At 44.1% G+C, this 143197-nt stretch overlaps 6 protein-coding genes, 1 long non-coding RNA gene and 4 other non-coding genes across 37 annotated transcripts; 4 read left to right on the top strand and 7 right to left on the bottom strand.

The window, feature by feature from the left end:
• Positions 1-3659: 3659 nt before the first annotated feature.
• allc (allantoicase) lies at positions 3660-8334 on the bottom strand. The gene is made up of 11 exons (XM_071370642.1): positions 8031-8334; positions 7880-7930; positions 7692-7779; positions 7476-7595; positions 6776-6855; positions 6559-6691; positions 6309-6464; positions 5662-5735; positions 5061-5169; positions 4493-4620; positions 3660-3933 (listed from the first exon to the last, which is right to left on the bottom strand). The coding sequence occupies exons 1-11, from the start codon at positions 8118-8120 to the stop codon at positions 3778-3780; spliced, it is 1185 nt and encodes a 394-aa protein (XP_071226743.1). The 5' UTR covers positions 8121-8334; the 3' UTR covers positions 3660-3777.
• Positions 8335-12606: 4272 nt separating this feature from the next.
• Positions 12607-30347, bottom strand: rps7 (ribosomal protein S7). Of its 5 annotated transcripts, none has more exons than XM_071370648.1 (7): positions 30312-30347; positions 15953-16115; positions 15768-15839; positions 15163-15306; positions 14110-14174; positions 13092-13242; positions 12607-12719 (listed from the first exon to the last, which is right to left on the bottom strand). In XM_071370648.1, the coding sequence occupies exons 2-7, from the start codon at positions 16025-16027 to the stop codon at positions 12642-12644; spliced, it is 585 nt and encodes a 194-aa protein (XP_071226749.1). In that variant the 5' UTR covers positions 16028-16115; positions 30312-30347; the 3' UTR covers positions 12607-12641. The 5 variants fall into 5 exon arrangements, with proteins under 5 accessions (XP_071226749.1, XP_071226750.1, XP_071226746.1 ...); XM_071370649.1 differs by having other exon boundaries at positions 15953-16084; XM_071370645.1 differs by lacking the exon at positions 30312-30347 and adding an exon at positions 16808-17366 and having other exon boundaries at positions 15953-16038.
• Positions 12825-13049, bottom strand: LOC139556810 (small nucleolar RNA SNORA73 family). The gene has a single exon (XR_011671283.1). It is a non-coding gene; the product is annotated as a small nucleolar RNA SNORA73 family (small nucleolar RNA).
• Positions 13729-13953, bottom strand: LOC139556704 (small nucleolar RNA SNORA73 family). The gene has a single exon (XR_011671183.1). It is a non-coding gene; the product is annotated as a small nucleolar RNA SNORA73 family (small nucleolar RNA).
• On the bottom strand, positions 14254-14478 carry LOC139556693 (small nucleolar RNA SNORA73 family). The gene has a single exon (XR_011671172.1). It is a non-coding gene; the product is annotated as a small nucleolar RNA SNORA73 family (small nucleolar RNA).
• On the bottom strand, positions 15396-15618 carry LOC139556821 (small nucleolar RNA SNORA73 family). The gene has a single exon (XR_011671294.1). It is a non-coding gene; the product is annotated as a small nucleolar RNA SNORA73 family (small nucleolar RNA).
• Positions 17301-25047, top strand: LOC139556556 (ribonuclease H1-like). Its single transcript, XM_071370644.1, has 8 exons — positions 17301-17440; positions 17587-17711; positions 17892-18065; positions 18175-18274; positions 18365-18423; positions 18553-18633; positions 18843-18967; positions 23686-25047. Exons 1-8 carry the CDS (start codon positions 17313-17315, stop codon positions 23770-23772), a joined length of 879 nt encoding a protein of 292 aa, XP_071226745.1. The 5' UTR covers positions 17301-17312; the 3' UTR covers positions 23773-25047.
• A 35173-nt stretch (positions 30348-65520) lies between the features above and the next one.
• Positions 65521-114862, top strand: myt1la (myelin transcription factor 1-like, a). 9 transcript variants are annotated; one of them, XM_071370631.1, is made up of 23 exons: positions 65521-65780; positions 77196-77320; positions 77589-77643; positions 78016-78049; positions 79569-79631; positions 88787-89328; positions 91116-92258; positions 94308-94442; positions 95092-95182; positions 98117-98227; positions 98561-98787; positions 99776-100023; positions 104833-105066; positions 105997-106145; positions 106269-106337; positions 106504-106566; positions 107958-108056; positions 108918-109139; positions 109301-109392; positions 109508-109611; positions 109911-110054; positions 111056-111118; positions 111927-114862. In XM_071370631.1, exons 3-23 carry the CDS (start codon positions 77589-77591, stop codon positions 112065-112067), a joined length of 4029 nt encoding a protein of 1342 aa, XP_071226732.1. In that variant the 5' UTR covers positions 65521-65780; positions 77196-77320; the 3' UTR covers positions 112068-114862. The 9 variants fall into 9 exon arrangements, with proteins under 9 accessions (XP_071226732.1, XP_071226735.1, XP_071226734.1 ...); XM_071370634.1 differs by lacking the exon at positions 65521-65780 and adding an exon at positions 65924-66317 and having other exon boundaries at positions 106024-106145; positions 107973-108056; XM_071370633.1 differs by lacking the exon at positions 65521-65780 and adding an exon at positions 65924-66317 and having other exon boundaries at positions 106024-106145.
• LOC139556553 (uncharacterized) lies at positions 109249-110587 on the bottom strand. The gene is made up of 2 exons (XR_011671143.1): positions 110443-110587; positions 109249-109931 (listed from the first exon to the last, which is right to left on the bottom strand). It is a non-coding gene; the product is annotated as an uncharacterized lncRNA (long non-coding RNA).
• Positions 114863-115467: 605 nt separating the features above from the next.
• Positions 115468-135840, top strand: cep43 (centrosomal protein 43). 15 transcript variants are annotated; one of them, XM_071370616.1, is made up of 21 exons: positions 115468-115627; positions 116006-116055; positions 116222-116276; positions 116402-116490; positions 116613-116750; positions 117183-117209; positions 117836-117892; positions 118035-118105; positions 118357-118418; positions 118957-119018; positions 119132-119212; positions 119668-119712; positions 120493-120722; positions 130877-130942; positions 131432-131509; positions 131836-131922; positions 132160-132260; positions 133574-133651; positions 134866-134893; positions 135050-135137; positions 135634-135840. In XM_071370616.1, exons 1-21 carry the CDS (start codon positions 115540-115542, stop codon positions 135712-135714), a joined length of 1662 nt encoding a protein of 553 aa, XP_071226717.1. In that variant the 5' UTR covers positions 115468-115539; the 3' UTR covers positions 135715-135840. The 15 variants fall into 15 exon arrangements, with proteins under 15 accessions (XP_071226717.1, XP_071226716.1, XP_071226715.1 ...); XM_071370615.1 differs by having other exon boundaries at positions 131429-131509; XM_071370614.1 differs by having other exon boundaries at positions 130874-130942.
• Positions 135841-140825: 4985 nt separating this feature from the next.
• Positions 140826-142234, top strand: LOC139556550 (C-C chemokine receptor type 6-like). The gene has a single exon (XM_071370629.1). It carries the CDS (start codon positions 140908-140910, stop codon positions 142099-142101), a length of 1194 nt encoding a protein of 397 aa, XP_071226730.1. The 5' UTR covers positions 140826-140907; the 3' UTR covers positions 142102-142234.
• Positions 142235-143197: the final 963 nt, after the last annotated feature.

Genomic DNA, 143197 nt, shown 5'->3' with positions numbered 1-143197 from the left:
AAGGACACTGCCAAATGCCAACATTTTAACTTTCACAGCCACTTCTCAAAGCAGCTTAGACGATTCCCGGATCTTCTTTTTTTCCATTTATCCAACATGTCTTCAAAAACAGTCATCACCTTGTCTGTCGCAGGTGGAATGCAGGACTCAACATCTAATTCGTCCTCTGGATTGGTGTGATCAACACTTCTGGACCATCTGTTCAGTTGCCGGAGTACCAGAGGCAACAGGGGAGGACTGCCCAGAAAGGGTTCTGCTGATGGTCACAGATAGAGTTGAGCTGTTCAATCACCTCCTTGAAAAGACCAGCAGTCAGCTCAGGTGGGCAAGAGGACATCATCTCATGGTCAGACAGTTGCTCCTGGACACTGCTAATGATACTGTCCTCTGACGTCCCTAGGTGGACTTTCACTGAGCTCTAGGAACTTCAAAACAAACAAGCAATGCATGATCAAATCAATCTCACTCACGGTAGCGGTGCGTGGGTAAAATCACTGAGGAAGCCAAGCCAAGCCAGCAAAAAAAGCCATATTACAACCTATGTTGTGATAATTGCGTTGTTTGCTCTGTAATCCGTTTGTTCATGAGCCACCGTGATATACAATAAGGCCGTGACAACAAAAAGACAACAGTCCCACAGTGGCGGAATAAATTCAACTACACATAGTTTGTTTCCTCACAAAACCAGAGACCAACATCTGTCCGGTGAAATCCACAAAGCAAACGTTGCCTACAAAAAAAGTATCACCTGCAGCATGGTCAAACAAGTTCATGTTTTTCGATAGTTTACTATACAACTACTGATTTAGAACCACAGAGTTAGCGCAAGTCAGCACAAAGACAACAGGAGCACAGCTATTTCAGCACCTTGAGGAAGTAGAAGAAAATGTAAGAGAAATCTAGGTTCTCTCTCAATACCATGTTCTGATAGTGATATAATTGTTTTATAGGTCTCTTTGAATAAAACTCTCCACGCAACCTTTAGTCTAACTGTAGTCAAATATTGTAGTCAGGATGACAGTTTCATTGAAAACTGATTACAATTGGCCTGCAAAGACAGATATAGAGAACCAATGCTGTGGCCTATATCTCTTACCTGCATCATTGTCAGTGCCCTGCTCCCCTGGCTTCTTGACACTACTATTCCTCTTCCAGTCTCTGCAAGTCAAAACACAGAAATGGTCCTATTCAGACCCCTTAACTTTTTCCACATTTTGTTACGTTACAGCCTTATTCTAAAATGGATTCAATAGTTTGTTTTTCTTTCTCATCAATCTACACACAAAACCCCATAATGACAAAGCAAAAACAGTTTTGAAATGTTTGCAAATGTATTCAAATGATTTAGCACATTTATATACGTGTTCAGACCCTTCAGTCAGTACTTTGTTGAAGCACCTTTGGCAGCGATTACAGCCTCGAGTCTTCTTCTGTATGACGCTAAAAGCTTTGCACACCTGTATTTAGGGATTTTCTCCCATTTTTCTCTGCAGATCCTCTCAAGCTCTGTCAGTTTGGATAGGGGGCATCGTTGCACAGCTATTTTCAGGTCTCTCCACAGATGTTTGATCAGGTTCAAGTCCGGCCTCTGGCTGGGCCACTCAAGGACATTTTAACACTTCCCCCGAAGCCACTCCTGCATTGTCTTGGCTGTGTTCATTGGCCTGTTGGAAAGTGAACCTCCGCTCCAGTCTGAAATCCTGAGCGCTCTGAAGCAGGTTTTCATCAAGGATCTCTCTGTACTTTTCTCCATTCATCTTTCCCTTGATCCTGACTAATTTCCCAGTCCCTGCCGCTGAAAAACATCCCCACAGCATGATGCTGCCACCACCATGCTTCACCATAGGGATGGTGCCAGGTTTCCCCCAGATGTAAACCATCGGGTTCTTGGTCACCTCCCTGACCAAGGTCCTTCTCCCCCAATTGCTCAGTTTGGCTGGGCGGCCAGCTCTAGGAAGAGTCTTGGTGGATCCAAACTTCTTCCATTTAAGAATATTGAAGGCAACTGTGTTCTTGGGGACCTTCAATGCTGCAGACAATTTTTGGTACCCTTCCTCAGATCTGTGTCTTGACACAATCCTGTCTCTGAGCTCTTCGGGCAATTCCTTCGACCTTATGGCTTGGTTTTTGCTCTGACATGCACTGTCAACTGTGGGACCTTATATAGACAGGTATGTGCCTTTCCAAATCATGTCCAATCAATTTAATTGACCACAGGTGAACTCCAATGAAGTTGTAGATGCATCTCAAGGATGATCAATGGAAACAGGATGTACCTGAGCTCAATTTCGAGTCTCATAGCAAAGGGTCTGAATACTTATGTAAATAAGGTATTTCTGTTTTACATTTAACATATTTAAAAAAATGTCTAAAAACCTGCTTTCACTTTGTCGTTATGGGATATTGTGTGTAAATAGAGTCCAAAAATGATGTAATCCATTTCAGAATAAGGCTGTAACGTAACAAATTCGGAAAAAGTCAAGGGGTCTGAATACTTTCGGAATGCACTGTAGCCTATGCCGTCCTATTGTGGATTTGTTTTGGTAGAACATGTACGATCCACTTTTCCCTCATCACTGTCTTACGCTTTGAATTAGTCATCATGATATACTACGAACCCAAAAGCTAAGACGAACTCAAAAGCTTTGGACAGTTTTTTCCAAACTAGCTTTTCAATCAAATCCCATTATCACCAGCACGCATGTAGGCTACCATATTTTTCAGCATATCTTTTGTAAGCTTAAACTCATTGGGTAGGCTGCAATGAACAATTTTCACTTTAAGTAATGGGGTAGGGCAGACTATCCAGATAAACAAATACAGAAATAGGCCTACACTTAATTGCAGTTCATAGGCACATTTCTTATTTCAGTTTGACTATGTCAGTGACTTTGGCATCACAGCTGCATCCAGCTGCATCCACATGAAATAGGAGATTCAAGGATGAATGTGAGATAGTCTGTCTTCTCTTTCCTTAGAGACACAGTTGCCTAGACCTATAGTTTGATATTGATGGGCAAATGACTGCAAACTTTTTTAAAGTATTTGATTGAAATTGTTTGTCATACTTTTAGTTTCAATAACAGTATTTTCAATCAGTCTTCAAAATGAAAACGTTGAAGATGAGTCTATCCACTAGGTGGCAGCGTGACTCTGTTTAACAGGGCAAGTCTGTAACAAATAAGCAACACATTTTTTCAAAGATACTAAGCTGTTTACAATTCGGTCTACTTCCATCTTATTATCTCATAGTCACATGGCAAAATAAATGTTAGGCTACATTAAGTAGGCCGGTTGATTTTTGCGGTTGATAAGGCTAGATAGCGCTCTGAATGTGGGAAACAAATGGAAAATTACAATATTATTGACTTGTTTACAGTGCAAACCTACGACTAGGCCTAAATAGTGTCTGAAGGTCAGATCGTGGGGATTCCAATTACCGCTGTCCGTGGTGCTGAATCCCCAACAAGTGCAAGCACTTGTTTGTTTACTGTCTGCTACAATTCTTCACATGGCATTGACACCACAACACACACCATTGTTTCCTATAACAGCTTAACCCTGTGAGACCCACTGTTGCAGCTAAGCAAGATTTCTTAATACAACTCAAAAATAATGTAAAAAAATACATAGTTTATGCATCTCCTTAGACCCAGTTGTATCTTTTCAGATGAAAGTTTATTTTTTAAGCTTCATATGTAGCCTACATGTTACACTCAGGCCATTCATTTCCACAATGAGCTCAGCAAAACTCATCCAATAATGTGGCCTAATGCATCACAGTTTGGAGGTGTGTCTTGTGGAAGTCGGACGTCCCCAGAGTCTGAGTCTGCTGACCCCTCCATCTGGGGCGATGACCAGACGCACGTGACTGACCGGCCCAGACAGCGCCAGCGAGTCACATGAGTAAAAGTGCCTGTGATGGGCCTGCAGCTAGAACAGACAGAAAACAGTTCTCACCAAACTGATGTGTTTTACTGTTGCAGTTTGGAATGGTTATTACCATCACCGGTCGTAGGTTATGAGTCGTTTTGGTACTTAAGCAGTTGCATGAGGAAAAAAAGTAAGTTAGATGGACTGCTGACTTTGGCAGACGTTTCACGTCACAGAAACTTGGGCACATTAGAGAGTGAAGTGTGAAGCACAACACCTCTCACAGATGAGACAGATATTCTCCTTACATTTGCCAAGACCTGATTTAGTTATTATACATGCACATTCAATATTGTTTACCTAACTAATATGTTTTGAAACACACACTTGAATTTCTCCCCATCTGTCTGGAATATGGAAATTTAAATACTGAATTGATTAAAATGCTGAAAAAAACTTTCTGGATGAAAATGTGCTGATAAAGTCTCAGTAGGAGCGCTGATCTAGGATCAGGTCCCCCTATGCATTGTGAACTTACTAAAAGGCCAAACAGATCCTAGATCAGCACTCTAACGGGCCCAGGCATTGAAGTGAATTATAGGGATAATGGTTGACATACTTTCTGAGGCTGCAGAAGCACCCGCCATTTGTTTCCTGGATCGCTGCTCCACCTGCCACTCACATACTTCCCTTCCTCCTCGGGGGTCAGATAGCACGCTTCTATCTTGCAGGAGTCTGGGAAGTTTCCTGCGTGTTGACATCACATGACACAGTAAGAGAAACACAAAACCTCTGTCTCAGTAGTCTGTACAGTGGACTGCCGTATTTACAACAGAGGCGAACCTGTTACATTGTCATAACTAGAGAAAGGGGATACCTAGTAGTCAGTTGCACAGCTGAATGCATTTAACCGAAATATATCTTCTGCATTGAACCCAACCCCTGTGAATCAGAGAAGTGCAGTGGGCTTCCTTAATCGACATCCACGTCATCGGCGCTCGGGGAGCAGTTGTTGTTGGGGGTTAACTGCCTTGCTCAAGGGCAGAAGGACAGATTTTTCCACCTTTCGGTTACTGGCCCAACGCTCTTAATCGCTAGCCTACCTGCCCTAATCCTAACCCTAGTAACCAAGTCTTTAACAGAGACTGGAACAGACAGAATGTGTGTGCGTGCGTGTGTTACTCTACCTTTGAAGTGGTTGGTGTCTATCTCAATTTGGCTGATGACTCCGGGATGCCCCAGTCTGAGAACTGCCCACTCATAACCTGGTACCTGTAGGATGCCCTTCCCATCCACCTGCGGAACACAGTATCATGTCACCAGATGATACAACAGTGTCGTGTTCACCAAGGAGAACATGTTTTGAAATAGAGTGAAACAGGGAGGTACTACCTGAACTTGCACAAAAAGAACAGAGATTTTCTGTCGAAAACATTTCAAAAAGTTCTACTCTGAATTGTCCTAATGAACACGATCCAGTGCTATGGCATGTGCCAAACTTAGCTGAATTTATTTTGCACTGCTGATGACGGTCCCGTGTGGCTCAGTTGGTAGAGCATGGCGCTTGCAACGCCAGGGTTGTGGGTTCATTCCCCACGGGGGGACCAGGATGAATATGGATGAATATGTATGAACTTTCCAATTTGTAAGTCGCTCTGGATAAGAGCGTCTGCTAAATGACTTAAATGTAAATGTAAATGATGAAGAGCGGCAAGTAAGCATTTCACTGTACCGTTTACACTCGCTGTATCCTGTACACGTGACGAATTCATTTTGATTTTACGTTACCTGTAGGTTTTTGGGTCTGTCCAGTCGACGGGCTGTCTCCCATCCATCGCCCATGTTTGCAGATCTTCCCAAACCTACAAGGGTATGACGTTTCCCGGTCAACCCAGTCTATAGACGTGTCTCATTTTGATATGTTCTTTACCAATGGTATGCACTACCGATGAGATTCTGGACCGTTGCCAATATTGACATCGTCATTAAAACATATCACAGGACTGCCAGTAATTTCCCTGTATATATTAAGGAACACCTAACTATTCAAGACTTACACTGCTTCTTTCGACAACAACTACAAATCCCAAAGGTACATCATGAGATGGGAGTAAGATCTTTCAGCCACAAAGGCCCAACTGACTGGAATCATTTACCAAATAGATAAATCATGTGTGCACTTCATTAGTGAAAGATAGATCAACAAATGAGATGGACACAGCTGGTTGAAAGAACTCTGCCTTTGTTATATCGGTCTTTGTTATATCTGTCTGTGTTATTCAGTATTTCCAAATGAATAGTGCGAAAATAAATATTGCCCTATTTGTTTTTACTTTATATTCCAGTGCTATCTGTACTGAAGTCATTGATTCCTTAATCAGTATGATGACAGAAGCCCCATTTGAAATGTTTGCAGAATGACAGCATTGGCATACCAATCATATTCCGGGGGTGGCCAAAGTGGGCGTCGCTGTAGCCCAGACAGACCCCACCGTTGACCAGGGCCACCAGGTCCAGCTGGTCCTGTGTGGGCAGGGCAGACCAGTCTTTCTGCCCAACGCCATAGACCTTCAGTCTAGCAATCCCCCCATCTGCAACACAAGCGTAAGTAGATCCTTTATCAGGAATATTGATGAGAAATGATGTAACCAATAGCGGAGAGAGTATCTGACGTGGAGGTGTTACCTGGGTACATGTTGAGTCGTAGGTGGGTGACTCTGCTGGGGTAGGCGATTGGGAAGTAGTTATGACAGGTGTCGGAGTATCCAGGTTTCAGCTCTGTCACAGGAACAAGCTCCTCCCACGACTCAGAGTGCAACTGTCAATCAAACACAATTGATCATTGATCTTCTCCAGTGTGTGTGTGTGTGTGTGTGTACAGTGTCAGTGTAAACGGTTGTACCTTAGCAACTGCTTCAAACTGGCTCTCGGAAGCAGCCGTGCCAGTGCGGTCTCCCTCCAGGGTCAGTGCTGGGGCCTCATCTGATCAGACAGACAAAACACAGAAACATACATGACTATGCCTTTTGCCAATTGTAACTGTAGCAGTGTTGCTTCCGTCCCTCTCCTCGCCCCAACTTTGGGCTTGAACCAGGGACCCTCTGCACACGTCGGTGACAATCACGCGCGAAGCATCGTTACCTGTCGCTCCACAAGTTACAGAAAATCTGCGTTCTTACTGGACAAGTCCAGGTAGTACCTCCCTGTTTCACTCTATTTCAAAACTCCTTCAAGGTCTCAGAGCAAGTGACGTCACCGATTGAAACGCTACTAGCGCGCACCACGAACTAGCTGGTTAGTTTGCTAATGTCATGTAGAATGTGGGTCTTGCTAATTCCCACCCCGAAACAGTTATTTTCTTGTCTTGTGAAAGCAAAACGTGTTCTGTAGAATTCTGACAAACACTCCAAGAAACCAAACCAGGGTACTGAATTCCATATGTGAAAACACCCTATGGATCTTTCTAACCTATCAGGAGGTATTAGACAGATTTTTTTGCCCAATTATTGGCAAGAGCTGATCTGATTGGTCAAGACCAATTAGTGGAAACATATCAGAATTTGGCTGCCTGTGTAAACAGAGCCTGTTACAGTCATCCATACCCAGACATGCAGCCTGAACAGAGGCAGAGGGCGAGTAGTTTCCAGTAAAGAAGGACGTGTCCACATCCAGGCCATGTATGATGCCAGGTACACCCAGCTGGATGATGCACCAGTCATGACCTAGCAGAGACAGCAGACAAGATCAAGCTTCTGTATTCAGATTAGCCTACTTATGATCATTCCATTTTACCACCATTGAAATTATTCAAGTTATACCAGGTATTCTTTTCCTTCTCGTCTCCCAGCCGTCCATCCATTTTCCGTACTCGGTGAATGCAGACGCTATGAACTCTGGCGGCTCTCTCTTCCAACCACGTGCAGTGAACAAAGGGAGAGGGTGGTAGATGTGAATGGTAGTGGATCAACAGATGACAGTGGATTAGTAATGTAAGTGTGCACAGTACCTTCAAAAGATTGCTAGCTGGTGCAAACCATTCGTCTGTAGCAAAAATAACCTAAAATGACAGTGAGCACGTAAACAGATGAACATTGTCTCATATTGTGTTATTTACAGTTATCTAAATGTCAACCTTGTGTCCATGGTGTAAGACTTACTTTCCCTCCAGCTGTCTCACAGGCCAGGTTGTTAAACTGCAGAAAGTCTGGTTGACCACTGACAATTTTCACTGCTTTTCGGTCTGCCATTCTATTGGAGACTATAATTTACAATCCCTACATGTAACTCAATCCAGATTGAGGAAATAATCTTCTTATATACCTCATACAATAAGATACATCTGCTTTATATATTACAGCGTCCTGTACTTCAAGTTAAAAAGCAGTCCACAACCACGAATGAATAGATTCTTCTGGTGTCTGTTTTCATTCTGTCAATCCACCAGTGCAAAGTCCAGTGACTGGGAAGTCATTGACAGCAGTGTTAAAAAACTCAACAAACGAGATAGGTGGTGGGGGAATGGAATTTTTTGTTTTGAATACTGAATATCTGTTCAAGATTGTTGTGCTCTAGGCTTTCTTTTGTGGGAAGAAAGCGAGAGCACCGTGTACAACCACGATGGGATTATATTAAACTGGCCAGACTTGCACGGGGCTATGGTCCGTCACATGAGGGAGTCCGCACCCTGCTAAAATCGAACAGCAATCTGAACCGCTTGGTTATGATTTTAGAAAGGCAGCATGATCCGTCATTCAGAAACGTACATCTCTTTTCCATAAAATACATGTTCACATTTTCTAACTAGTTTTCATTGGGAAGGCAGATAGTGTTTTCATCAAGAGCAATCACTTTTGCACGTGAAAACAGAATCCTACTCATTACTCCACGTGCTTAACCTAGTGTCATTCTTTGTTTTGAGCTGACTTCAGCGTTGGGTAGAACCAGTCACTCCTGTCTAGGGAGGAGCAGTGTTTTATTTTATATACCAGTAAAACATTCTTCTGATGACTTTGACATTTCTTGAATGTCAACACTCGGCTCTCTTGTGAAAACGCGAGCTGCTGTCTGATGAAAAGGAACATATATAGCTAGCTAGCTCCCAGACTGAAATGAGATAAATATCTGTTTTGGAAAGAAGTTAAATATACAGAACAAAAATGCAAACGCAACATGCAACAATTTTACTGAGTTGCAGTTCATATAATGACATCAGTCAATTGAAATAAATGAATTAGACCCTAATCTATGGATTTCACATGACTGGGCAGAAGCGTGGCCATAGGTGGGTCTGGGAGGGCATACCCACTGGGAAGCCAGGCCTAGCCAATCAGAATTAGTTTTTCCCCAGGGATTTATTACAGATAGAAATACTCCCCAGTTTCATCAGCTGTCCGGGTGGCTGGTCTCAGACGATCCCGCAGGTGAAGAAGCCGGATGTGTAGGTCCTGGGCTGGCGTGGTTACACGTGGTCTGCGGTTGTGAGGCCGATTGAATGTACTGCCAAATTCTCTAAAACAACATTGGAGGCAGCTTGTGGTAGAGAAATGAACACTCAATTCTCTGGCAACAGCTCTGGTGGACATTCCTGCAGTCAGTATGCAAATTGCAATCTGTGGCATTGTGTTGTGTGACAAAACTGCACATTTTAGAGTGGCCTTTTATTGTCCCAGCACAAGGTGCACCTGTGTAATGACCATGCTGTTTAATCAGCTTCTTGATATGCCACACCTGTTAGGTGGATGCATTATCTTGGCAAAGTAGACATGCTCACTAACAGGGATGTAAACATATTTGTGCAAAACATACTGGGTTCTTTTATTTCAGATCGTGAAACATTGGTCCAACACTTTACATGTTGCGTTTATATTTCTGTTCAGTATTATGCAGTATACAATACGAATTGTCTTGATCATATAAAGGAGGTACTTCGTTGACCATTTAGACAATTTATTAAAAGCTAGCCAATGTCAACAGACTAGCCTAGTCAGCTACTGTACATGTCAATTTGTGTTTTATAAGCCATCTGTCCGTGAATACAGTTGTATGATTATGTCTCATTTCAAGTAACTAGCAGCAGGCTTAAAGAAACATTAATTCATACACTTAGCATGGAAACACATAAAAGCATGTATAAAGATGTCTGTCATGCTAGAATGGAGGTTTAAAAAACAACAGCTCCATATGCATATTAGCCAATACATTTACATTTACATTACATTTAAGTCATTTAGCAGACGCTCTTATCCAGAGCGACTTACAAATTGGTGCATTCACCTTATGATATCCAGTGGAACAACCACTTTACAATAGTGCATCTAACTCTTTTAAGGGGGGGGGTTAGAAGGATTACTTTATCCTATCCTAGGTATTCCTTAAAGAGGTGGGGTTTCAGGTGTCTCCGGAAGGTGGTGATTGACTCCGCTGACCTGGCGTCGTGAGGGAGTTTGTTCCACCATTGGGGTGCCAGAGCAGCGAACAGTTTTGACTGGGCTGAGCGGGAATACATATGGTATAGCTTGCACTTATAGCATACCTCGCTATACATCTTCTCTAAAAACAGTTGTACAATGTGCTCTGCAGTAAGATAACCAGAGTTTGAATTCTAAACCAGATGAGTTCTCAAATAGCAGCTCCCCAATACCATGGTGGACATGCATAACATTGGATGCATTGGAATATAAGGTATGGAGAATGATAAAGAGGCTATAGGATTATAGAAACAGCAGTTGGGAAATGAATGTTTCAAATACTCAATGAATGGGAGTATATTTAGGTGGTTTAAATTAATAACTTTTCTACACTAACCTTCTAAAAGTTGACGGTGCCAGAATCTCGCCAATCCATTCGTTATTCTACTATCTATGACGGTTGTGAGAAATATTTCCAATCATGTACTTTTCACGCATATAGATACGAACAAAGAACACCATCACAAATAATGTTTCACCATTTGAGTATGGAGACAAGTAACGAAGGTGTCTCGGGCAGTATTTTACGTATGTACATATATTGTAACCTACTGTGTACAAAAACAATGGGAACACCTGCTCTACTTCAATCAGTGTAGAAATCCATGCCCAGCCAAATTGAGGCTGTTCTGGGGGCAAATGGGGGTGCAACTTAATATTGTGTTCCTAATGGTTTGTAATGAGGGCAAAATAGTATCCCAACCCAGTCAACAATGTAGTTGACCGATGTAGATTTCCATTTTAGTCATTTAACAGACTCTTTTCCCAAGCAAGTTACAGGAGGAATGAGGATTAAGTGCCTTGGTCAAGGGCAAAGATTTTTCACCTAGTTGTCTTTGGCTTTCAAATCTGCAATCTTTCAGTTACTGGCCCAATGCTCTTAACTGCTTGGCTACCTAACACCCCGATGTTACTAAGACAAAACACACAAAGACAAACGGTCTCAGTGTTTATATAGTGATGGCAGGGCTAGGTGAATAGATCATGGAAGACTAAGGTGAAAAACCTTAGTAAATAAAGATGCTCAAACAAATAAGCAACTGCATCTGTAGTGGGTATTCCAACTCTAAAACGCACTAGACTAAGACAAAAACTGTGAAATGCATGTGGTCCCAATGTCTAAATAGTGACATTAGGGCTAACTCAAACTGCAGTAGGATGTTCTCCTCACAGGTGAGCGATTCAGCCCATGCTTGGTGAATAGCACTTGGTTGATCTCTGGGAGCAGGACACAGGAGAGATGAACAGATAATGCGAGACAAAAGTGAGAATGAATAAATAAATCACAGCAAAGGAATGTAGTTTGTAAGCTAGAAAATGAAACACCCTGACAGATTTGCAGGGTGGGCTGCAAACATCCTAATCCTATTGATAGGATTCATGTGGCATTCGTCAGTATGAATGACGTTTGTGGGTCCTGCTTTTGACGATTAGATTTACACTTGTCCTATACATGTTTGTAGTCTTAAATTACTTAGAATAACCTTAAAAGCTAAATCTCTCCTTGTCCCAGAATGACAAGATAGCTCGTGATAAAGCCATCTGTTCATGCTAGCTAGCAACAGATCTTGTTGCAACCACAGTAGCTAGCTACATTAAAAGGTTGCCGTGTTCAGTTGTCATTTCACAGCTTGGAATGATGGTATCACATATTACAAATAAATACCTTATTTGATAGCAGTTTGTCGGATGGAGATCCCTCTCGATGTTACCAGCTGTCTACTTACTACCCAAGATGCTGATAATGTGATTGGTGATGGTGATCAGAGATTCTACACAATTTGATTGGTTCAGTTTAAACTTGGCAGCAATTACCTGTCCAGCTAGCGAACATAAGTATTTTTGAATACACGTGCAAGAGTTGACATTGCCAAATGGAAATTTGTTGAGTAGCAATACACAATATGTAAAAACCAGCTCCTCCCTCGACAGCGATCTTTCTCACCAACTAAAGCAGATGGCTTGCTACGGCCCACCACCAGAATACATTGACAAATAGATTACTAGTCAATTTCATTCTGCATCAGTCAATGTGCAAAACAAAATGGAATACTATCATTGCATGGCGTTACAAAAGCAAGTCTGAACAAACCCTCTTAGCAGTTGTTAGATGTCAATTATCAAAGCTGCTCCAAGTGTACAGTTAATTTGAGATAATGGTCCTACTGTTTTGGTTATCAAGTTCCTTCTGTCAGAAAGGACATCCATCTTGAACATGTATGGACTAGCATGACTAACCCCCTCAGCCCCAGAGAACAGAGCCATGTTAACAGTAAACACATTTATTTTGTCATCTGCACTTTACAGTTGGAATTCAGGGAACTCAAAAACAACATCTTTGCCTGTTAGCTTCTTGTAGACGCCAGAGAAGGTCTCAACCTAGAAAATAGAAGAGCAACCACTGGTTAACCACTGCATAGACTTAACATTTATAGGTCATAATGATTTTGTACAAAACACTAAAACCTGAGACGTCAAAAAAAAAGTTGTACACTGCATGGTTTAGCCCCCCAGTCATGGCCCAAAGGGCTCTGGGAAGATGTAGGAATATACAGAACGCCGTCCTCACCAGCCCAAGGGCCAGGGACAAAGCTTGCTCTCCAACGTCGTGGAACGGGACTGTACGTCACAGCACTGTGAAGTGCTACGCTCCCATACGCCACAAGGACAGAGCCATGCGAGAGCAACCTCACAGGATGTCCACGTTGGGGTTAAGTTGGGTGAACTAGCAAACTGCTACACGACACTCACTTTGTGTTCAACGTTGTTCTGCTGAGCCTTGTCAAGGTGGACCTTGATGAGCCGGCTGCTGTCCAGTTTCACGCGGATCCTCTTGCCAACAATTTCACTGGGGAAGACCAGGTCTTCAAGAATGGCGTCATGCACAGCTGTCAGAGTACGGCTGGAGAAATAAATCACAACTTGCATTAGACATATGGCAAATTAAAAAATGCAATCCTTACAAAAACAAATTCTCCCACCACAAGTCTCATTTAAAATGAAAGGAAGATTCTTTATACATGTATTGGAAAGAGCAAGTCAATCTGAACGCTATGCAGGTGTCTCGAAATCACATCCCTGGAGACAAGCAGAGTCTGCTTTAGATAACGCAAGGTAATACGAGGGAACGTTGATTTTGCATCATACGGTTAAGTCTTCAGTTCATCTGGTAACCGTATCGATTTATTAAAAATCCCATTCGAAGTTTCAAGTTGTCACATGCTGAAGTAGAGAAGCGCCTTTCTCGCGAGCTCTTTCCCAACGACGCAGTAACAAATAACCAGTAAGCAAGCTATATACTGGGTACGTTTCAGGGTCAGTGCCAATACCATATTTACAATGTGCAGGTTTACTGGAGTGGTAGAAAGCATATACAACATGTTAGTAAAATTGTACACTGCATGGTTTAGCCACCCAGTCATGGCCCAAAGGGCTCTGGGAAGATGTAGGAATATACAGAACACCGTCCTCACCAGCCCGTAGGCCGGGGACAAAGCTTGCTCTCCAACGTCGTGGAACGGGACTGTACGTCACAGCACTGTGAAGCGCTACGCTCCCATACGCCACAAGGACAGAGCCATGCGAGAGCAACCTCACAGGATGTCCACGTTGGGTCCCAAAATGGCGAGCAATTATGGCAGCACCAGATATGGCAGAAACGAGTTGAAGCTCTAAACTAGTACCCATTCACACCAACTTTACAGCCATTTAATTGTCTCTTCCAAACAGTATGTAGTCATGCACATGCAGGTATGATAATGTAACTTACCTCCTGGGACGCTTCTGCTTATTCTTGATACGGCTTTTCCTGGTTGGTTTGGGCAGGATTCTCCTCTGCAAGTTTAATGAAAATATTAAGGATTACCAATTTACATAGGCAGACTTTAAAAGCCCAAGAAGCATGCTTGATAACTAATGTACACTGCATGGTTTAGCCCCCCAGTCATGGCCCAAAGGGCTCTGGGAAGATGTAGGAATATACAGAACACCGTCCTCACCAGCCCGTAGGCCGGGGACAAAGCTTGCTCTCCAACGTCGTGGAACGGGACTGTACGTCACAGCACTGTGAAGCGCTACGCTCCCATACGCCACAAGGACAGAGCCATGTGAGAGCAACCTCACAGGATGTCCACGTTGATATTAATGTTACAATCACAGCATGTACACTACACAACCAAAAGTATGTGGACACCTGCGTGTCAAACATCTCACTCCAAACTCATGAGCATTAATATGGACTTTGTCCCCTCCTTGCTACTATAAACAGCCTCCACTCTACTGGGAAGGCTTTCCACTAGAGAACATTGCTCGGCGATCCCGTCCTGTGAAATGTGTGGCCTACCACTTTGCGGCTGATCCGCTGTTGCTCCTAGACGTTTCCACTTCACTTACAGTTGACCGGGGCAGCTTTAGCAGGGCAGACATTTTACAAACAGACTTGTTGGAAAGGTGGCATTCTATGACAGTACCACATTTAAAGTCACTGAGCTCTTCAGTAAGGCCATTCTACTGCCAATGTTTGTCTTTGGAGATTGCATGGAGGTGTGCTCAATTTTATACACCTGTCAGCAATCGGTGTGGCTGAAATATCCAAATCCACTCATTTGAAGGGGTGTCCACATACTTTGTGTGTACATATATCAGTAAACAGTCTTCTCAAAAAGGAACCCATTCTGTTAGCTTGGTTCACAGTAACAGCTATGCAAACTGCCCCTGCAACTCAGAAAACAGGACCGCTGCATTCTTACCTGTGCAACTCAGAAAACAAGACCGCTGCATTCTTACCTGTGCAACTCAGAAAACAAGACCGCTGCATTCTTACCTGTGCAACGAAGACGACATGTTTGCCGCTGAACTTCTTTTCCAGCTCTCTCACCAGTCGCACCTGGATTTTCTGGAAAGATTTCAGCTGGGGCACGGGGACAAAGATGATGATGGCTTTCCTGCTACCACCAACTTCAATTTCCTGAGGGAGAGGAAAAGATTTGTTTGAACTTACGGAGGCAAGTACAAACACTTTAGTAGATCGTTTTTTTTTTAGCTGTCTGGATGAAAAAGTATACACTGCATGGTTTAGCCCCCCAGTCACGGCCCAAAGGGCTCTGGGAAGATGTAGGAATATACAGAACACCGTCCTCACCAGCCCGATGGCCGGGGACAAAGCTTGCTCTCCAACGTCGTGGAACGGGACTGTACGTCACAGCACTGAAATGCTACGCTCCCATACGCCACAAGGACAGAGCCATGTGAGAGCAACCTCACAGGATGTCCACGTTGGGGTTTAACTCAAATAATAACCCAACACAGCTCTTCTTCCTAGGCATCAGAAACTCTTTCCACATTTAAATAAACCTTCATCTTCAGTTATCCAAAAAGGGCTGAGTAAACAGTCAGAAATAAGCTAAGTACAACACATGCTCCATGTACCTTTGCAGCAGTGATGTTCAGCTCCCTCAGCTGAGCCTTCATGTCTGAGTTCATCTCCAGCTCGAGAAGAGCCTAGAAAGGCAGACATTTTGAATACTGCAAACAGCATTAGCCAAGTGACTAAGTTAAAGAAGTTGTTTAAATTAGCCATACATGCATTAACTAACAGATTGGCCATTGGTTACCTGGGAAATGCCAGACTCGAACTCATCTGGCTTTTCGCCATTGGGCTTGACGATTTTGGCGCTGGTACTGAACATGGCCTATGTTTCTGGAAAACAAGACAGACAAGAAAACCATTTGAGCATATTGTACATCTTTGGACATAATTGAATGTTTCAGATGAACCTAAACAGCAGCAAAGTGGTCCATGCTGAACGCCAACACCATACATACATGCAGTTACTAAGTTAACTAGTTAGTGTAACGATAGCCAAACTACTATCACCCAGCTAAGGTTGATCAAACGAAGTCGACACTGGTTGGTTCCACTCTACACATTCAACCATATGATCTCGCAAACAACCGAGCAAATAATTTCATTGAATCAATCTTACTTAGGGTCGCATGTCCCCAAGCAAAATTGCTGGCTAGTCAGCGTTAGCCGGCTAGCAGCGTCTTTCAACCCATGTTCCTTATCAAATGGCTAACTTTAGTTAGCAGCTAAGAGCAGGGAACACAGTACTCAAACATACACCATATTTCAAGTCTACAAATCTGACAGGCCACTAAACAAAAGGTAAAATACTAAGCTACGAGGTTAAACAACGGACTCGTCGATTGACTACAAGCAATTGTTCTAGGAACACATGGGCCTCAAACCGCGCCAGTACCAGTCCTTCCTTCCATGTCATTCACGTTAAGTCTATCCTGAAACCCTTCATAATTCATTACACACCGGCCATCCAAAAGCTGAAATATTACAATCTAACGCATCAAACGTCTTACATGCACTCTGATATAAAAAACAGGGGATTTGATGCACATGTACTACATTTTGAAAAGAAATTCCGATTAGTGAGAGCATTATCATAACCAACCTCAGTCAACAACGGCCAGGGAAGAGGCCGGAATCTCGCGAGAGGTAGCTAGAAGTACATCGTGCTAGGGAGTCATGGGATTGCGGAAGTAGCTATGATTTTGAAGACTTTTATCTCCCCCCAGCAGATAGTGTATTTCGAAAGCAAAAGTAATTAATTAATGCGAATACATAGGCAAAGGAGAAGCATAAGTACGTCATGTTACAATGTTTGGCTAGCTAACTTTTATATGTTTATATGTTGACATTACGCTTGTCACACAGAAATAACATATTTGCTTGTCAGATAGCAGCTAGCCTAACGTTAGCTAGTCAGCCAAATATGTTTGTTGGGTTAACTAGCATGCTATCTGCACTGTTTACATGCCTGTACTAGTTCCAATGACAACTAGCTAATCGTTTCCCTAGCATTTCAACACATAGAAAGTTAGTTTGTTCACATTGCTCAAGTTAAGTTAAGTGCAATGACCGGTGCCTCCACTTTCAAGTAATTGCTGGTCTAAGTGATGTTCAGATTGACTGGTCTGTATAGTATAGTACGCAGGGCAGTCTGCAATGGCACAGAGGACATCGTGAAAGGCAAATTCTTCTACGCTGTGAGGAAAGGATTCAAACCTGGCGTTTACAAAACTTGGTGAGTTGTGGTGTAGTTGGCTAGCTAGCTAATTGCAGCTGTAGTGTGTCTTTGCAGCTGTAGTGTGTCTTAACTCCTTGACATTTATATGATCATTTCTAGTCTAATTTATTTTCATAGAATTGCATGTGTTTACTTTTTTTTAGGGATGAATGTAAGAGCCAAGTTGACAAGTTCCCATATGCCAGCTACAAGAAGTTTGCAGCAGAAAAGGATGCCTGGGCATTTGTCAGAAGCCTAGCAACATCGATAACGCCAGACGTGTCAGAGGGTAGATACAGTAGATGGCTATGGTCTTTCTCTATAGGTCGCTATACTGAAATGGCAATACGATGGGTGCTGATGTTACTGGCTCTAGGAATGGGCAGCACGTCTAATCATTAGACAACTACTGCACCATTAAGGCATGGCAAAATCAGACTTGCACTCAGACCACAATATTATCTTTTAGGAGCCAGCTATGAGGCAACACTCCCTAGAAGAGCACCCCCGGAGGCCCGTGAGTACATACCCATTGGTCAGAAGAGGCACTATGATCACATAGACGAGGAGGAGATGTCCCCTGCCAAACAGAGTCAATACAGCAGCCCATCTTCAAAAAGCTCTGATGGATTCACCTACATTGGTACAGACATTCTCAGTGTGTTGTTAATGTTGCAGATTGAAATGGTCACTGTCAATGTTTTTTGGGGTGAATAAAGGGGGAGGAAACAAAGTGTTGTCTTTTCCTCCAGGTGATGCAGTGGTGGTGTACACAGATGGTTGCTGTTCAGGCAATGGGAAGGCCGGGGCCCGAGCTGGCATCGGAGTGTACTGGGGACGTGACCATCCTCTGTGAGTTGATTCAGGCCTGTAGGAAATTATACTTTGAGAGCTTGACACAATAGAGTCCAGAAGTGTTCATGTTGACTGTCTTTATTGTAGGAATGTAGCTGAACCACTGGATGGAAGACAGACCAACCAGAGAGCCGAATTACAGGCAAGTACTGTGTTAATGTCATATTTGCTTTAATTGTTATTATTTTCGACTCATTGAATTGCCACAGTTCCCTTTAGATTGTAACCAACCCCACGAGATGTAATCTCACGTTTTGCTTCTAAATAACAGGCAGCATGTAAAGCCTTGGAGCAGGCCAAAGAGATGAACATCAAGAAGTTGGTGCTTTATACAGACAGCAAGTTCACCATAAACGGTACATATGTGCTGCTTACAACACTCTACCAACACTATCAGCAAGGGCCTGACTAAATGTGGCATGGCATCATGTAATGCCTACTGTGACCATTGGATGAGAAATCCAGAGGTCCCTCCCCTCTGACCTTCTCTTCCAACGGGTTTTGAGAAGGAGGCGAGGTGTATGCAATTAAGAAAAAGCATATGTCGGTGTTTTTTTTCCATCAGGTGTCACCAGCTGGGTGAAGAACTGGAAGCTGAACAACTGGAGGCTCAACTCTGGTGGCTCCGTCATCAACAAAGAGGACTTTGAAAAACTTGACATGCTGAATGAAGAGCTGGAGGTTGTATGGGTAAATATCAATGTTGCTCTACATATTTTCACTTCAGAGATTCAGTACGCAAGTGTTTTGAGTTTCAGACTAGAACAGTGGTTCCCAAACTAGGGGTCACGACCCCATGAGGGGTCACCTGATTTGAAGATGTGATGGCAGGAGAAACTCCCAAAAGCCTAGTGAAATATTTTAATAATAAAAAAATATATACTAATGTTTGTACCCCCATCTCAAAAACATTTGTGGTTAACAAAAAAAAATAACTTCACGAAATACATTTATTTTGAAATGTATTTGTTCAAAGTATTTCTAAAGGAAGTCGTATGTCCTTAGTTCATTCAATACTTTACCAAATATTCCAGTTTCTATATCGGTCTTCTTTGGGATTGGTTTGGCGGATTGCATTCCTACTTTAAGGTGCATACACCGCCACATGATGTACTGTATGAGACCAGTCACAGCCTACATATATTAAATTCTCTTCATTATTCCTGTTCCTTAAAAGGAACAAAATAGCACCACCAACTAACCCTACAGTATATACCACCATTTCATAAAAATCACCACCCCATTAACTTCTGCAGTAAAATCTTACATACCCAGGTACTCCTCTGCAGCTGCCACCTGCTAATTAAAAACCCACTACCCGATTCCAATACTTTGACCATATCTGCTCCTGCACCATGCAAACGTCCTGGGAGGACAGGACACCTACACACTAACTCTTCTGAAGTCAGATCTCTTATACCAAAATACTTCTCTGCTATTTTTTCTATTTTCTGTGATTTATGTTAAGTTTCTGCAATACAGTTGGTAACCATTGCTATGAACACTCAGAAGCCAACCTTACTGAAGCATAAATCACTCATTGCCCTATTCCTCTGCTCTGACACAAATCTACTACAAATCCTCTCAGGATCCCTCACCCTTGACCCCTCACCCCATCCTCCTCTACTTTCTTCACTGCCTCAGCAAACGACACCTTCTGCTCTACTCTGACTCTGGCCACTTCATCCTGCCTCTCTCGCACCGGACACCTTCGATCCCCAGCAACATGGGCACCCCTGCAGTTGACACACACAACTTTATCCACCGAAGCTACACAATCCTCTCTCCCATACCCTCCTGCACACTTCCCACATCGTGGAATCTCCCTCCTACACACTGCTGTAATATGACCATAAACGTTGTACCTCAAACAGTGCAGTGGATTCTGCACAAGACCTCTAACAGTATAACTGATATATCCTAACATGACTTTGTCTGGTAGAGACTGACTCAAAGACTGACAGTGACAGTTTCACCACACTCCCCACCGGGTCTGCGTCTTCCGATGTAAAATCCTTGAGTCCCAAAAACGTTTCTGCCGCAGCCACAGTAATGTCCAGTTTCTTCGACTTCTTTGAGACTTGTGCTGTATAGTTTATAACTGTGGCAATGAACGCAACCAAATCCACCTTTTTAACACACATGGTATCTTTTGTCTGACAGCAAACATTTACTACAGTCTGTGGTGTATCCTCTACCATCTCTTCACTAGCATCACTAGTGTTCTCAATTCTTTTAATCACTTCCGCATAGGAGATTCGATTGACAGTTCTAACTTTTGCCACCTCAATCTCCTTCACCCTTACCGGGCACTCCAGGAACTCAGGATCATGATCCCCACCACAATTGCAACACCATCGTCCTTCTACACACCGTTCTTCAGTATATTCTGTTCGTCTGCACACACTTGAAACATGGCCAAATCCTTTAAAATTCTTACACTGCAGTGGTTTGAAAACGAAAGCTCTTACGCCGTATCTTACATAACCAAGCTTCACATGGGTAGGTATTTACTCTTTATCAAAAAACAACACGACCGACAGACTTACTTCTTTTTCTCCATTCGCCCAGAGGGTCAGACGCCAGAAACTAACCACACCAGGAATTATTTTCAGGTACTCAACCTGAACATCTGTCGTCACCCCTGAGATGACTCCTTTGACGGTTGTGCTACTCCAAAGTTCAAAACACAAAACTTCTGTTGTCCGGATTCTTTTGAGCCCCACTGCAATCTTCCTCAGTTATTCAGAAATACAATGAATCAAAATAAGACCACTCCTGGTCACTCGGACTCCACTTTTCCAAGCGCATACCTCACCATTTGACACCTCAAACGGGTTTTCCACATGCATCCTTACTGAACAACCGCATCCCAACAAGAAACGATTCATTATCATTAACACACGTATCCTCTACTCAAATATTTAGACAATTTCCTTTTTGTTCTAGTTTTCAATGCTACTGTTGTCCATTCAGAATATTCGTCTTCACCAAATGTACTCGACGCGCTTAATTCCAACTCAATATCCACTTCCTCCGTCTTCCTGTTCACCTCCGAACCTCCCCTCTGTTCTTTTTAAAGTTGTTTAAGCGTTAGAAGTCCAGCTCTCATACGTCCCTGTAAGGATGAAGGGGTCCACCGTAGCTAGGATCAGGGCCGCCCAGCAAGTCTCCTATATGGCGTCAGTGAAAAATCGCTGAAGGTGTGAGTAGAGAGGAGATGGCAGTGGATGTCCCACAGTCTGCAGTGAATGCCTTGCAGGAGAAGGATCCCGACACACTAATAGTGAAGGTGGACTTTGTTGCGTTTTATAGCGCAAGTGATGAATTGCACTAGTCAAACTAATAAAAAAATCTAAGAAGCTAGACATCTAAGAAGCTAGACATGTGAAGGCGGCATAGATTTCTGGATCTCCAGGACTTTACAGCCAAAGTGTTACAGGGAGTACTGAATGAAGAGGTCTCCCCCCTCCCAGGTTCCTGAACCTGTGTAGGGATCTGAATAGACATTTAAATCTGATTGAAGGAGTACAGTTTTTTAATTTTATTCAGCGTAGTAGCGTGAATTTGGTTAGTGTTTTTGGTATTTAGTATGAATTTGTTCATTGGGGTCTTTTTTACTACCCCGTACAGTAGGTGGCGACCTACTATGAGTGTAGTCTGCCAATAAACCTTGAAGAAGAAGCTCTTTTGCATCAACCAATGAGAGTGCCTTAAATTGGCTTGAAAAGGCTGGCCTACACTTGACTGTTGCATTTGGATCCTTCCATGGTGAAAGGCTACTGCCTCTACGCTGCTTCAAAATATCTTTTTTTTTTTGAGACCATCCTCGGCTAGTTCTTCGGTGGCTAGTACATTAAGTGAGCAGTGGCGAGTATTAATGGGCGCCAAGGGAAGCCAGCCCCCCCCCAAAAAAAAAAACCCCCAACATAAAACAATGTATCTTTCGTCTCTGCGTTTCATAATTTCACTTCAATTTGCAAAAGGCTGAATGTATCTCACAGGAGAAAGCATCCGAGCGAGTGAAACAGCGCCCCTCTTCAACGGAAGCCAGCTTGGATTTGGCGTCTGTCCTATCGAATAGGTCATTAACAGAAACAACTTGAATTGTTGCATCTCCTGTTGTTGTTGTCCTCCGGTGGCTAGCTAGCTAAAATGTGTCTCTTTCCTAAATTAGCTATGGATGGAGATAGAGATTTGGACTTGTGGTTTTACTAAATTCTCCGTACTGGCCAATGATTATAACGCCGATTCTGATCCAACCATTAATTCATACATTGTGGTGCCCCTGGCCTGAGAGGATCAACGTGCAATATGTACAGTAGATGGATGTAGAAGGCTAATGTTAACTAGCTAACGTTGCCCATGAATGGAAGTTAGGCAAGCAAGCAGGTAGCCTAGGACAACAAAATAAAAACGTGGTACTACATGACAGAGTGATAGACTGTTTCGTCAGCATGAAAGAGAGCAGGATGGCATTGGCGTTTCTCTACAAGTAGGATGAGTCAACATGTTTTTCTACTTGCACGCTCTCAAACAGAAATCAGAACCATGATTTTATTTTATTTAAATGTCATATTTAACATTTTGTTTGGACTACATTGTTTTTGGTATCTTTTAGTTGTCACTGTGTTAGACTAAGCATAGGGGATTTATATTGTTGTAGTGCTGAAGTTGAAATGGTGGAGGTAGCTCCTGTTTTCTTTGCGACTTATGGTAACTCTCTGGTTCTAAATCAATAGTTGTTTAGTGGTCCGAAAATGTCAGAAACATCAACTTTGCTAAACCATGCTGTAAGTCATGTAACTGTCTGTTACATGCAATATGCGTCGTGGACTTCACCGGACAGAGGTGGCTCTCCGGTTTTGTGATAAAACAAAAGGTGTGGTTGATTTTTATTCTGCCATTGTCGTCTTATTGTCTCGGCCTTTAGGCACATAGATCACGGTCACAAGGCATGTGAATTTACAGCAAACAACGCAGTTATCACAATACAGTGTAGGTTGTAATATTACTTTTGGCGGGGGGGGGGTGATTTTGTTTTGTTTTTGTTTTACCCACACGCCACTCTGACTCAAAGGGAACACCCTGAAATCTGAGTGTTAAAGCTCATGGTATCCTTCGCCAGCTCATATCTATGTGAAGCAGGATTCAGGGCTTTTGTCTGCATCCGATCCAAACACTGAAGGATGAGACAGCAGTGACGAGGTGTGCGTTGTCGACCACGCGCCCCGTGACTGTTGAGAACCTCCCCAGGACATGCGTGTATACCCATCTCATCAGTGGTGAGGGAACCCCTGCACTTTGGGAACCCCTGCACTAGAACGTTCAGTCATGGATGATGCACAACTGAAATGACTAACAGTCCCCCTTTGCCTCTGACTATCTTCTCTCTCTTCTTTCTCCAGTTGCACATCCCGGGCCACGCTGGGTACCTAGGAAACGAGGAGGCCGACAGGCTGTCCAGAGCGGGAGCAGCGAAACACTTAGATTAGCCAAAGGAAGATCATCTCATTTACTGCTCCTGGGCAGTTCATTCAACATTTTGGATTATGGTTTTGAATGGAATATGGGAATGATTATATTGTCTGTTCTGTTGGGCTTCCATGTTCTAAATGTTCTGAAATAACATGTCTTGTTTGACATCTTTATGGTTATTTGTGCTTGTACCGTATGAACATTTCTTAATATTCCAAAATCATTCCATTCTGATTGATGAAACGGTTCTGTAACCACTGTGTAATGTACACTTCAGACAGTAGATGGAGCTCTAGCTCATTGAAACAAATCCAATACCTCGGAATAGGACTGGCTCTCTAAATTACATTCCATACTAGGTTCCTCTGTGGAAAGAGGATTCCTCACATAGAAGATGGATTTCTCTGGTTTCTATGTGAGACGTGTGAGACGTGCTGCATGCTTTAAGATAATCGGCACTTATGACATTTGTGTGTGTGATCTAAGGATTATTTGTCTTGCTCAAAACCCGTCTGTTACTAGGGCTAGTGGTCACATTAACGTTTCCCTATTCTAAAGAAAAACAACACACCATTCAAAGATCATCTGTTCATGTATGCTCTGACAACAAATGATCTTGGTGATATTCTCTTTGACTACTTGGTGCACAATTCCATCTTCTCCACTTTACTCAGTCAGCTCTTGGCAGATACTACTTAGTCTTTCAGTACGTGTCTCATCCATTCAGTAAGCTGGTGTCTAGACAGTGGGCCTATACGTGTGTGAGGAAAAATAATGACAGCTCTAGCTGAGAGAGAAATCTCCATATAGCCTTTCCCCTCTGTGAGGTTGGTGATTGTAGAAAACCAGAGCATCAGGAATGAGTGTGCCTGTCTCTGACCTTAGCTGGCTGGCTTCTCCACGGCACGCTCCCGGCTTGTCTGGAGATGTGAGGTCCTGCCTGGGGCTGGGTGTTGGAGATACTGCGGCTGCAGTCGGAGGTCGATGCGAGACGGGGTGGAGAGGGGTCACGGCGCTTCACATCAGACTGAAGCTCGTTAGGGCTTCGTCTCAACACATTTGCTCCATCAGCAAATATGCTGCTCAGGCATTCATCTGTTTGACACCGTCTCTTCTATTTGGCTCTTGTGGCTAACTAGCTCTTGTCGCCTAGTTGTTAGTTTCGCTTGCCAAGCTCAGGGCAGGTCAGTCACGGCGGATGACCGAAGAGACTTCTGCGTTGGTTACTGTCAAGAGCACTGGGTGTTGTCTGCATGAGTAACTCACAATAAAATCTAGATTTGAAGATGGTATTCTATCAGGGTGTTGACTGCCACAGTGAAAGACATTGCAAATCCCTGTGGTTATACAGATAATCCATTTGAATCTGTTCTTGTTTTTGGTATAATATTGAGTTCTCTGTGTGTGGCTTGAGGATAAGTATCTAACGCTATTCATCCATGTGAGATGCAGGGGAGGAGTAGTGGACTGAATCCTGAGTCCTAGTCGTTACCACACATCTGGTGCCGACGCAGTTCAGAGACCGCTGGCAGCTGACTCTTGTCATGTGCATTAGAAGATGTGTGGAGAATGATTCTCTCCTAACGAATCCAGCAGTTGTGTGTGTGTGTGTGTTTTACGGTGGTGACGGTGGGAAACATCAAGGGAAGCCACTCTTGGTGAAAGGCAGAGGGAGTCACAATCAAACAAAGCGGCACCTCGGAACAGAACTGACATCTGTTTCCATGACAGCTGTCTGGATCAGCCTAACTAACTCCTGCCTTAGAACTAATGTGACCGTTTGATTTCGCAGTGAAAAGAAAGTCATTCTGTCAGCAGTACTCACTCAGTATTGTTTGGCTTCCACGAATCCAGAGGTAGTCGAACAACAAGTTAGTTTTTATCATCTCAACAGGGTGAGCTAATGTCTTTCAACCTGCTGTCGTCATTGGACATTAATTGGAGGTGGGGAAATAAGGGAGCAACATGAAGGGAATAGGAGGTGAACAATGTTGAGAGAGACTCTTCATAAGCAAGAGAGGAAAGGAAAGGGGAGAAGAAATGAATGTGCACATGCAAAGAAACTTGAAGCTAAAGTCATTGAAAAGTATGAGCGGATGAATCTCGCTACCCACTGTGCCACAGGAGGTTTTACTTCATCAGCCTCATTAGTATATCTCTGTCCCTCTCTACCGGCATTCAGTCTCTCCCACCGTCCCTCTGTTTCTGTCTCCCGGCCTGTCATGCTGTCTCTCTCTCCCACCGTCCCTCTGTTTCTGTCTCCCATTCTCTCATGCTGTCTCTCTCTCTCCCACCGTCCCTCAGCAACCAACTCCTCTCCTCCCCTTCTTACCTCCATCCCCTCCTCCCACACGTCTTCCTCCTTCCTCTCGCCTCCTCCTCCTCCCCTCTCTGGTAAGGGTCGGGCAGAACTGGCAGACAAGCATCCAGGCCCTGTCTTGGCATGGTGCCCCTGGAGTAGAGCCTGTGAGGCTGGGTTACTGTAGGCAGTAGCCAGGCCCAGTGTGGTCACCTCAGAGCCTGACAGCTCACTCCCAGAGACATGCACCGCTGGCAGAGGGGGGAGGGCAGCGCCAGCCTGCTGTCTGCATGTGAGCCATACCCACAGAGGGTGCTTGACAAGGTGAGAGGCTGGCACTGCGGTACTCTGCAGCTGCTCCTCTCAAGGCTGCCTCCAGACCCCCCCCCAGACCCCCCCCCCCCCCCCGGAACACACCTGCTCAGGAAGAGGAACACTCCTAACTCATCCTGTAGCTTGTCGAAAATTGCAGGTATCAGATGGGGTTTTGTGTCCATCTGAGAATAGCAGACAGGTGGTTTAGCCCAGTTTCTTACTCTCTGTAGATTAGACGTATCGAACAATTACAGCAAGTCTTCACTTTCTACCATGTAATTACACAAGATCCATAAACAGTAACAGAGTTTTCTCCACTCGAGCTAGGAAAACTCCACACTGGTAAACTGTCAGTGTGTGTCTTAGTCCCGCTGTTCATCCCATAGCTTGATGAGGAGTCTGAGAACAAGGCATTAGCTTGTGCCAGCATAGAGACATTTTTAAGTCTCTCTTCGCCACAGAGGCTGCTTGGGATGAAAAGCTCCAGTGTGTGCCTGTGGAAACAGAACGGCCTTGAAGTTTTACTGTCCCCTGCTGGCTTGTATAAAAACATCTACACAGACACGCCGCAGTAAGAAATAACTATTTTGAGAGTATTATGACTGAGTTTTACCTGGACACAGTCTAGCATACTAAGGCAGCAAAGTTTGGGCTAGAATTGTTAAAATTGTAGTTTTATCACAGATAGAGGACACATTGTGAACAGGGGTGTCTTTGTAATGTTCAGGTCTGAGGCAGTTGGACTGGCAAGGTTACTGAAACATTAGAACATTGGGATCAGTGCTTTGTGCAGAATGTGTAAATTGACTTCAGGGTCACAATAACATTTCTTTAGATTAAAAGGGCAGTTATGTGATTTTCCTTTTTTTGATATTTCCACACTATGAGATCGAAATAACACTGACATTGTGAAAATGATGCCCTTTCTGTATAGGAGCTTTTTGAAACAAATGCCTGGAAATTCAGTCACTTCAGGTGGTATGAAACTTTTGTCCCACATCATGATGTCACAATGTGATCTGTTTATAATAGACCAATGTCTGTTCATCTGGCTAAGGATGGTCAAAAGCCCACCCCCTATCAGCCAATCAGGGCGGTGCATGTAAACATCTTAAAATGTGTTTCATAATGCCCACACAATCAGACCAAGCAATTCAAGGGCCAAAGGAAGTTCAGGGAAATAAATGATAAAAAATATTAAATAAACACACACTGATTTATTAGACATGCAGTGATGAGTTAAAACATAAAATTACAAAGACTGCTTGGGTTCAGCTTATTATTTTCCTTTTGTTGGTTTCTTATGTTGAATCAGAGAGAAAGATAGCATTATGATATGTTATGTAACTATCAAATGCAACCTTCATGTTGCCTTGGAGATATGTTGTACTGCCAGCATGCAACTGTGTCAATGGAACTGTGTTTGTACCAATCTTGTCTTTCTCTTTGAGAATGCTATAAACTACATTATTTATAGAACATTGTCTTACAGAGCCTGTTGCAATTGTAGGAGGTTTGTTGATAATATGTACTCAGGAGAACATGCATCAAGTGCAACAGTAGGGCACTAATGGCGATGATCTGTGCGCCTGTCTGGCATGTAATGACTTTGTCATGTCTGGGAAGAGCCATCTATCTGTGGACCAGCTGAGGGTATGTCTGTCAGCCCCCTCTCCTCCTATACTGTACCCTTCATCATGGTCCTGCAGCTTTCAGCACTCCTTCCAGAGAACAAAACAGGGGGAGTATCAGCCGTCCAGGGTAATAAAAAGAGAGGAGAAAAAAGACACAGAAAGAGAGGATGGGGGGGGGGGGGACAAATGGTCCCATTAAAGTCAGCAGCTGCTTGCTTGCCTGTGTTCGAGCCGGTCCAGTCGGCCCTGCCGTCCCGTAATGATGCCAAGGTCAGGCGGGCCGCGCGGCGCGCCGCTGCAGTGCCATCCATCACCCGCCAGGGCTCTAATTATCCTGCAGATCCCTAACCAAGCGTGAGATGTCATTACGCAGATGGGAGCTCCTCTCGCTTTCTCTGGTCGTGTTTGTGTGTGTGTGTGGGGGGGGGGGGTGTTTGTGACAGGAGGAGGAGGACAGGGCTGTCACCCAGCTCTCGGTACATCCAGTGCCTCGGAATTGTCATTAGACGGGGCAATGTAGCTCAAAATAGCAAAACAAAAAGCTGCATTCTCAGAACATAATGATTCAATATTTCTGTGCTGCACTACTACACAAAGCTGATGTCGACAAGCTTAGCCAGACCAGCAGAGCATCACAATGATTGTAGGACAAGCCCGGGTCCATAATCCTAGACTTTTCCCCTCCATATCTCATGGCAGCGTTTATTCTTCTCAGCACCAGAAAGATAACACCCCCAAAAAACGATTTGTTGCTGTGAAAACATTGCATTGAGTAAGTCAGAAAAATCTTCGTTATGCTTCTCTCACGGAGGCTAAAGAAAGAGATTTAATTGCTGCTATCAGCTTTTGAACCTAGGTTACCCTCACGCCCCAGGCTTTCCCTGTGCAGCACCTAGAGCACATATTTCATCGTAATGAGAGGTGAATTCAGGGAAGAAACTGTGGGGTGCAGGAACCCAACTGAGAAGAACTGTGTTAGGGGGGAGGGGGGCGTGACAGGAAGGAGAGAGGAGATGGAGAAGACAGACTGAGGGAAAGATGTGAGAGACCCAGGGAAATGAGTGAGGCACTGAAAGAGAGAGAGAGAGAGGGGCAATAAGAAGTGAGAAGAAATCGGAGCGGCGCTAGGAAAACCTGTGAGGAAGTAGATGAGAAAAGAACAGACAGGATAGAATAAGAGGAGCAGGAATGAGTGACACAAAGAGAAAAGACAAGCAGAGGTGAGAAGAGACTTGTGCAAGAGGGAATGTTTGAGGAGGGTGAGGAGACAGTAGGTCATAAGAGAGGGTGAGGTCATAGGGGGTAGAGACTGGAAAGAGGAAGGGGTTGTTGATAGGAGAGGAGAGGGCTTTTTGTCATATTGGCTGCAATAGTACTCACCTCTCCTGTATTCACTGTAGCGTTAGACAGACATGGGAGTTGCTCCATAGTTCCCCCTGCCTGATAATCCAGTCTATGGCACGCAACACCCATTTCTATTAGATGTTATTGGGATTCAGTGAGCGGCTTCCCTCTCTCTCTCTTTCTCTCACACACACGTTCGGTCTCAATCTGGGGTGTTAAAATGTTGGTCAGACATCACACACATGAGGTTTAGCAGCAATACAGCACGCCCAGACAGAAAGAGAGTGTTTTAAGAAGGTCATACCAGGGATGATTTTAATATTTGATTTTTGAATTTTAAGTATAATATTGTTATTATTTTTGATGAGGATGATGATGAAAAAGAAAATTGGCCCTTACTGCTATTAGCCCATACACACACATTAAATAACAGATTAACTATATGGAGCAACAGATAATCCCCCCCAAAAATCTAAAGGAAGTGTCTGTCTTATATCTGAGAGACATAAGAAAGATTGGTCCCATGTTTCATGAGCTGAAATAAAAGATTCCAGATTATTTTCCATAGGCACAAAAAGTGTTTCACATTTTGTGCACAAATTTGTTTACATCCCTGTTAGTGAGCATTTCTCCTTTGCCAATATCATCCATCCACCTGATAATATCGACGTATACACTGATTCAGTGAGGGAGTTTATAAGGAAGTGTATAGGAGATGTTGTACCCACTGTGACTATTCAAACCTACCCTAACCAGAAACCGTGGATAGACGGCGGAATTCGTGCAAAACTGAAAGCATGAACCACCACATTTAACCATGGAAAGGTGACTGGGAATATGGTTGAATACTAACAGTGTAGTCTTTCCCTCCGCGAGGCAATCAAACAGGCAACATGTCAGTATAGAGACGAAGTGGAGTCGCAATTCAACAGCTCAGACACGAGATGTATGTGGCAGGGTCTACAGACAATCACGGACTACAAACGGAAAACCAGCCACGTCACGGACACCGACGTGTTGCTTCGAGACAAACTAAGCAGCTTCTTTGCCCACTTTGAGGATAATACAGTGTCACCGACGCGGCCCTCTACCAAGGACTGTGGGCTCTCCTTCTCCGTGGCCGATGTGAGTAAGACATTTAAACGTGTTAACCCTCGCAAGGCAGCCGGCCCAGACGGCATCCCTAGCCGCGTCCTCAGAGCATGCGCAGACCAGCTGACTGGTGTGTTTACGGACATATTCAATCTCTCCCTATCCCAGTCTGCTGTCCCCACATGCTTCAAGATGACAACCATTGTTCCTGTTCCCAAGAAAGCTAAGGTAACTGAACTAAATGACTATTGCCCCGTAGCACTCACTTCTGTCATCATGAAGTGCTTTGAGAGACTAGTCAAGGATCATATCACCTCCACTTTACCTGTCACCCTAGACCCACTTCTATTTGCTTACCGCCCCAATAGGTCGACAGACGATGCAATCGCAATCACACTGCACACTGCCCTATCCCATCTGGACAAGAGTAATACCTATGTAAAATGTAAAAATGCTGTTTATTGACTAGCTCAGCATTCAACACCATAGTACCCTCCAAGCTCATCATTAACTTCTTATGGCTGCAGGGGCAGTATTGAGTAGCTTGGATGAAAGGTGCACAGAGGTGCCCATAGTAAACTGCCTGCTCCTCAGTCTCAGTTGCTAATATATGCATATTATTATTCGTATTGGATAGAAAACACTCTGAAGTTTCTAAAACTGTTTGTGAGTATAACAGAACTCATATGGCAGGCAAAAACCTGAGAAAAAATCCAAACAGGAAGTGGGAATTCTGAGGTTGGTAGATTTTCAACACAGCCCCTATTGAACAAACAGTGGGATATGGACGAGTTTGCATTTCCTACGACTTCCACTAGATGTCAACAGTCTGTAGAACCTTGTCTGATGCCTCTACTGTGAAGTGGGGCCGAAGGAGACAGGAAATAGTCAGGTCTACCATGACCTGACCATGCGCGTTCACATGAGAGGGAGCTCTGTTCCATCGCATATCTGAAGTCAATGTAATTCTCCGGTTGGAATGTTACTGAAGATTTATGTTAAAAACATTCTAAAGATTGATTCAATACATCGTTTGACATGTTTCTACTGACTGTTACGAAACTTTTTGACATTTCGTCAGCTTTTAGTGAACGCGCTTTCTGACTTTGGATTTGTTTACCAAACACGCTAACAAAAATAGCTATTTGGACATAAATGATGGACATTACCGAACAAAACGAACATTTCTTGTGGAAGTGGGCGTCCTGGGAGTGCATTCCGATGAAGATCAGCAAAGGTAAGTGAAGATTTATAATGCTTTTTATGAGTTTTGTTGACTCCACAATTCGGCAGGTTCCTTTTGTGGCTGAACACTGTTCTCAGATTATTGAATATTGTGCTTTTGCCGTAAAGCTTTTTGAAATCTGACACAGCGGTTGCATTAAGAACAAGTGTATCTTTAATTCTATGTAAAACATGTATCTTTCATCAAAGTTTATGATGAGTATTTATGTTATTTGACGTGGATCTCTGCAATTTCTCCGGATATTTTGGAGGCATTTCTGAACATGGCGCCAATATAAACTGAGGTTTTTGGATATAAATATGAGCTTTATCGAACAAAACATATATGTATTGTGTAACATGAAGTCCTATGAGTGTCATCTGATGAAGATCATCAAAGGTTAGTGATTCATTTTATCTCTATTTCTGATTTTTGTGACTCCTGTCTTTGACTGGAAAAATGACTGTGTTTTTCTGTGATTTTGCGGTGACCTAACATAATCGTTTGTGGTGCTTTCACTGTAAAGCCTATTTGAAATCGAACACTTTGGTGGGATTAACAACAAGATTACCTTTAAAATGGTATAAGATACATGTATGTTTGAGGAATTTTAATTATGAGATTTCTGTTGTTTGAGTTTTGCGCCCTGCACTTTCACTGGCTGTTGTCATATCATCCCGTTAAAGGTATTGCAGCCATAAGAAGTTTAAGCTTTAGGCCCTGGGTCTCAACCCCGCTCTGTGCAATTGGGTCCTGGACTTCCTGACAGGCCAAGGTAGGTAGGAAACAACATCTCCACTTCGCTGATCCTCAACACTGGGGCCCCACAAGGGTGCGTTCTCAGCCCCCTCCTGTGCTCCCTGTTCACCCATGACTGCGTGGCCATGCACGCCTCCAACTCAATCATCAAGTTTGCAGACGACACAACAGTAGTAGGCTTGATTAGCAACAACGACGAGACAGCCTACAGGGAGGAGGTGAGGGCTCGGAGTGTGGTGTCAGGAAAATAACCTCTCACTCAACGGCAACAAAACAAAGGAGATGATCGTGGACTTCAGGAAACAGCAGAGGGAGCACCCCCCTATTCACATCGACGGGACAGCAGTGGAGAAGGTGGAAAGTTTTAAGTTCCTTGGCGTACACATCACGGACAAACTGAAATGGTGAAGAAGGCGCAACTGCAGCCAACTGATTAAGGACTGTTGTAAGGGTTTTTCAGGGGTTTTACTCCTTCCAGATCATGTATATTTCACCTTAATTTCCCTTAAATGCAAAATTGAAAACATTAAAAAGAAAAATCAAGGATATTGGGTATGTACACATGCTTAATTAATCCAGGCACTTGTCATCTCCCGTCTGGATTACTGCAACTCGCTGTTGGCTGGGCTCCCTGCCTGTGCCATTAAAACCCCTACAACTCATCCAGAACGCCGCAGCCCGTCTGGTGTTCAACTTTCCCAAGTTCTCTCACGTCACCCCGCTCCTCCGCTCTCTCCACTGGCTTCCAGTTGAAGCTCGCATCCGTTACAAGACCATGGTGCTTGCCTACGGAGCTGTGAGGGGAACGGCACCTCCGTACCTTCAGGCTCTGATCAGGCCCTACACCCAAACAAGGGCACTGCGTTCATCCACCTCTGGCCTGCTCGCCTCCCTACCTCTGAGGAAGTACAGTTCCCGCTCAGCCCAGTCAAAACTGTTCGCTGCTCTGGCACCCCAATGGTGGAACAAACTCCCTCACGACGCCAGGTCAGCGGAGTCAATCACCACCTTCCGGAGACACCTGAAACCCCACCTCTTTAAGGAATACCTAGGATAGGATAAAGTAATCCTTCTAACCCCCCCCCCTTAAAAGAGTTAGATGCACTATTGTAAAGTGGTTGTTCCACTGGATATCATAAGGTGAATGCACCAATTTGTAAGTCGCTCTGGATAAGAGCGTCTGATAAATGACTTAAATGTTAAATGTAAATGTCTTAAGTTTTCCAAGTAAGAATTAAGTCTGAATTAAAATATTTGGAATGACCCTGGAGAAACAGCATAAGTTCACTTTAAAGAAGTTAAAACACATCAGCGATACTCTATCCTTTCGATTCTAAGAAAATAAAAGACACTGTCTCAAATTGAATTCATCAGAATTTATATATCAGGTGAAAGCCTTATTATTTATGGCTTTAAATAGTATTTCCTTATTTTTTGCTTCCTTCTTATGGGCTTAAATACTTTTGGGGGCCTGGTGTCAACATATTTCCCCCCCCCCCCCCCTCCCCCATTGCTCACTCCAAGTGTATCTTCTCTCTCTCTGACCTCACCCTCTCTCGTCTTCTCCTCTTTTTCCCTCTATATCTGCACATTCCTCTTCCTCTCTCTCCCGCCTCTCTCTGCTCTTTTCCTCTCTCTTCCCCCTCTCTCTGCTCTTTTCCTCTCTTCCCCCTCTCTCTGCTCTTTTCCTCTCTCTTCCCCCTTGCTCTTTTCCTCTCTCCCCCCCTCTCTCTGCTCTTTTCCTCTCCCCCCTCTCTCTGCTCTTTTCCTCTCTCCCCCCTCTCTCTGCTCTTTTCCTCTCTTCCCCCTCTCTCTGCTCTTTTCCTCTCTCTTCCCCCTTGCTCTGCTCTTTTCCTCTCTCCCCCCCTCTCTGCTCTTTTCCTCTCCCCCCTCTCTCTGCTCTTTTCCTCTCTCTCCCCCTCTCTCTGCTCTTTTCCTCTCTCCCCTCTTTTCCTCTCTCCCCCCTCTCTCCTCTCTTCCCCCTCTCTCTGCTCTTTTCCTCTCTTCCCCATCTCAGCTCTTTTCCTCTCTTCCCCCTCTCTCTGCTCTTTTCCTCTCTTCCCCCTCTCTGCTCTTTTCCTCTCTCCTCCCTCTCTCTGCTCTTTTCCTCTCTCTCCCCCCTCTCTCTGCTCTTTTCCTCTCTCTGCTCTTTTCCTCTCTCCCTCCTCTCTCTCTCAATACTTTATCTCTCATCTTCCATTCTCTCTCCTCTCGCTTGTCTCTCCCTCCCTCTCCTCTCTTCCCCCTCCCTCTCCTATCTTCTGCTCTCCTCTGCTCCACTCTCTCTCCTCTCTTCCCCTCTCCTAGTTCTCTCTTCCACTCCCTCTCCTCTTCTTTCAGGGTGCACACACGTGCTTTTCCACCACAGATACTAGCCCTCATATAAAACAGACACAACACAGATACAGTGGTTGCATGACAGTATGTAGTCTTGTTCACATTGCTTTACAACTGTTAGATGTATAATGAAATTGAATTATTTTAATAAAATGTGCTGACTTGGTCTTGACATACAGTCGATACTGTATCTCGCTTAAGATAGGGTAGGTAAAGGTCTGTGTACCAAACTTCAGATTTATTCCTGAAGTCTGGGGTGACATTAATTAGCCTCAGCTTTGTGGTGGAGTTGTCTTTAGCTGTGTATGAAACAAAATTGAAAATGAACTGGAAATTACAGGTTACTAAAAGTAGACCCAGTGTTTCTTCCACACTTATTCGGTAGCGGCGGCGTTCAGACCCCTTGACTTTTTCCACATTTTGTTACGTTACAGCCTTATTTTTATTGGATTAAATTGTCCCCCCGCACCCACCCTCGTCAATCTACACACAATACCCCATAATGACAAAGCAAAAACGGGTTTTTAGACTTTTTTGCTAATTTATATATTAAAAGAAGTGAAATATCACATTTTCAAAAGTATTAAGACCCTCTACTCAGTACTTACAGCCTCGAGTCATCTTATGTATGACGCTACAAGCTTGGCACACCTGTATTTGGAGAGATTATTCCATTCTTCTATGCAGATCCTCTCAAAATCTGTCAGGTTGGATGGGGAGCGTCACTGAACAGCTATTTTCAGGTATCTCCAGAGATGTTAGATCGGGTTCAAGTCCAGGCTCTGGCTGGGCCACACAAGGACATTCAGAGGCTTGTCCCAAAGCCACAAGTGCGTTGTCATGAATGTGTGCTTAGGGCTGTTGTTCTGTTGGAAGGTGAACCTTCGCCCCAGTGTGAAGTCCTGCTCTGGAGCAGGTTTTCATCAAGGATCTCTCTTTACTTTGCTCCATTCATCTTTCTCACGATCCTGACTAGACTCCCAGTCCCTCCTGCTGAAAAACATCCTCACAGCATGATGATGCCACCACCATGCTTCATGGTGCCAGGTTTCCTCCAGACGTGACGCTTGGCATTCAGGCCAAAGAGTTCAATCTCGGTTTCATCAGACCAGAGAATCTTGTTTCTCATGGTCTGAGAGTCTTGTATTTGCCTTTTACTGAGGAGGGGCTTCCGTGGCCACTCTACCATAAAGGCCTGATTGGTGGAGTGCTGCAGAGATGGTTGTCCTTCTGGAAGGTTATCCCATCTCCACAGAGGAGCTGTCAGAGTGACCATCGGATTCTTGGTCCTGACCACGGCCCTTCTCCCCCGATTGCTCAGTTTGGCCGGGCGGCCAGCTCTAGGAAGAGTTTGGTGGTTCCAAACTTCTTCCATTTAAGAATGATGGAGGCCACTGTGTTCTTTGGGACCTTCAATGCTGCAGAAATATTTTGGTACCCTTCCCCAGATCTGTGCCTCGACACAATCCTGTCTCGGAGCTCTACGGACAATTCCTTCGACCTCATAGCATGTTATTTTTGCTCTGACACGCACTGTCAACTGTTGGACCTTATATAGACAGGTGTGTGCCTTTCCAAATCATGTCCAATCAAGTTGTAGAAACATCTTAAGAATAATCGATGGAAACAAGATGCGCCTGAGCTCAATTTCGAGTCTCATAGCAAAGGGTCTGAATACTTATGTAAATGAGGTATTTAAAAATATATATATATACAGTGGGGAGAACAAGTATTTGATACACTGCTGATTTTGCAGGTTTTCCTACTTACAAAGCATGTAGAGGTCTGTAATTGTTATCAAAGGTACACTTCAACTGTGAGAGACGGAATCTAAAACAAAAATCCAGAAAATCACATTGTATGATTTTTAAGTAATTAATTTGCATTTTATTGCATGACATAAGTATTTGATACATCAGAAAAGCAGAACTTAATATTTGGTACAGAAACCTTTGTTTGCAATTACAGAGATCATACGTTTCCTGTAGTTCTTGACTAGGTTTGCACACACTGCAGCAGGGATTTTGGCCCACTCCTCCCTACAGATCTTCTCCAGATCCTTCAGGTTTCGGGGCTGTCGCTGGGCAATACGGACTTTCAGCTCCCTCCAAAGATTTTCTATTGGGTTCAGGTCTGGAGACTGGCTAGGCCACTCCAGGACCTTGAGATGCTTCTTACGGAGCCACTCCTTAGTTGCCATGGCTGTGTGCTTCGTGTCGTTGTCATGCTGGAAGACCCAGCCACGACCCATCTTCAATGCTCTTACTGAGGGAAGGAGGTTGTTGGCCAAGATCTCGCGATACATGGCCCCATCCATCCTCCCCTCAATACGGTGCAGTCGTCCTGTCCCCTTTGCAGAAAAGCATCCCCAAAGAATGATGTTTCCACCTCCATGCTTCACGGTTGGGATGGTGTTCTTGGGGTTGTACTCATACTTCTTCTTCCTCCAAACACGGCGAGTGGAGTTAGACCAAAAAGCTCTATTTTTGTCTCATCAGACCACATGACCTTCTCCCATTCCTCCTCTGGATCATCCAGATGGTCATTGGCAAACTTCAGACAGGCCTGGACATGCACTGGCTTAAGCAGGGGGACCTTGCGTGCGCTGCAGGATTTTAATCCATGACGGCGTAGTGTGTTACTAATGGTTTTCTTTGAGACTGTGGTCCCAGCTCTCTTCAGGTCATTGACCAGGTCCTGCCGTGTAGTTCTGGGCTGATCCCTCACCTTCCTCATGATCATTGATGCCCCACGAGGTGAAATCTTGCATGGAGCCCCAGACCGAGGGTGATTGACCGTCATCTTGAACTTCTTCCATTTTCTAATAATTGCGCCAACAGTTGTTTCCTTCTCACCAAGCTGCTTGCCTATTGTCCTGTAGCCCATCCCAGCCTTGTGCAGGTCTACAATTTTATCCCTGATGTCCTTACACAGCTCTCTGGTCTTGGCCATTGTGGAGAGGTTGGAATCTGTTTGATTGTGTGTGGACAGGTGTCTTTTATACAGGTAACGAGTTCAAACAGGTGCAGTTAATACAGGTAATGAGTGGAGAACAGGAGGGCTTCTTAAAGAAAAACTAACAGGTCTGTGAGAGCCGGAATTCTTACTGGTTGGTAGGTGATCAAATACTTATGTCATGCAATAAAATGCAAATTAATTATTTAAAAATCATACAATGTGATTTTCTGGATTTTTGTTTTAGATTCCGTCTCTCACAGTTGAAGTGTACCTATGATAAAAATTACAGACCTCTACATGCTTTGTAAGTAGGAAAACCTGCAAAATCGGCAGTGTATCAAATACTTGTTCTCCCCACTGTATATTACATTTGCAAAAATAGGCTAAGTTTAATGGGTCTCTTTTTGCCTTTTAAAATTAAGGGAAATTTAAGAGACCAATTGTTTAATTTAAGGGGAATTGGCATGTTTTGAAGGTACAAAATTTACAAAATGAAGGTACATTTAATACTAATTTAAGGCAGTCCTGTTTCCTAGTGCATACACAAATACTTAAGTTATGATTAGTAAATGGTTTGTAAGGGAATATATTAAACATTTTATGAAGGATCTTATGTCACGTATACGCAAAGAGTCAGGAAGCAGGTGCAGAAGGAGAGTTTAATAACAATGATGCAAGGCAAATTAACAGAATGCAAACGGAATGCGTAGTAAACATGAAAACAAACCAATACTGCCTGATGACTGAGGCTGCTGAGTGCTAAATAAAGGGAAGGTAATCAAGGTGATAATGAAGTCCAGGTGTGTGTAATGATGGGGAGCAGGTGTGCGTAATGATGGGGAGCAGTTGTGCGTAATAATGGTTGCCGGGGCTGGTGGTTAGTAGACCGGCGACGTCGAGCGCTGGAGAGAGGGAGCGGGGAGTAGGCTAACATCTTATGACTCATTATTACATACTTTTTTCTATAAATGTGTGACTAGCAGTAACTAGCTTAATAACATTTACAAATTTGGGAATAATGATTAATAATTAAGTTAAAATGCCCTCAAAGCTGGTGTTTGGAGGATATATTGGCACGGTTGATGTAAACCGTGCCAATATATCCTCCAAACATCGGCTTCGAGGTCATTATCACATTTATACAAGAGATTACCAACATATTCAAATAATGATTTACATATTTTCATTAAAAACGTTATTTTGATGAATTTATTCATAATATTTCATCCTTCCACAAGATATAATCTCGACACAAATCTAGGGTTGCTACCCAAGCCGGCTGGTCGTTCATTCTATCGGTTCGGTTGTCAGAGACGCGACCCAGTCGTTAAGTCTTTTGTTCTGTATTCTGAATGCCATATTGCCGTACTGGCTGGCAACATTCTTATCCCTTGCTTGCTAGCTAGCCAACTATGGCTAAATTACAGTCACGTCAAACAGTGCAGCGAGATTAACAACAAAGTAGCTGCATTTGCGTTTGTTTAAGATGTTTTCTAGTGACATTTATTTGGATACATCCTTAACAATGAGCTAATGATGCGTCATTTCACCTGACATAGAAAATGTGTTCTCTCATCAGGACACTGTTGTTCAGAGGAGCTAGCCAACAACACAGCTAACACAATCACTTCAATCTGAAGCTGGAAAGACTGCAAACTAGCTGCACTTTGCTTCGTTTTTTGACATTTCTTTTGTATATATCCATAACAATTATGCTGATTCATGATTTCGACTGGCTGAGAAAAGCTGCCTGCCTGTCTGTCTCATCCCGACTCCCGACACATTCATTACTATGGGACAGCTGGAGGTCGAATTTCAATACTGAACATTTTTGCAAATATAAGAGAAGACAGCAAGGTTTATACATGTCACGCCCTGACCATAGTTTGCTTTGTATGTTTCTATGTTTTGTTTGGTCAGGGTGTGATCTGAGTGGGCATTCTATGTTGTATGTCTAGTTTGTTTATTTTTATGTGTTTGGCCTGATATGGTTCTCAATCAGAGGCAGGTGTTTGTCGTTGTCTCTGATTGGGAACCATATTTAGGTAGCCTGTTTTGTATTGTGGGTTGTGGGTGATTGTTCCTGTTTCTGTGTCTTTTTGTATGTCACCATACGGGACTGTTGCATTTTCGTTCGTTTGTCCGTTTATTGTTTTGTTCATTGTTTAAGTATTCATATTAAAATGAATGCATTTTGGTCCTCCGATCCTTCTTACTCCTACTCCTCAGATGAGGAGGACGACGAACGTGACAATACAAATCTCCGCTATTGAAAACCAATTGCTAGTCTAAAAGAAATGGAAGATAATGTCTAGATGCTTTTTACAGTGGAGATCAAGTTTATAAATTGCCTGGCTGGGCTGATGAGACAGCGGATTGCGCAGTGAGATGGAATAGAGTAAATAGGCATCTCACGGTGGTAACTTGTGGAACAGACACAGTCTGAAATGCGGTTTTAACCAATAAACATCCAGGATTTGACCCACCCGTTGTATAAATGAATAAAATATTTACTAATCCATTATAGATGCTTTATTACAAGGTGTTATTATAAAGTGCTACCCTATAAAGTTTTAGGAATACTTGAATTACTTTGATTTGAGGATTTAAATCCATTTAGGCTATTACATCAAATTCATGTTTAAAACAGTGAGTTGGACTTCATGTGGAACACAGAAGTGTGGCAGGTGTATGGACAAGCAAGCGGTCTGGACTGGAGAATTCCCTTTACTATTCCACAGGGGTTAACTCTGTACAAATTCCAATCCCATAGCCTTTCCCTAGCGCCTTTGGAGCTGAGACGATAAGACCTCTACAGAAGGATAATGTGGACTGGTTGGTTGAGGACATAGCCAGACACAGACCATAGCCAACCAAGGCTTGACTTCCTCTGTTGCTCATCAGTGAAAAGTAAGGGCCTGCTGTCAAGTTAATTAGGTCCCTGAGAGATTCCAATCTGGTGGCACCAGGCCAAGCCAGTGTGCGTCATGCAGCGCAGGCCCATCTGCCTGCCTGTCTCCCTGTCCACCTGTCTCCCTGCCTGCCTGTCTCCCTGCCCGCCTGGCTCTGGAGGCAGGTGGTGGGATATGGAGGCAGGGGAGAGAGAAGGAAGCCTCTGGAGACTCTACCTTGGGTTTGTTGGGCGGATATCAAGGAGAAGCCTCCTACGGTCTCTTTGAAATGGTTGCGTGTTTTAGATCTTAGATCCTGGATCTCTCTCTCTCTTTTTCTCTCACACACGTACACTGCCGGTGGAGGCACACACAACCTAGACCACAGCAGGGAGACTTAATCTGGGAGGATTTGCTTCAGTCAGTCTGTGTGTCTGACTGCCTGTATTGGGAGATGAGTCAGAGCAAAGTTTTTTGTTGTTGTTGCCTGAATCTCTTTCTCGTTGAAGTATGAATGGTCTCTGCAGGAAACGCAGCTCTGAAATCCCTGCAAATAGCATAGTGTTTTCACTTCTGAACAAAAGTTGTCCACTGTGTCCCATGCATGAATAGAGAGCCAAGGACAGGATGTAAATAGTGAGCGTTTTTTTAGAGTGGTTTAAATGAGCCTTCATGAGTGCAGGCAACAGTTCTGGTGAAGGGGAGAGTAACTCAAGTTTCAAATCTGTTCAGACGCCTCCCCAGCCTACACTGTGTGTTTGGTTATGCATATGCATGCGCTTCTTTATGTGTGTGTGTGTGTGTGTGTGTGTGTGTGTGTGTGTGTGTGTGTGTGTGTGTGTGTGTGTGTGTGTGTGTGTGTGTGTGTGTGTGTGTGTGTGTGTGTGTGTGTGTGTGTGTGTGTGTGTGTACACTACTTCTTTGTGCACGTGTGTGTGTGTGTTCCATCCTATGCCCATTGACTGTGAGACTGCTGGAATGTTTTTGAGGCACACTACACCTTCATGGTCGTACTGCAGTATGAGTCACATATAGCCACCCCCTCTACCTGTGGGCACCAACCCACTATCACTAATTATTGTGAAATAGACGCGAATGACTTATGTGAAATTCGTGACAACCAATATTTTTGTGTCCACCACACGATTTTGTATACAGTGCATTTCAATAACAGATGAAGGCAGTAGGTTACTTAAGACAGAAACGATAGGAGGGAGGTTTTTCTGGGAGGGTGGTTAGGCGCATAATGCAAAGGTCTAGCAACCGAAACATTGGGTGTTTGAATCACAGGATTGACGACTTTGGCACTTTAGCTAGTTAGCAGCTTTGCAGCTACTTACTACTTTTTCTAACTACTTACCTAGCATGCTAGCTAACCCTAACCTTAACCCCAACCCTAACCTTAACTCCTAACCTTAATCCCTAGCCTACTAACGTTAGCCACCTAGCTAACGTTAGCCACCTAGCTAATGTTAGCCACAACAAATTGGAATTGTTTAATAAGAAAACGTTTAACGTTACTGGCTACGAATGTATTATGAATAAAATCATGTGGTGGACATGAAAATCGTGTACTAGACACGTGTACGTTATGAACAAAATTGTGTGTGCCTATCGCAAATTTTGAGTAAGCAATTAGTGTCTATTTCACAATAATCTGTGATAGGGTGTTGATGGGCACATGCCACACGGTCATGCCAACTTGGCAAGTAGCCCCCTGGAGAGGTCCACAGTGCCCCCCCCCCCCCCAGAGCCTGCTCAACATGGCACAGGCGTTTCATCATCAGAGAGAACCCATGGGTGCCAGCGCTGGTGCCAAGCTGAGCAGATGGCACGAACACATTGCGGAAGTGTCAGTCACATCAGTGTTCTTCTCTCTTACTGTCTTTATCTCCAACACATACGGCGTGAGAGCACCATCTGTAGACCATTTTGGGGGGGGGAAGAGAACAGTAATAGTACATCACATTTGATCAAAAATCAGCCCAAGATGTTGCAAGTATGCACTTGTTTTGAACCAATCGTGTATGCATGATCGTATCCTTTTATATGATTCACTGTAATGTCAGTGAAATGTCTGTTGAGGTCTGCAAAGTACTGCATGTTCATATCAGTCGGATCCCTTATGCTAGTCTAGCCTCCTGCCCCTCCTGTAATGCATGGGAGTCCCTCCCTTTGGCAGCGTGCGGTTAGCTTGCTAGCATAGCCTTAGCAGCCCAGTGGAGCCTACCCACAGCCGAGCAGCAGAACAACCAACCCGTGGATCAGGGGGTCATTCATCCTCCACCGATTCATCACACATCCCACAGAGCTCCCAGCTCCTCTGTCACCTTGACAACCCAGCCCGCAGCCCACATCTACATGCCCTGGCTGAAACCTCACTATTGATTTAGAGCCTGGTGCTCTCTCTCTCGCGCGTGTGTGCGTGCATGTCTGTGCGTGTGTCTGTGTGCGTGTCTGTGTGTGTGTGCGTGTGCACATTGGTATCCATATAGGAGCCTACATTATTTCACGAACCAGTACTTTTATCAATATATTGAATATTCAAATCACACCTCCAGATTCCTCCTGGCCCACCACATGAAGCCAGGGATGTCCAAGCAGGGCTGGTGTGCAGTGCATCTGTCTGGCTATCTGTCTGTCTGGCTCAGTGGAGGCTGAGGTATAGTGCAGATTTGGCTCCTCTCCAGCTCCGAAGTCAGCCTGGCACAGCAGGCGGGGGCTGTGAAGTGGCACTGCCAACTGAGGGCACTGCGGCATTTCAAATAGAAGGCTGGTGAAGAAGAGGATGGCAACCCAGTCATTTTCCCCAGTACTGATGGGGATGCAAATATTATGCATGTATGCTCACACACACACACACACACATATTTTTTCTCTTACGCTATAAAGCAGTCTCCCTTTCCCACAGCTCTGCCAGACATACTGTAACTAAAGCACAAAGTACTCTCACACAGGGCTTAAAATCCACTTATTAGCATAATTAAATTTCACTCATAATGAAGCCTACCTGGGCTGCCTTTTCTCCCTTGTATTTATTTCTCAATCTCTCTGTCTTCTATCTTTCTCTCTCTCTCTCTCTCTCTCTCTCTCTCTCTCTCTCTCTCTCTCTCTCTCTCTCTCTCTCTCTCTCTCTCTCTCTCTCTCTCTCTCTCTCTCTCTCTCTCTCTCTGTCTTCTCTCTCTGTCTTCTATCTCTGTCTTCTATCTTTCTCTCTCTGTCTGTCTTCTCTCTCTGTCTTCTATCTTTCTCTCTCTCTCTCTGTCTTCTATCTCTCTCTATATATCTCTCTCTGTCTCTGATCTCTCTATATATATCTCTCTGTCTCTGTCTCCTACCTCTCTCTATATATCTCTCTCTGTCTCTGTCTCCTATCTCTCTCTATATATCTGTCTCTGTCTTCAATCTCTCTATATATCTCTGTCTCTGTCTCCTATTTCTCTCTATATATTTGTCTCTGTCTCCTATCTCTCTATATATATCTCTCTCTGTCTCTGATCTCTCTCTATATATCTATCTCTGTCTCTGTCTCCTATCTCTCTCTTTCTCTGTCTCCTATCTCTCTCTATATATATCTCTCTCTGTCTCTGTCTCCTATCTCTCTCTATATATCTGTCTCTGTCTCCTATCTCTCTCTATATCTCTCTCTGTCTCTGTATCCTATCTCTCTCTATATATCTCTCTCTGTCTCTGATCTCTCTCTATATCTCTCTCTCTGTTTCTGTCTCCTATCTCTCTCTATATATCTCTCTCTTTCTCTGTCTTCTATCTCTCTCTACTCTCTCAATCTTTAATTATTTCTCACTCTTCTCTTCCCCCCCCACCCTCTCTCCTCTTTCTAAGTTTGAATTAGATTAAAGTCTGTTGTGTCCTCAATGAGATACAGAGACAAGAGAGCCTTATTGCTTTTTGGCTCCTGTCCGTGTCGACTAATTCGCGCTGTAAGGAAGCCCTATTACTCTGCCAGTGAGAGGCATTCCTAAAATCCCCAACTTTCTCTTTTGTCTCACTAATGAATTCACTTGACTGGCAGTGGTTCCAGCAGAGGAAGACTCATCAGATGCCAAGTAAAGATTTGACATGAGGAGGGAAGGCATAAACATAGCAGGTGCAGAGATGTTGCCGATCGATATCTCCACCATGAAACAGCCTTCCTTCGCTATGCATGTGATGAGTGCTTGTTTTGTCAAAGGTCAATGAAGATCTGTTTTCTCCTCAGCGCCATCGATTGTATTGGTTCACACAAGCGAAACATATTTTTGTGGGTAAATGGTAATTCCTCTCTATTGACGTGGACCCGGCCGGTTTCTGGGGGTGGGTTGACGAGGAGATGCATGGGGATGGTGGGGGTCCGCGGGGAGCGAATGATAGCGGATGTGCGCTAATCTTTGCCCGTGAGTTACGACCTTTCCGCTTTCATTAGCATTCCGCCAGCGTCTCCGTCCACACTGGCGCTCCAGCGGTCTGGGCGTTCTCACCGTTCCCCAGTGATTGAATAGAGTTCATGGATCTTTATTAAATGTTAATCAACCTCCTACTGTCTCAGACTATTCACTAGGCTCTTCTCTTTTTTCTCTCTCTCTATTTCTGAAATCTGTCTTCCGCGTCCATTAGTTCATCCTATGTCAGGTTCATATAGGAAGATCGCACATAGCATGTATTGACATGTGTCTAAATGCATTCTCTCTCTCAGTTCCTCAAGTCGGTTCCTGATTTTTCATTTGGCTCCGCATTTGCAGAGCCTCTGCATCCACAGATTATATTGGATTCATATAGGAGAAATGAGGGACCACGTACAGCATTGATATTGAAATATGTCTATTAATGTCAATTTCAGGTGACATCCCTGGTCCCTCTCCTTCTGCCACAGTCTCTGTACTGAAAACGGCAAGCCCTCCCCCCCTCTCCTCCCCAGTCCTTTGGCACGTTGAGCCCAGCCAGTGAGTCTGTGTCTTTAAATGTGCCTGTGAGTGAGTGCTGCTGCTCGGATCAAAGGCTCTATCGCCGCTAGGCTCCTGAGAATGATTGATGGCAGCCTTATTTACGCCATCAGGTTCCCTGCCACGAGCCAAAATGGCTGCCTGTTCCTACCGAGACGAAAGACGGGCGGGGGGGGGGGGGGCAATACAATCATGCTGTCTTACAGGCAAAGAGGGATGATAGAGAGAGTGAGATAGAAATAGAGAGAGAAGGGGAGAGAGAGAGAGAAATTAACAAAGAACCACCCTATTCCATTGGTATTCCTTACAGTAGGGTGCACTCAGATGTGAAGTCTATAAGCCGATGCCAATGATGAATGGTCGAGCGAACAATAGCCCAGAAGAAGATGGTGGCGGTGAGGTCTATTCAGTGTGGTGCGTGATCTTGAGATCTCATCGATTTTTCAGCCAGTGCCTGTAAGGGTGAGCATTGATGGATAACGTTCCCTGTCTTGGGCTTCACTCTAACGCCCTCACGCCGGCCCGTGACCTTACGCCCAATGTCACTTGTATCCCCAGCAACACCAGCCACCGGTGAGGGCCAGATCGCTCAGAGAGTGAGGCACCTATGACAAGTGTTTTTTGTGTGGCCTGGCTGGCCTGTGTGATGGGGATTGGGGAGGTACGGTAGATTGTGTTCCTGTGGTGATGCTGATGGGTATTGTCAGGCGTAAGGGCACACGCATGGGTTTGACTGTTGAAACCACCAAGCAGAATCAAGAGCACTTCAAATCCAATTGTATTTGTCACATGCGCCGAATACAACAGGTGTAGAACTTACCGTGAAATGCTTACTTACAATCCCTTAACCAACAGTGCAGTTTAAAAAAAAACAGGGTTGAGATAATATTTACAAAATTAGCTAAAGTAACAAAATAACAATAATGAGGCTATATACAGGGGTTACTGGTACCGAGTCAATGTGCGGGGGTACAGGTTAGACGAGGTAATTTGTACATGTAGGCAGGGGTAAAGTGACTATGCATAGATAATAAACAGTGAGTAGCAGCAGTGCGGTAGCAGAGAGAACAGTCTATGACTTGGGTGACTGGAGTCTTTGACAATTTTTTGGGCCTTCCTCTGATACAGCCTAGTATATAGGTCCTGGATGGCAGGAAGCTTGGCCCCAGTGATGTACTGGGCTGTTGGCACTATCCTCTGTAGCGCCTTACGGTCAGATGCCGAGCAGTTGCCATACCAGGCAGTGATGCAACCGGTCAGGATGCTCTCGATGGTGCAGCTGTAAAACCTTTTGAGGATATGGGGATCCATACCAAATCTTTTCAGTCTCCTGAGGGGGAAAAAGCATTATCGTACCCTCTTCACAACTGTCTTGGTGTGTTTGGACCATGTTTGGACCAACGAACTGGAAAATCTCGCCCCGCTCCACTACAGCCCCGTCAATGTGAATGGGGGCATGTTCGGCCCTCCTTTTCCTGTAGTCCACGATCAGCTCCTTTGTCTTGCTCACATTGAGGGAGAGGTTGTTGTCCTGTCTAGGGTTTCCGGGATTATGGTGTTGATGTAGTGTATTCAAGAGAGAGTGTCGAAAACAGCAGGTCCGGGATAAGGTAGCACGCCCGGTGAACAGGTCAGCGTTCCTTAGCCGCAGGCAAAACAGAAGAAACTGGATCAGCAGCACGACCAGGTGGACTGGGGACAGCCAGGAGTCACCAGGCCAGGTAGTCCTGATGCATGGTCCTAGGGCTTATGTCCTCCTCCGAGATAGAGAGAGAGAGATGGGAGAATTAGATGGAGCATAATTAAGTTCACACAGGACACAACCTCTCCCTCAATGTGATCAAGAAAAGGGGGCTGATCGTGGACTACAGGAAAAGGCGGGCCGAACAGGCCCCCATTAACATTGACGGGGCTGAAGTAGAGTGGGTCGAGAGTTTCAAGTTCCTTGGTGTCCACATCATCAACGAACTAACATGGTCCAAACACACCAAGAAATGATCATGCTTTTTCCCCCTCAGGAGAATGAAAAGATTTGTCATGGATCCCCAGATCCTCAAAAAGTTTTACAGCTGCACCATCTAGAGCATCCTGACCGGTTGCGTCCCTGCCTGGTATGGCAACTGCTCGGCATCCGACCGTAAGGCACTACAGAGGGTAGTGGGTACGGCCCTGTACATCACTGAGGCCAAGCCTCCTGCCATCCAGGACCTATATAATAGGCGGTGTAAGAGGAAAGCCCATAATTGTCAGAGATTCCAGTCACCCAAGTCATAGACTGCTTACTGTGCTACCGCACGGCAAGCGGTACTGGAGCGCCAAGTCTAGGACCAAAAGGCTTCTTAATAACCTCTAGCGAGTCACAAACCCGGATCCGGGATCCCCCCCATCAAAAAAGCTGACTAGCATAGCCTAGCCTAAAGCCACAGGGATATCATATAATAAAATGTTCATGAAATCACAAGTCCAAGACACCAAATGAAAGATACACATCTTGTGAATCCAGCCATCATTTCTGATTTTTAAAATGTTTTACAGGGAAGACACAATATGTATTTCTATTAGCTAACCACCATAGCAAAAGACACAACTTTTTTTCCCACCATTTTTTTCCTGCATAGGTAGCTATCACAAATTCAACCAAATAAAGATATAAATAGTCACTAACCAAGAAACAACTTCATCAGATGACAGTCTAATAACATATTTATTGTATAGCATATGTTTTGTTCGAAAATTTTGCATATTTCAGGTATAAATCATAGTTTTACATTGCAGCCACCATCACAACTCTCACCAAAGCAACTAGAATAACTACAGAGAGCAACGTGAATGACCTAAATACTCATCATAAAACATTTATGAAAAATACACAGCGTACAGCAAATGAAAGACAAAGATCTTGTGAATCCAGCCAATATTTCAGATTCTTTAAGTGTTTTACAGCGAAAACACAATTTAGCATTATATTAGCTTACTACAATAGCCAACCACACAGCAGCATTGATTCATGCACGTTAGCGATAGCGAATAAACCAGCAAAAGATATTAATTTTTTCACTAACCTTCTCAAAACTTCATCAGATGACAGTCCTATAACATCATATTACACAATACATATAGAAAATGTGCATATTTAGCGGCACAAATCGTGGTTATACAATGAGAATAGTAGCCAAGCTGCCAACAAAATGTCGGGAGAAAACTTGGGAGAGGCACCTAATCTAATCAATAACTAATCATAAACTTGACTAAAAAATACAGGTTGGACAGCAAATGAAAGATACATTAGTTCTTAATGCAACCGCTGTGTTAGATTTTTTAAATTAACGTTACTACGACATACAGCGTGCGCTAAAGCGAGACCGCACCGAAATTCATGGCCGAATAATAGTTTTACATTTTTCAACAGAACAACGAATTAACATCATAAATAGTTCTTACTTTTTGATGAGCTTCCATCAGAATCTTGTGCAAGTGGTCCTTTGTCCAGAATCATCGTTGCTCGGTTGTAGATTGCCGTCTTCAACTTAGGAATTAGCAGCAAACATTAGCTATGTGGCCCAGACGTGCCCAACTCTTCATAACGCAGCACAAAGAAATATCCAAAAATCGCAATATACTGATATAAACTGATATAACTCGGTTTAAAATAACTACATTATGATGTCTTTAACACCTATATCGAATAAAATCAGAGCCGGATATATCTAAGGCCTATAACGAGAGCTTTTCAGAATGCCATCCTGAGGTCCTCCTTTGCGCCATGACGAACGTTGAAAAGAGTGCACCCCCGGTTCCATGAGCCTTTATATGGCCTCAGATCTGCCTAGCAACACCATTCCAATTCTCACTGCTTACTGACATCTAGGGGAAATCGTATGCAGTGCATGTTGACTCATAGATAACATGCAATTTAATAAACTGACCCTGGAACAGAGCATCGATTTCAGATTTCTCACTTCCTGACAGGAAGTTAGCTGCAACTTGAGTTCTGTTTTACTCACAGATATAATTCAAACGGTTTTAGAAACTAGAGAGTGTTTTCTATCCAATAGTAATAATAATATGCATATTGTACGAGCAAGAATTGAGTACGAGGCAGTTTAATTTGGGAACAAATTTTTACAAAGTTGAAATGGCGCCCCCTATTGACAAGAAGTTTTTAAGTAAAAAATAGATGTGTAAAAAATAAAAGTATCAAGTAATTAAAAACCTGTTTGGGCTAGATGTCCCGCTAGCGGAACAACTTCCGGTGAAACTGGAGGGCGCGCAATTCAAATAAATAATCATACAAATGATGGATATTAAACATTTAGGTTCAAACCGGTCTTATATCGGTTGAAAGCTTAAATTATTCTACCCCCAACCCCCGAGCTTCTACCCCCAAGCTATAAGACTGCTGAACAATTGACCCCCCCCCCCCCTCCATTTGTTTTGTACACTGCTGCTACTCGCTGTTTAATATCTATGCATAGTCACTTCACTACCTACGTGTACAAATTACCTCAACTAACCTGTACTCCCGCACACTGACTCGCTGTACCCCCTGTATATAGCCTCATAATTGTTATTGTATTGTAATACTTTAGATTTTTTTAAACTCTGGTTTATTTGGTAAATATTTTCTTAACTCTTCTTGAACTGCACTGTTGGTTAAGGGCTTGTAAAGTAAGCGTTTCACGGTACGGTCTACACCTGTTGTATTCTGCGCATGTGACAAATTAAGTTTGATTTGATTTGATTTTTATGATTTGACACCAGATAAGACAGGATCATTTCACCAGATTGGACAGATGATCCTAACCCCCCAGCACATACTGTAGACTACTGCAACATAGATACTGGAGGCTGAGACAAGGGGGGTCTGGGACACTGTGGCCCAGTCCGACCATACCCCACCACATAATTATTATTTTCCTGCTGTAGCAGACTAGCTCAAATTAAGATCCTACATCTGTATATAGAGCCTTTAAGTCATTTCTCTGAAGGCCATGTTATGTCTGTGTACTCTATGAACCCACAGTTATACCTACCACAGTGTGTGAACGTATAGGCTCTATGGGAACAGCAGCACTCACTAGTCTGTCGCAGTCAAGTTCCTCTTCTCTCTCTCTCTCTCTCTCTCTCTCTCTCTCTCTCTCTCTCTCCCTCCTCCAGTGTGGCGGCCGTGTGAACGAGAGAAAGTGACCTACATAACGCCGCTCGCTCGCCTCATCTGTCTTTTGCATTTCAAGAGGGATGAATAATTTACCGCCTTCCCTCCCTCCGCAACATGACAGGCCTCAATAAAATTAACCAAGTTAATGAGCGCCGGTTGAAAATCAACGCCCCTGAATTCAAAGGGGCTGCCGCGAGCAGGTGATCCCGGTCAACGCAGGTGGCTCGAGGAAGACCGCCACACGTCTTCTAGCGACTGTCTAGCGTTGTCCGGGCGCCAGCCACTCAAATACTTTGGGGGACGGCAGAGAGAGATGTATTGGTAGAGGAAATAATAGGCAGCTCTTTAGTATTCCACACCATTGTTTGCCATAGATCCTCTTTAGCAGGCTCCAGTACGGCTAAGCCCAGAGGAGTGCTGCAAACAATACAAAAGGACGGAGAGGATAGGAGCCTTATGCAGTGGTTTCGGTTGTGGCGGAAGGTGTCTACGTAACGGAAGATGTACATGTGTACTGTACGTAACGTTAAGCCAAACCCGTGGCTCTTGTAATCTTGGGACGGGTAACCGTGTCGAGGTCAATTATCAATATTGCGGCCTCTGTTTTCGTCGACAACGGATACAAAGCATAAATGCTGGCACACAGAGACATAGGCAAGGCACTGCCTTTACAAACACACACACACACACACACACACACACACACACACACACACACACACACACACACACACACACACACACACACACACACACACACACACACACACACACACACACACACACACACACACACACACACACACACAAACGCACACTTGCTCAACACAGCCGGGGAAATGTGCCGGAGTGTAGTCGTTTTATCAGGGTGAAAGCAGACGCCACGAGTGCACTTCTGCCTCCAAGCTACAGGCTGGGGCTCCATGGGAGGAAGTCAATTACGGCGAGATGAGCCTGCCTGGGGTGAACATACGGGAGGGAGATAACGTCGTGAGCAAGATGGCCACCGCCAGCTCCCAGCATTCCCCTGGCTGCCTGGGCGTCGAGCTCTGCTCTTTGCCCTCCTCCATATTTACAGGCAGATCGGGGACGTGCTGCTGGAACCAAATAAAGACCATCTGGAACCTGGAGAGCTGCCCAGTTGTCACACAACCCACCGCCTTGTTTGGGTCTGAATGCAGCAACTCTCACTACGTCTGGTGCCGTAGAAGCTACTGCAGTGCAGAGCTCGCGGAAGAGAGGGAGAATGTAGGCTGCTTTGTGTGTGGTGTTGTGTGTGAGATAGAAGTTTGAGCAGTTGAAGCTGTTTGAAAGACTAACTCTTAGGGTCCAGCCTGACTACACGCTCAGCTCTCATTGGAAGGCTTTGACAAGAGTAACATTAGCCTTTCCGTCCCGAAGCTTCTCGTTTTTTTGTGTGTGTGTGTGGATGTTGCGCATGAAAACAGGTTCCTCTGAGGCAAGGAGACTAGCAGCCGTCAAGCGTGTGGGATGACAATAACAGCAGCGTACTGCATAGGAAAACAGTGGGAGAAATCGTTTGTTGTTCTTTTCCGTGTGCCTCAGAGTGATTTGGGATTCAGCACACGCACCACCATACCCAGCACCACTCAAGCACTCATGTGGAGCCTGGATGAGTAGAGTAGACAGGGGGGTGTTAAGAGAGAGAGTGTGTGAGAGAGAGAGAGAGAGAGAGAGACACCCACAGACACACATCTGTGTCGCACACACACCTATGCCTACACGTGCGCAAACTCCCAAATACGCACGCACGCACGCACGCACACACACACACACACACACACACCTCATACTCAGTCCACACAGCCTACATATCCCACACATCCCCAACACAGGTTCACTTTTCCATAGCCCTCCCCTCCTAGGCTTTAGCTGTTGTGTGGCATTGGCTACATAATGCCTGAGGAAGTGCAGCAGCACAGGACAGCAGCAGTGGGGAAGGAAAGGAAGGGGAGAAAGGGGAGAAAAACCCATTCGAGAAAGCCTAAAGCTCCTTGCTGCTTTGGATTAGCAGTCTTCCGTTTCAAGCTACCATCGATGTAGATTGTTCTTCAAATGTTGGGGCAGAGAAGCGGTGGCGCTTCAGAGCGTAAGTCTGTCAGAAAAGCAATCAGCAGCTCCAGTGCGTTCCCTCCTGCAGTGGGCTGATTACAGGATTAGACTGAACCCTGTTTCCTGCCTTCCACTTGTGTGGTAAATCATTTCAGCGCCATAAAGACATTTGTGACAAAAGAGAAGTTAATTAAGATGAATTAACTTTTTAATGACGGCCGTACATTCTGACTTGTGCATGTGGCAAAAGGCGTTTGGTTCTAACTTCTTTTTATCTGTCTGATTTCTTTATTTCTTTCACCTTACTCCAGTTGGATGTTTTATTAGGCAGTTAAGATTCTCAAGGACAATAGCAATCTCTCCCGATCTGCTACTAGCCTGGTTGACATAGACATACAAGTGCTTTCCCTTTAACGCTGACTTGGTACCTAACGGAATGGTTGAGAATTATTTTATTTTCTACTTCGTATTCTAACATATAGTACATATAGTACTCATATAGTACGCCAGCCAGGCCTGCTGAGGTGTGTGTGTGTCTGTGTGTGTGTGTGTGTGTGTGTGTGTGTGTGTGTGTGTGTGTGTGTGTGTGTGTGTGTGTGTGTGTGTGTGTGTGTGTGTGTGTGTGTGTGTGTGTGTGTGTGTGTGTGTGTGTGTGTGTGTGTGTGTGTGTGTGTGTGTGTGTGTGTGTGTGTGTGTGTGTGTGTGTGTGTGTGTGTGTGTGCGTGCGTGCGTGCGTGTGCGTGCGTGCGTGCGAGTGTGCCTGCCTGCCTGCGTGCGTGCGTGCGTGCGTGGCTCCAGTGTATGTGTGTCTATGAGCCAGGCATGCATACTGACTAATGGAGCTTGGTCTTCGGCGCTTAAGCTCAGAGCCTGGCCGACTGTCTGCTCTGTGTAGGAGGAGGTAGGCTCTGCTACTGCATGCCTATGAGAAACAACCAGAGATCAAGTGCGTGTGTGTTTGACGGTCCCTGCCTGTAGAGGGGGGCCAGGGACAGCCTCTGTATCCCTGGTGTCCCTGCTGATTTACATTCTGCTGGTGTAGGCTGGAGTTTCACACAGCACACCCCATACACTGACGTTCAATCATCTCTCTCCCTCTCTGTTTGCATCCTCCCTCTCTCGACACACCACGCACACACTCCCCCCTTTCTCCCTCTCCCCTGTCACTTTCCATCCCTCTCTCTGTGTGCTATGCACTGTGTGTATACGTGTGGAAGTGTGATTCTGTTCATATGCCCTCTACTGCCCTGTCCTTCTGTGAACCCTTCTCTTGAGACAAATCGAGGGCTGGGCAGCCCAGCCAACATCTCCCACAGGAAACACATTCAAATCAACACATCCACTTTGCACGGCAAATGCACCACAAATCAAGTGACTAAATCAACGTGTTAGTTGCAGCTGTAGGGAGACCAGGGCTTATTATGATGGTCTCTCAGCCTATACAGCTGCAGAAGGATCTCCCTCTCATTCTCTCTCACCCCCCCCCCCCCCCTCTCTCTCTCTCTCTCTCTCTCTCCTGTCTCTCCTTTCTCTCTCCCCTCTCTCTCTCTCTCTCTCTCTCTCTCTCTCCTGTCTCTCCTTTCTCTCTCCTCTCTCTATATACAGTGCCTTTAAAAGTATTCAGAGTATTCAAAGTATTCAGACCCATTAAATAAAAAAAATCCTCAGCAATCTACACACAATACCCCACAATAGAAAAAGTGAAAACAGGTTTTTTGAATTTTACGTAAGTATTCAGACCCTTTGCTATGAGACTCGAAATTGAGCTCAGGTGCATCCTGTTTCTGTTGCTATCCCTTGAGATGTTTCTACAACTTGATTGGAGTCCACCTGTGGTAAATTCAATTGATTAAACATGATCTGGAAAGGCACACACCTGTCTATATAAGGTCCCACAGTTGACAGTGCATGTCAGAGCAAATACCAAGCCATGAGGTTGAAGGAAGTGTCCCTAGAGCTCCGAGACTGGATTGTGTCGAGGCACAGATCTGGGGAAGGGTACCAAAACATGTCTGCATCATTGAAGGCCCCCAAGAACACAGTGGCCTCCATCATTCTTAGATGGAAGAAGTTTGGAACCAACAAGACTCTTCCTAGAGCTGGCCGCCTGGCCAAACTGGGCAATCGGGGGAGAAGAGCTGATGGTCACTCTGACAGAGCTGTCCCATCTCCTCTGTGGAGATGGGAGAACCTTCCAGAAGGACAAACATCTCTGCAGCAGTCCACCAATCAGGCCTTTATGGTAGAGTGGCCAGACGGATGCCACTACTCAGTAAAAGGCACATGACAGCCCACTTGGAGTTTGGCAAAAGGCACCTAAAGACTCTCAGACCATGAGAAACAAGGTTCTCTCGTCTGATGAAACCAAGATTGAACTCTTTGGCCTGAATGCCAAGCGTCACATCTGGAGGAAACCTGGCACCCTCCCTACGGTGAAGCATGGTGGTGGCAGCATCATGCGGTGGCGAGGTTTTTCAGCAGCAGGAACTGGGAGACTAGTCAGGATCGAAGCAAAGATGAACGGAGTACAGTACAGAGAGATCCTTGATGAAAACCTGCTCCAAAGCGCTCAGGACCTCAGACTGGGGCAAGGTTCACTTTCCAACAGGACAACAACCCTAAGCACACAGGAACATGTCAAGGGGTCTGAATACTTTCCGAAGGCACTTTATCTCTCCCCTCTAACTGCCCCCCCCCCCCCCCCCCCCCCTTTTTCTCTCTCTCTCTCTCTCCCTCTCTGTCCTGTGGACGGGAGCTGGTGCTGGGGGATCAGAGCAGCACATCAAAGCAGAAGGGGATCAATAGAAGCCATGTACGCCCCCCTACCCCCCCCCCCCCCCCCCCTCCCTACATCACTTTGATGGAAGCCTGACCGACGAGGCGTTCTCCCCCTGTGATCTAGGCCCCCATCTGGGACTGGGAGCTCTGATTGGAGCAGGGGTTGAGGTTGCAGGGTTCTCATTTCTGTTGGTGGATGGTAGATAGTATGTTGGCTGTGCGTGAACTCTGGGTAGTTGGTAGCTTTACTCAGGGGCTCTGACAGTGATCTGCACACCAATTATGGTTGAGTATTTCAGCTATAACACAAGCTATCAAATGCAGAGACGTTTACTTTATTTGTTTGTGAGTGTTGGTGTGAGTTGGTGCGGGTGCTAGAGTTGAGTGCGGGGGGTGGGTGGGTGCGTCTGTGTGTGTCTGTGTGTCTGTGTGTATGTGTGAGTGAGTGAGCCTGGGAGGTTATCAGCTGTACCCTGAGCAGAGCAGGCAGAAGAGCAGCAGGGCTGGAACAGCAGCCAGAAAGCCAGATGAATGACCTAGAGAGAGGACATCTCTGTCTGACACAGCCCCTATACAAATACAACTAAAGTTCCAAGGCCTATTCACGAAAAGACATACAAACAGAGAGAAACTAACCCCCCCCCCCCCCCCCCCACACACATACTCAAACATACACACACATACACACAAACACTCAAACACAGAGATGGCAACACTACACACAGTACATACACAGTGGCACACAGCATGAAGTGTGTGTGAAGAATGTTCTGTTTTGGGGGCCTTTTACCTCGGCAGCCCTGCTGACCCCCAGGGACAGAGGAAGGGATCGGAATGAAAGCCTCTGTGTCTGATGCCTGCTGGGAAGGGAAGGCTTCTTCCTTTTATCTCCCCAGAAATGCATATGCATCAGGAGGCATCACTTTTAAAGCATTCCCCTGAAGTCTCCCTCCACTGCCTGCATGTCTCAGGGTCTCAGGATTCACACATGAAACAAGAGCCTCTTCCATGAGAGAGAAAGAGAGAGAGCGAGAGAGAGCGTGGAGAGAGAGCGAACGAGAAAGAAGAGAGGAGAGAGAGAGAGAGCAAATGAGAGAGAAGAGAGAGAGAGACACCGAGAAGAGGAACTTGACTGCGACAGACTAGTGAGAGAGAGAGAAAGTATGGAGAGAGAGAGAGAGCGAATGAGAGAGAAGAGAGGAGAGAGAGAGCGAGAGAGACCAGGAGATTCTTCAGAGAGAGAGAGAGTTTGAAGCCCAGAGAGAGGAGTGCTCCTGTAACCTGACCTTGGAGCTACGCTGGGACTAAGAGACACCTTTATCAGTGTCACTGTCCCCAGGAGAGACAATGGGATGAAGGGGGATGGAAAAGAGCAAGGGAGGGGTGTCCCTATAGAATCACTAGGAGGTTGTGAGCGCTGACCATGACTCCACACATGACTGATAAGAAGAGAGGTGCGTCCACTTTCCTGTGAGCCCAACTGTTTGTGACTCTTAGTCACAATTAAAAGGAAGTCTGTTTTTGACAGCTATCATAAACAGAACATGTATGCGGGGCAATAGTCAGCTTGGAACTGTTTGTTATGCAGGCATTAGGTCATCTGTGGAAGATATTGATATATATATATATCTAGCTTCGCTGCCTTGGAAACTGTCCGTACAGTGTGCTGTACAATAAATGAAATGCAGGTACGGTGATAAACAGAGACACTGACTCCAAGTGAGGTCACCATTGATCATCTGAGATCTCCCTCCCGTCCCCCTAGACTTCTCTCACAGTTGCCTCTCACTCCTCCGCCTCCCATCCTCCCTCCCTCTCTGAGACAGAAGTGTGAGAGAGGCTCTCCTCCCCGGGGTCCTTCCCATTCCAAAACAGGCATGTTGCAGCAGATCGGCACCTCCCTTCAGACTAGCACCTGGGTCTCACAGAGGAACAGGGGAACAGGGGAGCTGGGCCTCCGACAGTAGCATGGAACACTGCCTGGGCCTGGGGGAATACAGCACGGCTCTATGGCTGAAACATACCGCACCGCCCTATGACAGATGACTGCAACATACAGCACTGCCCTGTAAATGAAACATCCAGCGTTGTCCTACGACGGAAATGACTGAAACATACAACACTGCCCTATGACTGAGATGACTGCAACATGCCGCATTGTCCTTGGAAACCTACAGCACTAAACCCAATTAATCAGGAAGACAGACATACATTTCATGCATTGATTTACCTTGGTCGAAACAGGATTTTCTGTCAATACCGAACAACAGTATTGACAGCCTGACTACAATCTAATAATTCCCATGAATGCCTAAACTTACGCCCATCCCCCTAGCCTACTTGAAAGGTAACATCGCTCACTGTTGCCCCTAGTGGCCGGTTTCCACGTCATCTCCTCAGACATGGATGGACGTCGAATATTGACTTGTATCAGGGGTGACCTGCCTGGGACTGTCTACCACAATTATCTGGGCTCTCTTTTCTTTTACCTGTAGATTTTCTATAGATTCTCTACATCCCTAACCTGTTCTCTAACTCAGTCTTTATCCCAGCTCCCTCCTGTTTTTATAGCTTTCTCCTTGGTTCTCCCTGTTCAAGACATTGTGTAATTGCTGTGTGATTGAGGGGATGAGGAAGATAGCATAAGAGAGAGAGAGAGCGAGAGAGAAGGTAAACTAAGGTTAAGCACACAACAAACAGGAGATAGCAGTCTGATGCATTCTGATTCATGCGCAGCCCTTTAACTTTTTTGTTCTTCCTGAAACACTGCTTGGACAGGAAGGGACGTCATAGATGGGTTTCGGTCCACACACGCAGTCACGCATCACACTCGCGCACACACACACACACAAAGACATTAGACATGGCATCATCTCTGCCTTCATCTCCTGCAGCCTAGGTCAGCTCCTTTCATTCGTGCTTAAAGTCTTGTTGGAGAGAGAGAGAGAAAGAGAGCGAAAGATAGAGAGAGAGGAGAGAGAGAGGGAAAGAGAAAGAGAGAGAGAGAGAGAGAGAAGAAAGAGAGAGCAGAGAGGAGAGAGAGAGCAGAGAAAGAGGGAAAGAGGGAAAGAGAAAAAGAGCGAGAGAGAGAGAGAGAAAGAGGGAAAGAGAAAAAGAGCGAGAGAGAGAGAGAGAAAGAGAGAAAGAGAAAGAGAAGAGAGAGAGAGAGGAGAGAGCAGAGAGAGAGGGAAAGAGAGAGAGGAGAGAGAGAGCGCTGTCTGTGATGTGTATTTATCGATGCTGGCTGCTGTCTCGGGCTTGTCCTTAACAACAAACAGACAGAGCAGAGCAGAGCTGAGCGCCGGTGCTGTGGGTTGTTCTCACAGCCTGGGTGGAATGTATTATTTAAGGGAGAAGCCTTTAACTAGGTCACACCACCATAGCCTACAAACCAGCCTCATCAAAATACAAGCGCTCCTCTCTTTCTTTCGTTCTTTCTTTCTTTCGTTCTTTCGTTTTTTTCGTTCATTCATTCGTTCTTCCTCTCGTCTCTCTTCCGACTGGGCACAGAATTCAATTCAACGTCTATTCCACGTTAGTTCAATATAACTGGGCTCCAGTCCCTGGTTCGAATCCAGGCTGAATCACATTCGGCCGTGATTGGGAGTCCCACAGGGTGGCACATAATTGGCCCAGCATCATCCGGGTAGGCCGTCATTGTAAATACAAATGTGTTCTTAACTGACGTGCCTAGTTAAATAAAATAAATAAGAAAATGTCATTGAAATGACATAAAAACAACGTTGATTCAACCAGTGTGGTTTCTTCTCTTCTCTTTCTTCCTCCCTCTCAATGTCCTTGTCCTGAGCTCACTCATGGCTGACGGATGGAATTGGATAAAGGAATGCAGAGCGGTGTGTGTTTGTGTGTTTGTGGGTAGGGGGGGGGGGTGGAGATACAGAGAGATGGAGGGGAAGAGAGATGGTTGTTAGGAGACCACCTCCGTGGCTAATTTTGGAGCTGGGTACACAGTAGGAAGGGCTGCTGCTCTGCAAACAGGGCACAGAGGCAGCGGGGAGGTTTGGAAGACACCACTTTTCATCTCTGTTGCCTTTCTCTCTCTCTTTCTCTCTTTCATTCACCTCTCTCTCTCTCCCTCTCTCACACACACACACACTCATGCTATCTTTCTTTCTCCCTACCTTCCTCTTTCACTCTCTCTAGAACCCCACTAACAAAGGTCTCACGGGGAGAAGCAGAGGAGAGCGAGGAGGGAGAAAAAGAAAAGGAGAGAGAGTGAAAGAGTGAGGGAGACCCCCTTAAGAGACTGATGAATTATAAACAAAGAGTCAGCAGAGGATGGCAGAGAGAGAGAGAGAGGGAGAGAGAGAGAGAGAGAGAGAGAGAGAGAGAGAGAGAGAGAGAGAGAGAGAGAGAGAGAGAGAGAGAGAGAGAGAGAGAGAGAGAGAGAGAGAGAGAGAGAGAGAGAGAGAGAGAGAGAGAGAGAGAGAGAGAGAGAGAGAGAGAGAGAGAGAGAGAGAGAGAGACACAGGTCACCCAAAGGCATTTCAAGAGATCGCCTCTTTTCATAAATATACCATTAGCCTTTCATGGCAAAGAGAGATAGAGAGAGAGACAGAGAGAGAGAGCACACTGAGTGAGGTGAATTCTCTATCTCTCTCTCTCTCCCACACACACACACACACACACATGCACACAACCACACACCCCCATCCCCCTCAACACACCAGGCATAACAACGAGACAAGCCATAAGAAATAATTAGCCATGGGGCTAGTGTGATGCGGCCACCCCATTCACATGGTGACAGCCACTGTCATGTGGCATGTTTATCATGACCATCTACTGCTAGCTCTCTCTCTCTGTCTCTCTCTCCCTCTCTCTGTCTCTCTTTATCTCTGTCTCTCTTTATCTCTCTCCTTGCCACCATGGCCAATGCCTGGCTGTGTGTGACAAACGCTCCCCTCTCTCTGCTTCATCACCATCTATCCAGTGGACCATCTGGCTGTGTTAATGAATTCCCCCTCATTTGCATGGCTGATAAGAGCTATGCTCGTTTGGCTGACTGGATAACCAAGGGGGCTGCCGCATTCCGCCGGGCTCCGCAGAGAGAGAGGCGTGTGGTGGGGGATGAGAGAGACAGAACCCTATGGAGAGGGGTAATGACTGGGTGTGTGTGTGTGTGTGTGTGTGTGTGTGTGTGTGTGTGTGTGTGTGTGTGTGTGTGTGTGTGTGTGTGTGTGTGTGTGTGTGTGTGTGTGTGTGTGTGTGTGTGTGTGTGTGTGTGCCCGTGTGTGTGTGTGCCCGTGTGTGTGTGTGCCCGTGTGTGTGTGTGTGTGTGCCCGTGTGTGTGTGTGCCCGTGTGTGTGTGTGCCCGTGTGTGTGTGTGTGTGCCCGTGTGTGTGTGTGTGCGTGCGTGTGTGTGTGTGTGCCCGTGTGTGTGTGTGTGCCATTGCAGAGATACTGTGTGTGGAAGTAAATCAGATCCCTAAAGCTCCCCAGTCCTATCGTCCCAACATTTGTCACTGCCACCAAGGAGACATAACCCCCCCCCCCCCCATCCCCCCTCTATCATCCCACAGCTCTGCCTCAGCACAGAAAACACAGGAGGTTCCCCCCACTCCTCCTCCCGTCACCCCCCCCCCCCCCCCTTTTTTTTCTCCCAAGTCTCCCCTGCCTCTCCTGGCTCCCTCAAAGCCTTTCCTTAATTATTGGTTATGTTTCTCCCCTGTCTATAGAACATGGGGATAGTTTACCATGCCCAGCTATGTGTGTTCTCAGCCCAGCCGGCTGTCATTCACCCGTCTGCTTCATTTCCCCCTCCACACAGACAGTTGTATTGTGGCAGAGAGGCAGAGGAGAGCCAGACAGACTGTAGGCAAGCTTAATAGGGGAGGCATTGATGCTGGCTGCCTGCAACAGAGCCTGTCTTGGCTGGGTGTGATTCATATCTCGGTGCCTCTCTGTGTGTGTGTGAGTGCATGCATGAGTGTGTGAGTGTGTGAGTGTGCGCGTGCGCACGTGTATGCGTGCGTGAGTGTGTGAGTGCGTGCGTGAGTGTGTGCGTGCGTGTGGGGGGGACACTGTGAAGCACAATATATCTTATCGATCCGTCTTTTTTTAAAGGCAGCATCGAGGGGGAACGTTGTCCTTGAGCAGTACAATACATCACACACACACGCACCTCCCGATCGGGAGGCTTTCCAGCCCAGATTTATCATCGGGTAGTGAGTTTTGAGTCAATATTATTAATTAAAGATAATCTTGTGATTGTCAGATACGTCTTTGTCACATTACAGCCACTGTAAATTAGATTCCCTCCAATAACAAAGTACCTTGGAGAAATATGTTATTGGAAACTGAGAAAGGTAGAAATGTCCCAGATCACTGGAAGTTAATGGCTTTAATTCTTCATACGAGAAAAAATACCTCGGCCCTCTTAGTATTTAGTGCAAAAATACCAACAAAAAAAGCTTTTATGATTTGGTATTTCCACAAGGACATAAAAATGCCACTTTTTAACTTTTTAACTTTCTTTAATTCCGTTGACCCTCAGAACAGATGCCCTATTCCCCACAAAGTGCACTAAATACAGAATAGGGTGCCATTTAGGCTGCAGCCCTTTCAACACTTTCACAGCGTGACCATCCAACCTCTGTTTTCAGGAGCAATTTTGCCTGTTTCCCTGCTGCTAATTTACTGATGAAGCTCATTACTGTGCTTAGAAAAGCATTTCTCAGACAGCTGCCATTAGAAACGACCAACGTAAAGTCTAGATTCTCACTATTCTATACTGACCACCTCAGCTCGAAGGTAACACAACCCACACAAAGACTACACTGTAGTCTAGCTAGTCTGTGTCCTTTGTCTCTGCCCCTCTCTCTCTCTCTCTTGCCCCCCTGAGAGTGCTGAGTTTTTAATGGTTGTCCACTAGTTTCAGCAGCAGGAGCTGTCCACTAGGTTCAGCACCAGGAGCTGTCCACCAGGTTCAGTAGCAGGAGCTGTCCACTAGGTTCAGCACCAGGAGCTGTCCACTAGGTTCAGCACCAGGAGCTGTCCATAGAGAGAATCTCAATTGGATTAGCTTGATTCCTCGCGTCCTCTCCTTGCGTCCTCTCCTCACCTCCTTTTGAAAAAGGTCAAAAGTAATCTAAATTAAACATAACGCTCCTTCTCCACTGGAATGTCATCAGGCAAATTGTTCACAGAGGAATAATCCCAAGATACATGTGTAAAGTGGTCCAAATAATTAGCTAGCTGTGCTAGACATTTTATAGGTAAATTAATAAGTAGCGTATCGATTTTAAATGTGTCTCTGCCCCTCTGTCTCTCTCTCTCTCTCTTGCCCCCCTGAGAGTGCTGAGGTTTTAATGGTTGTCCACTAGTTTCAGCAGCAGGAGCTGTCCACTAGTTTCAGCCTCAGGAGCTGTCCACTAGGTTCAGCACCAGGAGCTGTCCACTAGGTTCAGCCCCAGGAGCTGTCCACTAGGCTCAGCCCCAGGAGCTGTCCACTAGTTTCAGCCCCAGGAGCTGCCCACTAGGTTCAGCACCAGGAGCTGTCCACCAGGTTCAGCACCAGGAGCTGTCCACTAGTTTCAGCCCCAGGAGCTGTCCACTAGGTTCAGCCCCAGGAGCTGTCCACTAGGTTCAGCCCCAGGAGCCGTCCAGAGTTCACTGCTAACTGCTGTAGCCTACACTGTGTCCAATGTGGATCCATGAAGAGTGACTGATGGATTTAGATGGTCAGTTATGGCTTAGGCTAAATTTCCTTCAGCAGCAGAAAACATATCACTGATATTCCACTTTAAAAAATTAACAATGATCCTGTATTACTAATGGGCAATCTATATTTCCTTAAGCAGCATTTACATCTCAAATCAAATCAAATTGTTTTGGCCACATACACATACAGTGGGGAGAACAAGTATTTGATACACTGCCGATTTTGCAGGTTTTCCTACTTACAAAGCATGTAGAGGTCTGTAATTTCTATCATGGGTACACTTCAACTATGAGAGACGGAATCTAAAACAAAAATCCAGAAAATCACATTGTATGATTTTTAAGTAATTAATTTGCATTTTATTGCATGACATAAGTATTTGATACATCAGAAAAGCAGATCTTAATATTTGGTACAGAAACCTTTGTTTGCAATTACAGAGATCATACGTTTCCTGTAGTTCTTGACCAGGTTTGCACACACTGCAGCAGGGATTTTGGCCCACTCCTCCATACAGATCTTCTCCAGATCCTTCAGGTTTCGGGGCTGTCGCGGGGCTATACGGACTTTCAGCTCCCTCCAAAGATTTTCTATTGGGTTCAGGTCTGGAGACTGGCTAGGCCACTCCAGGACCTTGAGATGCTTCTTACGGCGCCACTCCTTAGTTGCCCTGGCTGTGTGTTTCGGGTCGTTGTCATGCTGGAAGACCCAGCCACGACCCATCTTCAATGCTCTTACTGAGGGAAGGAGGTTGTTGGCCAAGATCTCGCGATACATGGCCCCATCCATCCTCCCCTCAATACGGTGCAGTCATCCTGTACCCTTTGCAGAAAAGCATCCCCAAAGAATGATGTTTCCACCTCCATGCTTCACGGTTGGGATGGTGTTCTTGGGGTTGTACTCATCCTTCTTCTTCCTCCAAACACGGCGAGTGGAGTTTAGACCAAAAAGCTCTATTTTTGTCTCATCAGACCACATGACCTGCTCCCATTCCTCCTCTGGATCATCCAGATGGTCATTGGCAAACTTCAGACGGGCCTGGACATGCGCTGGCTTGAGCAGGTGGACCTTGCGTGCGCTGCAGGATTTTAATCCATGACGGTGTAGTGTGTTACTAATGGTTTTCTTTGAGACTGTGGTCCCAGCTCTCTTCAGGTCATTGACCAGGTCCTGCCGTGTAGTTCTGGGCTGATAACTCACCTTCCTCATGATCATTGATGCCCCACGAGGTGAGATCTTGCATGGAGCCCCAGACCGAGGGTGATTGACCGTCATCTTGAACTTCTTCCATTTTCTAATAATTGCGCCAACAGTTGTTGCCTTCTCACCAAGCTGCTTGCCTATTGTCCTGTAGCCCATCCCAGCCTGTTGCATGTCTACAATTTTATCCCTGATGTCCTTATACAGCTCTCTGGTCTTGGCCATTGTGGAGAGGTTGGAGTCTGTTTGATTGAGTGTGTGGACAGGTGTTTTTTATACAGGTAACGAGTTCAAACAGGTGCAGTTAATACAGGTAATGAGTGGAGAACAGGAGGGCTTCTTAAAGAAAAACTAACAGGTCTGTGAGAGCCGGAATTCTTACTGGTTGGTAGGTGATCAAATACTTATGTCATGCAATAAAATGCAAATGAATTACTTAAAAATCATACAATGTGATTTTCTGGATTTTTGTTTTAGATTCCGTCTCTCACAGTTGAAGTGTACCTATGATAAAAATTACAGACCTCTACATGCTTTGTAAGTAGGAAAACCTGCAAAATCGGCAGTGTATCAAATACTTGTTCTCCCCACTGTATTTAGCAGATGTTATTGTGGTTGTAGCGAAATGCTTGTGTTCCTAGCTCAAACAGTGCAGCAATATCTAACCCTAACCCTAACAAAACATTTCGCTGATATTCCACTTAAAAATTGTTTTTACAGTGATCCTGTACTAATCATGAGCAATCTATATTTCCACACTACTAACAGAGGGAATTAAAATACGACGCTTGAACACCCAGTGTATAAGGACAGTGCTCACATACAGAACAGTCCTGGGTGTTGGTTTATATTTTCCATCATGTTCCCATGTGAATTAGCTAGTGATTCCCAAATACAACATCAAACACAGGCGCTAGCTATCCTGGCGCATCTCCCTCTACTGCACGCGCTCCGCTCCAGAGATGACACAACCGCTCTGTGGGGAGAGAGAGCCACCGCTGCCTGCGCCGCACAATGTCTACCGCTCTGAATTAAAACAGGAAAGAGAGGGGGGGGGGGGGGGGCGATAGAACGAGAGAGAGTGAGAGAGACTGAGTGAGAGACAGGGAGGTAGAGACAGAGACAGAGTGAGGTGGGGAATGTGATTCCAGCCTAGCGCTCTGTTGGCTGGCTAGGAGAGGCAGAGAATCTAGGCTTGGCAGTGGGCTTGGCTTGGTTCATCTCTGCCTTTCTTTCCCCCTCTCGCTCTCTGTGTGGGCAGCAGTCGTCGTCATTGGTTCCTCTTGGGTTTGCCGTGGTTGCCTGGAGAGCCGACGGTGGTTGGGGACCGGTGGGAGGGTAAGTCAGACGCCTTCCTCTCTGGGTTGTGTTCTGCTGCAGTGCCTTGTTCGAAAAGGGTCTCTCTATCTCTCTCTCTCTCTCTCTCTCTCTCGCCTGCTCGCCTGCTCGCCTCACACATTCTACATACAGACCCTGCCTGTTTCCCCCTCCCTCCTCCCTCCCGCCTTCTCTCCTCCCTGTCTGTGTCTCCACCGCTCTCTCCTCTGCCTCCCTCCCTTGTTTTTCTCTAAAGTGGCTGCAGCTCCCCTTCCATTCACTTCTCTCCCTCCATTTCTCAAGTGCTACAGGAATGAGCAGAACCCCCTGATTCTGATGACAGTGACAAAGAAAGAGTGAAAGAAAGGAAGGAGGGAAGTACAGAAGAGAGAGGGAGGTGAGAGAAAGAGAGAGAAGAAAGGAAGGGAAGAGAGAGAAATTGCCAGTGTCGAAAACGAAGTGTGTGAGAGAAAGAGAGAGCGAGAGGGAGACTGGTTGCAGACTGACTTTCAGACAACTGGGAGAGGAAGCTAAGAGCTTTTTACCGTCGCCATCTCAGTAGGTTTCTTTCTACACTTTGCTTGCTCCTGTTCTATATCGTGGTTGTGTCATCTCAGTTTTGTCTGTTATGAACATAGAGAGAGGCTAGTCGACTGTGAATAGTGAGACTAGGGCTGTGGTAAACATTCCAGCACACAATGTTGACAACATGCTTCATCTCTGAAGGGATTATGGTGTGGAGCTACTTTCCTTGCAATGAGAAAAATGCCACTTACTGTGAGTTAGGACAGATGGATGTGGTCCATAAGGCTAATATATGTATTTGCCATGTATAGGGAGCAGTTGCTACTATTAAAATGATGATTCATTCAAATCTCGATACAAACAGTGTCTCTGCATGAGTGTGTCGGTTGCTGTTTGTTGTTTTGTTTTTGTTTCGACAAAGTTCTGCAAGGGCTTGAGGTAGGGATGCTACCACTAAAGTTTATCTTCATGATGTTTGGCTAGTTACCTCAGTAATGGACACTACTAGTATGAGCCGCGCTAACACTTACTGTAGCTAGTACATATTATAATAAACAACTGCAATGTCTATCCATCATTGACCACAAATACATTCATTGTCCAATTAAAATCTTTTTTAAAAGCTTATTTTTTTTTATATATATATAGTTGCAAAACTGACATATACTCCTTTGTAAGAGAGATACCTCTATTGTATAGAAACCTTACATAAAAGGGAGTGTTAAAAAGCTATTTACAGAACTTAATATGTTATCAGAAATGATTGTGCTATCTGAAACAAATATACATTTGATCTGAATGCTCATCATACTATTCCAGGAGTGGAACACAAACTGGAATAAGTGATACATCTAGTAGGCTTCTCTTTGTTGAGCATGGTCAAAGTTACGCATACTTCAATTGCAGTTTTGAGCAGACAGGATGAAATATACATGTACATCTCCAGCATTTTCACTTAACGGTCAATCACACGGCGATAGCTTTGACTTGAATGGTGGGTTAGTTGCTACGGTAACCCTTACATTTTGCATGTAGCATGTGAAGGAGCCATTTACGAATTCATGAGAAGAACTTATGGGATGGCTTCCGAGATCCGTTGACCCGTGGATTGTCCCCGTTCCAGTTAGCCCAGCCGTGCTGAATGAACCCCTACAATGTAGTTGCATTAAAAAGGGAAGAAAAAAAACATCCTCGTGCTGAAGGGAGCCTGAATACTCAGAGGCAACCGCTATCTAGGGTAATGAAAGACTATGTTTAATACAGGATCAATTCCCTTTGGTATTCAGACCTTCGCTGAATTGCAATGCTGTGTACTGTGTGCCTGCTTTAAAAAAAAAAAACATTCCCAATGGGAAATAATAGTGTTTCTCCACGTGGATGGTTGACAGAGGCAAAGTTGGAGATGATGGTTGAGGATGAGGCCGAGTTAATCAACATTATAGAACCTTTCGGTCAAAGTTGCAACATCTTCATGGAATGTATTCTCACTATGAAAACCCGAAATTGTGTTAATTACCAACTGTATTAACAGTATTACCATGGCTATTGTAGTTGGATTTATGAGGATCTGTCTGTCTGCCTTGTCTGTCTGGACAGATGTGGACAGTGGGTTAACTCCTCCTTCATTGTTGGTGAATCTAACTATAGGATCTGGTGGGGTTGCATGTGGCTTGAGCCCAGTATACATGCAGACAGACACTCTGATTGCTGAATCGTGTCATGCTATTAGCCAGTCTCCATGCCTGTGGAGGCTTCTGTTGGGCCTGTCTGCTCACACACACACACACACACACACACACACACACACACACACACACACACACACACACACACACACACACACACACACACACACACACACACACACACACACACACACACACACACACACACACACACACACACACACACACACACACACACACACAGAGAGAGAGACAGACTGGTGAATGAGGCCTGATCACACACACTTTAGTGCACACAGCATAGCGACGATACATTTAAATATACTTGTGAATTAGACTTTATAATCTCCTGCTGCTACTTCTGCTGCTGCTACTGCTGTTGTTGTTTTGGTTGTTGTTGTCGTCGTTGTTGTTGACAATAATGATGATGACGACTCATATAAATTCATTGATACAACAATAAAGCATATTGAGAGATACCGTCACACAAAACGGAAAACAACTTGACCAACTAGGCAGTCCTTGCAGACTGTATGAGTGCACACTCTTGGCCTGTCCTTGACTCTCTGCTGCCACAAGGGTCGTTGTGGTTGAAAATGGTACATCCTTCCATTGAACAAACACAGCACTATCTAATAATATTGTATACTAATGGGAGCTGGCATTGATAAACACAGCACTATCTAATAATATTTTATAATAATGGGAGCTGGCATTGATAAACACAGCACTATCTAATAATATTTTATACTAATGGGAGCTGGCATTGATAAACACAGCACTATCTAATAATATTTTATAATAATGGGAGCTGGCATTGATAAACACAGCACTATCTAATAATATTTTATACTAATGGGAGCTGGCATTGATAAACACAGCACTATCTAATAATATTTTATACTAATGGGAGCTGGCATTGATAAACACAGCACTATCTAATAATATTTTATACTAATGGGAGCTGGCATTGATAAACACAGCACTATCTAATAATATTTTATACTAATGGGAGCTGGCATTGATAAACACAGCACTATCTAATAATATTTTATACTAATGGGAGCTGGCATTGATAAACACAGCACTATCTAATAATATTGTATACTAATGGGAGCTGGCATTGATAAACACAGCACTATCTAATAATATTTATACTAATGGGAGCTGGCATTGATAAACACAGCACTATCTAATAATATTTTATACTAATGGGAGCTGGCATTGATAAACACAGCACTATCTAATAATATTTTATACTAATGGGAGCTGGCATTGATAAACACAGCACTATCTAATAATATTTTATACTAATGGGAGCTGGCATTGATAAACACAGCACTATCTAATAATATTTTATACTAATGGGAGCTGGCATTGATAAACACAGCACTATCTAATAATATTTTATACTAATGGGAGCTGGCATTGATAAACACAGCACTATCTAATAATATTTTATACTAATGGGAGCTGGCATTGATAAACACAGCACTATCTAATAATATTTTATACTAATGGGAGCTGGCATTGATAAACACAGCACTATCTAATAATATTGTATACTAATGGGAGCTGGCATTGATAAACACAGCACCATCTAATAATATTGTATACTAATGGGAGCTGGCATTGATAAACACAGCACTATCTAATAATATTTTATACTAATGGGAGCTGGCATTGATAAACACAGCACTATCTAATAATATTTTATACTAATGGGAGCTGGCATTGATAAACACAGCACTATCTAATAATATTTTATAGTAATGGGAGCTGGCATTGATAAACACAGCACTATCTAATAATATTTTATACTAATGGGAGCTGGCATTGATAAACACAGCACTATCTAATAATATTTTATACTAATGGGAGCTGGCATTGATAAACACAGCACTATCTAATAATATTTTATACTAATGGGAGCTGGCATTGATAAACACAGCACTATCTAATAATATTTTATACTAATGGGAGCTGGCATTGATAAACACAGAGGGTAGACAGACGTAACAGTGGAGGACCTGCCTGAAAGGAACACAGTCTTATGCTGCTCTTAGTTGCCTTGCCTACTCAATTATAACCAATTACTTGTTCCATAACTGCACATGGTAACCATACTATGTACATCCAATCAGTTTGGGATATCGCAGCTCAGTAAGGTTAGTCATGACCTGACCAAGCCATCAGGAATCTGTGAGTAACTTTTCTGATCTTTTCTATGTATACAGAAAAAGGGGGATAGGGACAGACAGACAGACAGACAGACAGACAGACAGACAGACAGACAGACAGACAGACAGACAGACAGACAGACAGACAGACAGACAGACAGACAGACAGACAGACAGACAGACAGACAGACAGACAGACAGACAGACAGACAGACAGACACACATACACACAGACACACAGACACACAGAGAGCTACACTCTACTACCATCTGTTTGTTGCCACAGAAGAAGTTTCAAGCATTGAAGGCTATCTTTCCTTGAATGAAAATGTTTTACCAATTGACATGACCCAGATTATATCAAATGACACATGATATTAATAGAATAACAGATAGCAGAGTGAGGATGATAGAGGATGATTTCTCCAGACTGACTTTTATTCTCTGACAAAGTAACTTTCCCATGAAGTAGCTAGGTGCTTAGCAATATAAGATTACCATGAAACATTTTAGCTTGAGATAAATGTCCTGTTTGAACTCATGATGGAGAAATGTTCTCATATAACCCATGCCAGTGAGGTTACTCCGAAACCAGTGACCCAAGTGGCCTGCTACTGTGAAATAGTTGAGCTTTCGCTCTCTATCTCTTCCCCCAATGCCCCCTCTCCTCTCTCTCTCTCTCTCTCTCTCTCTCTCTCTCGCTCAATCTCTCTCTCTTCCCCCCACAGCCCCCTTCTCTCTCTCTCTCTCTCTCTCTCTCTCTCTCTCTCTCTCTCTCTCTCTCTCTCTCTCTCTCTCTCTCTCTCTCTCTCTCTCTCTCTCTCTCTCTCTCTCTCTCTCTCTCTCTCTCTCTCTCTCTCGAACCTGTCCTATTGTGTGCTGCGATGCAGCAAGGCTGTAGGGAGGAGAGCCAACCAGAGCTAAGGTGAAGGATTAATCCTTAATATTTAACAGGCAGAAGCCATCTCTTCCCTTCATGTCCTTTGGTTGGTTCCACACCTATTTTCCCTGCTTCCTCATTCATTTTGGGAATCAAATCAAAACACATGTGACTAGTCAGTGGAGACTAGTCAGTGGAATGACTTGCTGCAGTGAACCAGAAATGCCACTCAGTCCTATGACGCAGAACTGGATCCAAACCCTCTGAGACCAGGGCCATTACCCAGCATACCAATGGCTTGTCTGACATCTGAGCCACACACTGTCACATAGACAGGAGAAAATACTGTAAAATCAAAACCCCTATCGTAATAGGGCTGCGTTCGAAATGGTACCCAAATCAGAATGTAGTGCAAGACTTTTGACGAGTTCACTACTAAGAGAATAGGGTGCCATATCGAACTCAGCCCTGATATGATATGGGTTCTAATCTAAAGCATAATGCCCTGTTGAAAAGTAGTACACACAATAGAACCCCCCCCCCCCCACACACACACACACACACACACACACACACACACACACACACACACACACACACACACACACACACACACACACACACACACACACACACACACACACACACACACACACACACACACACACACACACACACACACAAAGAAGATTTGTCTTTTCATTTCGGCAGCGGCAGGGCATTTTGCCTATCCTTGGTGATTATGTGAATTCGGCTGAGATAGAAAATGTGTCCTTTCATTTGTGCTCTTTGCGGTGGCCAAGGGAAAGGCCTGTAGTAAACTGTAGTGAGCCATTCCTTCAGAGGCTATTTAAACACATTAGAGACCCCCGGATGAGATAACCTCCCTCCTTTGGATGCAACAGCCGGAGAACTAAGTAATGGTCGCGGTGGACGAGGCGGTGTGCTGTGTGATTGCTTTTTCTCACTCAGCGACTGTATTCGAGTTGTTTTAGTATAACCATTCACGGAATTCAACGGAAACTGCGCCCACAACCAAGTTACATTATAATCACACTACAATAAGACCTTTCCCTAATATACACACGTGTTTTGGCACAATGGCCATCTAGGGTCATCTAGGGTCAATGACCTTTCATTTGGGTTGCTTTGTCTTTACCTCTCTCTTTATACTTGGCCTGTGTAACATGTTACTCACTTCAATCAGATCAAAGACAAGCCTACTGCCCCTGAGACTTTGCCAAGAAATCTATCAATCCGATTATCTCATTGCGGCCGATGAGATATAGAAATAGTTGCACACACACACACACACACACACACACACACACACACACACACACACACACACACACACACACACACACACACACACACACACACACACACACACACACACACACACACACACACACACACACACAGACACACAGACAGACACAGACACAGACACAGACACACACACACACACACACACACCGCCGGACGGGAGCGTAAAGATAATTATTAGTTGGCTCCAGGGTTTATTTCCAGACACTGCTTTGGAGCCTCCACAAAGCCGGCTCAAAGCGTGAGTCATAGTGTGGGAGAGAGGTATTATTTATAACATTATAACACACTCACACGCGCATACAAACGTACACACACACACACACACACACACACCTCAGACACACAGCATTGGGATTATTTCACAGTGGACTAAACAGACGAGACAGGCAGTAATGGTAGAAGCAGATAGAAGGAGATGGATGGAAGCTCCTCTATTTGAGTCCAGCGTAGGCTTCAGGCTCTATGAGTCAGCAAAACAGCCTCTCTCAGCCCGCTCATTAGGCTTAATGTGTTACTAAAACAAGCACCTATCAATGTCACTGTAATTCATTACATGTACGTTCATGGTGCATGATCGTATCACGCAATTGCCTTGATTTGGTACAGTGTATCTTTGGTTTGGTACAGTGTATCTTTGGTTTTGGTACAGTCTGTAGCCTACATTCTAGTGTTTTTGATCAAACACAGAGTTTCTTCCACCCATGAGGGGGTCAGTCATTGCAGAAATGTCATGATCTAGCCTCTTGTTCTTGTCTGAATGTGAAGATGTTGAACCTCAGTCCTGGCGCATGATAATTAAGAGACGGGGCTTCTCCGCAGGACACAGTAGATAGTGCCCTTCTCTAAGTGTGTGTTTGTGTATGTGTGTGCGTGCGTGCGTGCGTGAGCGTGTCTCTGGAGTGACCAAGAGGTAGGATTTCACACCTAAAACTGGTTTAAAGCCCTTCCTCTATCCTCATCCACAATGGTAGATGCAGTTTTGCTGCAGTTTTCCTCGTGGGACTTAAACACGTTATTAACTAGTTCCCATGCTTTTAAAATAACGGATTGATTCTGTTCTCTGAACCGGTTCCAGCCCCTGTGCCCAAAGGCGTCTACCGAAATCCCGGGGACCTGGACAAACGTCTAATACGGCAATGGATCTGGAGTGAGCTGGCTGTGATTGAAGTGATACATTCCACAATCTCACCCTATCTGGGCTGATGTAGCTCATTTGGTAGAGCCTGGCGCTGGCAACGGGTTCGATTCAGCCCAGTGGCTACCTCCTGCCCAACAGCTATTTCCCAGCAAACACCCTCCCTCCCTCACACACACACACGCACGCACACACACACACACACACACACACACAGTGAATCATGAAGCCTTCTCTGGTGTATACTAGACAGTTGTCGAGGATCATTAGGAGGCATTCAAATGCATATCTCCATGGCTCTCCACACCAGACACACACACCCAGACACCCACCCTGCTCTCACACACAGTACACACACCCTGCTCTCACACACAGTACACACACCCGTACAGAGGCAATTAGAGTACTCTCCTTCCTCTTCATGATTGAAGGGAGGAACCGACCAAAGCCTGGAGGAGCCCATAGGGGACGAGACCTGTCCCCCACCCTGTTCCCCTCTGGAGACTACCCCTGTGGAATATTAATGGCCATTCAATGAAACCTCTGTCTTTTATGCTGACTGCGAGAACATATACTGTGTTGAGCATCACAAAAGGTGCTCTATGCAAGCCGAGAAGAGATGACTCGGTACAGTACATGAGTGACTGAGTATCGTGAGACAATCATCAGATAGTCCAGGGCTCCAGGTAGATGTTCTGAAGTGGTGACACCGAAGGACCGCCCAAGGAGAGAGAGCGACTCCTTCCATTGACACCACAACAAACGGGTGGATTTTTTTACATTACAAAAATGTTGGGTAGTGTTTTAAACAGGATGCTCCACACGCCTTCGGGCAATGCCATTTCCATAGCCAAATCATTAGTTCGTTAAGTACCCTAGCAGAATATGGTAATAACCTGAGCGTGACGGCTAAGACTTGAAGCTACAATATCAAACCCCAATGAGTCACACAAGAAGATTCCTGCAATCTACAGTACCACACGACTTGGGGCGGCATAGTCATACAGCATAGCTTCTGGAGGGAAGCAGAACGGATCCACTGCTTTTGGCTCCAACACCCCCCCCCCCCCCCCCCCCCCAATCAAACACCCGCACACCCAGCCCCCAGGACTGACAGGCAGGAAGGAAGGAAGAGGGGAGGAGGAGAGGAGAAGCTCATCCCAAACTCATGCAGCTATGGTGGCACTTAGATGAATGGATTCTGACATCACCGCTGTCTGGGACGGGTCATTGATCAGCTGGAGTGGACTCTGGCGAGAGAGAGAGAGAGAGAGAGAGAGAGAGAGAGAGAGAGAGAGAGAGAGAGAGAGAGAGAGAGAGAGAGAGAGAGAGAGAGAGAGAGAGAGAGAGAGAGAGAGAGAGAGAGAGAGAGAGAGAGAGAGAGAGAGAGAGAGAGAGAGAGAGAGAGACTCAAAGAGAGGAGACGGAACAAAAAGCAAAAGAAAATGAAGAGCACAAGAGATACTGGAAGAGGGAAAGAGGAGAGAGAGTTGAGTGGAGAAAATAAAGACGGAGGAAAGGGATAGAAGAAAGGAGAGAAGCCAGGAGAGATACGCTCTCTGCAATGGAAGTTGGTCAAGGAAGAGTTCTGTTCTATTTGCTTGAAAAAGACTGAGAAACACCCAGAGAATCTCCTCTCTTTATTGAAATGTGAAAGCCTATCTGGTTCAGTATAAACAGATCTATGCGAGTGTTACTTCTGTCTGCCAGCGTTTGGGAACTATTTTCAGACAGCAAACATGGCCTCTCTCAAACTGTAGCCTGCCTTCTCTTCAAAGCAAACAGCACTGTGCAATACCTAGAGCCCAGAATGCTTGTGCGTGTGTGTGTGTGTGTGTGCGTGTGTGTGTGTGTGTGTCTGTGTGAGCATGCGTGCGCATCTTTGTGTCTGTATGTGTGTTAACGCTTGCGAGCGTGTGTGTGCTCATGTTCTTAAATGCACGCGTGTGTGTATGTGCACGCGTGCATGCGTGTCCGTGTGTGTGTGAGCTTCTGTTCATGTTGTGTATGCAAGTTCTAGTCCGGGACTAGAGATGTGTACGTCCCACTCTTTGAGGTATAAAAGAACTACAGATTGCGTCCAAGGTGTCCGACCATTGTCTCCAAGGTGATCAACTCACGTTTCGCCTACGCCGACTCATGGGCCGCTTACATCCGGGTTACATCCGGTGTATACGGCCCAGCTTCACATGCACACTAGCACCAATCGAGCACAGGGAGCAGCACGTGCAGCGACGACGTCATCACGTCATCCGGGGAAAAAAACATGGCAGATTGAATGAATATAAAATGTTAACATCTCCGGCTGTGAAGTAATGAAACCCCCCCCAAAAAATCGTCCTCGGTTGCAATTATTTGAATATTTCAATGGGTGTTTTGTGCACAAAGCTGACGACTAAAGAGTCTTATTAGGAATCATGGGGCTTTCTATTGGAGGGTTTTTTTCTTGGCCGGACGTGAGTTAAACTCCAGCATCGGAGCAACGCTGTAGGTTTAGTCGAAAGCGTGCTTCCAGACCGGAACCCCCGGGCCCCCATTGGTCCCACTTATGCAGGGAGCACTGCATCATGTGATATGAGAGAGACAGAGGGCCGGGATGGAATACTAAGCAGAGCTTCCTCTCCTCTCTCAGCCTATACTACCAGAGTTGATTCCTATAGGACAGTTGGAGCCTGTGTGCTTTCATTCTCCAAAGTGAGGTTGAGGTGAGAGCTCGGAGCTAGGGATGTCTCAGTGGAAAAGTGATAGAAAGCATTCAATTTTGAACAGGAATGAGCTGAAGGGGATTTGTGCCGTTCTGTGTCGGAGGTGCAGCAGTCAGTGTTCCGTACACACAGGCAGTGTATCGCGCTCACACTCTTGTGCTGTTGGCCTACACACAGACGTAGAGACACACGCGTGTGGGTGAACATACACACAAACGCACACAAAAATACACACAAACACACACACACACGCACCCGTTCACAGCCCACCTCCTAACAGGATTTCAGGTTGAGTGTGAGATCTTCATGCAAGGTTGCAGACAGATGAGCCAAGGTGAGAGACCTGAACACTCGATAGGGGAGAGAGTGCGAGACAGAGAGAGAGAGCGCGAGAGAGAGAGAGACTCCATTTGCTGCTGCGTTTCTCCATTCAGCCATTCAGAATCAAGCTGACAGGCAAGTCCACACTGTGGTGAAAAGTAATACCAGCCAAGGATATTTGTGGACATTCAGACTTTCTCAGCTCGGTAACAAACAGAAAGAAAGAAACAGAGACAAACCGCAAGATACTATAAAAACTCTCTGGTTGCTTGGTGGATGCAATAAGTTGTTTACCTTTGTTTTGGAACATATTTGCCTCCTGCTGTGCATCATGGGACTTAGTCAAAACAATGGACTGGAGCCAAAGAGGTTAGAATGAGGATGCTGCCGTTCATAAGTCTTGTTCACAGATTGGAATCAACCAGGTTAGTTTGGTACCGTAACAGTGGCTACGTCACGGCTTCGCTAACTCTCGTATCATCACGGTCTTGGCATGAGGATACAATAACTTGTAGAGAACTAAAGTGAACTAAAGAGTGATGAAAACCAACCAAGACAACAGAACGACGCCAACCGCTAATCTTGACCCTCTGTCTGCTTACCACCGCTAATGCGATCGGTTTTCATACCGTGAAGTGTGTGTGATATTCTTGTTCTTTCATTGTCTTTGCAGATCATGACTTCGGAGGGGGAGTTTTGAAGTGCCGCTGTTGAGAAAGCCCAACCATTTGCACTCTGAGGAGGCGGAGGCGTGCTTTTGAACCAAGGTGTTGCCCCACCCAACCCAGCTGATACCAGGTAACACGGTGTGAAGTACTGTAGATGCTTGACTCGGTTGTATTTGCTGCGTGTCGTTGGGAAACACTCAGAAGATTGATTTTGTAGGTTATTCTCAACTGCGCAGAGAAACTCTATTCAGCTCTATGAAATAACTCAACAGAAGTTCTGTACCTAGAAGTACCATCTGCATTACGGTGTACGTGTTGCTGTATACAGCCCGTGCCTTATCATCAGAGAAACAGAATCAAAACGAATGGCCCGCTTACTAACCCTTTCTCTAAACCAGATGGAGGTGGACGCGGTTGAGAAGCGCCATCGGACGCGTTCCAAAGGGGTTCGAGGTACGCTACGCTAACAGTACAGTGTGTCTGTCACTCTAAACGGCCTGGAGCGTTAGCTATTGTCCACCCCACCCCTAACCCCCCACTCTGCCCCCTCCCTCCCTGTCAGCCACCTGGGCTCATATTTGGGGACATCAAGAGGGGACATCAAGTCAAAGTGACTGTATATACTCCGTGTGAAATGAATCTGATACGCTGTCGGACTGTACTGAAAGGGCTCAATGCCATATTCCAATTAGGAGAACTGCATGATGGATCCTGTAGTTTTTGTTTGTCCTAATTTGCCATAATTTACTGCTATTGTTATGTATGTTGTATATAGGCTAAGACAGTGCATCTAACTGCATCTGATTTGTCAATCTCTCTCTCTAGTTCCGGTGGAGACGGCAGCACAGGAGTTATTCAGGTTGGTGCCTCTCTCATTCCTGTGCGCTACAGTCTGTTTCTGCCCTCTTGCCAATTCCTTATTGACTTGTCCTGCCATGTGTTTGGCTTGACAATGACAGCAATGGAGTTGGCAAGAGCACGAACCGATCTGGGACCAGGCTTTACCGACACGCTGAGTGGTCAACGGTTATATATCCCAATGTGGACGCCACATTCACATCGCAGCCACATTGACTTGAGGTCCGATGTTGTATAACAAACAACCACTGCTGACTGTGTCTTTGCAGTCTCGCTCTCATCATTTCCTCGGCTGTACAATTTGGACAAGGATCAAGTGTTTAGTTAATAATTACTTCGATGCCGTCACTGAACAGATTCTAAACGATTGATTATTTGCCTAGAAATGTTCATTGCCACTGTAGAGTAAACCAATGTTATATTGGGGGAAAACAAGCGTTATAATACACTTTGTAATCGTAATAGTGTTTTCTGTCTGGCCAGTGGCCTGAACAGTCTATATTGCTAAATAGCCTTCTCCCTCTTGATGGCATTTCTCAGTGTAGACCCCCTAATCCCTAATCTCTCCCCGCCAGTTCCCTGGCTGAAGGGAGAAAGCGCACACACACACACACACACACACACACACACACACACACACACACACACACACACACACACACACACACACACACACACACACACACACACACACACACACACACACACACACACACACACACACACACACACACACACACACAAGCATATACACTCACAAGCATGCACACACATCCACAGACAAATGCATGAACACACATACACACTTTTCCCTCAAATAGGTTTTTCATCAGTCGATCGATCCATGTTCAGGGCCAGGGCTGCAGACGTCAATAATGCCAATATTAGCGGTCGATGAACACTCCTGCCGCTCACAGACTCATTTATGAGTCTGCTCACCTTGGGGAGAGAAAGCTGATGTTCTGTTCTACCTAGCCCAGTCACGCTCCTTTCACTGTGGTTGATGCGTGACGGCAATCCGCCAATACGGCGTCCATATTCGGAAGTCGTCAGTTGTCAGGCAAACTCCTAATACGGACAATGTACACCACAGATGGATGTAATCTATCGGATGGGATGGTAGTGAGAGCGGGCCGCGGCTGAACCGGCCAATGGAAACTTCTGGTTCCTATAGGTGTACCAAAGGACGTTCAGTACAATGTTCCTTCAGAGGGGCACTTTACCTTTGGCAGCCACAGCTGTCTAAAAGAAGCCCGAGGCGGACGGGCTGCTATGAAATATGCAGTGAAGTGAGTCACCGCCTGGCCTGAAGGCTGCTGGCTGTGGGTTCTCACTACGTGAATAATACAGAGCTGCTCTGGTCCAGTGCATCGCCCTGGATTGTGTGTTATGTCATGCACACATGTGTTGAGTCCTATCTGTGTGTGAGGGAATGGGTGTTGTGTCCGTGGGGGGTTTGTACATGCCTGTCGTGCCACGCAGTGTGTTGACTCCTATGTCTCTTCCTTCTGTGTCTATAGCTGCCCTACACCAGGATGTGATGGAAGTGGACATGTCAGTGGCAAATACGCCAGACACCGAAGGTAAAAGGTCCTTCTTCACTCCCCAAATCAGCCGCACTTTTCCTCCCCACTCACTCACTCACTCACTCAGCCCTCATTGAGCTATCATGGGCCAATCAAGCTCTTCAGTTCCAGGTCATTGTTCCTGCACCAAAAACAAACCTGCAATTGCAATCACTGGCTGTGAAAAGTTGATTGCAAATATGTGTCAGTATATCTGAGGTCTATGTTGGATTGATGAGGGTTGATTATGGTTGCGCAACACCTATTCTTTCTTTGATTTGCTGTGGTGATTCAGCCTCAGCCAGCCTCAGCCAGCCTCAGCCAGCCTCAGCCAGCCTCAGCCAGCCCGGGCAGCCAGAGATTTACAGGAAATGTACGTGTTCATTCAGACAATACAATATATAGAGAGAGACTATAGCTGTCTTCCATAGTTAGATAGATCAAAATAAAACAAGACCTAACCTTTTTGTTGTAATCTCGGATGTTATCAAGGCTTTGTTTACCAGCTCATAGTCTGTTATCTCTTCAAGTTCACCCGAATACTTCCACATTTCATGTCAATGATCAAATGACAAATTGATGTTAAATAATATAACATCTGCTATATAGCAGCCGCTTTTATCAAAAGCGAATTACAGTCAAACGTGCAAACATTTTGCGTACAGATGGTCCAGGGAATCGAACCCAATATCCTGGTGCAAGCACCATGCATTACCAGCCGAGCTACCGAGGACCACCAAAGAAACCACCCAAGAAAGGTGGTGATAGCAAATGTAATTGTCTTGACAGCTGACCTGTCACCAGATCTTCCTAGAGTCCTCCTTCACTCAGGTCATGTTTAAACAAAAGCCTCTCCACTTGATGCTGTTTACTCCTCAGACGTGGGCTAGAGAGATTGATGCCTGTGTCTCCGTGTGTCACCTCATCAAGGCATCCCCCTGAACCAGCGGGCTGGAAATGCATTTGGTGCCACAGACGAATGACACCTGCATCAGACCTCTCCCTCTCCCAAAGACCCAGGGTGATGATTTACCCACAAATAGAGGGGCATGCTGGGAGGAAATCTGAGAGGGAGAGGACTGTGTGTGTGTGTGTGTGTGTGTGAGGGTGGTATGTGTGCGTACGGGCGTGTGTGTTGTTAAGGCTCAGGGAGGAGGGTGTTCGATCCCTGTTTAAAATAATAACAGTTGATTGGTTAGTTTTGGCAGTTGGGTGTTCGGAGTTCCAGCGCTGATGATAGGTTTACAGTAGCCTACAACTGTACAGTGACTTTACACTGATGATAGGTTTACAGTAGCCTACAACTGTACAGTGACTTTACACTGATGATAGGTTAACAGTAGCCTACAACTGTACAGTGACTTTACACTGATGATAGGTTTACAGTAGCCTACAACTGTACAGTGACTTTACACTGAAGATAGGTTAACAGTAGCCTACAACTGTACAGTGACTTTACACTGATGATAGGTTAACAGTAGCCTACAACTGTACAGTGACTTTGCATCACAGGACTGAGTGTCATTTCTGGTTCACTGCAGCAAGTCACTGCACTGACTAGTCACATGTGTTCTGATTCGATTCCCAAAATGGGGAAGCAGGGAAGATAGGTGTGGAACCAACCAAAGGGACATGAAGGGAAGAGATGGCTTCTGCCTGTTAAATATTAACGATTAATCCTTCACCTTAGCTCTGGTTGGCTCTCCTCCCTACAGTCTTGCTGCATCGCAGCACGCAATAGGACAGGTTCGAGAGAGAAAGAGAGAGAGAGAGAGAGAGAGAGAGAGAGAGAGAGAGAGAGAGAGAGAGAGAGAGAGAGAGAGAGAGAGAGAGAGAGAGAGAGAGAGAGAGAGAAGGGGGCTGTGGGGGGAAGAGAGAGAGAGAGAGAGAGAGAGAGAGAGAGAGAGAGAGAGAGAGAGAGAGAGAGAGAGAGAGAGAGAAAGGGAGAGAGAGAAAGTGAGAGAGAGAGAGAGAGAGAGAGAAAGTGCGAGAGAAAGAAAGATTGAGCGAGAGCGAGAGAGAGAGAGAGAGAGAGAGAAAGTGAGAGAGAAAGTGCGAGAGAAAGAACGATTGAGCGAGAGAGAGAGAGCAACAAAGACAGTGAGAAATAGAGAAATAGGGCGGCTGAAACGCCTACATTTCCACTGATAATATCAGATGTGCAGTGGACGTTCTGCAGTAGTTGATGTGTTACATTTAAATGAATTATAAAGAAACAAGTATGAACATGTATAGTACTGTAAATCACTCTGAATAGGAGTTTCTCCTAAATGACTCAAATGTAAAAATGTAATAAACAAGTCAGTGCATACATGAATCTAGAAATAATCACAGGCTACACATCTAATCAAGGTGTAAATTAAAGCCAGTTTTTGTGTTATATGTTGACATCGGTACATACAATATTCTCTCTGTTAAATATTTCTGATTTGGCGTGTTATCGTTTTATTCCATGTCTTTTCCATCACCCATATATTCTGAGAACATAAAGTCTTAATATTTGGTCTAAAAGTGAAATACTTCCTTCGTAAATCCACTGGTTGGTAGTGAGCTGATGGGGGTCTATGGTGAGCAGCTTTTGTGCGGGTGGGACTGCCATGTCTAGAGCTGGCGCTCAGTAATTGCCTAGGCTTTATGCAGATGAGGTTGAGTGCAATCTCTCACTCCCTCTCCCTCCCTCCATCCCTCGCTCTCTCTCACACACTGACTCTCTCTCTCTCTCTCTCGCGCTCTCTCTCACTCACAACCCACCTCACTCCCACTCTCTCTATGTCTGTCTCTCTCTCTCTCTATCTGTTTAAAAAAAATGTTTGCCAGGCCATCATTGTAAATAAGAATTTGTTCTCAATTGACTCGCCTGGATAAATATCTCTCTCTCCCTTTTTCTATCTCTCTCTCCACCTCCCTCCCTCCCCCCGGTTGATGTATGACTCATATGGACTGAGCCTGCGAGTGGTATAATTCAGGTCCTGACAGGTAGCACTCACTAAAACGCTGGGAAGCGAGCCAAGAGCTGGTAGCAGGCAGTCGAGGCGAGGCGGGGGGTGGGGGGGGCATAGTGCTGCAGAATGGCCTCTCAATGTGGAAAGTGAGGACAGCCTGCCTAGGCATTGAGACAGAGTCACTCCACACACCTAGCATTTGCGTTGCCTTTTGTGAGAGCTACTTGCAACAAGCTTTTATTCCATCCAAGCTGTTGTCTTTTCTCACTTAGAGATCGTGGCCGGGTGTACGTTGGGTTGTTTTCCTCCGATTAAAATAAAGTGTGTGTAATTACAGTTTTTGTTGTTAGATTATTTAATACCATGGAAACATGCGTCCGATCCTGAAACCAATCATGTTTAATTCCGAGTGATGATAACATCTTTTCATATATTAGGGAAGATAACGATATATGGTCTATACTTGGCATCTAGGTTTCTTACTTATGAGTTGCACATATTAGGAAATGGGGAGGGGAATGCTATAGTATTACGATAGACATTACTGTAGTATTTACTGTATGGTTTTTGTGGACTGTAGTATACTGTAGTATTCTTCAGTATACTAAAACATTCTATAGTAAGTAGATGGGCCTTGAAGAATCATATTTTTGTTTAGCTAACCACCAGATGGGCCTTGAAGAATCGTATTCTTGTTTAGCTAACCAACAGATGGGCCTTGAAGAATTGTACTCTTGTTTAGCTAACCACCAGATGGGCCTTGAAGAATCGCATTCTTGTTTAGCTAACCACCAGATGGGCCTTGAAGAATCGCATTCTTGTTTAGCTAACCACCAGATGGGCCTTGAAGAATCGTATTCTTGTTTAGCTAACCACCAGATGGGCCTTGAAGAATCGTATTCTTGTTTAGCTAACCACCAGATGGGCCTTGAAGAATCGTATTCTTGTTTAGCTAACCACCAGATGGGCCTTGAAGAATCGTATTCTTGTTTAGCTAACCAACAGATGGGCCTTGAAGAATCGTATTCTTGTTTAGCTAATCAACAGATGGGCCTTGAAGAATCGTATTCTTGTTTAGCTAACCACCAGATGGGCCTTGAAGAATCGTATTCTTGTTTAGCTAACCAACAGATGGGCCTTGAAGAATCGTATTCTTGTTTAGCTAATCAACAGATGGGCCTTGAAGAATCGTATTCTTGTTTAGCTAACCAACAGATGGGCCTTGAAGAATCATATTCTTGTTTAGCTAACCAACAGATGGGCCTTGAACTGTGTGGAAGACTCATGTCATTTTGTCCTCAACTCTCAAGTTTCAGGTTGTATTAGTCGCATGTAGAGGACACACATGGTATACACCGTCCAACAAAATGCCTACTTGCAGGTTCCTTCTCAACAATGCAACAACAATAAGAACTAATAAACATTTTAGCATAAGTATAATACAGAAAGGCACAATTTATAGTCCAATATTTACACATGTTTTGTGGAATTGGGGATTGGGAGGCAAGTCTTTTTTGCTACACAGTATGTTAATCTAAGGGTCTGAGGGGTTTGTTTGTAGTTTCTGTTTACGGATTTATCCATAACTGTTTTCAACTGTGAATCTTATCCAGAGGTCTTTTTATGTGTGCTTTTTTTCCCTGTGAAGCACTATACTGCCTCTTCACACAAAACTATGACATGAGGTCCTCCTCCATCCTCCTCAATCTCCTCTGCTGCTACGACAAAGATAACATTTATACTGGTCGCCTGAATGTGTCTGTGTTTATATGTGTGTGTGTGTGTGTGTGTGTGTGTGTGTGTGTGTGTGTGTGTGTGTGTGTGTGTGTGTGTGTGTGTGTGTGTGTGTGTGTGTGTGTGTGTGTGTGTGTGTGTGTGTGTGTGTGTGTGTGTGTGTGTGTGTGTGTGTGTGTGTGTATGAGGACTTTTTTGCATCAGTGATGGGTGTTGTAGGTTGGCTGATGACATTGGTCTGATGGATGTTCTTGTTCAGGCACATCAGAGGACCTGAGCTGAGGAGGACTCATTCTGACCAAAGATGTCTATTATATTGACAAGATATTTGAGTGGCTGCTCTAACAATGGAAATACATGTCGTCAAAGATTGAAGGCAGGCGGCAGGAGGCGAGATCAGGTGGGACCATTCTTTTTATTTATTTATTATTATTTTTTACCCAATTTTTCTCCCCAATTTCAATCTTGTCTCATCGCTGCAACTCCCTAACGGGTTTGGGAAGCGTCCTACGAAACATGACCCGCCAAACCGCGCTTCTTAACACCTGCCCGCTTAACCCGGAAGCCAGCTGCACCAATGTGTCGGAGGAAACACTGTTCAACTGATGACCGAGGTCATTCTAACCAATGAGAGAGCAGGTACACGTGTGAACAACAGGCACAACTCAGATATAAAGTCATTTCTTTCAAAGTTGCCGAAATGCCAAGTGCATCCACTTATATCAGTGCTTAACAACCAACCATTTCGAAACTTCTATTCGATCAAATAAGCTTAATGGAGCACATTAACGATTACATGTTTGGTCACCAAATTTGACACTATCATTTACCTCCATACAAAAATCCCTCACTTCGCGGTCTTATTTTTGTGGACAGATTTTGGGCGGAGTAAACCCTCTTGCTTCATCTCTTCCTCTCTGTCCTGACTCAAGATTTCACTAGTACTTCCTGGATCCATTATTCTTAGCCACACCATTGCAGCATGGAAAATGTAGTCAATGCTGACTGGACATGTATTCAAGGCATTTATCTGCTTCTTATCTGTCCATATATTCAAAATAGTAAATAAACAGCTAATATAAAACACATATTCAAAATAAATACTCAGACCAATCAAGCACGATTGTCAGATACTCTTATTGCTGACATTCCATAACATTCATTATTTGTCTTCAGGAATTGTAGTCAATCACAGCCTGTTAATCGCAGCCTGTTGGTTGTTGTCTGTACGTGTTAGATAGCCAGAGAATCTCCATCACAGCGTTCTACAGACATATATTGTGTGTTGCCTATGCAGTAGGGAGGAACGGAGGGCGCCTGCGCTGCAGTGTGACATCCAGAGCCCTCCAGAATGCAGAATACCAGCTCTGCTTTTGTTATGCTTTTGGGGAGGGAGGAAGGGTGAGAGGGAGGGGAAGAAGAGGAGAGAGGGCGATGTCTGTCAGACTCAGAATCACTGCTTTCTCTCCCTCTCCCTCTCTCTCTCTCTCTCTCCTTCTCTCTCTCCCGCGCTGTCAGTCTGCTCGGATGGCAAATTCCACTCCTGAGGGGGAGATCACCATGGTGACAGCGCTGTGCCACACATGCCTGTGGATGCTGCTGCAGTATAGGGCACAGAGAGCAGGGCGCTCCTATGGCAACTCATATACAACGAGAGCCGCATGCCGCTCTCACCCACACACCCCTGTGGTGCCATGAGCCGTTATGGCAATGTGCAGCTAGTGAACAGTGTTTATGGTAGGATGGAAACCGCCGGAACATGCCTTTGGTAACCCAACCAATTAAAGGAGACAGGTTGCGTTGCAACAATTCAGAAATTCAGTTGAGACTATAAACTTGTACAGCACCAATCCCATAGAAATGTTTGAAATTGTTAGCTAAAAAAGAGATTTCTGTATTTCCTACTTTGACGGAGCTAGATTTTATATGCCTTGATAGAGGCTACTGATGACAGAAGCTCCAGAAAAGGTTCAGGTTCTAAAAGGCTCTAACTTGATGATTTTCTTCAGGCATCAGAGGACTAAACCAAAGGATTTGTTCCACAGGAGATTTCTCTGAGGGAAGTCATTATTATCTCCCCAGCACTGAAAGCCGTATAGACATCCCTCCCTCCCTCCCTCCCTCCCTCCCTCCCTCCCTCCCTCCCTCCCTCCCTCCCTCCCTCCCTCCCTCCCTCCACATAATTACAGCACAATCCCTCTCCAACATGTCTGCAGTGTTCCCTTATTCAAATGTGGCTTAATTACCTGTGGAATTTTAATTGGTGTGGCCTGCCTGTGGGAGACGTTGAGGTGTCCAAGGTCATACTGAGCCGAGCATGCACACACACACGCACACACATGCATGCGCAAGTACGCTTGCAAGCAAACACACACACACACACACACACACACACACACACACACACACACACACACACACACACACACACACACACACACACACACACACACACACACACACACACACACACACACACACGTGCACACGCAAACAAACACACACACACACACACACACACACACACACACACACACACACACACACACACACACACACACACACACACACACACACACACACACACACACACACACACACACACACACACACACACACACACACACACACACACACACACACACTGAGACAGACGACAGTCTGCACCCACAAGCTGTTTGCCTAACAGCTATAAGATAAATAATATTGGTTAACCCAGAACTAAAGTCTTGCGTAATTGGTCAGATGCTCGATTAAGTTCTGGGTCCATACATGTTATTTGAAGAGATGGAACGAGGATCGGAACCAGAACAAAGAGCTTCTCTCTCTTTGCAAGTTACAGACAAGTCTACGGGCCAAATGCCCCCTCCTCTTTCCCAAATTTCGAAAGATGCTAACACCTGTAAAATAGTGATTTGTCCAAGGCACCGGATCTAATGCTGTTGGTAATCTCACGCATCCCGTTGTATCGTGACAGATCTAAGGTACCATTTATGTTTACGTGGTCTGTCCACAAGAGATTATAGGATAAAAGGAAGAGAGGAAGAGAGGGATCATACGAGGGGAAGACACCAGGGCAAAATAAATGTCAGATGAATGCAAATGAAAATGGATCCCTCTCTGACCACAGCCTGTGCTCTCCCTGCACATCTTTGGCACCTTCTTCTTGTTCTTATTCTCTAGTCTGTACAGCTGAATCGACAATAAGAAATGGATCTACCAGTTGCACGGGTGATACGTTGTGTGTGGGGCGGTTATATGTATGTACCCTAACTGTTGTGTATAATTCAAAATGGAGCAGAGATGGAGAGGCCCATTAGCTGGGAATGCGTTGTTGTTGTGCCGATTGCTGGTGGTCCTTCAGTCTGACCGAGACTGACGATTTGCACACATTAGGGCAGGCTAGGCCGGATCCATTGGCTGAGTGAGAGGGCGGATAAACGGCGGTAAAGAGAGTAGAAATGTGGGCCATTTCACAGCCCGATGACTCCTAACCAAGCATGTGAGCTGCATGCACGACTGTGAGGAAAATATACAGGACGGATGGGCCTCTACACAGTATAACCGGCGTTCCTAGTCATGTTTTTATGTTTTGATGCGCATACAGTAGAAAAACATTGGACAATGTATGATTGTTTGACTGGAAATTCTCTATACAAGAGACAATGACAATACATTTGAAATCTCACTATGTCTGACCAAGTTTAATTGTTATATCTGTATTGTCCGCACCGGAGTTTCAGGTGTGGTCCTGCTTTTCTAGCCTGGAATCCACACTGAACATCGCTCTGTTTTACTATTGTTTCGCGTCAACAATAATGAAACATATGATATTGAGTGTGGATTCCAGGTCGACTACTTCTAGTCTACATTCACACAAAGAACTGTGGCATATCATCACTGTCTATTCTAGTCTCATTGATAAAGAGCACCAACCTTCGCCTCTCCCTTCCTCAATACAAATAAGCCCTTTCATATGGAAATAGAGTAATTGATTCCCCAAAACCCACATTAAAACCGTGCATAATTGCAATCGCTGTTTTGGAGCAATTAAAGGAGAATTTCTCAACAGCTAATGATTATTATGGGATTTGTGTAATTGAGGGCTGGTTGAATAAGCTTTTGGTTTGGAGGCTGAGTCTTCGAAACTAAGTCTTCTGGCTTTCCGCAATGCAGTGGCTGTTGGGAATTTAAGGAATTTAAGTGAAGTAGAGCATGCATTTTCCCAAAATTACGGTATGTAAAATTGGTTTGGAAATATGTATTTCCGTTCTTGTTTAGTTGACATTATGCAATGATTGACGTCATCACAATACTATTGCATTGTAACATGAAATAGAAATCATGTAATTTACCTTGTGCCAGATTGCCAATATACGGCATCACGGTATCTAGATATCTCTATATTTCTAGTTATCTATATATCTCTAGATATAGAACACTTACCTTACTAAGACCATTGAACAAATCTCTATTCCTCTCATGTCTTGTGTATAGTGTCTATGGCTGCCCCCTGGCCAAGAAGAGGAAGACCCAGGAGAAACAGCCTCTGGAGCCTTCCCCCAAGAGGAGGCCCTACTTAACCCCTACCGACCCAGAGCTGAACCCTGCTGCCATGTTCCCCTCCTATGAGCCTGAACCCATGGACGAGGGAGAGGAGAAAGAGCAGGGGGAGGTAGATGGGGAGATTCAGGAGGAAGGAGAAGAGGAGGAAGGGGAGGAGGGGGAAGAGGTAGAAGAGATAGAGGAGGAAGGATTTTCTGAGGATAACGGGGAGCTAGGTGAGGAAGAGGAGGAAGGAGAAGAGGCAGATGAGGAGGAGGATGAGGTGGAGATGGAGGTAGTAGGGCCAGTGGAGGTGGAACAGGTGGAGGAAGGGATAGAGGAAGATGAGGAAGCAGATGATGGGGATGATGAAGAGCAAGAGGAAGGGGAGGAGCAAGAGGAAGAGGAACAGGAGGATGAGGGTGACGAAGATGAACATGAGGAGGAAGAAGAGGAGGAGGAGGAAGAAGAGGTCCAGAGTCACCATGAGCCAGGTGAGTCCATATTTCCAATGTTCTGTTTCTGGGGAAATAAGAGGGTAATAGTGTTGGGTGGAGCTGGGAGATATTTGCTACACTAATAAGCTGCCACTTGAAATTACATCCCTGAGTCTAGGATATACTTCTTATCAACGCGATGCACCTTTGATGTGGCCAGTGAGAGCCATACCCAATCATGGAGAGATGGAGGCATAATATCCCAGAGAGAATTGAGTTGTTGAAATGGGACTGTCAGGGTGGAGGGAGAGAGGCATGATGGTCAATCTGGGAACATGTGGCCAATAGGGTCCTCAGGAGGAGAGGGGGGTGTAGTAAGAGGTCCTCTACCTTCAGTGTACCAGATGTGCCTGCTCTCCCTCCATCAGCCCTCTCCCTCGCTCTCGCTCCCTCTGCGTGTCCTCAATCGTTTCTGACAGTGCCTTCAAGAGCAATGGCGAGAGGAGCTCTCTGAGTTATTTAACTCCCCTTCCCCTCTCCCCTCCCACACACCCCCGTCTCAGCGGACGTGTCACATGTGCTCAGTCTCCCACCCCCCCTTTCCTCCCATGGAAATGGCTTCTCTCGAGGATATTTTGGGCTCCCGAATCAGAACACCTCATACGTCTCTCTCATTCCTTCCCGCTGTCTCATTTGCCGCTGTCCCTAAAATCAACAGTGAAACGTATTAGGTGAGGGTGTTACATGGTTCTCAGAAGCTCTGGATTATATGTTTTGTGAAGAATGGAAGAATTAGAAAGCATTTGGTTCATTAGTCATACTATATACTTTGGATTTATTTGATGGATTTTATACAGGCAATGACTGGCCAAATATATGATTTACAACCAGGGCTCTAAAGTGCGACCACATATTTTGCTATATGACCTACGGTTTTCGTTTGGGAGAACTAGTCCCTCCCCAAATTCTCTCTCTCTCTCTCTCTCTACATATATATATATCATTTTTAATGATAAGGCTTCCCTGTACTATTGTTACCTGGGCGCAGATTCGTTAGCGTCATAAATGCACAATTTCAGCAGCGAAAACTGCTCGTTTCTAGTCCAATGTTTTTTTGGGGGGCCCGCATTTTACACTCATAAACCATGCCGCAAGCGTTCAAAAACTATTCGCGGGTTGTTAACCATTTGTTTTACATCTTGTTCAGTCATGTTTGTTTTTTTGGTGTTTTTTTTTAGAACCCTGTCTACAACATCAAAGTATTAAAGGGGCAATCAGCAGTTGAAACAATAACAAAGGTTCCTCCCTGACACTGTTTCAGTAAAAAGCTGAGGGATGGGGTTGGTGTAATGTAACCACTCTCAAATGCAGAGCTAAGGATGCAAGGACTGAACATCCATGATATCAAAATTATAGTTTTAACCATGTTTTAAGACTACACAGTGTTTGTTTACATTTACTTTGTTTACAATCATTGGAGTAAAACAAGGTTATATTTTGGATTCTGATGGTGTACGGCAGTTGAACTAAGCTCATGAGGCATTTTCTAAGTTATATTAAGACATAAGTCCAAAAACGGACGTAGCAACTGCAGATTGTCCTTTAAATCTCTCTAACATAATCAATTCAATGTGATCATTAATATCCAAACCAATATACATTAATACATTGAGGCCATTTAAGGGCTTAGTAGTCAGTAAACATCACATAACTGGCATAAATGTTTTTGAAAAATGTTGAATATTATATTAATATCCCAAAGAATTAAACTATGACGGGCTAGTTCTTCATCTACCCAACTATAGTAAGGGCTGAAAGGTCTATCCTTCCTTTCCTGACCACAGAGAACCGGCACAAAAATGGCGGACAATCAAAGCATCACCCTACGGGACAGAAGGATAACATCAACAACAGCGCCCCTGGCCCTAACGTCGGCCCTAATGGTGAAGAGTATGAAAACTATGATGAGCTGGTGGCCAAGTCCCTTCTCAACCTGGGGAAGATCGCAGAGGACGCCGCCTACCAGGCCATGACCGAGTCAGAGATGAACAGCAACTCCTCCAACAGCGCCGGCGAGGACGATGATGACGATGATGATGACGAAGAGGGCAACGAGCGCGGCGGGGGCAGGAAGGGCAAGCTGAGCGTGGATCTGGACAGCGACGTGGTCAGGGAGACGGTGGATTCGCTCAAGCTGTTGGCACAGGGCCACGGCGCTGTGCTCCCCGACGATGGCTACCCAGAAGGCGCCGGTTTGGAGGATGGCAGGCATCCCAATGGGCGACCCCACCACCATGGCGTCAGGGGTCAGGCTGAGGAGAGCGAGGAGGAGGTGTGCCTCAGCAGTCTGGAGTGTCTGAGGAACCAGTGCTTCGACCTGGCCCGCAAGCTGAGCGAGACGTCGCCTTCCGACCGCCTTGGACACCCCGGCCTGCAACACCACCAGGCCCATCAGAACCACCACCCTAACCAGTCCCACCACCACCTGCAGCATCAAACCGTCCACCATCACCACCAGGCTCAGCACCAGCCTCCGGCTCAGGCCCACCACCTGCCCAGGTACGAAAGCTGCCAGGAGGGCCAGCAGCCAGACGAGCGTGGGTCCCTGGAGCGCAGCTACTCGGACATGGTCAACCTGATGAAGCTGGAGGAGCAGCTGAGCCCGGCCTCCAGGGGGGGCTACTCGGCCAGCTGCCACCAGGACGGGGACGAGGACACCACATCGGTGGCCTCGGACCGCTCGGACGAGGCCTTCGACATGACCAAAGGCAACCTGTCCCTGCTGGAGAAGGCCATCGCCATGGAGTCAGAGCGAGCCAAGGTCATGAGGGACCGCATGGCCTCGGAGGGACATCATATGGTGGCCCGAAGGGACAATCATCATCACCACCACCACGGCGAGCACAGCCCCAGACAGAGCAGCGGGGCGGAGGAGCGCAAGTCCAGAATGCACCACGATGGGTCAAAGAGAGCATACTACCCTAAAGGTAACCACTCCCTGAAAATCTCAACACACCCATTCACGACATGTCAGCTAGTATCCTCACCCTGTTGTGTACAGTATTGATGATCCACACAGTGCTAACTGCATTTCAGTCAAACTGGACCGCCTCTATATTTAATTAACACTCAAAGGCTAACAGGCCCTGGCCTACTGATAGTGTTTCAACAGGCACCAACAGGCCCCACAGTAACAGACTTACGTAACATCAAGCAGTGTAACTGACGTCTTATTTCGCTCATGAATCTAATAACATTGGACGTTTGCTTGACCCCTGCCCAGTAGTTCAGCTCCTCGCTGGGAGTAGACGGACACATTTCCCCTGGCTGGTCTCAACGCTGCATATCGCAGTGGCAGCAGCAGCGTCGACTGCAAGCTTATGTTGTTAAATAGGCCGGCATGCTAACATCAGAGGCTTGGCTTGTCAGGCATGAGTAATGGCAATCTGCAAGGCCCGTTAGGACAGCAAATCTCATCTGCGGGATTCCATCCACGGCCTATTTCTTTTAAATCCACTCTGATACACACCCCCACCGCCTGTGGGAGTGAGTCGTCCCGTCTCTGTGTGTGCATTTATTAACCCATAAGAAAGCTTCAAAGCAGATCAGTGGGTAGCGTTTCAGACAGGGTCATTACGTTAGCATCAGGGGGGTGGCGGTGGCACATGGCGTTCATGATTGTTGGATTGTGATGCTGTGTTTTGAGTGACATTCCAATGGACACAATGGACGTTGATCTAAAAGTGAAATACTGCAGATACTGGTCTGCTCTGGTTGAACCAACGGTGACATTTTAGTAGTTGAAATCCAAAGCCATTTGAAGTCATTTCTCTAGATAATTCTGCCCATTGTTCTAAGTCTCCAACAACACGTCTTGCCATCAGTAGCCACAGACCATTGAATGGCACGATTCAAATTACTATTAATAAGGACCACCCATCGTCGGTTATCACAGATATGTACTGTAATGGTATGTAATTATCTTCCATTAGCATAGGAAGCTAGTGGGGGGAATTCTCAAGGAATAGGATTAGTATGCATAATTTCAGTCTCGAGAACATATAGCTGGCTATACTATGTGTATAAGGCTCTGGTAGAACCCTACAGATCTGTCGACATGCTATTTGTTTTTTCCAATAGCCATAATAACATTATAAAAATCTATTCTCAATGAATCATTTTAAATTCAAAGTCTTCATCATCAAAGGAAGGGACTATGGCCTTTTTTCTAATGTTGCCATGGGGTCGGGACTACTGATTAGAATTTCAGAATAAAAACATTTTGGGACAATGCTTATACACACATTCTGTGCTCAACGTGGTTGGGTTTGTGCCTTGTCCTTGGGGGCACCATTGACGATTGGTGGAGATGGGGGCGATAGCGAGCTCCAGATATACATATGGGAGAGCTACTGATAAGCCAGTTTCACACAGGCTTAGTCATTCTGTGTTATCGCCACAGCGTGTACATTTTTTTATGAAATATGAAATTGCATTTCTGGGGTTTTGGGATTGAACTATTGCACCAATTTTCCTATGTGAGAGTGTGGGGGTGAGGGGGCTTGCAATTACATGTTAAACAGGTGAGAGTAGTCTGCACTCTTAGAAAAAAAGTTTTTCAAAGGGTTTTTCGGCTGTCTCCAGGTAGAACCCTTTTTGGTTCCTGGTAGAACCTGTTTGGGTTCCATGTAGAACCCTCTGTGGAAAGGGTTCTACATGGAACCCAAAGGGGTTATACCTGGAACCAAAAAGGGTTATTTATAGGGTTGTCCTATGGGGACAGCCGAAAAACCCTTTTAGGTTCTAGATACTTTTTTTTCTAAGTGTTTGCTTCTTACCACCTCCTAACTACTAGGGCCAATTTGGGGGGATAATACTGTTAAAAACCGATATGAATTTATGACACTCTAAATGCAGTAAATTAAACAACAGTGTAATGGGATTAATAGCGGTGACATACTGTAGTACCCTGGATGCAATGCTCACCTAGATAGTGAGATGAATTTTTAAAACCCCAATATTGTTCTTCTTGGTAGATTCTGCAAGGGGGGACAAGAAGGAGAGTAAGTGTCCGACACCGGGCTGCGATGGGACAGGCCACGTCACGGGTCTCTACCCCCACCACAGGAGCCTGTCAGGCTGCCCCCACAAGGACAGGGTGCCACCAGAGAGTAAGTCCCATTGAAAACGTCTTATGTCCTGCTTGGGGAGATTGGATTGAGCATTGCCCTCCCATCGCCTGCATTTTTTTAGTTGGATCTCATTTTCTGTTGAGTTTCTGGGTAACTCTTTTCCAGCAATTGCCCTTCAATGGTTCTCGTGTTGGGTTGACACATGAGGTCGTCTTCCGATCAGCATGGGGCCGCGCTCCCTTTCTTTGCTTTCACCCTGCTTGATCACTGTTCATGCCTGCATGCAAAGTAATGTCTCCTCCATAGATCAGACACCTAATGGCGTGCACATCGCTTTGTGAGACTACTTACGTGAACCAGAGCGTACCTCTAACTCTGCTTCAGTAAAGGACATAACGTACTATGTAACATTCGTTAGTACAGCTAACGTCTGCCTAGATACCGTTTTCAATCCCACCTGATTGGTCGATCAAGATTCTGCCGAATGACTAACAACATGCCCAACTACCTCTGAATGCTGCTTGATGGAATCCATTCTTTTTCTGCTGTCCGCATGAGCATCAACATTACATTTTAACAGTGCATGCCACTTTCTCTGCTCACTACCTAATAATAGTTGAACAATAACCACTGACTCTGGGTGCTCCTAACCCCTTGCTGTCTCTCACCTCTCCCTGTCTGTCCTAAGTTCTTGCAATGTATGAAAATGTTCTAAAGTGCCCTACTCCTGGCTGCTCGGGGCGTGGCCATGTCAATAGCAACAGGAACTCCCACCGCAGGTGAGTGGCTGGCAACCAGGCAGAGCATGCACTGGGAGAGAAAATACAAAATAAAATAGTGGAATCAATGTATAGTCTGATAGAACATAATAATAAAAATGGTATCTCTATCCAGGATCTAAGAAAGAGAAAAAAGTATTCAAAACTGGTATATGTGGGGGTGCCATAGGAGTCTGCCACTAGGTACGGTGTGTCTCAGGGTCAGGAATCTATTGTCAGCAGATACAGTGCCTTCAGTATTCACAGCCCTTGACGTTTACACATTTTGTTGTGTTACAGCTTGAATTGAGACTTTGTGTCACTGATCAAGACATAATACCCCATAATGTCAAAGTGTAATAAAAAAAAAATGATTTTTTTACTAATCAATTAGAAATGAAAAGCCGAAATAAGTACAGGAGTAAAAATATCACATAATAAGTTGCATGGACTCACTCTGTGTGCAATAATAGTGGTTTTTGAATGACTACCCCATCTCTGTACCACACACATAAAATGTTCTGTAAGGTCCCTCAGTCGAGAAGTGAATTTGAAGCATGTTTTACTCTGTACAGGCTTCCTTCTTTTCTCTCTGTCAATTAGGTTAGTATTGTGGAGTAACTACAATGTTGTTGATCCATCCTCAGTTTTCTCCTATCACAGTCATTAAACTAACTGTAACTGTTTTAAAGTGACCATTGGCCTCATGGTGAAATGACTAAGCGGTTTCCTTCCTCTCCGGCAACTGAGTTAGGAAGGACGCCTGTATCTTTGTAGTGACTGGGTATATTGATCCAAAATGTAATTAATTCACTGCTCGACTGAGGGACCTTACAGATAATCGTATGTGTGTGGTCTTTTCATTTGTTATTCATTTGTAAACATTTCGAAAAACATAATTCCACTTCGTGTGTAGGCCAGTGACATTTTTTATATATTTTTTATTCCGTCTGTAGCACAACAAAACATGGAAAAGGTCAAGGGGTGTGAATACTTTCTAAAGGCACTGTACATTCTGTAGGTACGCAGACAATATCACACACAAGGCATACACTATGAATACACAATGCACACACACACACACACACACGCACGCACACAAACACACACCTCCCTCTCCACCCGCAGTTGCTGTAGGCCATGTTATATAGAACACATCTTGTGGGACTGGCACACACACACACTGTGTAGTCATTAGGAGTGTTGGGGAGCAGTGCATAACAAAATGGAGAAAAAAAATGGAGATGTATAGCTTCTGTGTCTCTCGTTTCTTTCCTCCTCGCTGTTGTCATGGAAACTATGATACTGACAGCAGTCCTTCTGTCAGGTTGTCACATGGTCCTCACAGATTTCTCTGACACTTTGAAATGCATGTGTCTGTATGCGAGTGTGTGTGTGTGTGTGTGTGTGTGTGTGTGTGTGTGTGTGTGTGTGTGTGTGTGTGTGTGTGTGTGTGTGTGTGTGTGTGTGTGTGTGTGTGTGTGTGTGTGTGTGTGTGTGTGTGTGTGTGTGTGTGTGTGTGTGTGTGTGTTACGGGGCTGGCCGTATAACATTTTTATTTCACGCATGGATATGAAATGATTAGGAGACGCCCCCGGCACCATATTTGTTTCACACACAAAATCAGCGACGGTTTGTGAGAACGACTGATTTGTATGTGTATGAACAGCCTGGTCTCATAAACTAGACGTAACATAGTAAACGTAAATCAAATCAAATTAGTATGATATGTTACGTTTGGTATGGTTACGTAAGACAGAATGTTACTTAAGACAAAAATATAGTAGGATGGTTGGGCGTATAACGCAAACGTCTAGCAACCCAAAGGTTGTGTGTTCAATTCTGATCACAGGTAACTTTAGCATTGTAGCTAATTAGCAACTTTGCAATTACTTACTACTTTTTAGCTAGTTTGCAACTACTTAGCATGTTAGCTAACCCTTTCCCTAACCCTAACCTTTATCCGTTAACCTAACTCCTAACCTTAACCCTAACCTTAACCTTAACCCTAACTTTAACCCGTAACCTTTAGCCAGCTAACATTAGCACCTAGCTAATGTTAGCATTAGCCACCTAGCTAACGTTAGCCACAACAAATTGGAATTCGTAACATATTAAATGTTTAGCAAATTCGTAACATGATGTACAAATTGCAATTCTTTACATATTGTACCAATTGGAATCCGTAACATATCATACAAAATGAATGATGGACATCCACTAATTAATACATACCATTCAAAACTTAACATATCATACTAGTTGAAGTGTCCCGGATTTACATTTACTATGTTTTACTATGAGTCCAGTTTCGTTTGAAAAACTACTCTCATATACTGTAAGAGGTGCAAATGTGAGGGAGAAAGGGGAATAAAACGAGGGGAAAATAGAGGATGAGGAAGCAAGAGGGGGAGAGGTGAGGCCGTACAGTAGCTAGCATTGTGGTGAATCAGTTCTCCCCACTGTGCCTACCCAGAATGCCTGAAAAGACTGAGGTATATAGCTAAGAGGATCTCTCTGAAGCTCAGCAGCCTCTCTCGCCCAGGCAGCCAATAACATGTATCTGCATAGCTCCGGCTTTGCAATTAAGAACTAGGCCATAGAAAATACATAATTCATATGTGGGGCCCCATCGTATAGTAAAACATTTGCAATTCTGTTTAAATCAAACCAAATTTAGTTGATTGACTGGTTGTGTCTGTTATCGGTGAGGCAGACTGTGTAGGTGTGTGGGGGGGGGGGGTACATGTCTGTGCAAGTGATGTCTGTCTGTCTGTGTGTGTCTGTGTGTGTGTGTGTGTGTGTGTGTGTGTGTGTGTGTGTGTGTGTGTGTGTGTGTGTGTGTGTGTGTGTGTGTGTGTGTGTGTGTGTGTGTGTGTGTGTGTGTGTGTGTGTGTGTGTGTGTGTGTGCTCTGGCCAATTAGGCCTCACTCTGTTTTGCGAATGCTGTTGCAGTCTCTCGGGGTGCCCCATCGCTGCTGCAGAGAAGATGGTTAAAGTCCAGGAGAAGCACATCCCATGTGACGGGGGCCCCAAGTCCAACCAGGCTTCAGACCGTGTGCTGAGGTACTCACTCACACCCTCATCACATGACCACCACTCCCCCAGCCTCCCCGCTCATCCCAGTGCATTCCTGGTAGCCGTGAATGTAACCTCTGACCTGCATCAATCTCTCATACCTCATATAGACGTAGAAAGGGAGAACATACGGTAACATCATGTACATTCTACATACAATAGACAGGACATAGCCGACCGTGGTAGCTCTCATGATTTTGCTCTTACAAATGAAGTCCCCCTAGTGGTTCAGTGAGGACGTACACCATGCAGTCAGACAGTCAGACCGCTCTCACCGCGTGTACACAAACACGCCCCCCCCTGTCCATGGTTATCTTCCAGGCCAATGTGCTTTGTGAAACAGCTGGAGATCCCACAGTACGGTTACAAAAATAACGTCTCCACCAGCACGCCGCGCTCCAACCTGGCCAAGGAGCTGGAGAAGTACTCCAAGACCAGCTTCGACTACGGCCAAGGCTACGACAGCCAGCAACACGTCTACGGTGGGGGGAAGAGAAGCCTGGTCCCCAAGCCCCAAGGACGGGACTTCTCGTCTAAGGCATATGATGGTAGGGAATGACTGCCTATGCACACTCACGCATGCACACACACACACATGCAAGCACCCATGTTGGCACACGCATGCAGGCGCGCACACACACATGCACAAACACAGACAGGAACACAAACATTACTCCCCGGTTCTAGAGCACTGCTAAGACAATGAGGTAAATGTGTTGAATAACTCTATGCAACACATATACAATGCAAAGAAACGATTGAAATGTGTATTCCTAAAACCTCATTTTTGAGGCTATATTTAATCTCCATCAATTTGATACTGCATGGCATAGTTCATATTAGATGGAACAACCCCAATCCGGATTGGAGATAAATATAGAACACAGCACATTTCCTTGGCCCTGATGCATGTTCGAGCTGCTGGATGCAAGGTTTTTCTCTCTCCCCGTAGCGTGGAGATGCTTTTAGGGCAGGTTTCTGGTTTCCCCCGCTCGCTCACACACTCTGCTGCCTACAAGCCCTTACTGTGAAGCCCGTATTCACTTGTCGCACCGCTCCCATCCCTCTCGCTCGTTGCTCTCTCTCTCTCCCTCCTAGCACTCTCCTCGCGCTCTCCATCTCTGTCTCCCTCGCCTCGTTCTCCAACCAAGAGCACAATCATTTGCTCTGGTACAGCATTCACCGTGGAGCAAACCATCCACTGGAAGACTTCTCTGTAGGTGTTAGAAATGATCTATCTACCTATCTTTCTATCTATATCTATATATACAGAATGTGTATATATAGATATATATATTCTTTACATTTTTCTATATTTCATGTCTTTCTATACATCTCAGATTTTTTTTTTAATTGGCGGGGCCAAAATCTGGCCTTCGGCGTAATTCTGTGTGACTTTATCTGTGTACTGTATGTGTGTGTGGGTGTGTGTGTGCATGGATGATGTCTTGTCCCTGATGGCTGCACTGTATGTGTATACCATATGTGTGTCTATATGTCTGTGTATGATCTGTATGGTGTGCTCCCTCCCTGCAGCCAAGCGCTACTGTAAGAGCCCAGCCAGCAGCACAACGAGCAGCTACGCTCCCAGCAGCAGCAGTCTGAGCTGCGGAGGGGGAGGGGGCGGCAGCAGCGCCAGCAGCACCTGCAGCAAAAGCAGCTTCGACTACACACACGACATGGAGGCTGCCCACATGGCCGCCACGGCCATCCTCAACCTGTCCACGCGCTGCAGGGAGATGCCCCACGGCCTGGGAGGCAAGCCCCAGGATCTCCTCTCCCAGGTAGGGAGGACTACCTCCAGACTCATGCTCACACTCACCCGGCAGGCTCCAGCTCCGCCTCTGGGGCGTTGCGTAGCTCTCTCTTGCTTTTTTTTTCTCTCTCTCTCTCTCTCTGTCCAACATCCCTTCTCTCTCTTTATCTCTCTCTCTCTTTCTCTGAGCCTCTCTTCCCTTCTCTCACTCTGTCTTTCCGCCCTCCTTTTCTGTCCCTCTTTCTCCCTCACTGCTCTCGCTCTCTTTCTCCACCCCTATCTTCCTCCCTTTCAGTCTATTTATTTCCCTTATCTTTCTCCCTTTAGGTCTATTTATTTCCCCTATCTTTCTCCTTTCAGTCTATTTATTTCCCCTATCTTTCTCCTTTTCAGTCTATTTATTGCCCCTATCTTTCTCCTTTCAGTCTATTTATTTCCCCTATCTTTCTCATTTCAGTCTATTTATTTCCCCTATCTTTCTCCTTTCAGTCTATTTATTGCCCCTATCTTTCTCCTTTCAGTCTATTTATTTCCCTTATCTTTCTCCTTTTCAGTCTATTTATTGCCCCTATCTTTCTCCTTTCAGTCTATTTGTTGCCCCTATCTTTCTGCCTTTCAGTCTATTTATTTCCCCTTTCTTTCTACTGTTCAGTCTATTTATTTCCCCTATCTTTCTCCTTTCAGTCTATTTGTTGCCCCTATCTTTCTGCCTTTCAGTCTATTTATTTCCCCTATCTTTCTCCTTTTCAGTCTATTTATTTCCCCTATCTTTCTCCTTTTCAGTCTATTTATTTCCCCTATCTTTCTCCTTTCAGTCTATTTATTTCCCCTATCTTTCTCCTTTCAGTCTATTTATTGGCCCTATCTTTCTCCTTTCAGTCTATTTATTTCCCCTTTCTTTCTCCTTTTCAGTCTATTTATTTCCCCTATCTTTCTCCTTTCAGTCTATTTATTCCCCCTATCTTTCTCATTTCAGTCTATTTATTTCCCTTATCTTTCTGCCTTTCAGTCTATTTATTGCCCCTATCTTTCTCCTTTCAGTCTATTTATTTCCCCTATCGTTCTCCCTTTCAGTCTATTTATTTCCCCTATCTTTCTCATTTCAGTCTATTTATTTCCCCTATCTTTCTCCTTTCAGTCTATTTATTGCCCCTATCTTTCTCCTTTCAGTCTATTTATTGCCCCTATCTTTCTCATTTCAGTCTATTTATTTCCCCTATCTTTCTCCTTTCAGTCTATTTATTGCCCCTATCTTTCTCATTTCAGTCTATTTATTTCCCTTATCTTTCTGCCTTTCAGTCTATTTATTGCCCCTATCTTTCTCCTTTCAGTCTATTTATTTCCCCTATCGTTCTCCCTTTCAGTCTATTTATTTCCCCTATCTTTCTCATTTCAGTCTATTTATTTCCCCTATCTTTCTCCTTTCAGTCTATTTATTGCCCCTTTCTTTCTCCTTTCAGTCTATTTATTTCCCCTATCTTTCTCCTTTCAGTCTATTTATTGCCCCTATCTTTCTCCTTTCAGTCTATTTGTTGCCCCTATCTTTCTGCCTTTCAGTCTATTTATTGCCCCTATCTTTCTCCTTTCAGTCTATTTATTGACCTTATCTTTCTCCTTTCAGTCTATTTATTTCCCCTATCTTTCTCCTTTTAGTCTATTTATTTCCCCTATCTTTCTCCTTTCAGTCTATTTATTTCCCCTATCTTTCTCCTTTCAGTCTATTTATTTCCCCTATCTTTCTCCTTTCAGTCTATTTATTTCCCCTTTCTTTCTCCTTTTCAGTCTATTTATTTCCCCTATCTTTCTCCTTTCAGTCTATTTATTCCCCCTATCTTTCTCATTTCAGTCTATTTATTTCCCTTATCTTTCTGCCTTTCAGTCTATTTATTGCCCCTATCTTTCTCCTTTCAGTCTATTTATTTCCCCTATCGTTCTCCCTTTCAGTCTATTTATTTCCCCTATCTTTCTCATTTCAGTCTATTTATTTCCCCTATCTTTCTCCTTTTCAGTCGATTTATTTCCCCTATCTTTCTCCTTTCAGTCTATTTATTGCCCCTATCGTTCTCCTTTCAGTCTATTTGTTGCCCCTATCTTTCTGCCTTTCAGTCTATTTATTGCCCCTATCTTTCTCCTTTCAGTCTATTTATTGACCTTATCTTTCTCCTTTCAGTCTATTTATTTCCCTTATCTTTCTCCTTTCAGTCTATTTATTTCCCCTATCTTTCTCCTTTCAGTCTATTTATTGCCCCTATCTTTTTCATTTCAGTCTATTTATTTCCCTTATCTTTCTGCCTTTCAGTCTATTTATTTCCCCTATCTTTCTCCTTTTCAGTCTATTTATTGCCCCTATCTTTCTCCTTTCAGTCTATTTATTTCCCCTATCTTTCTCCTTTTCAGTCTATTTATTTCCCCTATCGTTCTCCTTTCAGTCTATTTATTTCCCCTATCTTTCTCCTTTCAGTCTATTTATTTCCCTTATCTTTCTGCCTTTCAGTCTATTTATTTCCCCTAACTTTCTCCTTTTCAGTCTATTTATTGCCCCTATCTTTCTCCTTTCAGTCTATTTATTTCCCCTATCTTTCTCCTTTTCAGTCTATTTATTTCCCCTATCTTTCTCCTTTCAGTCTATTTATTTCCCCTATCTTTCTCCTTTCAGTCTATTTATTTCCCCTATCTTTCTCCTTTCAGTCTATTTATTGCCCCTATCTTTCTCCTTTCAGTCTATTTATTGTCCCTATTTTTCTGCATTTCAGTCTATTTATTTCCCTTATCTTTCTCCTTTCAGTCTATTTATTGCCCTTATCTTTCTCATTTCAGTCTATTTATTGCCCCTATCTTTCTCCTTTTCAGTCTATTTATTGCCCCTATCTTTCTCATTTCAGTCTATTTATTTCCCCTATCTTTCTCCTTTCAGTCTATTTATTTCCCCTATCTTTCTCCTTTTCAGTCTATTTATTTCCCCTATCTTTCTCCTTTCAGTCTATTTATTTCCCCTATCTTTCTCCTTTCAGTCTATTTATTTCCCCTATCTTTCTCCTTTTCAGTCTATTTATTGCCCCTATCTTTCTCCTTTCAGTCTATTTATTGCCCCTATCTTTCGTGCTTTCTTTATTGCTCTTTCAATCTGTCAGACTACATTTGCATTATATCTCTGACAAAATGGGGATATTATATCTTCCTTACTGCCACCCTGAGTCAGTTCTAGTGAAAAGTGGGCCCTTGTCTGAGTCAGTTCGAGTGAAAAGTGGGCCCTTGTCTGAGTCAGTTCTAGTGAAAAGTGGGCCCTTGTCTGAGTCAGTTCTAGTGAAAAGTGGGCCCTTGTCTGAGTCAGTTCTAGTGAAAAGTGGGCCCTTGTCTGAGTCAGTTCTAGTGAAAAGTGGGCCCTTATCTGAGTCAGTCAACAATGAGTCAGAGGCCTCCTCCACAAGGTTAGGTGTCAGATGCTTTTCTATGCCATATTATTTAGGCTTTGCTGCTTTGCTTATTACAGAATAATGCAGTCTGACCTGGCATCCTGTGATTCTGTGTGTGGCACATTCCTTGCATTATGGGGTACAGCCTGCTCTAAAGAGCGACCAATTTGGCAAAATAATTTGCTGTTTGACCTGGAGTTTTAATTTGGGATCACCCTGCAAAAAAAAAAAAATCCTAAATATATACAGTATATATATATATATATATATATATTTTACATTCACAAGCCATGTCGTGGGTCTTTCTAAAACTACTTGCGGGCCGCAGTTTGTTACCTCATTAAATAGCTAGCTAACAACCTGGTAACTTTACCAGTATATCCAAACATTTGGGGACAGAAAGAAAGGAAAGGGGATAGCTTCTTGAGGAGCTCAATGGTCATGGCAATGAATACATGTCAGATATCTTGCATGTCATCATCACAAACTTGACATTCTTAAAGAGACAGTGCACAATATTCAATGCAATGCATCTCAATAGGAAAATAGTGCTTTTACACAATGTGGAAACCTAATATTCCACGAATGACTTTTTAATTTCAATGACAAGTATTTGTATCAACGTTTTAGCTTTCTTTATATCAACAAATGTATTTACATGGTTACATTTTTTTTTTTTAATCTAAAGCACAACATGTGCTTCAGAAGTAACTAGAATTCACATAGGCTATATCTCAGTAGATACAATAAAAACGTATTTTCTGGTGCTCCTAAATTTGATGTTATGCTACCAATGGTGCACCGGTGCTACCAATATATATTTTTAAATTTAGAGCCCCGGTGCAGGGCACGCACAGCCATGAGAGCAGTATAGTATCTAACACTGTGAGACAAAGAGATGCATTGGGCGCGGTGGACTGGAGCCCTTGGCTTTTTAAGACAGCCTGGAATGGATCAATGAGCATTTCAGTTGCCGCTCTCTCTCTCTCTTGCTCTCACACTCCCTCTCTTGGTCTCTTTCTAGTAATCATGCCCCCTGTGCAGAGGCAAGAGAGAGTGACCTCTCTGTGAGGACATGGTCTTGCTCTGGCGCAGTCTGTCTCTGTGTGCACCATCGTCATCATCATCATCATCATCAGAGAGCCGCGGGGATATTCCCTGTGTTGTACATTAATCTCCTCTCCACCACAGTGCGGGCTGCAGAGTGGGCCAAAGAGGAGGAGTAATTAGTCTCTCCCTCGCTTTCTCTCTCTGCTTCTCTCCCTCTATCAACCCTCTCCATTCTCTCTCTCTCCTCTTTACCTCCTACAATCTATTTATCGTGCTCCCTTGCTCTCTTCTCCTTCTCATCTTTCTTTCATTCTATTTACCTTACTCTCCCCCTTCTCTCTTCATCCCTCCCTCCATCTCCCTCTCTCTGACAGAGTCCTGATGGGGACGTGGATGACAACAGTACCCTGGACCTGAGTGTGAGCCGTGGGCAGCCTGGGGGTCCTGAGGGGAGTGGCACGGTGCTGACGCCCCTGCAGCCCATGTCCCCCCAGCGCCAGGCCCTGCTCAACAGCAGCCGCTGCTACCAGATGAGTGAGGCCGACTGCTGGGACCTGCCGGTGGACTACACCAAGATCAAGCGCATCACTGACGACGATCACAAAGAGGTATGGGGAAGGGCCGCAGCATTATGGGTAATGTAGTTATGGGGTAATGTGTTTTTTGTGTTCAAAATTGAAATCTATTGAACAGAATAGTCCTCTATTATATTCCAATGGTCTCTTGCAGTGGAGGCACAATTCAAAGGTGGCTTATCCAGAAAATATTTTACTCTCTGCGAGTGTTCAATATTCCTTAATGAGCCATAGACCGGCAGCACACAGGTAATGGTGATTTGATTTGGGGGGTATCCAGTATCCACTGATAGTCTTTCACTGACATCTAGTGGATGCTACCGGTACTGCATTGACTCAATGAGTGAATCTCAATTGTTTTCCTTGATACCTCACATCCTCCCTCATCGTCTCCTTCCCAAAGCACATTGGAGCAGAAGATCTGAGGTTCCTCCCCTCTGAGAAGGAGGAAAGGAAAGAGGAGAAGTGGAATCAAGGAAATACATTTGAGATTCACCCAGTGACTGATTGACGCACACAATTGTGGATTCGTGGTTTGTGAGATACATTAAGGCTCAGCAGCATTATATAGTTAGTGCCTGATAGATCATCTTTACACGTTGCACTTTGAATCTCTGCTATTACACAAAGCAACCCATGCAGTAAATTGATACACTTGCAATGTCAGATGAAAAAGCTTGAAGTTGAAGGGGTGTAGTCGTAACCGTGATTGGGTTTGCTAATAAGGCATGGATGAAACATTTTGAGGGGGGCATGAGCATTGAGATTGAGGGGAGAGGGTTTCTTCGGTATTGCTTGATACCAAGAAATTGGATCTTGCTGAGTAATTGAAAAAAAATGGGGATGTGAGATATGTGGGATGTGAATATGAGTACGAATTGTAATCGTGTACTAATTGAACAAATGTAGGATGTGTGAATATGCCAATGTTATGGTCATAGGCTACCTGATGACATGATGTAGTCTTCCTTTTTTTCATCCCTCCACCAGGTCGATGACCTGGACCCATTCCAGGACCTTCTGGATGAGCAGCACTATGGAGGGGACGTGACCATGCCCAGCCCCAAACACAAGTACTCCGTCTGCAAGGAGGGCAAGAAGGAACTCATCACGTAAGACCAAAACAAGCTTATTTTGTCATCCCCTTTTTACTACTTGACATTCAGTATACCCTCTTTACCTAGCGACCATTTTCCACATCTGATGTTATCATTGTATGTCTGTGTGTTCTCTAGTCTCTCAAACTGCCAGTTAGCTGACAAAAGCATCCGCAGTATGATGACAACCAATGCCCAAGACCTCAAGTAAGCATAACCCTATTTCTCCAGTGTCTCTGATAGAGACAATTGTGCATTCTATATTTTAGTCTTTACGTAGCCTAGCAGACCAATAGCCTGATAAGTGTTGATGCTGTCAGCTTTGGTATTACCCTGTCCCCTGTAGTCACTCTCCTTGTCCCCTCTGTCCCAGGTGTCCCACTCCGGCATGTGACGGGTCTGGACACATCACTGGGAACTACGCCTCGCACAGGAGGTAGCTTGCAACCCATCATAATGACAAAAAGCCACGCAGGATATTCAGCAGCCCCTAACATTTCAGATTGTAGAAGACAGTGATGCATAGATACATATACAGTATATTACCTATTTTGTAGTGCATACCTGACAGTTGTATTGGTGTGTGGATTGTTTAGACTTCTCTGTTTTCAGTTTCACTGAGCTCTGATAGTCATTTGTTACCGTATATGCATGTATACTACCGTTCAAAAGTTTGGGGTCACTTAGAAATGTACTTGTTTTTGAAAGAAAAGCACTACTTTGAGAAACAGACGCCTCACTAGTCCTCAACTGGCAGCTTCCTTAAATAGTACCCGCAAAACACCAGTCTCAACGTCAACAGTGAAGAGGCGACTCCAGGATGCTGGCCTACTAGGCAGAGTTAAAAAGAAAAAGGCATATCTCAGACTGGCCAATACAAATAAAAGATTAAGATGGGCAAAAGAACACAGACACTGGATAGAGGAACTCTGCCTAGAAGGCCAGCATCCAGGAGTCGCCTCTTCACTGTTGACATTGAGACTGCTGTTTTGCGGGTACTATTTAATGAAGCTGCCAGTTGAGGACTTGTCAGGCTTCTGTTTCTCAAACTAGACACTCTAATGTACTTGTCCTCTTGCTCAGTTGTGCACCGGAGCCTCCCACTCCTCTCTCTATTCTGGTTAGAGCCAGTTTGCACTGTTCTGTGAAGGGAGTAGTACACAGTGTTGTATGAGATCTTCAGTTTCTTGGCAATTTCTCGCATGGAATAGCCTTCATTTCTCAGAACAAGAATAGACTGACGAGTTTCAGAAGAAAGATATTTGTTTCTGGCCATTTTGAGCCCGTAATCAAACCAACAAATGCTGATGCTCCAGATACTCAACTAGTCTAAAGAAGGACAGTTGTATTGCTTCTTTAATCAGAACAACAGTTTTCAGCTGTGCTAACATAATTGCAAAATGGTTTTCTAATGATCAATTAGACTTTTAAAATGATAAACTTGGATTAGCTACACAACGTGCCATTGGAACACAGAAGTTGCTGGTAATGGGCCTCTGTACCCCTATGTAGATATTCCATTAAAAAGAAAATCAGCTGTTTCCAGCTACAATAGTCATTTACAACATTAACAATATCTACACTGTATTTCTGATTAATTTGATGTTATTTGAATGGACAAAAAATTTGCTTTTCTTTCAAAAACAAGGACATTTTTAAGTGACCCCAAACATTTGAACAGTAGTGTATAGGTTACATGGTTTGTCTTGAAACCATCTGATACCAACTTTACAGAGCTATCATTCTGAAATGTGATTTGTCTTTTGATGAACTGCAAATGTACTGATGTTGTACTCATACTCTTAAGATGGTAGTGAACTGCACAAGACCTTTCCCCTCTAGTCTGTCAGGCTGTCCACGGGCGAAGAAGAGCGGGATCAAGATACTGCACAGCAAGGAGGACAAGGACGACCAGGAGCCAATTAGGTGAGGGTTGGAACGGATAGTAGTATAGCATCTTGGTAAATTTGTCAACATGCAGATGTAGGATCTTAATTTGAGCCAGTTTGCTACAGCAGGAAAATAATCCCGCAGCAACAGGAAATGTGAATTATTATGTAGATTATAATTAATGGACATTTTTTGTAGGGTTTAATACATTTTTCACAAGGGAAAATCAGGTCTGACATTTTAAAGTGAAAAGTACAAACTTTAGAAGCCTTTTTAAACCTTGAATACACTGCAAGCTTGCATTTCCTGCCATGCAGGAAAATTCTCAGCAACAAAAGAGTGATCAAATTAAGATCCTACATCTGTATTCTCTTGAAGTCATAGTCATGCATTTCCCCTCTGATTCTCTACAACCAGTGTAGTACACCTAGTGGGTACAGTACAGTAAAGGTTACCTTTCCACCACTTAAGGAATGCCATAATGTTAAGCGCATATGACCTTGCCGCAAATCATCTAAAGTTCACTATGTGTCCTTTCACCAATCACCTCCCAATCTCTGCACAGCTGTTGCTGCCACCTCTATCCCTGCGAGGTTCACTGGATGTACCATCATCATTAACATTGCAGTCATAATTAACACTGACCTCTCCACTGCCGGGGTGGATCGGCCCGCAGACACACTGTGCTAGTTCTAATCAGCCCAAATGTCACTCTGAAGGACAATGTAGAACCACGAGTAAATGTCTATAAACCGGAGACAGTTTTCATTAGAGTAGCTAATCTTTTTCTAGTTGTCTTTGTATTGTGTGGATGACATTTACCAGGGACAGGTGTGCTGCAAGTGAGGAGAGCGAGGTCGTGACCTGACTGACCTTTGTGACCCCTCCTCTCCGCAGGTGTCCAGTCCCAGGCTGTGATGGACAGGGTCACGTGACGGGGAAGTACGCGTCCCACCGCAGCGCGTCGGGCTGCCCCCTGGCGGCCAAGCGGCAGAAGGATGGCTACGTCAACGGCTCCCAGTTTGCATGGAAGTCCGGGAAGACAGACGGCATGTCGTGCCCGACCCCGGGCTGCGATGGATCAGGACATGTCAGCGGGAGCTTCCTGACCCATCGGAGGTGGGTGGCGCTCTGCATGGCTCTGGTGTAGATGTGTCTACATGTAACTGTGTCTAAATGTAACCAAGTATTGGATCAATAATGTAAATTATGGTTGAGACCAGCAGGGTTGGAGTAATATGATTTTATTCACCAGTCGTGTATATGCCTTTTTTCCTCAGTCTTTCTGGTTGCCCCCGTGCCACCTCAGCCATGAAGAAAGCCAGAATGACTGGGGTAGAAATGTTAACAATCAAGCAACGAGCAAGCAAAGGTAATAACCAGGCACAAATACCAGTCAGAATGCCCCTTGACTATGCCACTTCCTGGTTTTATCAAAACATATTCGAGCTGAATCCACAGTGCATTTTATGTTTCCCCTTTTCTAGGAATAGAAAATGATGAGGACATCAAACAGCTGGATACAGAAATCAAAGATCTAAACGAATCAAACAATCAAGTGGAATCAGACATGATCAAACTTAGGACACAAGTAAGGTTCATGCATCACTTAATGGAGATTCATTCATTAATTATTATAGGGCAATCAGTCATGCTAAATTTGGGCAAATTTTGAAACAGGTTGCTGGATTAAAAGCTTAGATCAAATGCATTTAACTTGATTTTGATGTTTCATCCCCCCAAGTAACTGTGATATGACTAGCGCAGTACATTTTTAAGGATCCATAAGAAGTCCCTCCGTTGTCAGACAGAACCCGCTGTTGTCAGTTGTCAAACAGTCAGTCACTCTGGTTCATCAACTTCAATGCATTTCTTTCTCTCCTTTCCCAGATCACCACTATGGAGACTAACCTGAAGTCCATAGAGGAGGAGAACAAAGTTATTGAGCAGCAGAATGATTCCCTACTGCATGAACTAGCCAACCTCAGCCAGTCTCTCATCAACAGCTTAGCTAATATCCAGCTCCCACATATGGTAAGTACCATCACAACTTAGCCTACAACAGTTACTGTCGAACAAGCACTGTATCAAGTCGAACTAAGATGCCGTAGGAATCAAGAACGGGTTTATGGGGAAATAGGACGTGGGGTTAGGTAAAAAGGCTATGTTGTCAAAGATACTAGATGGCACACTTGAAAGCATGCCACTTTGACGTTCCATGATTGCAAGTGTTGAAACCCAGGGCCATTTGGAGTAAATTAGTCAACGTAACATGAGTGAAAACAAGACATGGTCATATCATGGTAGTGGCTTTTTCCACTCATTCTACCAAATTGGATATGTTTATTTCCATATTGATTGTTTGTTGATGCCATTTAAACAGAACACATAAAGAATTCGGGGGAAAAAATACATCTCTTACCCTGTTATGTGCTTGAAAAATCATTGCAACACAAGGGCCGACTGCAATGACATAGTTGGGTTGTTTCATCTGCTGCTTTCTGTTTGTCACTTGTTTTCTCAGCTGTTCATATGCTTCTGTGCTACAACACTTCCTGTAACAGACTAATAATCTAATAATCCCCCCCACCCACACACACACACTCCCCCCTGCTTGGTTTCAGTTGAGAAATAAATCATGGCTGCCTTGACGTGTCATGTGCCTGCATTATCCAATTACAGCTCTTGCGTATGAATAAGAACAGGGCTGATTGGATATTGCTTGATGTAAAAGGCACCAAAGTTGCTTAGTAATGAATGAAATCTCTCCCTCTGAATATGGCTCCCTGTTGTCCAACCATTAATGTGAGGGGATCACGTTTTAGTAGGGTTATAAAGCATTTTGCTAGCCTGGAACCATTTCTGTTTGTGTTATAGCCAACTGCTATAGTCATTGTTATGCCAAACGTCATGAAAATAACTATTAGCAAGAGAGCACAAAAATATCTGCGACCAGGCTAGAATTTTGCTCCCTTTTTTACAGCAGGCTAATAGAATTATATCTATCTCTATTCTCTTCACACCTCTTCCTGTAGAAACCGATGCCACAGAAAGAGGCCCCAGTTAAACATAGCTGCTGTTTACAGATGCCCCACAGAGTAAGAGACTCCTTTTCATAGTCTAATTATTATCCGTTTCTTCTGCACTATCATCTCCTCCCTTAAGTCTTCCTCCTATACTCGTGAACACTCTCTGTGGTGTTTATGCATCACAATTGTCCATACATGTTGCTGCGTTATACGACGATTCAATGGTTTGGTCATATTTAGAGAGACGTTTTGTGGCTTCTTAGAAGAATTTTGTTGCTGACAAGGAAGTGGCCGTGATGGAGTAACACCACGAGCCATATTTACACAGTTATAACACAGTCACAGTCAAGGAAGCGAGTATGTTCAGTCTGCTATTGCATATTCAATGGCTGTCTGTCTGTCTGTCTGTCTGTCTGTCTGTCTGTCTGCTCATGCTACTGTTACAGTGTGTGCTCCTATCTGAGAAATGGCTCCCACAACTCCTACATCTCACTAGCTGCACACATTATATTAGTTTATTTATGTGATGTCAGTCATAATTTTGTCTCCATGAGATAAGCATCAACCATCATGCCTTCTATGAGTTGCTAAAATCAATCTACACGGACTTTGCATGTTTTGGAGCTGCGTTAGGTCAACTGTAGTGTACATAGGACTATGTAAATGGTTACATTTTATGAAATTGATGAAGTATTGTATACACCCCAGTGCCCATACTGTCCTTACAATGTTTGCAGCTGTCAGTGTCCTTCCCTGAACAATTTCTCTTTCCCTCCCTTCCCTTCTCTTTGAAAGAAAATGAATTGATCATCAATATGAAATCCGACTGAATTGCGTATGTACCATTTTCCTCATTGGAGTCTTTTTCCCCTCACAGGAGCCAATGAATGAACACAACTTTGATAGTTATGTGAATACTTTGACAGATATGTACACCCATCAGGACCAATACCAGAGTCCAGAGAACAAGGCCCTATTGGAGAACATCAAACAAGCGGTGCAAGGCATCCAAGTGTAGTAGCCTATCTACCTGCGAAAAAGGCACTGTCAGAGGCTAAATCAAATGATGTTAAAGCAACGAAAAAGGGTCAAAAGAGAGAATGGATCAGGATTTTTTTTGCTGCTGTAAATTACCATCATGTTTCTTTTATTACACTGTTATGCTCTGAGCTCCATGGTTATGATATTTTTGCCTTGCTTTAAAAATAGTTCCCAATGGCAAAAGTTTAAAAGAACATACACGTTTTGTACATTTTCATATGACCTAATATAACGCGATGTACTGTTTATAGCTGCTAATGTATGCACATTTTTGTGTATATGTATTTATTAATTGTACGCTTGTTTCATTCATTATTTGAACGCTTATTGATAAAAAGGACTAAACTGAGTCCCATGGGTCGGGAGCCAGATGAGGGCAATGTGAGGAGCAATCATTTTTAGATAAGCGTTTCTTTTTGTGATTTAATAGAATACAAAAAAAGACCTTTGGTGTGAAGATTGTTTAATGGATGTAAATGTATCGATTTTTGTAACAATGTTTGAAAAAACTCTTTGTCTTCAGTGGTCTGTGTGGAGACTAATAATAATGTCTATGTTTAAATAAAGTACGAGAAGAAACTATGTATAAATATGACAAATTTCAAGCATCATGAGACGGAAACTAAGTGGTGCAACTCCCATCATCTAGAATGGACTGTACTTCATTAAGTTAGAAATAAAAAGTCTTAGTAATCTGTGCTGTTAAACTATTTCCATTTCAAACACAGAGCGGGATGACCAATGGCTATGGGAAATGTAGGAGACAATCTAGCGTGACTAATTTATTTTAATCGTAAATCTTATTGAATAGCTAGTAGGTCAACTTATCAGCAATATTGGTATAACAATGATTAAATCACTTGTTTAGATATGGGATGCAATCTATATAGAAAAAAAAGTTTGGGTATATGCAATTTCTTATAAATAAAATTAGCAGAGCTGATAAATCTTTTTACTAAATGTAAATGTATTAAGTTTTGTATAAATCTTTTAATACAATCATGTTTTCGGGATTCATCATGCGGCGATCAGTTCCAAAATGAAAGATGGATGAGTTTATGAGTTTCGTTCTCTCATGTTCGATTTTGCACAGGAACACCTTTGTTTTGATGTTTTGATTGAAACTTAGAGGTACTTGAAGGGTCAAATTGATGGTCAGAAGTTTTGTAGAAAAGTTATCTTTATAAAGGCTGATTGATGCGCTGGACTTACAGGGTCAATGTCCCCCATTTGTCATAGTATATTATTGCACTTGTTCAGTAGAAATGTCTTTGCAATCATGCATAGTATGTGTCTGAGCCACACAACATGACACGAGCTAAAGATTGCTTTCTGATTCTGTCCTAAAAATGGATCTATTGGTAAAAAACTTTATTGATATCTATTATAACAGCAAAGAATAACGGAAGTGATATTGCTAATAGTGGTCCACGATTTACTAGCGTTTCTATGATTGATGACAATTTCATGAGGAAATTGCTATCCCTTTCTATGAGACACCCTCAATAAATGTTTTCATAGTACTTAAAAACACCATTATAATGCAATGTGAGTGTCAATGTCAGCCCCCTATAATGCCATAACCTTTTAATCATCAGCCAACTGCAACAAATCTACCCTTACATAGTATTTACTTATTAATAATTACATTTCCTATACAAATTGGCATAACCATGTGACATGCACTTGCTGAAGATGACTCTAATAATGGATTATAAATGTGTTCTTAATACAGTTTATTGTGCATGCACATCATGGGGAGTATGTCCCAATTATATCAATACATAGAGATCATTATTTGAATTTAAACGACTGTATATGGCAACAGTATCTAAGACGTACTGTCCTTGGAAGTAGCCTAGAGTGTGAAGTCCAGGACTGCGTTTAGACAGGCGGTCCAATTCTGATATTTTTTCAAGTAATTGGTCTTTTGTACCAATCACATAGATCTTTTCACGTCAGATCTTTTCGGGAACTGATCTGATTGGTCAAACGACAAATTAGTGAAAGAAATATCAGAATTGGGCTACCTGTCTAAATGCAGCCGCGAGACTTAGGGCTGAGTGAGTCAAGTTCAATTCAGACATCCCTTCTAGATAGTCAACATGAGGGTGCTATAGGCTTAGCTAGTCATTGACCTGATCTCACACTTCAAAGCATCTCTTTGGACCTCCTACTAGACTTGAGGTCCACATTCCATATGACTCCATATGCCTGTGTCTAAAGCTTTGTGTCTGCAGCTTTTTGCCAATAAAGTAACGCTATAGATAGATCGACAGCTTGTACTATTTTCTTTAGTCAATTATTCTTACTGATACAAAGGAAATGGGAATTTTAAGCACAAATGTCCTACTCACCAACAGTCAGTACATATTGTAATAACAAATGTAAAAGGTTATCTGTGATTATTTACATAGAGAACACTAACATGTCACATGCTAGAGTGCAGAAGAATTTTCATATGAATATTTGTGAATTCATCAATCGATTAAACTGCTACAATTACGATTTATTTTGAGTAATGCTTTGATGAAAGGATTTTATACAACATTAATTTCCTTCTATCCTTTCCCCTGTGCCCTCTCTCCCTCTTGCAAACTTTCCAACTTAATTTTGGTACCACATGGCATGATTTTTGTTGATCTTTAATTTTGTATGTTTAAGATCACAAGTTGCTGTGATATTTCATTTGAAATTGTGAAGTTTGTACGATTTTTATCACGCTGGTGTTGACATCTCTTACTCTGAATAAAACTTGTGTTGCAACACTAACTTGTATTGTTTCCTCAAATGATTGCCTCACATATTAATGAAAACACGAGAAGAGAAATAATCCAAGAACATACTTAGCTGCAGAGTCACTGACATGACTTTGACTTTAACAGAGCCAGCAAGCATCTGTAGTCTATCCTCCTGTCCTGAATGACAACAGAAGAGGAACTATGTTATTGTGAAGTCCAACTACCGTGAGAGAAAAAAAACTATAGACAAACAAATGTTAGGGCCAACAAATCATAAACCACCCACAAAAAAGAAAGGGATTCACACAATTTACAAAATACGATATAATACAAATATACACAAACACAAATGATAAGAGACATGAGTCAAAAATGGCTCATGACACATGAGGCAGATCAGCAAATATATCTGATATGTTTAACATGTCTGATATCTCTCTATACATGACTCAGATTTTGATACAGAACTTGCAGGATTTGAACCTAATCCACCAATTGATACAGCACCAAACTATTTTGACATCACTCCCTCCGTGTTGAACTAAAGAGGGACAAGATTGCGTGTGCCACGATGCTGGTGAATGGTGCAAATCGCGCGTGCTGGCTTGTTGTTTAACCTTTTCCTGGAATCTGCGTTGCTGAATTAGCAAATAGCTAGCTGCCAGTGTTTGTTTTGGTTGTCTTGGTTGCCGACTAGCTAAAAGAAAGATGTCTGCCACGGAGGACGACACTGAGTTGCGGGATCTTTTGATCCAAAACCTAGAAAACAGTGGGGTCTTGAACAAACTAAAGGCACGTAACTACTAATACTGTAAAGTCATATGTCGAAGGACTGTTCAAAGACTGAGAATGTTGTTGTTGTTGCCGCTTGTAGCTAGCTAGCTAGCTAACGTTAGCTAGCTACAGTACTGTAACTAGCTGGACCCCGGAAAGTCACCGACTTATCATCATGAGATCTAGTGTCGTGGGATAGCTAGCTAGCTACTGTACCTTCTAACATTGGATAACCAACAGCTAACGTTAGCTAGATAGCGAACTATTTTACAAGCAATGCATTTGTAGGTACTTAGCAAGTACTGTTACATAGCTAACGTTAGCTAGGTAGTTCAGGCCAGCTTGAGGCCCTCTTGCTTGGCTAACACCCTCTTTTGCTCTTCTCTTATTCGGTAGGCAGAAATGCGCGCTGCTGTTTTCCTGGCTATGGATGAACAGGATAAAGTGGAGGTAAGACGATAGCTGACTTATGTGCATTTTCAATGAATCCTGATAGTGTAACGTTAGGCTTACTTATTGCTTCTCTTATTAATGACTTTACATTTTTTGGGATGTCAGTGCAGCGTATGATTTACATCTGCATAACCTCTGCTACCACCCATTATCATTCCCCCAGAATAAAACTCCACTTGTCAATGAAAACCTGAAGAAATGTCTTAATACAAAGGATGGTAAGGGTTGTATTATCCACTGTGATTGTCTGAACAATAGTCTGCTAATCCCATAATAATCAACATGCATTACAATGATTTATTCTTTCCATGATGAGGCTGATCATATCCTTCCCTTTTTACAGGACGCCTGGTGGCCAGCCTCATCATAGACTTTCTACAGGTCTTTCACCTGGACTTCACGCTTGCTGTCTTCCAGCCAGAGATAAACTCAGTGAGTGTTTTACTCCCAGTGGATAGGGCTGGCCCGGCATTTGGTCAAATAACTTGGAATTGTCAGTGCTACATTCACCATTATGGCATGCAATTTATTGCGCGCGTGTCTCCTATTCTCAGCTAAATGGCCTAGACAGCCGTGAGCAGGTCTCTTGTGAGCTGGATATCACCGAGACTGATATGAACAGGAACACTCCTCTCCTGCTGGAGCTCGTCAAGAGGGGCAGACACAAGGAGAAGGCCTCCATCTTCTCAGAGGTAAAGACACTCCACTGCACAGGGCTTGCCATTTCACATACATGGGTTTAGTCATTCACTACATTAGCGTATTCCCTTAAGCTCCTAGTGGAGAAAAGAGCTTCTGACATTAGCAGTTGTCCAAACCTGAAGCCTCCCTGATTAGTTTTTTTGTTGTAAGATTGTATGTAATATATGTGTATTTAATATATATATTTTAAATCAATTTTAAAAAATTAACAATCCAAAACATACACATACAAACAACAACATACAAACATCCACAACATCACCCCTGCCCAGAAGTCTACCTGATTTGATTACGCTCTTGAATGGCTGTCCTTCCTTTAAAAAGTATTTTCTTCTGAATGGAGTCTCCCACTTGTGATTATAATGGACTGCTTTCTTGCTCTACTGATTTCCCTGCTCTGGCCTGCTGTTATCTGATGTAAGGGGGACAAAGCCACAAACATCCCCAAGGTAGTAATTCTTATGATCTTCATTGCCTTCCTTCTCACTCACTTGGGTACATTTACATCTATATATAATGTTATGAATGAGCACCAACTGTTTCATAATCAGGTATTATACATAGCCTACAAACATGACCACATTGAGATGTAATCCTTCATACAACAACATTTCAAGTATTTTGTCAATGGACCTGAGCTGCCAGAGAGAAAATAAATTGTATCACTCATAGTTGTCATTTTGCCGTGACGACCTAATTATAATATTATCTGGGTCAAAAGAAGGCAGCTTGCGATTAGTGTACATGTACCCAGACGATTGAGAGAGAGAAAATGGTTTTCCTGTTGTTCAGCGAGATTCTGACATAACAAGTTTGTTCCACTTTCTTAGTCATGTTTAATACTCTGCTCAAATCAGCAGAATGCGCTCACGTAGCTATCCTATTCGCCCATTCATACAGAGAACTGTGGGCCATGAAGGTGCACATGAAGAACTAGCATATAACATATAAAACCATCAAGCTCACAATTTCATGTTTGTTTTGATCACCTGTATTGATCCCAAGAGGATGCAACTTCAAATGTAAAGAGATTTCTCGGTCTGATATCAATGTTCTTCCTTTTTTCTCTTTTTAGGAACTATCCCCCAGGCAAATAGCAGACGCCCGGAAGAAGTTTGATTGTTATGACAAGGTGATCATTTTTTGTAGATGTGCTCATTTTGGTCATCCTCATAAGTTCTCCATTGCCATTGATTACATTGTGGAGGTGTTTAAATGTCCAAGATTCTTCCAAGATCCTGCCTTTTACTCTGTTTAAACTTTCCGCTTCACAGGCCAGAACTGGTGGGATACGCAAAGAGGACTTGAAAGTTGTGTTTGGAGATGTTTTCCCCAACTTCAACAAGTATGTTTGGGCCGTGTCATTCAAGCAAAATGACAAAACACTGAGGGCTCGTTCCCTGGACACAGGAAAGCCCACTCCTGAACTAAAAAGCATGCATTTCCATTGAAAGTGCTTTGTCATTCAGGAAGAGACTTAATCTGTGTCTGGGGAAACCTACCCTGACTGCAAAGCTGACACGACAATGCTATTTGTGACGTGAATCTACAGCTCATCCAGTTTCCTTAACAAGTAGTCTGTGTGTCCGATAACAGGAATATGCTGGAGAAGTTTGTCACTGATGAACATAGAGTTGGAGACAAGGCCTCCAGTAAATGTAAGTGTTCTGTAGACTGAAATGAAGTGACATTCTTAATTTAATGTATTTAATTTAACCCTTATTTAACTAGACAAGTCAGTTAAGAACAAATTCATATTTACAATGACGGCCCAACAAAAGGAACTCCTACGGGGGCTTGGATTAAAAATATAGGACAAAACACACATCACGACAAGAGACACTACATAAAGAGAGACCTAAGACGACGACATAGCACGGCAGCAACACATGACAACAACATGGCAGCAGCACAAAACATGTTACAAACCTTATTGGGCACAGACAACAGCACAAAGGCAAGAAGGTAGAGACAACAATACATCACGCGAATCAGCCACAACCGTCAATAAGAGTGTCCATGAATGAAGAGATGGAGATTAAACTGTCCAGTTTGATAGTTTTTTGCAGCTCGTTCCAGTCGCTAGCTGCAGCGAACTGAAAAGTGTTGGTTGCTATAGTTACAAGCATGGCAACACAAAGCCGTGGAAAATGTCGTCATCTGCTCTAATGCTTTGTCTCACCTCTGTCTCTGTAGCTATAGACTTCCAGGAGTTTCTGGGCTTGTACAAGCGCTTCTTCAGTCAGTGTCGAAGTGTGGTAAGACACCTTTACTCTCTTGGAGTTCCTTTTTAGATTGTGCCATAGATTGAACTTCGTATGAACTGTTTCTTACGATGAAACACAATGTTAAATGTGTCCTTCCCTTCCAGGTCACCCATGACACCAGTGATGTAATTCACAATCCCAGTCAACTTATTGAGGAGAAGAAAAGCACTACACCGGCTAGTAAGGTACATTGGCACTATTCAAACAATGGTGCAGTGTATGTTGTAGTGGTTTCTCGTAGGATCACTTTTTTTCTTACTTTGTTCAACGTTAATATTGCATTCCTTTTAATACCGGTTTGTGTGAACTGTTGTCATAACAGCTTTCTTGTGAATCAATTCATTTCTATGGAACTTGCCTTTAAAATAACATAACATGAAATCATAACTAAGAGACCTAGCTTTGTATTTACAGGATGTGAGCATAGGGTATACATGACATGGATATTTTAAGAGAATGTTGATTGTTAAAACAAAGCCTCTGTTTTTCCGCTTTCTTTTCGGAAGGACGAAGAGGTCAGTAGACTAAACTGTATGTGATTCTCCCTAAATGTAGCCACCTTTAGGGCCTACCCAGTATCTATAATGTTAGTGAGGTAGTGAGTGTGTGAGAAGGCTGATAGCTGTGTTCTCATGCACAGATCCCCAGGTTTAAAGGTGCACAGGCGGAGAAGGCTGACGCCAAGGTAAACTGCAAGGCTGGAAAAGGGTTGTGCTCATTCGGCACCAAACATAAGAAAATCTACTGAAACAGAGAGGGACTTGCTGGACTAGTATGGAACACTCATTTTCATTTGGTTTGCTGTAATGAACACAACCCAGGTGTACCGTACCCATGGGCACACACTGGTTGAATGAACGTTGTTTGCACGTAATTTCAATGAAAGGACGTGGAACCAACATGGAATAGACTCTAAATTGACGTCTGCCCAGTGGGTAGGCTCATACCAACTCATCCAAGGGAAGTTCTGATTTCAAAGGCATGTCTGTACCATAGTCTTCTGTTAACCCATGGTTTACTTGGTATGGTGTCACCATTAGCGCAGGGGAGATAGGTTGGCAGTATCTCAGCGCAGCCTCTCAAATGTGCTCTTATCACCAGACTGATTCTAATGAATGATGAGTGTTTTCCAGTTTTGATTGAAAATCTGACTGTGCTGTGTGCATGTGTGCATGTGTTTTACTAATTGCTCAACTTCACAGTCTTAATGGTTCATAGAGTAGGTACGACTAACGTAGCTAAGCCATTAGCCAAACCTCTAACAAGACCTTTACTTGTGCCGGATAGTTCTCAAAATATCTTTCCTATAGCTAATATTTCAGTGCCACTACTAACTCTCCCTGTCGCTTCAATCCTCTAACCATTTGCAACTAAATGCTAGCTGCACCCGCTCAAATACACAGAAGCGACTTTAAACGTGTGTTTTTGTTATTTGTGTTGTCTTGTTCCTACATGTACCCCACAGGGCGTGGAGGTCAGTCACAGCCACAGTGACACCAGCCTGCGCTTTGGCTCTCTAAAGGGCAAAGGGCAAGGTCACGTGACGTCAAGGCACAGCGAGGCGTCCGGGGACAACGACAACGGCCCCACGGCGAGCCTGAAGAAGGGGCTGGACCTGGAGGTGGAGGAGGACCTAGACGAGGACGACTCGTTCTTTGACGACCCTCTGCCTAAACCACAGAAAACCTACGGCTGGTGAGGACGGGGATTGATTGTCATACACGCTATTGAACATGTGTGCTGCTCCATGATCCATCACTTAAGTCATGCGTAATAGCGATAAATGTAAAACATGGATGCTGTTAATATTAGCATAGAAATTGATCATGGCTAATGGTGCAACAGAATATCTTAAGAATCTTAAAATACAGGGGCGTTAATCAACTCTGATGGGCTGGGTCTATGTGGAGAAAGTCGAGCTACAGTACATACAGAGTTTGAGGTAGGGCCACAGCAGGTTGCGGAAGACTAATGTGTAATACAGGAAGGGGTTTTAGTCTATCTCTCACCGTAAATACCACTGTTCCCGACAACACTTGTTACCGAGGTTACTCAGTTGTCCACCTAATTTCACATAATCGGTCACGGTTCCCCGCCCCAATAGGGCATAAACCAACCGCTCTCATTATTGCTACTGCTAATGCACATGGATCACTTTCAAACAATGTGCTGATATCCTTTCGCTTTTTCAACCATGGAGATGGCCTGCCTCTCAGAAAACTTTCTATCACCATACACGTTACCACTTACTGACAATGTTGCATCTCTGATATCCCCATATACCTCCTATTCTCCACCAGGCACACATCCTGCCTTAGTCCTTCTACATGGACTACCTCTCTGTAACCTACCATGCTAGCATATAGATGTGCCAACTTCTCCATATAGTAACACACAGGTCTTAAACCCAGCTGAGGGATTTGCACCCCCACTCGGAACCGACCCTACCTACCCGCCACCTAGGGATCTCGCATGGGTCGCACATCCCCACTAGGGACCTATCCTACTACGGGACCTACCCTTACCCCTATTGCACATAGATCTATGGCCCCACGGCCACCGCAGCTGGGGCTTTAACCCTACCGGGACTTTTACACACACACACCCCTTCATGAAATGGGTTTCCATGGCCGAGCAGCCGCACACAAGCCTAAGATCACCATGCGCAATGCCAAGCATCGGCTGGAGTGGTGTAAAGCTCGCCACCATTGGACTCTGGAGCAGTAGAAACTCGTTCTCTGGAGTGATCACGCTTCAACATCTGGTAGTCCAACTGATTCATCTGGGTTTTGCGGATGCCAGGAGAACGCTACCTGCCCCAATGCATAGTGCTAACTGTACAGTTTGGTGGATGAGCAATCATTTTACGGACACATTATTTACTTTCGTGATCTCGAAGGGAAATCTTAACGCTACAGCAGGGTTGTAGTATTCGAGTCCGGTCTCGAGACCACATCTGGAGTGTCTTGTCTTGGTGTCGGATGCATTTGTCCTCGGTCTTGTCTCAGACAGTAAGGACTCGTAATTTCTTCCCAAGACCAGCGGAGTAAAAAACTAATATTTATCAGCTTCCATTCAGTCAGCTCATAAAACTGCTTCGCCAGGCCAAATATATCCACTCCTTTCTTGAAACATTCATATCTTAACAGCCTTTATATCTATTATAGACATGTTAGTATAGTGGTGAACCTATAGGTCTTCAGTGTGTGACAGGTTAGTACAGTGGTGAACCTATAGGTCTTCAGTGTGTGACAGGTTAGTACAGTGGTGAACCTATAGGTCTTCAGTGTGTGACAGGTTAGTACAGTGGTGAACCTATAGGTCTTCAGTGTGTGACAGGTTAGTACAGTGGTGAACCTATAGGTCTTCAGTGTGTGACAGGTTAGTACAGTGGTGAACCTATAGGTCTTCAGTGTGTGACAGGTTAGTACAGTGGTGAACCTATAGGTCTTCAGTGTGTGACAGGTTAGTACAGTGGTGAACCTATAGGTCTTCAGTATGTGACAGGTTAGTACAGTGGTGAACCTATAGGCCTTCAGTGTGTGACAGGTTAGTACAGTGGTGAACCTATAGGTCTTCAGTGTGTGACAGGTTAGTATAGTGGTGATCCTATAGGTCTTCAGTGTGTGACAGGTTAGTACAGTGGTGAACCTATAGGTCTTCAGTGTGTGACAGGTTAGTACAGTGGTGAACCTATAGGTCTTCAGTGTGTGACAGGTTAGTACAGTGGTGAACCTATAGGCCTTCAGTGTGTGACAGGTTAGTACAGTGGTGAACCTATAGGTCTTCAGTGTGTGACAGGTTAGTACAGTGGTGAACCTATAGGTCTTCAGTGTGTGACAGGTTAGTACAGTGGTGAACCTATAGGTCTTCAGTGTGTGACAGGTTAGTACAGTGGTGAACCTATAGGTCTTCAGTGTGTGACAGGTTCGTACAGTGGTGAGCCGATAGGTCTTCAGTGTGTGACAGGTTAGTACAGTGGTGAACCTATAGGTCTTCAGTATGTGACAGGTTAGTACAGTGGTGAACCTATAGGTCTTCAGTGTGTGACAGGTTAGTACAGTGGTGAACCTATAGGCCTTCAGTGTGTGACAGGTTAGTATAGTGGAGAACCTATAGGTCTTCAGTGTGTGACAGGTTAGTACAGTGGTGAACCTATATGTCTTCAGTGTGTGACAGGTTAGTACAGTGGTGAACCTATAGACCTCCAGTGTGTGACAGGTTAGTACAGTGGTGAACCTATAGGTCTTCAGTGTGTGACAGGTTAGTACAGTGGTGAACCTATATGTCTTCAGTGTGTGACAGGTTAGTACAGTGGTGAACCTATAGACCTCCAGTGTGTGACAGGTTAGTACAGTGGTGAACCTATAGGTCTTCAGTGTGTGACAGGTTAGTATAGTGGTGAACCTATAGGTCTTCAGTATGTGACAGGTTAGTACAGTGGTGAACCTATAGGCCTTCAGTGTGTGACAGGTTAGTACAGTGGTGAACCTATAGGCCTTCAGTGTGTGACAGGTTAGTACAGTGGTGAACCTATAGGTCTTCAGTGTGTGACAGGTTAGTACAGTGGAGAACCTATAGGTCTTCAGTGTGTGACAGGTTAGTACAGTGGTGAACCTATAGGTCTTCAGTGTGTGACAGGTTAGTACAGTGGTGAACCTATAGGTCTTCAGTGTGTGACAGGTTAGTACAGTGGAGAACCTATAGGCCTTCAGTGTGTGACAGGTTAGTGCAGTGGTGAACCTATAGGCCTTCAGTGTGTGACAGGTTAGTACAGTGGTGAACCTATAGGTCTTCAGTGTGTGACAGGTTAGTACAGTGGTGAACCTATAGGTCTTCAGTGTGTGACAGGTTAGTACAGTGGTGAACCTATAGGTCTTCAGTGTGTGACAGGTTAGTACAGTGGTGAACCTATAGGTCTTCAGTGTGTGACAGGTTAGTACAGTGGTGAGCCTATAGGTCTTCAGTGTGTGACAGGTTAGTACAGTGGTGAACCTATAGGTCTTCAGTGTGTGACAGGTTAGTACAGTGGTGAACCTATAGGTCTTCAGTGTGTGACAGGTTAGTACAGTGGTGAACCTATAGGTCTTCAGTGTGTGACAGGTTAGTACAGTGGTGAACCTATAGGTCTTCAGTGTGTGACAGGTTAGTATAGTGGATAGTGGAGAACCTATAGGTCTTCAGTGTGTGACAGGTTAGTACAGTGGTGAACCTATAGGTCTTCAGTGTGTGACAGGTTAGTACAGTGGTGAACCTATAGGCCTTCAGTGTGTGACAGGTTAGTATAGTGGAGAACCTATAGGTCTTCAGTGTGTGACAGGTTAGTACAGTGGTGAACCTATATGTCTTCAGTGTGTGACAGGTTAGTACAGTGGTGAACTTATAGGCCTTCAGTGAGTGACAGGTTAGTATAGTGGAGAACCTATAGGTCTTCAGTATGTGACAGGTTAGTACAGTGGTGAACCTGTAGGCCTTCAGTATGTGACAGGTTAGTACAGTGGTGAACCTATAGGTCTTCAGTGTGTGACAGGTTAGTGCAGTGGTGAACCTATAGGTCTTCAGTGTGTGACAGGTTAGTACAGTGGTGAACCTATAGGTCTTCAGTGTGTGACAGGTTAGTACAGTGGTGAACCTATAGGCCTTCAGTGTGTGACAGGTTAGTACAGTGGTGAACCTATAGGTCTTCAGTGTGTGACAGGTTAGTACAGTGGTGAACCTATAGGTCTTCAGTGTGTGACAGGTTAGTACAGTGGTGAACCTATAGGTCTTCAGTGTGTGACAGGTTAGTACAGTGGTGAACCTATAGGTCTTCAGTGTGTGACAGGTTAGTGCAGTGGTGAACCTATAGGTCTTCAGTGTGTGACAGGTTAGTACAGTGGTGAACCTATAGGTCTTCAGTGTGTGACAGGTTAGTACAGTGGAGAACCTATAGGCCTTCAGTGTGTGACAGGTTAGTATAGTGGTGAACCTATAGGTCTTCAGTGTGTGACAGGTTAGTACAGTGGAGAACCTATAGGTCTTCAGTGTGTGACAGGTTAGTACAGTGGTGAACCTATAGGTCTTCAGTGTGTGACAGGTTAGTACAGTGGTGAACCTATAGGTCTTCAGTGTGTGACAGGTTAGTACAGTGGTGAACCTATAGGTCTTCAGTGTGTGACAGGTTAGTACAGTGGTGAACCTATAGGTCTTCAGTGTGTGACAGGTTAGTACAGTGGTGAACCTATAGGTCTTCAGTGTGTGACAGGTTAGTACAGTGGTGAACCTATAGGTCTTCAGTGTGTGACAGGTTAGTACAGTGGTGAACCTATAGGTCTTCAGTGTGTGACAGGTTAGTACAGTGGTGAACCTATAGGTCTTCAGTGTGTGACAGGTTAGTACAGTGGTGAACCTATAGGTCTTCAGTGTGTGACAGGTTAGTACAGTGGTGAACCTATAGGTCTTCAGTGTGACAGGTTAGTACAGTGGTGAACCTATAGGTCTTCAGTGTGTGACAGGTTAGTACAGTGGTGAACCTATAGGTCTTGTGTGTGACAGGTTAGTACAGTGGTGAACCTAAAGGTCTTCAGTGTGTGACAGGTTAGTACAGTGGTGAACCTATAGGCTTTCAGTGTGTGACAGGTTATAGTACAGTGGTGAACCTATAGGCCTTCAGTGTGTGACAGGTTAGTACAGTGGTGAACCTATAGGCCTTCAGTGTGTGACAGGTTAGTACAGTGGTGAACCTATAGGTCTTCAGTGTGTGACAGGTTAGTACAGTGGTGAACCTATAGGTCCTCAGTGTGTGACAGGTTAGTACAGTGGTGAACCTATAGGTCTTCAGTGTGTGACAGGTTGGTGATGCTGAAAGAACAGCAACCATAATACCAGGTCACTCGTGTAGGAGAGAGCACTTTTTGTAAAACACAAAGGGCCAGTGATTTAGTGGAGGGTATAAGCCACATACCCACTTTTGTTTTCGTGGGCATTGCGTTTATTAACTTCTTAATCCCTACTGATGCATATCAAAGTAGTGTAGTGGAGGTATGCGACTTATCAATTATATAGTACAATAGAGAAATCATGCACAAAGTAGCCTACACAATGTCAAAGCTCATTAAATGTATTTACACACACAGCCTAGTATCAGCGGAATATCATTTGCAGGCAGCAACAGTGTTCAGCTCTCATCTGGTTTTGTCATGGTGCAGCTCACAGAGGAATGACATCGGTAGCCGGTAGGGTAGGGAAGACGTTTCAACTGATATCTACCAGTAAATGCTAACCAGGTATTAAAAAAGTTGAATCTGGAGTGTTGGTTATTAGGGTATATGTGATGCGCAATTGTCATCATGCACTGTTTGCATCAGGTGGGTAGACTTGGATGGGCCTGGATGCACAGGGGCACAATTTGGGTATTTTTTCGTTAAAAAAAATATTGTTATTTTGAGAGTGAATCTGAAAAATCTATAGGAAAACTCGTTTAAAAAGAAAACATAGGAAATCATATACTGTTTTTTTGCTATTTGACTCACTGTTCCATGACGTACACTAAGACATTGTTGGCAAAATAGATGGATGCAGTTATTAAATGCATAATTCATATAATTCACCGATACATTTTTTGGTAGTCCAAAAGATATTGCTATCGGGTTGTAAATCACAGCTGGCCTGGTACATTGTTTGCTGCCTCCATTTAGGATAAACAGTTTCAATGACTCAATATTCTGGACAAAAACAGACAAATGTAACTCAGGCTGGGAATGTCAATGCAATCAAACTAGCCAGGGCAATTATCACAAGTCAGTCATAACGTGGCTAATATGCTAGCATATCTATTTATGTAGTAAGCTAAAAACACAGAGCCTAATGTTAGCTAGCTAGCATGGGTGAGTGACTGACTGACTTTTTCCTCTCATATCGTTTTTTTGGTGGCTACACAGCTAGAGATGCAGGTCTCATTTGCTTAGCTAGCAAGAACTTGAATGACTGTTAGCATATCTCTTGCGTTCGCAAATTCACTCTGGCTATCTGCTCCGATTTTAGAGCACTCTCATCTGAGTGTGCCAAAGCGCAGAACAACTGATGAATATACGAACGCACATCACCCGCTGAATATGACCGGTGTCAAAAAAGTTATAGTTAATCAAGAACGCTCTAGATGACATGTAAACAGCCTAACCAGCGTTGCTACAGCGAGTAAAATGGTTCGAGTGAACACAAATCCTAACAGTGAGGTGTTCTCTCATTTGTGTCTGGAAGTAGCTAACTAGCCAGTTAGCTCGGGTGCGTGGTTTGGACAAGCATGCATTGGCAGGCAAGCTGCAGAAGGACGAGGAGGCTACAATTCCCCATCGTTTATCAGTTAAATTTTGACGGCCAACTAGCAGAAAACGTGTTAGGGTTTATCTGATGATCCTTCGTTACATTTTTGCTATGCTTGCTCTGGCTAGCATTTAGTTGTTGATCTTGTTGTTGTTGTGCATAACTGAGGGATTAGGCCTACCTTTTCATGGTTGTTTGATCAATAGGACTATAAAGTTCCTAAATGTAAGAGGACTCCCGTGGTGTTTACATATTTGCAGAAATCCATTCAGGTGTATTTTAAGGCTTTTGGCGAACGCGTGCTAATGATGTAAAGTCACGCTGTTGCAACTGCCTGTAAACACACAGTCCAGTTCAAAGTGAATGATGGCAGTCCCGTTTGGCAAATGGCTTGTTTGTATAAAGGCCTACTGTAGCTTTGATTGGCTATAGCTCAGGTCTGTGTACAGTCGTGGCCAAAAGTTTTGAGAATGACACAAATATTAATTTCCACAAAGTTTGCTGCTTCAGTGTCTAGATATTTTTTACTATGGAATACTGAAGTATAATTACAAGCATTTCATAAGTGTCAGGCTTTTATTGACAATTACATGAAGTTGATGCAAAGAGTCAATATTTGCAGTGTTGACCCTTCTTTTTCAAGACCTGCAATCCGCCCTGGCATGCTGTCAATTAACTTCTGGGCCACATCCTGACTGATGGCAGCCCATTCTTGCATAATCAATGGAGTTGGAGTATGTCAGAATTTGTGGGTTTTTGTTTGTCCACCTGCATCTTGAGGATTGACCACAAGTTCTCAATGGGATTAAGGTCTGGGGCGTTTCCTGGCCATGGACCCAAAATATCTATGTTTTGTTCCCAGAGCCACTTAGTTATCACTTTTGCCTGTTCCTGGATGGTTGGGAGAAGTTGCTCTCGGAGGATGTGTTGGTACCATTCTTTATTCATGGCTGTGTTCTTAGGCAAAATTGTGAGTGAGCCCACTCCCTTGGCTGAGAAGCAACCCCACACATGAATGGTCTCAGGATGCTTTACTGTTGGCATGACATAGGACTGATGGTAGCGCTCACCTTGTCTTCTCCGGACAAGCTTTTTCCCGGATGCCCCAAACAATCGGTACGGCGATTCATCAGAGGAAATGACTTTACCCCAGTCCTCAGCAGTCCAATCCCTGTACCTTTTGCAGAATATCAGTCTGTCCCTGATGTTTTTCCTGGAGAGAAGTGTCTTCTTTGCTGCCCTTCTAGACACCAGGCCATCGATGCAATTCATCGATCACTCTTCATAACATTCTGGAGTATATGCAAATTGCCATCATACAAACTGAGGGAGCAGACTTGGTGAAAATTAATATTTGTGTCATTCTCAAAACTTTTGGCCACGACTGTAGACTCCGGTCCTGGACAAGACAGGTGTTTTTATTTGGTTTTATTTGCTGCAGTGTCTAATAATTGTACAAACGCATTGCCGCTTTCCCACTATATATTACTATAGAGTTTTCACAAATTACAATACTTAATTCCCAAACATTTTAAGGATTTATGAAAACATGAAAATTACCTTATCTAAGTGTTATAGATTGTGGGAGTGTACATAAACAGATTTTAATAAGATTTCATGTTGCTAAAATGTGGTCAGTTCTACTTTAAATCCAACAATATTTCACACACAAGTTATTTTCAAAGAGATGGCTAACATCAGCAAGCTAGCTGCAATAAAATAAAAATAAAAACTGTTCCTCTCATCCCAGATGACTTATCATTTGAAAATGTAACTTATTGTTGACAGTTATTCTTGAAAAGGGAGAAGCTAACAAATTAGCAACAATATCCTCTTTGATAACACCTGCTGCAGCCGCTGCAAACTAGCCGACAACAAAATCTAGCTAGCTAGACCGTGGGAAAACTACTGCTCGCTTTTGCGCAGTGACCTGTTGGCCTTTAATAAGGCAGATGTTTCCATACATGTTTTTGTAATAAAGGTCCCACCCATTAAGTCAAAATGTGATTGGTTGATTCGACTATCACTCCAAAATTTTGCACTTATACAGTTGAATGGCAGATGCCTTTATATATCTTCTGATGGCCTAGCAGCCGGCTGACTTAGCTAGCTAGATTTATTCCCCAGAGACCAGCAAAGTCTTCAGTGTTAACCCTTTTTCCTTTCCAACAAAAACTCAAGAGATTAAATCAGAACATCATTGAAAATAATGATAATTATTTTATAAATCCTTAGCCCTTCTCTGAAGGCGTGGAAGGCCCATTGTTCCCCACTGTGTTTGGGTTAGTAATCATTTGTAGAGTGACTCTGTTTTCCCTCAACATGCATTTATTCACTATTCAGAATGTTTAAAGAATCCATATGCTGTTCTGAAATAAGAACACAGAAATACTGGACGTTTTGAACTCTTATGGTGGTGATTTGACAAAATTACAATCATGGTCTTGAATTGGACTTGCATTCTTCTGGTCTCGGACCCCTTGTCCCCCTCCTGGTCTCAAACCCCTTGTCCCCCTCCTGGTCTCGCACCCCTTGTCCCCCTCCTGGTCTCCCCCCCTTGTCCCCCTCCTGGTCTCGAACCCCTTGTCCCCCTCCTGGTCTCGTACCCCTTGTCCCCCTCCTGGTCTCGGACCCCTTGTCCCCCTCCTGGTCTCGGACCCCTTGTCCCCCTCCTGGTCTCGGACCCCTTGTCCCCCTCCTGGTCTCGAACCCCTTGTCCCCCTCCTGGTCTCGGACCCCTTGTCCCCCTCCTGGTCTCGGACCCCTTGTCCCCCTCCTGGTCTCGAACCCCTTGTCCCCCTCCTGGTCTCGGACCCCTTGTCCCCCTCCTGGTCTCGTTCTTGACTCAGTCTTGACTCGGTCTCGCCCCCCCCTCTGGTCTTGACTCTGACTATATTTACTCTGGTCTTGGTCTTGAATCGGTCTCGTTTTAGGTGCTCTCGAACAAAACACTGCGCTACAGCATACAATGACATTCTAGACTATTCTGTGCTTCCAGCTTTGTGGCAACAGTTTGGGGAAGGCCCTTTCCTGTTTCAGCATGACAATGCCCCTGTGCACAAAGCGAGGCCCATACAGAAATGGCTTGTCGAGATCTGTGTGGAAGAACTTGACTGGCAAGCCGAGAACTGTGACCTCAACTACATCAAACAGGCCTAATCGCCCAACAGCAGTGTCTGACCTCACTAATGCTCGTGGCTGAATGGAAGCAAGTCCCCACAGCAATGTTCCAACATATTGTGGAAAGCCTTTCCAGAAGAGTGGAGGCTGTTATAGCAGCAAAGGGGACCAACCCCATATTAATGGCCATGATTTTGGAATGAGATGTTCAAGCAGGTGTCCACATACTTTTGGTACTGTAGTGTACATTGTTCCCCTTTCACAGTAACATTCCATGCACAAAGTTCCTCTAATACAGTAGCAGGAGTAAATATATTTGAAGCTAGAACCCAACATTAGGAAGTATTGTGTGAAGAGAAGTGCAGCTCTGTCGCCGCTCTGCTCACTGTATTTTCTCTCGCTCTCTGTCATGCTGCGTATGGAAGTAGTAGCCTTCCCCTGGCTAAGAGTCATTCAGGGGCCAGTCTCTCTGAAAAGAGAAACGGTCAGAAAGAGTAAGTATGTCCTCACTGTAAACTCAATGAGTTAGGCTACAGTGACTCATAATAGTTTGAAATGCAGGGCCGTGTTCATTAGGGCACACCATAACAAAACATTTTGCAATGGAAAACCAAAACACGGGTTTCTTATTGGACAATTCCAGGTAGTTTGCTGGTGCCTAATGAACACGGCCCTGTTCTATCTATAGCAGGTAATCGCAAATAGATATCCTTGTTAGCTTAGTATTCTGTACTCATATTGAAAGTACAAAGGAGGTGTTTGTTAAGATGACTGAAGTGGCTTAGAAACATGGACCAGCGTGTGTGGGGGTGGTGGGTAGTTTGGTTCCACTTAGGAGCACTGTGCTGTCTGTCTCTGCTCTGCTGTCACTTGTCTTTTTTTCCCCCCTCGGGTTTCTCCTCTGCCTGCCCAGCTTTTTTTTCTATCCTGTTCCTTTCTTCTTTTCTGTTTATCTGTGTGTCCTTTCCTCCCTCCCCAAGCAGCTTCGTCCGCTCTCTGAGGGAGGAGAGCCTCTCAGGGCGCTCCTTTAACCCAATGAGGAGGGGCACTAGCCTCAATGAGTGAGTGTGCATGGTGCTGGTGTATCACTCCTCCATTAGCGGAGGGATAAAGCCGTGAAAAGTCTGACCATTTGCCTGCTGCCTCGAAACCAACAATGAACGTTTGTAACATTGGCATTGACCTCTAAATAATAACCTATACTAATACGGTGTTCATGGTCTTGTACTTTTCCACTTTTTCTTTGCATGTGTGTGCGTGTTTTTTGTCGTGTGTATTTCTGTGTGTGTTGTGTGAGTGTACTTCCTTCACTATGCTCCTGTGTGTGTCCTGTCTCTCCTCTCCACTCTCTCTCTCTCTCTCTCTCTCTCTCTCTCTCTGGGCTCAGCCTGTCTGCTCTGGGTAGTGACACAGAGGGCGATGGGGACGAGCTCTTTTCTGACTATGATAATAAACGGAGCTGCTTGGAGCACAGGTGAGCTGCAGGCTTCTCTTTCACAGCAGACATCTTCTTTCTCTCTCACCCTCTCTCGCTCTCTTTTGTACCCCATCCCCTCTGTTCTCCCTCTCTTTCTCTCTGTGCTGTGCAGTGCCACACTCCTTAGTATCTCTTATATGACATGCCTGTCTCCTCTACCTCAGTCAATGAATATGAGTTGAATGTGTTTTTGGCCTCCAGCCTTAGGCCTTGCTTCTTTTGTTTTTCCACCAGGAGAGCAGCAGATTCGGACCCGGCCCCACAGAGGAGTGCTGCAGGTGGGGGGTTCCACTCAGGAGAAGCCCATCACAGAGACCTCTCAGGCAGCAAGAACGGTGAGAGCAGTTGTGTGTGTGTGTGTGTGTGTGTGTGTGTGTGTGTGTGTGTGTGTGTGTGTGTGTGTGTGTGTGTGTGTGTGTGTGTGTGTGTGTGTGTGTTATGAACTGTAGCAAGGGTTGTATAGACTAATTTTAACATGAGTATGTGAGTTGAGTAGATGCTTTTATCTCCAGAATGATGCACTTTTGTTAAGTACTATTACCAGGGCCGTGCACAGAGCAGGGCAGGTGCTACCCCCCCATTAACTTCATTGGTCCATGGCCTCACACAGGCAAAAAGCTGAAATGTGCTACTTTCATCTGCTTGCTCTGCCCTTATAGTTAGCCTCGCATTGAAGTGTTTTACCATTTTCTTTTCAGGACAACCAGGGCTACAAGTGGAACACAAAACAATTTGACATTAACAGTTGCATTCATGACAAATGTCAATAAACAAATAAGATCTGGCAAGCAAACACCTGATTTAAAAAAAAAGAAAATGCGTTCATAAGCATTTCTGTAAGTACAGAAATTGTTTGCTCAATGGGAAATGAATATCCAACTAGTCAGTGACCACTGTTTGGAGTTTATTACAGTATTATAGACAATATGTCCAGGGTTTTCCTATGATCTTCTATGTAGAAGAACCCTTTACCTTCTCACGACTATTGTGTGGCTTTTCATAGAGGGGTCATTAGTCTGTAGCTGAAACCGTTCAGGCTTTCCAGACGTTTTTGTGAGAAGAACTGTTTTCACGAACAAGGCTCTAGCTCCGGCAGAAGCAGTAGACGAATCTAATGCAAGAAATCCAGAACTCTGTAGCTCAAACACACAACGGGTTAGAAGCACTAAATCACGCCGGTGTGATCGTGGGATTTAAGAGGTTTTAATACCATGAATAAATCAACCTGAAATCCAGTCATAGACTTCTACTGCTCCTCTAGCCAAATCATTTTATTTTTTAACATAGGCCTTAATTCTCTGCAAAAACACACTCGCTCATCACACAATGCAGTCTAAGCATGTTAGAACCACAGATGAGAGGAAGTTTGTTAAGTGTCTTTGCTAAAACAACTACTGGGGTAGGCTATACCAGCTGATCATCGCTATTGTAGGCTCGATAAATTAGCTAGTGAGCTAGGCTATGCTGTCAAAACAAGCTAACTAGTCTTTACTTATTTCAATTTGTTCTGCTACTGGCAAAGTCGAACTGCAGTTGTTGCACCAATCAAATGGGCACTTTTTTTTTATAGGGCTCTATCTGTGCACGTGCCTGACTATTACTCTGGATTCTTTGCTTCTTGAGTAAATCCTTCGAATGCTTTTTCTAGGTACTTCTTCTAACCCCAGAGACGAAGGATTCAAAGACTTGAAAATGATAAATGATAAAACCGGATCTTCCGTGCAGGGTATGATCTTAACCCAATTCCAGGTTTTATTTCTTTATATTATGCTGTTTTTGGTGGGTTACATATTTGAATTGTATTTATTTCATATACACCACAAGATCAAAAGTATGATCTGCTCGTCGAACATCTCATTCCAAAGTCATGGGCATTAATATGTAGTTGGTCCCCCCTTTGCTGCTGTAACAGCCTCCACTCTTCCAGGAAGGCTTTCCACTAGATGTTGGAACATTAGTGAGGTCGGGCACTGATTTTGGGCTATTAGGCCTGGCTCGCTGTTGTCGTTCCAATTCATCCCAAAGGTGTTCAATGGGGTTGAGGTCAAGAGCAGGCCAGTCAAGTTCTTACACACCGATCTCGACAAACCATTTTCTGTTTAGACCTTGCTTTGTGCACGGCGGCATTATCATGCTGAAACAGGAAAGGGCCTTCCACTAACTGTTGCCACAAAGTTGGAAGCACAGAATCGTGTAGAATATCATTGTACGCTGTAGGGTTAAGATTTCCCTTCACTGGAACTAAGGGGCCTAGCCCGACCATGGAAAAACTGCCCCAGACCATTATTCCTCCAACAAACTTTACATTTGGCAATACTCATCGGGGCAGGTAGCGTTCTCCTGGCATCCGCCAAACCCAGATTCGTCCGTCGAACTGCCTGATGGTAAAGCGTGATTCATCACTCCAGAGACGCTTGGCATTGTGCATGGTGATCTTAGGCTTGTGTGCAGCTGCTCGGCCATGGACATCCATTTTAATTAAGTTCCCGACAAACAGTTATTGTGCTGACATTGCTTCCAGAGGCAGTTTGGAACTTGGCAGTGAGTGTTGCAACCGAGTAGATACGATTTTGGCGGTCCCGTTCTGTGAGCTTGTGTGGCCTACCACTTCGCGGGAGAGCTGTTGTTTTTCCTAGACGTTTCCACTTCACAATAACAGCACTTACAGTTGACTATGGCAGAAATTTGATGAACTGACTTGTTGGAAAGCTGGAATCCTATGATGGTGCCACGTCAAAAGTAACTGAGCTCTTCAGTGAGGCCATTCTACTGCCAATGTTTATCTTTGGAGATTGCACATGCATGGCTGTGTGCTCAATTTTATACACCTGTCAGCAACGGGTGTGGCTGAAATAGCCAAATCCACTAATTTGAAGTGTTGTCCACATACTTATGTATATATAGAGTATCATCCTGATATACCCCTCTTTGTTTTGCCAGATGACGACTACGGCGATGACTTTAACAGGTAATGTAGGGCGTTGTACTGTGTCTTCCCTAGATCTCACTAGCTATTTTTAGATGCTGCTCAGTGCTCGTTCAGTTTCATGCCCTATCTGTGCCATGAGAGATATAAATCTAAAGGGTTTCCCTTCTCCGCACGTTTCTTGTTTACTGTCACCAGCCATCGATCGGATATCTCCAAGAGTGAGGTGAGCATCGGAGAAGAGATCGAGGAGGTTTCCATCGAGGGACCCGACAACAGCGATAAGGTAGGTGTGTGTGGGAGGGGGGGGGGATACCTAGTCAGTTGCACAGCTGAATGCATTAAACCAAAATTGATCTTCCTCATTTAAGTCAACGCCTCTGAATCAGAGCGGCGCGAGGAGCTGCCTTAATTGACGTCCACGTCATCGGTGCCTGTGTGTCATAGGAAGGGCAACAGGCAGTCAACCCTACATATGTGTAAAGCTAGTCAGCAGTGGGCCCTTGTAGTTACCACAGTTTTAGGTTGAGTTTTACATAGAGGCATATTCCAGTATAGGGTGGGGATAGGAATCAAAATGTAATTGACCGTTTATATGCTCTTTGAGCACATTCTATTAGCTAAATTTGACATGTTCCCTATAATCATGCCATACATAAATAGGTCTAATAAATATGCATTTTATGTTAGTAGGTGTCTTTGGTGGTATTTCTATATTACCTTATCTCACACACTCACCCTTTCTATTCTCTCCTCCTCTTCGCCCTCAATACCGCCCCCAGTTTGATGAGATCACTCAGGACCTCAGCGTATCTCAGCTCAGCCAGAGTCAAGGAGCTGACTACATGGAAGAGGTGGCATGACAATCCCATCAGCCTTACACCACAAAGGCCATTTCTACTACGTTAACTATTATTTATGTTATGTGTGCACATAATTTGTGTACATTTGTGTTCATGGATCGAATAAAATTACCACTGTCACCGAGATTGTTCTTGAGCAGGGTTTTAATTGTGCTTTTTTTGGGGGGGGGGGGGGTTAGTATAGAGATGACTGTAAAGGATCTGATGGGTGACATGTTGAGACATCAAGGACATTTTATGTCAATCTGAAACCCACAATGTGGGGAGGTTACTGTAATTTGTGCTGTGCCAATTACAGTACCCGCAGTTGGTTGGCTGTTTAGATGTCATCCTACTGGCAGACCACTGCAAAATGCTTCCATACTTAGTTACATCTAGTGAAATGTCAAACTTTTCATACCTGTCTGTATAACTTTAAATTGTATGCAGAGGATGTAGACAACCATGTTATTAATCATAGTAGATAATGACAACTATGGTATGTAAGTACATTAAATAGCTTTATTCATAACTCTTCAGTGATATTGTTTTGCTAAATCATTTTTTTTTTTTTTTTTAATCTTTTATTAAAACAGTATCCCCCACAAAGCATGTCTGTACAACCATACTAGTGCAATATACCTCAGGTTTGAGCATGTTGTGAGATTTTTTTTCGATCATACCACGCTCAAAGTTGCTTAGGTCACTCGTTTTGCCCATTCTAACATTCAATCAAACACTAACTGAATGCCTCGACGCCTGTCTGCCTGCTTTATTATAGCAAGCCATGGCCACGTGACTCACTGCCCTGTGAAGCATTTTTGTGAACAGGGTGGTGTACCAAATAAACTGAAAGCATATTTCTTGAGTTCCTATGCTTTATCTTGTGGTTATGTAGGTGTCAGGCTGCCAACTGAGGTTTTGAGAACTTGCAGCGACACTGCTTGGCCACACACACGTAGGTTGATCAAACGGACAAAAACTTTACTTCGTCCTTGCTGATCAGACAAAACAGATATACTGTAATCGCTGAGGTTCACAGCTTCACTTCTTCAGACTTGGCTTAGAAAAGTCCCAAGAGTATTTTGTAAAACTTTATTACTCCGTTATTCTGGTAAGTCCTCTCGCACAACAAATGGAATTATATGTGACCTAGGCAATCTTAGCATGTTTCTAAAAATATATATATTTTACTGTAATATTGAAAGAGGAAAAACTGCTGGGTTAAATATGTTCAATATGCACTTAAATGTTTATTTGGAAACATAGTGGTAATGTATGTAAAAAATATTTTACTGTGGATTATATTGTATCTATTGTAAACAAATCTGTTGATTTCTAAATCATGCCCTACCTGAAATTGACACAGCTGCACCATTTGGACATAATTTAAATTCTACTTTTGACTGTCTTGTCTGACATTGTATTGTCTGCATTGATGCACTTTGTACCATTTTATTACCCTTCATTATTTTCACAGAAACACTTTTATCATAATAGTTGTGTGCAATAGATTCATTCTACTTGAGGCAGCTTTTTTTTGTTTGTTTACGTTTATTATGCAGTCTGAACTCACATTACCTGAAGAAAAAAAATCCCCTCGGGATCTTGCTGGAATGTATCATATCCAATCAAATATGCATGAACTCTGCAGCTAGGGAAGCTAAGGAAATGCCCACTCTATGCAAAGAATAAGTAGTGTGTCACAAAACATATTGTACAACATAACCTATTCAAAATCCTTTGACTAAGCTGTCTGGCCCAGATTGATCCTTCATCACAGCCCAGACTGAACAGACATGGTTGTATTAGCCCACCATCACCAATAGCTCAGAAAATAAAGGAAAAAATGAAACAAATGGGTTTTATATTTAGATGACTACTAAAGTTAAAACAGAGTGGCTGCTGTTCGGACTTTTTTGACAGCTAAAGATCCCGAAGCTTGTGCGCATGTGGGGGATTAGCTACGTTACGCAGGCTCTGCGAGAACAGGCTAACGTTACTGTCGAATGGTGCTCGTTTAATAAAGTTACATCAAAACGGAATCAATGTCTGCACGATAACAAGGGCTAATGATAGTATTATACATAACATAACCGAATATAATAGCATGGTATAACGTTACTGTAAGACAAAAAAACACCACCTAATTTCTTTTGAGATTTTAAGATGATTGTGCGAATGGTCTGTATTTTTACCCCATGATGCCAAAACTCAACAGTACGAGCCACTCAGCAAAAGATGTGCTTTGATTTAATGATTTAAACTAAACAGGTAGGCTATGCTAGTTTAACGCCATCTCATCTGCTCTAAAATGCTACATTTTCAAAACAACACTAAGCTACTTCCGAACAAAACTATAACTCAAGAAAATCTAAATGCATATCCCCATTAATAAATTGACTGAGATAACGGTTGGTATCAGATGCTGCGTGGCAGTTTCACCGCTAAATGTGTAGGATTATCATCCACAACTGATAGTAAGAAATGTGACAGGAGGGCGACAACAAAAATGTGTGTTGAACATGATTCGGATCTTCAACTCTGGGGAAAAGGGGGTCGACGGGGCGATTACCTACGGATCCGCAGCCTGGCCAAGTTAAAACGCACTGGATTGGTGTAAACATGGGAGAGAGAGCGTTTCATTCCACCATACTATTTTACAACAGTCTGCGCTATTCATCTGAAATCGAAGTCACATTGAGATTGACTTCATAATTTAAACCTGACACTAAACTGATTTTCTAATTAAAATTGAAAAACTAATAGAAATAAAAACGAATATTAAAACACAAAACTATAATAACCTTGGTACATTCAGGAAGTGAATATATGGCTTAACTTCTTTTGTCAGGTAAAAAGGTATATTATAAGATTGAAGACAAAATATGCAGGAAAAATACAGTATGTTTGAGAAATCTAACATACAGTTGAAGTCGGAAGCTTACATACACCTTAGCCAAATATATTTAAACTCAGTTTTTCACAATTCCTGACATTTAATCCTAGTAAGAATTCCCTGTTTTAGGTCAGTTAGGATCCCCACTTTATTTTAAGAATGTGAAATGTCAGAATAATAGTAGAGAGAATGATTTATTTCAGCTTTTATTTATTTCATCACATTCCCAGTGGGTCAGAAGTGTACATACACTCAATTAGTATTTGGTAGCATTGCTTTAAATTGTTTAACTTGGGTCAAACGTTTTGGGTAGCCTTCCACAAGCTTCTCACAATAAATTGGGTGAATCTTGGCCCATTCCTCCTGACAGAGCTGGTGTAACTGAGTCAGGATTGTAGGCTTCCTTGCTCGCACATGCATTTTTTAGTTCTGCCCGCAAATTTTCTATGGGATTGAGGTCAGGGCTTTGTGATGGCCACTCCAATACCTTGACTTTGTAGTCCTTAAGCCATTTTGCCACAACTTTGGAAGTATGCTTGGGGTCATTGTCCATTTGGAAGACCCATTTGCGACCAAGCTTTAACTTCCTGACTGATATCTTGAGATGTTGCTTCAATATATCTGCATAATTTTCCTTTCCTCATGATGCCATCTATTTTGTGATGTGCACCAGTCCCTCCTGCAGCAAAGCACCCCTACAACATGATGCTCCCCACCCCCGTGCTTCACGGTTGGGATGGTGTTCTTCGGCTTGCAAGCTTCCTCCTTTTTCCTCCAAACATAACGATGGTCATTATGGCCAAACAGTTCTATTTTTGTTTCATCAGACCAGAGGACATTTCTCCAAAAAGTACAATCTTTGTCCCCATGTGCAGTTGCAAAATGTAGTCTGACTTTTTTATGGCGGTTTTGGAGCAGTGGCATCTTCCTTGCTGAGTGGGCTTTCAGGTTATGTCGATATAGGACTCGTTTTACTGTGGATGTAGATACTTTTGTACCTGTTATCTCCAGCATCTTCACAAGGACCTTTGCTGTTGTTCTGGGATTGATTTGCACTTTTTGCACCAAAGTACGTTCATCTCTAGGAGACAGAACGCGTCTCCTTCCTGAGCGGTATGACGGCTGCGTGGTCCCATGGTGTTTATACTTGCGTACTATTGTTTGTACAGGCATTTTGAAATTGCTCCCAAGGATGAACCAGACTTTGTGGAGGTCTACAATTTTTTTCTGAGGTCTAGGCTGATTTCTTTTGATTTTCCCATGATGTCCAGCAAAGAGGCACTGAGTTTGAAGGTAGGCCTTGAAATACATCCACAGGTACACCTCCAATTGACTGAAATGTTGTCAATTAGTCTATCAGAAGCTTCTAAAGCCATGACATAATTTTCTGGAATTTTCCAAGCTGTTTAAAGGCACAGTCAACTTAGTGTATGTAAACTTCTGACCCACTGGAATTGTGATGCAGTGAATTATAAGTGAAATAATCTGTCTGTAAACAATTGTTGGAAAAATTACTTGCGTCATGCACAAAGTAGATGTCCTAACCGACTTGCCAAAATTATAGTTTATTAACAAGATAATTGTGGAGAGGTTGAAAAACGAGTTTTAATGACTCCAACCTAAGTGTATGTTAACTTCCGACTTCAACTGTAAATTAAGATTTGTAAAAAATATATACAATTCCTGATTGGATTTGAGATATGCTTTGAGAACAGTCACCATGCGGAAGGGAAGAATAGTAATAAGAGTCAAAGGTGGAACAACAACTTTTATTTCTTTGTCAATAACATTGTGCCATTTTCATATTCAAAACACATAGATTTTTTAAATTACCAACTTACTGCAATAAAGTATTGTGTGTCATTGTACACAAAATTTAAACCACTTTTTTTCACTTGAGATACTTTACCACACTCTCATGCATTTACAGAGGGAATTGGGTCACTCAGTGTCGTGGTTATATAACCTGGTTTCTCTGAAAATTTCCAATCTCTGTATCACACCACACCACATCGCTAACCCCATTCAACCCCAGTTTACTTTATAGTCACACTTTTGTAAGGATGCTAATTAGCTACACTCAGATTTTTGCAAAAGTCCAAAGGCTTTGTAATTATAATAATTGATGTATACAGTAGTTGAAATTGATAGAATAGATTTAAGTAAGTAAGAGTAATGCATTTTTTAGTTAGAGTACATACAGTACTGTATGTTGAAAATAAATGATAATTTCGGTCAAATTCCAAGTGTGGTAAATGAAAGGCCTATTCTTCTCTGAGTTCTCTCTCTCTCTCTCTCTCTCTGAATAGGAGAAAATGGATGGTACAGATTATAGTGAGTCAACAAATGTCATTACAGAGGACTATGGTGAGATGGATTATGTGGAGCCATGTCAAATGACAAAAAACAACAGTGTGGAGAGAGTGGTGCGACTCTACATCCACTCTGTCATCTGCATCCTGGGTTTACTGGGCAACATCCTGGTGATCGTCACCTACGCCTTCTACAAGAAGGCCAAGTCCATGACGGACGTTTACCTTCTGAACGTGGCCATAGCCGACATGTTGTTTGTGGCGGCTCTGCCCCTGATCATCTACAATGAGCAGAGTGACTGGGCCATGGGGATGGTGGCCTGTAAGATTCTCAGAGGGGCCTACAGCGTCAACCTGTACAGTGGTATGCTGCTTTTAGCCTGTATTAGCACCGACCGGTACATCGCTATTGTCCAGGCCCGCCGCTCCTTCAGGCTCCGCTCCTTCACTCTCCTCTACAGCCGCATCATCTGTGCTACAGTCTGGAGCCTGGCCCTGCTCCTCTCTGTCCCCACCTTTGTCTACTACGAGCGTTATGTGCCTGCACACAGCTTCTACAATGTAAGTGAGAATGGATTCTATGATTACAGCAATGCTATGACACCTGTTGCTCTGAAGAACCCTATATCCTCAGAGTCAGAAGAGGACTCTGTGATTTGCAACTTCAGGTTCCCGGACAATGCCACGGCCCGCCAGATGAAGGTCCTGGTCCCCAGCACCCAGATGGCGGTGGGCTTCCTCTTGCCTCTGTTGGTCATGGGATTCTGCTACGCCAGCGTCATCATCACCCTGCTGCGCGTCAAGAACTTCCAGAGACATAAGGCAGTGCGCGTGGTGCTGGCCGTTGTGGTGGTGTTCATTGCCTGTCATCTGCCCTATAACGCTGCCCTGCTCTACGACACGGTCCACATGTTCAACCCCCAGTTTTGCGGGGAGAAGGACACCACCCAAGTGGCCAAGACGGTGACGGAGACGGTGGCCTACCTGCACTGCTGCCTTAACCCGGTGCTGTATGCCTTCATCGGGGTGAGGTTCAGGAACCACTTCAAGAAGATTGTGGAGGATGTGTGGTGCGTGGGGAAGAGGGTCATGAACGTCCGACGCTTCTCCAAGGTCAAGTCCGAGATCTACGTCTCCACCGCCCGCAGGTCTGTGGACGGGTCCTCTACCGACAACGCATCCTCTTTCACCATGTGAGGAGGAGACCCTGTGTTGGAGACTGCTGTTGCTTAGAACCCTAGCGAAGTCTGTTTCATTTACCAATGTCTAGGTGAAAGTCTACACATTCCTTGCACAGTCTTCACAATTTGCTGCCTTCAAATTAAATCTGGGAAAGGGATTAGATAAGCATTTTTCCTCCTGATCTACACAACCTATTCCACATTTTCAAAGAAAAATACCAATTTTAGAACATAAAAAAAAAAACACCCCAGAGGTAATACTTTGTGAAATCACATTTGGCAGCCATTACAGCTGTGAATCATTTTGAATAAGATTCTACCAACCTTGCATAACTCTAAGTGAAAAACTCAGAAGTGGGCAGGTGGAGTAAGCAGAGCGAGGCAGGTGGAAAGGACGAGACAGGCAGAGCACTGACTATATGCCAGCAGGATAGTACATATCTCCAATCATCTTTGCTGATAGCAATTTTGTGTTTCCATAAATGGATAAATTGGTATAATTTAGCATTTAGATTTAAAGCTTCAACCCTTAGTTACCTCTTCCAATTTCAAATGAGCTTGAAATAGGTGAATAATAACATTTTTATTGTTTTGTGAGACTACAGCTCCAGTGATAAAATAAAAAAATAAAGACACGTTATAATTGAGTAAGTTGTCAAAGCGGTCAACCCGTCTGCCCGGCTTCAGTTGAGTCATTACAATTCAAAACATTCTAAAATCACACACACGCCTCGCACGCTCGCCTTTAGTGAGTTTAGGCCATTTTGTCAAAATTGCTCAATTCATTAAATTTGGTTGGGAATCATTGATCGCAATATTAAAACCTTGTCTCTGATTTTCAAGCAGATTTAAGTCAAGACTGAGACTGGACCATTCATGAACACGTAACACCTCTTTGAATGCCATTCTGGTGTGTCTTTCGTATTATAAAACTTGTGTAATTGTCCCACTGAAAAATAAAAACTCTATCCTAGGGTTAGGTTTTCAGAAGACTGAGGCTTGGCTTTGGTCCTTTCATTGTTCTTTTGATCCTGAAAAACTCCCCAGTTCCTGGCAGTGATAAGCATACCCATAACATGATGCTGCCACCACAACACTTGAAAATAAAGAGG

This window comes from Salvelinus alpinus, chromosome 27, assembly GCF_045679555.1.
Source record: "Salvelinus alpinus chromosome 27, SLU_Salpinus.1, whole genome shotgun sequence".
In the NCBI taxonomy this organism is placed as follows: Eukaryota; Metazoa; Chordata; class Actinopteri; order Salmoniformes; family Salmonidae; genus Salvelinus; species Salvelinus alpinus.
The sequence above is the reverse complement of the archived record's forward strand: the minus strand, read 5'-3'. Positions and strand labels throughout refer to the sequence as shown.

Coding starts and splice junctions, on each gene's coding strand:
- allc (XM_071370642.1), bottom strand. CDS start 8,120: ATGGCAGACCGAAAAGCAGTGAAAATTGTCAGTGGTCAACCAGACTTT. Junction 7,931..8,030: donor GTGAGACAGCTGGAGGGAAA/GTAAGTCTTACA, acceptor CTGTCATTTTAG/GTTATTTTTGCTACAGACGA. Junction 7,780..7,879: donor CAGCTAGCAATCTTTTGAAG/GTACTGTGCACA, acceptor CGTGGTTGGAAG/AGAGAGCCGCCAGAGTTCAT.
- rps7 (XM_071370648.1), bottom strand. CDS start 16,027: ATGTTCAGTACCAGCGCCAAAATCGTCAAGCCCAATGGCGAAAAGCCA. Junction 15,307..15,767: donor TGAACATCACTGCTGCAAAG/GTACATGGAGCA, acceptor CCTCTCCCTCAG/GAAATTGAAGTTGGTGGTAG. Junction 12,720..13,091: donor AGAACAACGTTGAACACAAA/GTGAGTGTCGTG, acceptor TCTATTTTCTAG/GTTGAGACCTTCTCTGGCGT.
- LOC139556556 (XM_071370644.1), top strand. CDS start 17,313: ATGTTCAGATTGACTGGTCTGTATAGTATAGTACGCAGGGCAGTCTGC. Junction 18,424..18,552: donor GAGAGCCGAATTACAGGCAA/GTACTGTGTTAA, acceptor AATAACAGGCAG/CATGTAAAGCCTTGGAGCAG. Junction 18,634..18,842: donor CAGCAAGTTCACCATAAACG/GTACATATGTGC, acceptor TTTTTCCATCAG/GTGTCACCAGCTGGGTGAAG.
- myt1la (XM_071370631.1), top strand. CDS start 77,589: ATGGAGGTGGACGCGGTTGAGAAGCGCCATCGGACGCGTTCCAAAGGG. Junction 100,024..104,832: donor CCCAGGATCTCCTCTCCCAG/GTAGGGAGGACT, acceptor TCTCTCTGACAG/AGTCCTGATGGGGACGTGGA. Junction 106,338..106,503: donor ACCAATGCCCAAGACCTCAA/GTAAGCATAACC, acceptor CCTCTGTCCCAG/GTGTCCCACTCCGGCATGTG.
- cep43 (XM_071370613.1), top strand. CDS start 115,540: ATGTCTGCCACGGAGGACGACACTGAGTTGCGGGATCTTTTGATCCAA. Junction 120,723..130,873: donor CCACAGAAAACCTACGGCTG/GTGAGGACGGGG, acceptor TGCGTATGGAAG/TAGTAGCCTTCCCCTGGCTA. Junction 132,261..133,573: donor CCTCTCAGGCAGCAAGAACG/GTGAGAGCAGTT, acceptor TGCTTTTTCTAG/GTACTTCTTCTAACCCCAGA.
- LOC139556550 (XM_071370629.1), top strand. CDS start 140,908: ATGGATGGTACAGATTATAGTGAGTCAACAAATGTCATTACAGAGGAC.